Source organism: Lampetra fluviatilis, chromosome 52 (genome assembly GCF_964198595.1).
Source record: "Lampetra fluviatilis chromosome 52, kcLamFluv1.1, whole genome shotgun sequence".
Classification (NCBI taxonomy): Eukaryota; Metazoa; Chordata; class Hyperoartia; order Petromyzontiformes; family Petromyzontidae; genus Lampetra; species Lampetra fluviatilis.
In genome coordinates this window covers 9,341,148-9,478,184 of record NC_136326.1, presented here as the reverse complement: position 1 = coordinate 9,478,184, position 137,037 = coordinate 9,341,148, and the positions used below count along the sequence as shown (strand labels likewise).

Genomic DNA, 137,037 nt, shown 5'->3' with positions numbered 1-137,037 from the left:
GATCGAACCCGCGACCTCCTGCATAGCAGGCGAGGGAGTTAACATCAGTACCTGGTGCGATGTGTAAACTTCGCCACTGGGGAGACAAAGGCGGCCGGGCGTGGTGCTGGCCACCCAACCCCTCGTGTGCCGTGCCGGCCTTCATAGGTGCTACTCGCTAACAGCACTTAAAGGCTACGCGGGAGATCTTTATCTTTGTCTCCCCCCCGCCCGTGTCTCCTCCTCATCGCCAACGGTCGAAGTGTTGAGAAACACCCCTGAAGCGATCGCCGATTGCCAATATCTGCACCATCGCCAACGCTCCAACCCACTGCTGGATGATGCCCTCCCCAAGCCATTGCCACCCCTCACGGCCTTGTACCACGACAGGGAGGCGCAGCGCCTCGTAGGAAGAAGCCCCTGGGTTCGATCCCCGACTCGGGCACCTCTCCTCCCCAGAGGGGATGCTTTTACACACCACACCAGGCACTCATTTTGAGTCGACCTAGGGGAGGTCCAGGAACGTGAGCGGGATTCGAACTTGGGTCGTCGGGGTCGTAGCGCAGCGCGCTAACAGCTACGCTACCACACCCCACGCAATTTTCACCACCACCATCATCACCATCACAACCATTACAACCATCACCATCATCGCTACTACCACCAACATAGTGACTACCACCACCATCAACGCCACCACCACCACTGCAGCATACTGCGACAACCGCTGTGCTAATTCGACCACGCCGCTGCCTTCGTGTGTGTGGTATTTGTAGTCTCCTCTCACCACGGGCTTCCTCCGGTTTTCTCCGCTCTCCTCCTCCCATCGCGAAAAAACCCAAACAGAGCGGAGCTGGAGGCATCGCCGCGAAGGTCGCTCACGGCACACGGTAGAGCCGCATCCACAAGGCGGCCCAACAACCCCTCAACTACGCACACCATGTGTGGCCCTGGGGCCACTGGTGGAAATTACACATTCCCATGGCAGCGACCAAAGAGTTAGAACAGGCAATAAAGAAGGCTGTCTCTGGTGTAGCTCTATCAGTTTCAAAGACAATGCAGATATATCATCAGAGCATGATCATTTTCATGTTTTGCCAGAAGTATGTGTGGTTAATACAGACATGACGCCTTGCAATAGGTGTCTATTTGGTGTTTGAACATCTTAACATCTATCTGTATTAGTGACAGAAAGGGTAGAAACCTATTCATAAATATTCCGCAAAGTGATAATCACTTTAATGACCCAGCAGGGATGATGATGATTATGATGGTAATGGTGATGCGGTGTGCGTGATGATTGCTGAATTATGATGATGACGATGACTGTTGACAGCACACACACAGCGAGACAGCACTCACACACATAGCGTGACAGCACACACACACACAGCCTGACAGCACACACACACACACAGCCTGAGAGCACACACACACACACAGCCTGAGAGCACACACACACAGCCTGACAGCACACACACACACACAGCCTGAGAGCACACACACACACACAGCCTGAGAGCACACACACACACACAGCCTGAGAGCACACACACACACAGCCTGAGAGCACACACACACACACAGCCTGAGAGCACACACACACACACAGCCTGAGAGCACACACACACACACAGCCTGAGAGCACACACACACACAGCCTGACAGCACACACACACAGCCTGACAGCACACACACACACAGCCTGACAGCACACACACACAGCCTGACAGCACACACACACACACAGCCTGAGAGCACACACACACACACAGCCTGAGAGCACACACACACACAGCCTGAGAGCACACACACACACAGCCTGACAGCACACACACACACACAGCCTGACAGCATACACACACACACAGCCTGAGAGCACACACACACACAGCCTGACAGCACACACACACAGCCTGACAGCACACACACACACAGCCTGACAGCACACACACACACAGCCTGACAGCACACACACACACAGCCTGACAGCACACACACACACACAGCCTGACAGCACACACACACACAGCCTGACAGCACACACACACACACAGCCTGACAGCACACACACACACAGCCTGACAGCACACACACACAGCCTGACAGCACACACACACACAGCCTGACAGCACACACACACAGCCTGACAGCACACACACACACAGCCTGACAGCACACACACACAGCCTGACAGCACACACACACACAGCCTGACAGCACACACACACACAGCCTGACAGCACACACACACACACACAGTATGACAGCACACACACACAGCCTGACAGCACACACACACACAGCCTGACAGCACACACACACACAGCCTGACAGCACACACACACACACAGCCTGACAGCACACACACACACAGCCTGACAGCACACACACACACACAGCATGACAGCACACACACACACAGCCTGACAGCACACACACACACAGCCTGACAGCACACACACACACAGCCTGACAGCACACACACACACACAGCCTGACAGCACACACACACACAGCCTGACAGCACACACACACACAGCCTGACAGCACACACACACAGCCTGACAGCACACACACACACAGCCTGACAGCACACACACACAGCCTGACAGCACACACACACACAGCCTGACAGCACACACACACACAGCCTGACAGCACACACACACAGCCTGAAAGCACACACACACACGCTGGTGCTCGCGACACCGACCTGCACCGCACGGCTGTCTCCCACACCGGGCGAGTCGAGACGGCGTCACCACAACCGCCCGACCACCGTCACCCTGACTCGAGCCCCCATCAGCCCCATGTCGGTGCCCCCCCCCCCAGGCAACATCAGCCCTTCCCACGCCAAATCTCTTTCTTCCAACCAGAGGCAAACCGGAACAAAACAAGAACCACAGATCAGAAGCAGTCGGCGCTCCACACGGAGGAGCTCAAGGCTGCTGCAAGTGCACCATCAGTGCGGAGTGGCGGGCAGAAGGGAGGGAGGTGGGTCAGGGTAGTGACATGGGAGGGGGGAGGGGAGCAGTGGGAGGTGGGTCACGGTTTTGACCACTGGTATGGATGGGGCAGTGGGCGCGAGGCCACGTCACACCGACACTTCTCCGAACGATTCCTATTCATAGACCGCGTTCGTTTCCGCACAAGGCGGGGGAAGTGGCAGTGTAAGTGAGAGACACCGGGAGGTGGAGGGGGGTGTTTGATACGGTGGGGAGCGCACGTGGTGTATGTCAGTCGCCAACCCACAACGCCCAGGGTCTGTCCCCCGTGACCTGTCGGTAGCAGAGAGCCTCACACGCTTCACGTCGCGGTGTTCGTGTGAGCACCTTTACGAGTGTCGGCTTCTGCGAGTATCTGTGGGCGTCTCCGTGTGTCTGTTTTCCCAACTGCGCCATCACCTCGTGAGATACACCCTAACGCCTTCAAAGACAAAAATCGCCCCGTGTAGCCTTAACAGACAGAGGGGGTGGGTGGTGGCCAGCACCACGCCCAACTGACTTTGTCTCCCTAGGACTCGTTTGAGGCTGAGTCGACCTAGAGGAGGCCCAGGACCGGTTCATATAATCGTCACTGATGCTTCCCGTGAGCGGGAATCGAACTCGTGTCGCAGAGTTCATAGCGCAGCGCGCTAACCACGACACTACCGCTCCCCACACGTCCACACACAGACGCGCACACGCGCGTCTGTGTGTGGACGTGTGGGGAGCGCCTCTGACAACCACGCTGGTGTTGCGAGCGTGACCCCCACATAGTCGAAGAAGATTGCCCCGTTTCTTGGCAAGGCTCTGTGCGTCCTCGGACTTCAAAGTCGTCAGCAGCCGCCACTGTTTCACGCGCGGCCTCACCGAGCGTGGGCTACTTGGGGGGGCGGTGGGGGGGGCTCGTGAGCTGGGAGCGTGTGGGAAGCTCCGGTTGTAAAGAAGCAGCTCTCCTCTTACTCTTACACCACCATGATCATCCCAATAGAGGAAGTGGGACGTCTGGGCGTACAGGACGGGAACCGAGAGGGTGTGGGGGTGGTGGTGGTGGGGGGGCGTGTGGAGCTCAGAGGGTGCGTGAAGTGCGTGGCGCGTGTAATGTGTGGCATGTGGAGTGTGGTGCGTGGGGAGTGGTGGCGCAGCGGTTAGCATGTTGTGCTACGAACCTGACGACTCGAATTCGATTCCTGCTCGTGGCCACCAACACAGGACCATCATATGAACCAGTTTTGGGCCTCCCCTAGGTTAACTCAGCCTTAAACGAGTACTCAGTGTGGTGCGAAAACATCAGTGGCCGGGCGTGGTGCTGGCCACCCACCCCCTCCGTGCACCGTGCCGTCGTTCAAATGTGCTCACAAACAGCAATTGCCCCATCAGCCTGTTAAGCCCAAGCGGGAGACCTTTGTCTTTGCGTGGTGTGTGGCCAGGGAGGGGATGGGGGTGAGCTTAGACGCGCGGATTTCCGTCTAAAGTTAGGGACGCGCGCTGAGTTAAGGACGAGGGGTGGGGGCGCGCCATCTAAGTGGTAGTATGTTGAACCGTCTACGTGGTAGTATGTTGAACCGTCTACGTGGTAGTATGTTGAACCGTCTAAGTGGTAGTATGTTGAACCGTCTAAGTGGTAGTATGTTGAACCGTCTACGTGGTAGTATGTTGAACCGTCTAAGTGGTAGTATGTTGAACCGTCTAAGTGGTAGTATGTTGAACCGTCTAAGTGGTAGTATGTTGAACCGTCTAAGTGGTAGTATGTTGAACCGTCTAAGTGGTAGTATGTTGAACCGTCTAAGTGGTAGTATGTTGAACCGTCTAAGTGGTAGTGTGTTGAACCGTCTAAGTGGTAGTATGTTGAACCGTCTAAGTGGTAGTATGTTGAACCGTCTAAGTGGTAGTATGTTGAACCGTCTAAGTGGTAGTATGTTGAACCGTCTAAGTGGTAGTATGTTGAACCGTCTAAGTGGTAGTATGTTGAACCGTCTAAGTGGTAGTATGTTGAACCGTCTAAGTGGTAGTATGTTGAACCGTCTAAGTGGTAGTATGTTGAACCGTCTAAGTGGTAGTATGTTGAACCGTCTAAGTGGTAGTATGTTGAACCGCGCCCATCGGAGTTTTCAATTCCGTATAGTGGTGTAGTATATAGTGCGGTGTGTAGTGTATAGTGCAGTGTGTAGTGTATAGTGCAGTGTGTATTATATAGTGCAGTGTGTAGTGTATATTGTAGTGTATGTTGAACTTCTCTCGCACCGTGTTAATCGGAGGTGCGGATTTCTCACGCGTGAAAGGCTGCAATCTTCCACCACCCCCATCTATAATGTCTCGGTGGACAGAGGCGCGGTGGAGGGAAGATCTAAGAAGGAAGAGGGTTCAGGATGTGGCGCTGCAGACATCCCTCGCCGCTGATGCAAGCCATGACCAGGCTGCGCACTGGGGTGTAGACTGCACCGAGACACGGCCACTGGTGCCGTGCGACCACGGCGTGACGAGCGAGGCAAAAGCAGAAGTCGTAGAGCAGAAAAAAGCCAAAATACAACCGAAGGGGCCCTATGGTTGATGGGATGTGCAAGGACGACAGTCGGTGCGTTTCGTTACGTCGAGGAGACAGACGTGGGCTGGAGGGGGGCTGGAGGGGGGCTGGAGGGGAGCAGGAGGGGAGCTGGAGGGGAGCAGGAGGGGAGCAGGAGGGGAGCAGGAGGGGAGCAGGAGGGGGGCTGGAGGGGAGCAGGAGGGGAGCTGGAGGGGACAGACGTGGGCTGGAGGGGGGCTGGAGGGGGGCAGGAGGGGAGCTGGAGAGGAGCTGGAGGGGAGCAGGAGGGGAGCTGGAGGGGAGCAGGAGGGGAGCAGGAGGGGGGCTGGAGGGGAGCAGGAGGGGAGCAGGAGGGGAGCAGGAGGGGAGCTGGAGGGGGGCTGGAGGGGGGCTGGAGGGGAGCAGGAGGGGAGCAGGAGGGGAGCAGGAGGGGAGCTGGAGGGGAGCAGGAGGAGAGCAGAAGGGGGGCTGGAGGGGGGCTGGAGGGGGGCTGGAGGGGGGCTGGAGGGGAGCTGGAGGGGACCTGGAGGGGAGCAGGAGGGGGGCTGGAGGGGAGCAGGAGGGGAGCAGGAGGGGGGCTGGAGGGGAGCAGGAGGGGAGCAGGAGGGGAGCAGGAGGGGAGCTGGAGGGGGGCTGGAGGGGGGCTGGAGGGGAGCAGGAGGGGAGCAGGAGGGGAGCAGGAGGGGAGCTGGAGGGGAGCTGGAGGGGAGCTGGAGGGGAGCAGGAGGGGAGCAGGAGGGGAGCTGGAGGGGAGCAGGAGGGGAGCAGGAGGGGAGCTGGAGGGGAGCAGGAGGGGAGCAGGAGGGGAGCTGGAGGGGAGCAGGAGGGGAGCAGGAGGGGGGCTGGAGGGGAGCAGGAGGGGAGCAGGAGGGGAGCAGGAGGGGAGCTGGAGGGGAGCAGGAGGGGAGCAGGAGGGGGGCTGGAGGGGAGCAGGAGGGGAGCAGGAGGGGAGCAGGAGGGGAGCTGGAGGGGAGCTGGAGGGGAGCTGGAGGGGAGCAGGAGGGGGGCTGGAGGGGAGCAGGAGGGGAGCTGGAGGGGAGCTGGAGGGGAGCAGGAGGGGAGCTGGAGGGGGGCTGGAGGGGAGCTGGAGGGGAGCTGGAGGGGAGCAGGAGGGGAGCTGGAGGGGAGCAGGAGGGGAGCAGGAGGGGGGCTGGAGGGGAGCAGGAGGGGAGCAGGAGGGGAGCAGGAGGGGAGCTGGAGGGGGGCTAGAGGGGGGCTGGAGGGGAGCAGCAGGGGAGCAGGAGGGGAGCAGGAGGGGAGCTGGAGGGGAGCAGGAGGAGAGCAGAAGGGGGGCTGGAGGGGGGCTGGAGGGGGGCTGGAGGGGGGCTGGAGGGGAGCTGGAGGGGAGCAGGAGGGGAGCTGGAGGGGAGCAGGAGGGGGGCTGGAGGGGAGCAGGAGGGGAGCTGGAGGGGAGCAGGAGGGGAGCAGGAGGGGAGCTGGAGGGGAGCAGGAGGGGAGCAGGAGGGGAGCAGGAGGGGAGCTGGAGGGGAGCAGGAGGAGAGCAGAAGGGGGGCTGGAGGGGGGCTGGAGGGGGGCTGGAGGGGGGCTGGAGGGGAGCTGGAGGGGAGCAGGAGGGGAGCAGGAGGGGAGCAGGAGGGGAGCTGGAGGGGGGCTGGAGGGGAGCAGGAGGGGAGCAGGAGGGGAGCTGGAGAGGAGCTGGAGGGGAGCAGGAGGGGAGCAGGAGGGGAGCAGGAGGGGAGCTGGAGGGGGGCTGGAGGGGAGCAGGAGGGGAGCAGGAGGGGAGCAGGAGGGGAGCTGGAGGGGGGCTGGAGGGGAGCAGGAGGGGAGCAGGAGGGGAGCAGGAGGGGAGCAGGAGGGGAGCTGGAGAGGAGCTGGAGGGGGGCTGGAGGGGAGCAGGAGGGGAGCAGGAGGGGGGCTGGAGGGGGGCTGGAGGGGGGCTGGAGGGGAACTGAGAAGTCCTGCACCACCCTGGGGCTGATCCCCGGCTCCACCCGGCCCCTTGCTCTTTAGACCGCGGAGCGCCGGGGCCAGAGCTCCCGAAACGCCAAGCTGCCAGGAACAATCAGCACTCTCACAGGGTGAATTAGACGAGAGAGAAGTGCAAAGACCTGTCGTGTAGCGAGTGGGTGGGTTAGTGTGTCGGTTTGACCTGCAGTGTGGCGAGTGGGTGGCTGATGTGGTGTGTGTAAGCGGATGAGTGACCTACAGTGCGCCGAGTAGGTGAGTGTGTGGGTGGGTGAGTGGATTGGTGAGTGCGTGGTTGTGACCTGCAGTGCACCGAGTAGATGAGTGTGTGGGTGGGTGAGTGGGTGAGTGTGTGGGTGGATAAGTGGGTTGGTGGGTGAGTGTGTGGGTGGGTGAGTGGATTGGTGAGTGCGTGGTTGTGACCTGCAGTGCACCGAGTAGATGAGTGTGTGGGTGGATGAGTGGGTGAGTGTGTGGGTGGGTGAGTGGGTTGGTGGGTGAGTGTGTGGGTGTGTGAGTGGGTTGGTGGGTGAGTGGGTTGGTGGGTGAGTGTGTGGGTGGGTGAGTGGGTTGGTGAGTGAGTGTGTGAGTGGGTTGGTGGGTGAGTGTGTGGGTGAGTGGGTTGGTGGGTGAGTGTGTGGGTGGGTGAGTGGATTGGTGAGTGCGTGGTTGTGACCTGCAGTGCGCCGAGTAGGTTAGTGTGTGGGTGGGTGAGTGGGTTGGTGAGTGAGTAGGTGAGTGTGTGGGTAGGTGAGTGGGTGAGTGTGTGGGTGGGTGAGTGGGTTGGTGAGTGCGTGGGTCAGTGGGTTGGTGAGTGCGTGGTTGTGACCTGCAGTGTGGTGGTGGTGGATGAGACTGGTCTCGACCTCGACACGGGTGGGACAATCAATCGAGAGTGAAGCTCACGGCGACCACGGCAGTAGCAGTGGTAGTAGCGAAAGCAGAGTGAGCGGGAGGCAACGGACCACCCCTCCGGTGGGGTAGCCTCAGCAGCAGCAGCGGCGGCGGCAACGACGACAGCGGAAGAGTGCATAAGGAAGTGTGGAGAGATGACACCGAGAGACAGAGGAGCAAGCGAAGTGGACGGTGACCAGGAATGAGTGCGCTTGGGCAGGATGTGCCACGGGCCAGGAGGGACGGTGGACGACTTGTCAGGAGTAATGATGGCGATGATGGAGGTGACCATGATGGTGATGATGGCAGTGATAATGATGGCGGTGATTATTACCACGACCGTGGTGACCAATCGATTCCCTCTCCAAGGATCTTCCACGATCGATCTAAAGATAAATATTTTCAGAACGAATACAAATGATGAATGAGATCGTGGATTCACAGGGTGTGGCTGCTGCATTCCTGCCGGGGTCCCCTCCCCTTCCCAGAGCTCGAGCTCACTCCTACACACACCAAAGACAAAGATGCCCTGTGTAGCCTGAACAGACTGTTGGGGCAAGTGCTGTTAGCGAGGAGCACCTATGAAGGCCGGCACGGCACACGAGGTCGTGGGTGGCCAGCACCACGCCCAGCCACCTTTGTCTCCCCAGTGGTGATGTTTACACACCGCACCAGATACTAATTGTTGAGGCTGAGTCGACCTAGGGAGGCCCAGGACCGGTTCAGATAATCGTCACTGATGTTGGTGGCCGTGAGTGGGAATCGAACTTGGTTCGCCGGGTTCGTAGTACAGCGCGCTAACCGCTACACCACCGCTCCCCACAAACCACCACCCCCAACACACGAACACAAGATGGGATCTAGAGGGAAAACCTTCTGTCTGGCAACTTGAGTGGCAAATGGGGGGAAGGGGGGCCCCAGGGGCAGGGTGTGGCTGAGGAAGTGAGTAATGGGGAGCGGTGGCGCAGTGGTCAGCACGCTGCCCGACCAAACCAGGCCACCCGAGTTCGATTCCCGCTCATGGCTACGACCAACACCAGTGGCGAATATCTGAACCGGTCCTGGGCACCCCCTAAGACGACTCAGCCTCAAATGAGCAGCTGGTAAGATCGTCACTGGGGAGACAAAGACGGCCGGGCGCGGTGCTGGCCACCCACCGCCTCGTGTGCCAGTGCCGGCAGCCTTCATCGGTGCTGCTGCTACTCGCTAACAGCACTTGCCCGGAAAGTTTGTTAAGGCTGCACGGGGGAGCTTTGTAATGGGGGACCTGGCAGGAAGAGGGGCGAGGGGAAAAGGGGGGGGGCAGCCCCAACCCCCACGTGGCACGTGAATCGAGCCCAAACGTGTTGCCAGCTCAGAGGTTGTACCACCTCTGTATTGGTCACGTGGGGGCTTATTTCTTCACTGCGGTTGCGAGGCACGGGGCCCAGTCCCACAAACGCCAAGCGGCCAGCAACAGACAGCACCCGTGTGTCTATATGAGTGTGTAAGGGATGTCAGGGGAGGAAGGATTCCCACCAAAAGGAAGGGGGAGTGGGACGGTGACTGTGGCAGGAGATATGAGAGAGAATTGTCGAAAACCGGATCGAGAAGGCTGGGGACGAGTGTGGACTGGGGGAAGCAGTAAAAGACGAGCCCCCTGCACCCTTGTGTCGTGTAACACAGCGTCCAACAGCGGCTGTGCTATAAATATTGTCCATTGCCCGAAACGTTGAAACACGCAGTATTCCTTTGAAGGCCATAACGCAGTGCTGTGGACGAGCGTCCCGGGGTTGCCGAGGGCGCCACGGTGACCAGGATATGTTGACTACCTCGCCTGGTCTACAGGAGGTCGTGGGTTCCATCCCGACCCTGACGACGCCTGCTGCTGCTGTATATTTGGAGTTTGCGTGCCTCTCTCTCCGTGGCCGCGTGATTTATCCCTCCACATTTAGAATCAACGTCGCCACGCGTTTAGAGTGTTTGCCGGCTCCACATTTACAAACGATGATGATGACGAGCCACGTCGTTGAGCGACAATTTGTGACCAGGTTGCTTGTTAAAAAAGAGCTACGTAGCTCAGTGGCCCTTACCTGGTAAAATAAAAATAACTGTTGAGTTTAAGAGACGCTGATGAGTTTATTTGGTACCCGGATAACTATAATGATGATGGGAAGAGTGAATCCGAGAGTGCAGTCGTGTGACCTGTAGTGTGGCGAGTGAGTGAATGGGTGAGTGAATGGGTGAGTTATTGAGTGGGTGAGTTGGTTAAAAGGTGAATGAATAAGTGAGTGGATGAGAGGGTGAGCGGATGAGTGTGCGAGTGAGTGGGTGGACGAGGTGACGGGTGAGCCTGTGAGCAGGCGAGTGAGTGGGCGAGTTCGCGAGCGGTGGGACAGATGGCCGAGTCAAGCTGTGACCTAGAGTCCTCAACACGGGTGGAGGATGAACGGGAGAGTGATTATCATGGGAACAGGGACCAAGGTAGTAGTAGCAATAGCTGAGTGACAAGGGGTCGACGGGAGGAGGCGAACTGCCTGTGTATATATCGTGAGAGGTCAGACACCTTTACATAAAAAAACAAAGGTCCCCTGTATATCCTTAACAGACTGTTGGGGCAAGTGCTGTTAGCGAGTAGCAGCACCTATGAAGGCCGGCACGGCACGACGGGATGTGTGGCCAGCAATACACCCGCCCGCCCGCCTTTGTCTTCCGAGTGGCGATGTGTGTGTGTGTGTGGACACGTGTCCACACACACACACACACGTGTCCACACACACAGTGTCCACACACAGACACGTGTCCACACACACGTGTTCACACACACACACGTGTTCACACACACACACTGGTCCACACACACACAGTGTCCACACACACACACGTGTCCACACACACATACAAACACACACGTGTCCACACACACGTGTCCACACACACAGACACACGTGTCACACACACACACACGTGTCCACACACACACACACACACGTGTCCACACACACGTGTCACACACACACGTGTCCACACACACGTGTCACACACACACGTGTTCACATACACACACTGGTCCACACACACACAGGTCCACGCACACACAGTACCCACACACACACGTGTCCACACACACACGTGCCCACACACACACATACACGTGTCCACACATACACAGTGTCCACACACACAGTGTCCACACACACAGTGTCCACACACACACACACACACGTGTCCACACACACACACGTGTCCACACACACACACGTGTCCACACACACACGTGTCCACACACACGTGTCCACACACACACACACACGTGTCCACACACAGTGCCACACACACACGTGTCCACACACACACACAGTGTCTACACACACACGTGTCCACACACACACACACGTGTCCACACACACACACACGTGTCCACACACACAGACACGTGTCCACACACACACACGTGTCCACACACACACACAGACACGTGTCCAAACACACACACGTGTCCAAACACACACACGTGTCCACACACACAGACACGTATCCACACATACAGTGTCCACACACACACGTGTCCACACACACACGTGTCCACACACACACGTGTCCACACACACACGTGTCCACACACACACACGTGTCCACACACACACACGTGTCCACACACACACACACACGTGTCCACACACACACACACACACGTGTCCACACACACACACACGTGTCCACACACAGACACACGTGTCCACACACAGACACACGTGTCCACACACACACGTGTCCACACACACACGTGTCCCCACACACACACAGTGTCCACACACAGACACGTGTCCACACACACACAGTGTCCACACACACAGACACACGTGTCCACACACACACACGTGGCCCCACACACACACACACACGTGTCCCCACACACACAGTGTCACACACACACACACGTGTCCACACACACACACACACACGTGTCCACACACACACGTGTCACACACACACACGTGTCTACACACAACAACCGCCATTCACCACTAAGTGGCGGTGACGTCACCACGACGCTTGTGCCAGGCCAAGTGCACCTTGAGGCCACGTGAAGTGTCGAACGCCCGCTGGCAGGAGGTCACGGGGCAGACCCAGCAGGTGCAACGGATCGACACACACACAGTGTCAGTGTCACACACACACACGTGTGTCACACACACACACGTGTGTCACACACGTGTGTCACACACGTGTGTCACACACACACGTGTCCACACACACACACGTGTCCACACACACGTGTGTCACACACACACGTGTCCACACACACGTGTCCACACACACGTGTCACACACACACACACAGTGTCCACACACACACACACACAGTGTCCACACACACATACAGTGTCCACACACACACACGTGTCCACACACACACACGTGTCCACACACACACACGTGTCCACACACACAGACACGTGTCCACACACACACAAACACACGTGTCCACACACACAAACACACGTGTCCACACACACGTGTCACACACACACACAAACACACGTGTCCACACAAACACACGTGTCCACACACACACACGTGTCACACACACACACGTGTCACACACACACACGTGTCACACACACACACGTGTCACACACACACACGTGTCACACACACACACGTGTCACACACACACACGTGTCCACACACACACACGTGTCCACACACACACACGTGTCCACACACAGACACGTGCCCACACACAGAGACACGTGACGCGTTATCACCGAGCTGCGAGTTTGTCAACATGGATCGATTCCGCGAGACCCGCTCGATTCCTATTCCGTAAGGACACAGCGCGTGAAATCGCGTGTGCGCAATCGATCATTTCGATTCCCCCGCGTGTGCATCCACAGCACCGTTTACGGCCTGGCCTGCGTCTGGTTGACACCGCCGGTCGAGGCTTTTTGTAAACACAACAACGACAACAAAGCTCCCAGTGTAAACAGTCGACGTTGCTGCTTTTGACATCACCGACGCCGCCGCGGCGAGGAATCGAAACAGCCCGGAGGCAATGGCTGTGAATCGGCACCGCTGTTAATGTGACCGAGCTCTTTTATCACAAGCGCCGCTGGCCATCGCAAATGACTGAGGCGGCTCATCACCGTCATCATCATCATCACCACCACCATCATCACCATCATCGTCATCACCACCAACATCACCACCACCATCATCATCGTCACCATCATCGTCCTCGTCGCCGTGTGGAGATTTAGAGCAGCGGCTAAAACACTCCGAGCGCGTGGTGACGTCGACTCCGAATGTGGAGAGGGAAACCCCGGAGGAGCCGGAGAGAGAAACACAGAGAGAGAGAGAAACAGAGAGAGAGAAACACACAGATAGAGAGAGAGACAGCAGCAGCCTCCAAATAGCAGCAGCAGCAGCAGCAGGCGTCGTCAGGGTCGGGATCGAGCCCACGACCTGCATAGCAGGCGATGGAGTTAACATCTCATAGCCACCGTGGCGCCCTTCCCCGAGTTGCATTGCCCGTCAATAATTCCGAACAGCAGCAGCAACAACAACACCACGCGTCACAACAACAACCACCACCACCACGAGGTGGGGGTCACGGCACTCACCCCGCGGGGGGGGGGGGTCGCGGCACTCACCCTGCGGTGAGGGGGGGGGTCACGACGTCCCCCGCTCGCTCCCCTGCCGGGGGGGGGGGCTGCGCGTCCACCCGGGGCTGGCGGTCCTCGTCTTGCTCGAGGACTCCGCGCTGAGTGCGCATGCGCAGGGCTCGCCCCGCCAGCCCCTCACACCACCAGCACCGCGACCCCTCCCCCCGACCCCTCCCCCCAATCCACTCCCTCCCCCGGCAGCGCCCAACAGCAGCTGTGCTCTAAATATGGTCCATTGCCCGAAACGTTGCCTCTTACACGCAGTATTCCTTTGAAGGCCACAACGCAGTGCTGTGGACGAGCGTCCCGGGGTTGCCGAGGGCGCCACTGTGGCCAGATGTTGACTACCTCGCCTGGTCTGCAGGAGGTCGTGGGTTCCATCCCGACCCTGACGATGCCTGCTGCTGTATAGTTGGAGTTTGCGTCTCTCTCTCTCTCATCATCATCACCACGGTGGCTAGGAGATGTTGACTACCTCGCCTGGTGTACAGGAGGTCGTGGGTTCCATCCTGACACTGACGATGCCTGCTGCTGTATAGTTGGAGTTTGCGTCTCTCTCTCCCCGCGTTTAGAGTATGCGGCTGCTATAAATGTCCACGTGATTGGCCTCTTCGTCGGTCTATCATTTGCGATAGCCTGGCCGCTTCTGAAAAAGAGCAACGCAGCTCAGTGGGGCTTAGACCTTGTAAAGTAAAATAAAGAAACAGTTTAACGTTTGTTGCGTGTGGGGATTCTTGCATCGTGCGATTCTGAGAAATGTCAGAGACTTTTGGGAGGGAGGCCTTCATCCAGCAGTGGATCGATTTTGATCATTAGAAGAGTATCGCCACTAAGCCTCCACCGAGAGTCTCAATGCCCCCTTCTTCAGGGTCGACTCAGCCTCAAATGAGCACCTGATCCGGTGTGTAAACATCACCACTAGGGGATGATAATAATGATGATGCGACCGGGCGTGGCTGCTGGCCACCCACCCCGTGGTGTGGCGTTGCGGCCCCAACAGTCTGCTCAGACGACTTTGATCCCAATTGAGTGATCTGCAGGGAATGTTTCAGCATTGGGGAGTTACCAGTTCCACTGTGGGTGTGGGTTTAGCTATGAGAGGAACCCAGACAACTCAAAGAAAACCCTCCGCAGGACAGGGGGAGAGAATACAAACTTCACACAAAGAGGCGCCCGGCAAATGAGCCGAGGCGATTGTCGCTGCGAGGAGGCGCCGGGTGTCTCCACTGCGCCACCAAGCGGCTGGACAGCAGCGATGGGAGGGAACGACCGAGTGTGGTTTTGCTGCAGCCGACTCTGTCGCCTGAGACCGCTGGGGCAAGAGCTGTTTGCGGGCAGCACCACGCCCGGCCGCCTTTATCTCCCGAGCGATGATGTTCACACACCGCACTGGATAGTCATTTAAGGCCGAGTCGACCTAGGGCAGGCCCAATACCGGATCGAATGTTTACTGTTATGGGTCGGTGCCGGGCTCGTAGGGCAACGCTAAACCACTGCGCCACCGCTCTTCCCCATGGCGACAACAACCCGCACCCACAGCACTCATCTAGCAGTGGAGGGACAGCACGCGGCGCATGCGAATGAAAAGTTTTATTATCAAAACACAAAACGGCGATGGCGCACAGTGCGCGTTCGTTCTCGACTTGCCACTGCCTCCTGGGAGGCCTTTGGTGGTTGTGGACAGAGTCAAAGGTCAAAGGGTTCAGGCCTCGGGACCCCACTGGGGCACGGCGGAGTTCGCACAGTGGCACATGCGAGGATCAACTTATACACTCACCCTCATCCACTCACCCACTCAAACACTCACCCGTTCACCCACCCACTCACCACACTGCAGGTCACAACCCACTTCCCTTTCACCATCATCATCGTCGTCGTCGTCATCCGAACAAATCAAGTAACTGATGAACGTCTCTTAAACTAAACTAAAAGTAAACTTTTTAACCAGGTAAGACTCCCTGAGCTCCGTCTCTCTTTTTTTCAAAAGCCACATGCAAATTGAAAGCAGTCAAATACTGGACTCGAAACGCACGTTGATTGTGAATGTGGAGGGAAAAACCAGAGGACCCGGAGAAAATGTCACGCGACCACAGGGAGAGAGAAAGACACGCGAATTCCAAATATACATCAGGCATTGTCAAGGTCAGGATCGATCCCACCACTTCCTGTATACCAGGCGAGGTTGTTAACATCTCCCTGCCTCCCACACCGATTGTAGGGCGCATCCGCTCCTCGATTCCACCACCACCACTATCAACAACCACACCTGATGCTCACAAGCCAACCCTCAGATTATTTGTATTACCGGGGAAGGTTTCACCGAGTCTCAAGGCTCTTTTTCAGGAGGGTCCTGCCAAGTTTTCACAGTAGGGGGCGTGGGGGGGATATTACTGCTGCTGCGCGTGATCCTAATTGAGTGATTGCAGGGAATGTGTCAGCATTGGGATGTGGTTTGGCCGACACCGCTTCCACTGTGCGCGTGTGTTTATCTGGGAGGAGGGACGCGGATAAGCCGGAGGAAACCCACGCAGAAGAGGAGAGAGAATACAAACTCCACTCACTCACTGTAGAACAGGGGAGAGAATACAAACTCCACTCACTCACTGCAGAACAGGGGAGAGAATACAAACTCCACTCACTCACTGCAGAACAGGGGGGAGAATACAAACTCCACTCACTCACTGCAGAACAGGGGAGAGAATACAAACTCCACTCACTCACTGCAGAACAGGGGAGAGAATACAAACTCCACTCACTCACTGCAGAACAGGGGAGAGAATACAAACTCCACTCACTCACTGCAGAACAGGGGGGAGAATACAAACTCCACTCACTCACTGCAGAACAGGGGAGAGAATACAAACTCCACTCACTCACTGCAGAACAGGGGGGAGAATACAAACTCCACTCACTCACTGCAGAACAGGGGAGAGAATACAAACTCCACTCACTCACTGCAGAACAGGGGAGAGAATACAAACTCCACTCACTCACTGCAGAACAGGGGAGAGAATACAAACTCCACTCACTCACTGCAGAACAGGGGAGAGAATACAAACTCCACTCACTCACTGCAGAACAGGGGGGAGAATACAAACTCCACTCACTCACTGCAGAACAGGGGAGAGAATACAAACTCCACTCACTCACTGCAGAACAGGGGAGAGAATACAAACTCCACTCACTCACTGCAGAACAGGGGAGAGAATACAAACTCCACTCACTCACTGCAGAACAGGAGAGAGAATACAAACTCCACTCACTCACTGCAGAACAGGGGAGAGAATACAAACTCCACTCACTCACTGCAGAAGAGGGGAGAGAATACAAACTCCACTCACTCACTGCAGAACAGGGGAGAGAATACAAACTCCACTCACTCACTGCAGAAGAGGGGAGAGAATACAAACTCCACTCACTCACTGCAGAACAGGGGAGAGAATACAAACTCCACTCACTCACTGCAGAACAGGAGAGAGAATACAAACTCCACTCACTCACTGCAGAACAGGGGAGAGAATACAAACTCCACTCATAAAGGCAAAGTTCCGTCGCATAATCTGAACAGACTGTTTGGGGCAAGTGCTGATAGCGAGCGCCTATGAAGGCTGGTACGGCGCACACACTCACACCGCAGGACAGGGCGAGAATATACAAACGCCACACGGAGCAGCGTCCCAGTCGGGCATCGAACCGAGGCGTTGCTTTTCGCTGTGTGGGGGGCGCGGGTGTCGCCACCGCGTCGCCTGCGATGTGAGTTGAGCTTCTTTGGTGGTGGGGACCCCCCACACGGGCAGGCGGCACCGCGGTCGCAGAGCGAGTGGAAAGGGGTTGAGACTTCACATCCTGGTTGGTGGTTGACGCAGCCCATCATCACCATCCCTCCCTCTGGGGTCGATAACGTGAACACCGTTTTTTGAGGAAGTCAGCAGTGGTTGTCATTTGGATAATCGGCAGGGATTGAAGTGCTTATGCAATTTGTACTTGTCAGCTTTCTTTACTGTTTTTATATTTAGTGACGTAGCTCTCCTAGACTTTGGTTGTTGTACTGTTGTTGCCGAAGCTTTCTGACCCGCCCCTACTGGATATCTGTGTAAAAGAGCTTCACAGATCATCGGATTCTTCCAGTCTACATCAAGAATCTGATTCTGATAAACTCGGCCCCGCCATAGGAATGAGAAATCCCCACCGTCGGCTGAGGTCCGAGAGTGGAGATCCTCGGGTGAGCGAGGAGGAGACGCCGGAGGGTGAGCAGAGTGACACGTGACGGATATCCCTGTCTGCCGACACGACCAATCACATCGCAGCGTGAGACACGGCCCTGGCCCTAACCCCATCACGCACCCGGCCTATCAATGGCCCAGCTCGACGTTAACCCTGAACCACCATCACCACCATCACCGCCACCATCTCTTTGGTTCTTTTCGGTTAAGTCACGTCTAAAAATAAAATAATAAATCAAAATAAAACAACACATTACGACGTTTCGATTGCAACACAAGCAATCATCATCAGGCATAAAAGAAATAGCAACAAAATCTAACTAGAAAACTATAGACCGACATACAAGCAGACAGACATCACAACGGCACACATAGAGAGGAGTATACAGGCACACGAAAATTAAATAACCTAGTAAAATATTGAAATGTGATGTAATACAACACAGAGAGTCGGTTAACACACAATTAACGCATGGCCTGGTTGACTACGTGTTTCAAAATTTGCTAAGTTAGAATTTTAAGTGTGAGCAACAAATATCTAACTAGAAAACTATAGACAGACATACAAGCAGACAGACATCACAACGGCACACAGAGAGAGGACACAAATCGGCTGTGTGAGCAACAAAAATCTAACTAGAAAACTATAGACAGACATATAAGCAGACAGAAATTTCACACTTAAAATTCTAACTTAGCAAATTTTGAAACACGTAATAAACCAGGCTATGCGTTAATTGTGTGTTAACCGACATATAAGCAGACAGAAATTTCACACTTAAAATTTCCGAAAAGAACCAAAGAATAATTCCTGCAGTCACGAAAGCTCCCAAATTAAAATCGCCGCCATCTCGACCATCACCACCACCATCATCGCTATCACCATCACCGCCATCACCACCACCATCAGCATCACCACCATCAGCATCACCACCATCAGCATCACCACCACCATCAGCATCACCACCACCATCAGCATCACCACCACCACCATCAGCACGACCACCATCACCACCATCAGCATAACCACCATTACCACCATCAGCACACTACCACCATCACCAGAGTCATCACAGTGGCTACTCCGACATCGCGAGGACATCGTCACTGCAACCGTCTCCAGGCAACCGTCTCCGTGTCACTGGACAGCGGTGCTGGGGCTGACTTCTCCCCCACTCACTGTGGGGGGCACGGGGGGGGGGGTGCTATGTGGGGTGCTCTGTGGGGTGCTCTGTGGGGTGCTCTGTGGGGTGCTCTGTGGGGGGCACGGTGGGGTGCTCTGTGGGGTGCTCTGTGGGGGGCACGGTGGGGTGCTCTGTGGGGAGCACGGTGGGGTGCTCTGTGGGGGGCACGGTGGGGTGCTCTGTGGGGTGCTCTGTGGGGTGCTCTGTGGGGGGCACGGTGGGGTGCTCTGTGGGGTGCTCTGTGGGGGCACGGTGGGGTGCTCTGTGGGGGGCACGGTGGGGTGCTCTGTGGGGGGCACGGAGGGATGCACTGTGGGGGGGCACGGTGGGGGGCACGGTGGGGTGCTCTGTGGGGGGCACGGTGGGGTGCTCTGTGGGGTGCTCTGTGGGGGGCACGGTGGGGTGCTCTGTGGGGTGCTCTGTGGGGGCACGGTGGGGTGCTCTGTGGGGGGCACGGAGGGATGCACTGTGGGGGGGCACGGTGGGGGGCACGGTGGGGTGCTCTGTGGGGGGCACGGTGGGGTGCTCTGTGGGGGGCACGGGGGGATGCACTGTGGGGGGCACGGGGGGGTGCTCTGTGGGGTGCTCTGTGGGGGGCACGGGGGGATGCACTGTGGGGGGCACGGGGGGATGCTCTGTGGGGTGCTCTGTGGGGGGCACGGTGGGGTGCTCTGTGGGGGGCACGGTGGGGTGCTCTGTGGGGGGCACGGTGGGGTGCTCTGTGGGGTGCTCTGTGGGGTGCTCTGTGGGGGGCACGGTGGGGTGCTCTGTGGGGGGCACGGTGGGGTGCTCTGTGGGGGGCACGGTGGGGTGCTCTGTGGGGTGCTCTGTGGGGGCACAGTGGGGTGCTCTGTGGGGGGCACGGTGGGGTGCTCTGTAGGGGGCACGGAGGGATGCACTGTGGGGGGGCACGGTGGGGGGCACGGTGGGGTGCTCTGTGGGGGGCACGGTGGGGTGCTCTGTGGGGGGCACGGGGGAGTGCTCTGTGGGGGGCACGGTGGGGTGCTCTGTGGGGGGCACGGGGGGATGCACTGTGGGGGGCACGGGGGGATGCTCTGTGGGGTGCTCTGTGGGGTGCTCTGTGGGGGGGAACGGGGGAGTGCTCTGTGGGGGGCACGGTGGGGTGCTCTGTGGGGGGCACGGGGGGATGCACTGTGGGGGGCACGGGGGGTGCTCTGTGGGGTGCTCTGTGGGGGGCACTGTGGGGGGCACGGGGGAGTGCTCTGTGGGGGGCACGGGGGGGTGCTCTGTGGGGTGCTCTGTGGGAGGCACTGTGGGGGGCACGGGGGAGTGCTCTGTGGGGGGCACGGTGGGATGCTCTGTGGGGGGCACGGGGGGATGCACTGTGGAGGGCATGGTGGGGTGCTGTGGGGTGCTCTGAGGGGGGCACTGTGGGGGGCATGGGGGGGTGCTCTGTGGGGGGCACGGGGGTGTGCTCTGTGGGGGGCACGGGGGTAGGCACTGTGGGAGGCACGATGGGGGGCACGGGAGGGTGCTCTGTGGGGGGCACGATGGGGGGCACGGTGGGGTGCTCTGTGGGGGGTACTGTGGGGGGCACGGGGGTGGACACTGTGGGGGGCATGGGGGGGTGCTCTGTGGGGGGCACGGGGGGGTGCTTTGTGGGGTGCTCTGTGGGGTGCTCTGTGGGGGGCACGATGGGGGGCACAAGGGTAGGCACTGTGGGGGGCACGGGGGGGTGCTCTGTGGGGGGCACGGGGGGACGGCGTCCGGCACGTCGCTTCGTCTCCGCCACGGCCACCGCGCCGCCACCTCCCTCGCCCGCCCGGCGAGCGACGCCAGCGCCCGCGCCAGCGGCTCGCGGGCGCTCGGCACGGCAAGCGCGTTGAGCACGGGGTCGAGGGCGCTGTTGACGGCCGTGAGCGCGAACGCCGCCTCGTACGCGGGCGCCACGCGGGCGTCGAGGCGGCAAGCCGCGCAGGGGCCCAGCGCAAGGCGCGCCGCGGCGCGCACGAACAGCGCCGCGTAGAAGGGCCCGAAGCTGAAGGCCGAGATGAGCACCACGGCGACGGCGACCCTCCGGACGCGCCGCCCGCGCCGCCGCCCGACCGCGGGGCAGCGGCGCACGGCGCGCACCGCCCCCGCGTAGGCGGCCGCCGTCCCGGCCAGCGGCAGCAGGAAGCCGACGGAGGCGATCACGAGGCCGGCGCCGGCCGCCCATCGCTCGAGCGGGAAGCGGTCGAGGCAGGTGGCGTGGGCCCGCGACACGGCCGGGCGCGCGAGCGCCGGGACGTGTTCGGCGACGGCGGCCGCCCACACGCCGGCGCTGACGGCGCGGGCGACGCGGACGCGGCGGAGGGGCCGAGAGCGCAGGGGGTGCGCCACGGCGAGGTAGCGGTCGACGGCGACGCAGCAGAGGAAGAGGGCGGCCGCGCCGTTGGTGGCGTCCAGGAGGAAGGCGGCGGCGCGGCACGCGGCGTCGCCCCACGCCCAGCGCAGCCGGCGGCGCGCCGCGTGCTCGATCCACAGCGGCAGCGCCGCGACGTAGAGCAGGTCGCTGGCGCTCAGGCCCAGCAGGTAGACGGCCAGGACGTTGCCCCGGCGCGCGTGCCACGCCGACAGCCACAGCGCCGCCATGTTCCCCGGCAGGCCGAGCGCGAACACCAACGAGTGGACCGCGGGCAGCAGCACGGCCGCCGCGGACAGGTCGGCCCCGCAGTCGGGGGGCAGCGTGCCGTTCTCCAGCGCCGCCTCGAAGGCCTCCTCGGAGCAGCCGCTCGCGTCCGTGCCGTTTGCGACGACCCCCAGAGTCGCGGCCACCACGGCCGCCACGGTCGCCGCCGTCGACGCCGCCGCCGTTGCCGCGTGCGCGTCGCGAGTCGCCGGCGCCTGCATGGCGACGTCTCTGCGCGAGAGCGGCGAGCGAGAGACACTACAGACGGCTCGCCCTGCATCGCAGCTCACAGCCTCGCAGGGCTCGGCCTGCACCGCGACATCCCGGGACTGGTGTATGGCCATGAGCGGGAATCGAACTCGGGTCGCCGGGTTATTGGCGCAGTGCGCTAACCCCTGTGCACATTCACACATGCAACAACAACAGCTGCCATTCCCCATGAAGTGGCAGTCACGTCTCCACTGTGCTTGTGACAGGCTAGGTGCACTTTGAGGCCACGCGGAGTGTCGAGGGCTCGTTGGTAAGAGGTCACGGGACAGACCCAAGTGCCGTGGGTTGAATGGCAGATGCACCAGCTGTGCCAAATTGCTGCGTTTTAGACGCCCGGCGCTCCGCTCATTGTTGTGAGGTCGCTTCTTTGCCATCCGCTATTGCTGGAGGGTCACTGCCTCCAACTGCCCAGCAGCGTCCTTCACGAGTCTCGTCCTCCACCGAGGACAATCTTGACACCGCTGGTACTGGTCCTCAGCAAGTGCACTCAGCTCCTCCTGCCCGTGCCGCGTCCATTTAGCACTCCCCTCTATGCATCCAAACAGAAGCTGCTTGGCCATGCGGTGGTTGGGTATGCGGGCGACGTGACCCATTCCTGGGACAGCTACAAAGATGCCCCGTGTAGCCTTAAAGGCTGTTGGGGCAAGTGCTGTTAGAGAGCACCTATGACGGTCGGTATGGTTCACGAGCGGGTGGGTGGCCAGCATCACGCTCGGCCGCCTTTGTCTCCCTAGTGGCGATGATTTCCTTTTAACACATTGCCACCTGAGTCGACCTAGGGGAGGCCTAGGACCGGTTCAAATAATCGTCACTGGTGTTGACCGTGATCGGGAATCGAACATGGGTCGCCGGGTTCGTTGCGCAGCAAGTGCGTAAACCACTGCACTACACCAAGGCCGTAAGTATAATATATATTGGGGGGGACACATCCCCCCCAATATATGTAAATGAAAACAACAATTAGCTCAACCTTAGCCACAATATCTGGACCTGTCTTCATATAAATTAATACATAGATTTCTGTTTATATGATTGTGTTTATGATTGTACTTTATTAATCCCTAATCTCAAACATTACATACAATGAAACAAGAAATGGTAAAACAAGTAAACCCGTAAAAACAAAGTTTTTCACTATAAATCCTTTATATGCGTGGCGGCTAGAGTCTTCTCGTCCTCTGGCTTGAGATGGCTGCCACCTATGGGTCAGATGATTATCTGCGAGTATTAAGCAATTGGTAATAAAATATTTAATTTGTTTTCCCTAAACAGTGTAACATTTTGGAAAAAAATTTTCACGAAAATTAATTGTCACACACAACGAGTCTGTGTGGAAAATGTCAGCTCGATTGGATCACGGGAAGTGGGTTAAAAAACGAGCTAAATATTTGCACAGTCCTAAGCAAGCAAGCGAACTTAATATAAAGGATTTTAAAATATATTCGCCTGTGGAGGACGCGGGGATCGATCCCGCGACCTTTGGCATGGTAAGCGAGGGCGCTACCAACTGCGCTACTCCGCCACAGCCTGTGGAGGGGTTACGCTCTGGGCTCCTACACTGTGACGTTCAGCCAAAGCCATGAATGAGTTATATTTGAATAAATGTAAAATATTTTTTTTTTGCCTAAAAAGTGTAAAATTTTTGAAAAATGTTTTCACGAACATTAATTGTCTCGCACAACGAGTCTGTGTGCAAAATGTCAGCTCGATTGGATCACGGGAAGTGGGTTAAAAAACGACCGAAAGATTTGCACGGTCGTAAGCAAGCAAGCAAGCACGCAAGCGCGCAAGCAAGCAAGCAAGCGCGCAAGCAAGCAAGCAAGCGAACTTAATATAAAGGATTTAAAAAGTAAAAACAGAACAATATAATACGATACACTATTAGACATTATTGTAAAAAATAAAAAAAGTCCATCCCATGTGTCAGTGCATTTTTAAACATTTTAGGCAGGAAATGGCAGGAAATGAGTTTTCAAATTTAGATATTTTTCTGGGTTGGGACTCCCAGACCCCCTGGAAAATTTGGTCCCCCCCAATGTTGACTCCATGGCTACGGCCTTGAACTACACACAAAACACTCACCCACACAATACACTCACTCACCCACACAAAACACTCACCCACCCACACAAAACACTCACTCACCCACACAAAACACTCACCCACCCACACCAAACACTCACTCACCCACACAAAACACTCACCCACCTACACAAAACACTCACCCACCTACACAAAACACTCACCCACCCACACAATACACTCACCCACCTACACAAAACACTCACCCACCCACACAAAACACTCACCCACCCACACAAAACACTCACCCACCCACACAAAACCCTCACTCACCCACACAAAACACTCACTCACCCACACAAAACACTCACCCATCCACACAAAACACTCACTCACCCACACAAAACACTCACCCACCCACACCAAACACTCACCCACCCACACCAAACACTCACTCACCCACACAAAACACTCACCCACCTACACAAAACACTCACCCACCTACACAAAACACTCACCCACCTACACAAAACACTCACCCACCTACACAAAACACTCACCCACCTACACAAAACACTCACCCACCTACACAAAACACTCACCCACCCACACAAAACACTCACCCACCTACACAAAACACTAACCCACCCACACAAAACACTAACCCACCCACACAAAACACTCACTAACCCACACAAAAGACTCACCCACCCACACAAAACACTCACCCACCTACACAAAACACTCACCCACCTACACAAAACACTCACCCACCTACACAAAACACTCACCCACCCACACAAAACACTCACCCACCCACACAAAACACACATCCACCTACACAAAACACTCACCCACCTACACAAAACACTCACCCACCCACACAAAACACTCACCCACCTACACAAAACACTCACCCACCCACACAAAACACTCACCCACCTACACAAAACACTCACCCACACAAAACACTCACCCACCTACACAAAACACTCACCCACCTACACAAAACACTCACCCACCTACACAAAACACTCACCCACCAACACAAAACACTCACCCACCTACACAAAACACTCACCCACCCACACAAAACCCTCACCCACCCACAAAAAACACTCACCCACCCACACAAAACACTCACCCACCTACACAAACCACCCACACACACAAAACACTCACCCACACACACAAAACACTCACCTACCCACACAAAACACTCACCTACCCACACAAAATACTCACCCACACACAAAAAACACTCACTCACCCACACAAAACACTCACCCACACACACAAAACACTCACCCACACACACAAAACACTCACCCACCCACACAAAACACTCACCCACCCACACAAAACACTCACCCACCCACACAAAACACTCACCCACACAAAACACTCACCCACACAAAACACTCACTCACCCACACAAAATACTCACCCACCCACACAAAACACTCACCCACCTACACAAACCACTCACCCACTCACACCAAACACTCACCCACCTACACAAAACACTCACCCACACAAAACACTCACCCACACAAAACACTCACCCACACAAAACACTCACCCACCCACACAAAACACTCACCCACCCACACAAAACACTCACCCACCTACACAAAACACTCACCCACTCACACCAAACACTCACCCACCCACACAAAACACTCACCCACACAAAACACTCACCCACACAAAACACTCACCCACACAAAACACTCACCCACCCAAAACACTCACCCACCCACACAAAACACTCACCCACCCACACAAAACACTCACCCACCTATACAAAACACTCACCCACCCACACAAAACACTCACCCACCCACACAAAACACTCACCCACCCACACAAAACACTCACCCACCTACACAAAACACTCACCCACACACACAAAACACTCACTCACCCACACACAAAACATTGATTGGGGTTGTTGCCTTCAACAACCCCAATCAACAGCCCACCCCTGTTTGAACACCCGCGCTCACATTCACTCACCACCATTCCCATACACACAAAGACCCCCTCCCCCCGCCACCGTAGCCTACTTAGACTGATCGAGTTCTTGCTATTAGCGAGCACCAATTAAGGGCGGAACGGCCACATTTATCTCTAAGTGCTGAATCAAAATCTATTTATTTATACTGCAGGAGGAATCCGATGACCTATGGAGCTCTTCTTTACAGATGTCCAGCAGGTGGTGTTTTACACCCCGCACTAGGTCCTCGTTTAAGGCCGAGTCGACCTAGGGGAGGGCCCATGACAACTTTAAAAATATTCGCGACTGGTGTTGGTGGCCGTGGACGGGAATCGAACTCGGGTCGCCGGGTTCGCAGCGGAAAGAGGAAACCACTGCGCCACCGCTCCGCGCAGGGTCTCGCCAGCGCGTGCGTCACAGTGACGGGTCATTTAACAACGGCGGCATCGCCATCATTCTGATGACTGGCGTTCACAATCATCAGGCGCGGCAGAGGGGATGGGAGAAGACTGTGACACGCGCGAGCTCGTACCTTTGCGGCGGTCGTTTGAGAAGAGACACCGGGTCGCGATGATGACCCCCGCAGCCGCGACTGAGGTCCCTGTTCGGTTGCCTTTGGCACCGATGCCAATTTGCCCGCCTGCTACGCCGAGTTTCTACGGCGCCGTGGACCCAAGGCCGCGCTCCCCGTCGAGACTTCGAAACCCTCGTCTGAGACGAGAGACGCCGACTCCCGCGACCTTCCCCGCTCGGAGCTCACAAACTCTGAAGGACGCGGAGCCGCCGAGATGCTGAGACTGGGGGGTGGGGGTGGGGGGTGGGGGCGGTCGGATCGTGTGGACTAATTCACCACACAACAAACAACCATTGTCCAGTGATCAACGCGGGCCTCTCATCCCCACTCACCCCTCCACAATAACCACCCCGGCGGGACAATTGACACAGTGGTGTCATTAAGCACAGGCAGCGCCGTAGACAAAGACGGCGTGGGGAGGGAGGGATGTGTGTGGATTGAGTCATCCCACAGACACACTGGAGGTTGATGGGTCACGTAGGGATGGGGTTGATGGATCACGTATTCAAACGCGCAGCAACATTCCCTTGCACACATACAATACACACCTGGATATGCACGTGCCTACAGACACGCCGTGTACAATACCCACCACGACACACATAGACACTGACACGCAATACACATAGACACATACACACAACACACGCACAGGACACAGATTCCCCCATATCGCCTCTAACTATTGGGGGAAGTGTTGTTAGCGAACACCTATTAAGGTCGGCACGGCGCACCTACGAAGGGGAGGGTGGTCAGAACCACGCCCGACCGCCTTTGTTTCCCCAGTGCTGATGTTCACACCGCAACTCATTTAATGCTGGGTCGACATAGGCGTGGCCCAGGACCGGTTCAGGTAATCGTCACTGATGGCGGCCGCGAGTGGGAATCGAACTCACATGGCCCCGGGCTCGAGGTGCAGTGCTCTCACCACTCCGCCGCCGCCGCTCCGCACACGCTCAGACGACAATTGTTGAGATGCCGCTCGCTGACCCGAGGGCAGAGGCTCACCGAGTCTCTCTCAGGAGATGCCCTGCCGAGTCTTCGTGGCCGGGGAGGGGGGCGGCGATGTCACTGCTGCTGCTGCTCTGTGTGATCCCAGCGGAGCGATTTGCAGGGAATGTTTCAGCATTGGAGATTGTGGTTTTGGCTCAATCGCAGTGCCACTGTGGGTGTGGGGTTTAGCTATGGGAGGAGGACGTTTAACGCGAAGGGAGGAGGAAACCGGAGAACCTGAAGGAAACCCACGCGGAAAGGGGGAAAGAATACCGCTTTTTGGTGAGATCGCATAAGTATAAATGTGTCGTAACCCTCCACCATCCGACACGGCCAATCAGTAAAAAATGTGTCACGTTAACAAAACGCCAAGTAGTTACTTCTTCAGCCCACCGGTGTGTTTGAAGAGTGAATACACAACATTTAGAATTTGAGTACGAAGTTTCGCTGGTTATTACATCCAGCATCTTCAGGCGATTTGCCAGAATAGTGAAGCCATCCACCTGCTTCCAGTCTTAGATAGTGCAGGACGACGTCATCATTGAACCCCATCAGGTTTCGAGATCAGAGGCGGAGGTGGGGGGGTATTGTAATTATATAATGGATTAGTAATCAGTTAATTAGTAAATCGCCCGAAGATGCTGGATGTAATTACCAGCGAAACGTCGTACTCAAATTCTAAATGTTGTGTATTCACTCTTCAAACACACCGGTGGGCTGAAGAAGTAACTACTTGGCGTTTTGTTAACGTGACACGTTTTTTCTTGATTGGCCGTGTCGGGTGGTGGAGGGTTGCGACACATCTATAATTACGCAATCTAACCAAAAAGCCTTTATTATGAATAATACTGGTCGCGAAAGCCTACGTGTTAAACTCCACACAGAGAGGCAGTGGCTTGGTCTGAATAACCAGTACCAGTACGTTGCAGTGGTGATGATGATGGTGGTGGTGGCGATGTTGGTGGTAGTGGCGGTGTTGGTGATGATGGAAAATCTGCGCCAGTTAGAAACATTCAGGCTGCTGGCATGCCTACGATCCATCCTGGGTTTAACCTGCAGGCAGGATTGTCCTTGAAAGATCTGGACATATTCCCATCAGTGAGCTCCTCCAGCAGGCAAGGCTGCCTTGGCTGGGTCATGTAGCCCACATGTCCAGCCACCACATTCCCAGCCACCACATGCCCAAGCAGATTTTATTTGGCCGCATAGAGGGGGCTAAACGGGCACGACATGGGCTAGAGAAGAGGTGGACCGATGCGGTACAGGGCAATGTGGAGCTGAGTGGACTAGGCGATGACTGGTACCAGCGGTGTCAAGATCGGCCTCTGTGGAGGAGGCTCGTGAAGGACGCTGCTGCTGCTGCTGGGAAGTTGGAGGCAGTCGCCCTCCAGCAAAAACGGAGGGCAGAGGAGCGACACTAACAACAACGAGCGGAGTGCCGGGCGGATAAAATGCATCAGGTTGGCACAGTAGGGGGTACAGCTGGTGAATCTACCATTCAACCCGTGGCACCTGCTGGATCTGTCAGCGAGCCTTCGACACTTCAAGTGGCCTCAAATTGCACCTAGTCTGGCACAGGCGCCACATTGACGTCATCATCATTTCGTGGTAAATGGCGGCTGTTGGTATTGGTGATAGTTGTGCGGGGTGTGGTCGTGTAGAGGTTGGCGCATTGCACCACGAACCCGACTACCCAAGTTAAAATCCCACATCACGGCCACCAACACCAGTGACGATTATCTAAATCGGTCCTGGTCCTACCCTAGGTCGACTCAGCCTCAAATAAGTACCTACTGCGTTGTATTAAGTCGTCCCCTCTGGGGAGACAAAGGCAGCCGGGGGGGGGGCGTGGTGCTGGCCACCCACCCCCTCGTGTGCCGTGCTGGCCTTCATAGGTGCTCGCGAACAGCAATTCTCCTGCCCCAGAATCTCCGGGCAGCGCTCATTAGAACGGTCAAAACAAACGTGGAGCGGTCTCAACTTCTCAGCACCTCATCAGCAGAATGCGGCCACCCTGCGCTCGGGGAGTTCGACAGAGGCCACTACTTCAGCTTTGCGTCTGTTCTATTTATTACTGACAACGCACAACAACAAGCACAGGACCAATGCCGAGCAGCTCTGCTGTCACAGTTGATGTCACCAGAGCCGACCGAGGCCACGCGCCTTGTCTCCCACCGAGGCGACGAGCGTCGTCACCCACCGAGGCCACGCGCCTCGTCTCCCTGTCTCCACGGCCGCACTGTCTACACACAGCACGGGGTACCTATTTTAAGGCTGAGTCGACGTAGGGAGGCCCAGAAACGGTTCACGCGCTTGTCACCGACGACAGCTAACGACCCCGAATTAAACACTTAATGCAATACGCTAACCGCCGTCCCACCGATCCCCCTCAACAGCACGTGACCCGGGGGAGCGTTTGTAGCTTCTCAGCCTTGTCCAGACCACCGGCTCAAAATAACTGAACGCGTGGCCATTTGTCGCCGTTGAGACCGTCGACCCAGAGGGTTGAGAACGGCGCGTGCCACGTCCCGACGACAGGGGGCGGGCAGCGAAACACAAGACAGCGGGCTGGCGTAGTCCTCGCGTGGACTCGTCGGTCAACAGTGTTCGTCGCCGCCACGGCGTCGGTCACGGACGGGAACGGGGACCTGGGAGACTTGCGGAGGAGCAGGTGGGATTGCGCAGCTCGTGAACCGGCGGGGCAACTGCCAGTGCCCCTGTGCAAACAAAGATGCGAATATTACTTTAAACGTCCCATCGGCCACACGGCCCCTCTCCTTCCGGCAGTGCATCGTATCTCACGAGCACCAAACACGAGACCGGTTTTGGCATTCAGTGTCTCGTGGGCGTTGCTCGAGACGGTGCTGGTGAACTGCTGGTGGTCGCTTTCCGGCGAGGACCCTGTTGTGTGTTCGCAATTTGTCCCAACGCGATGCCTCTTGCTTCCTGGAATGGAAGTGAAGAATTATAAGTGTAAATTCCACCGATTGTTCCTCCGGTATTTCCACCGGAAGTTAGTTCCACCGGTAGTTCCACTGGTGGTTCCACCATTGGTTCCATCGGTAGTTCTACCGATGGTTCCAAAGGTGATTCCACCGATGGGTCCACCGGTGGTTCCACCAATGGTTCCACTGATGGCTCCATCGATGGCGTCACCGGTAGTTCTGCCAATGATTCCTCCGGTGGATCCACCGATAGTTTCACCGATGGCTCAACCGGTAGTTCCACCGATGAGACAACCGATGGTTCAACCGACGGTTCCACCGGTAGTTCCACCGCTGGTTCCACCGGTAGTTCCGCGGTGGCTCAGAAGGTGCTGGCGTAGACGATGGCGATGACTAGGATGTTGGCGGCAGTGGCGATGAGCGCCACCCAAAGGCCCACGGAGCCGCGGTCGAGGCGTCCTCGCTGGGGCCGGGCCCCTGCCCCGGCGGGGCCGGCGGGGCCCTCGGCGCCGCGGTGGCCACTCAGCAGCGCCAGCCCCGAGCCGGAGGTAGAAGCAGCCCCAGCACCGGAGACAGTGTTGGGGCCGGAGCCGTGCTGCTGCTGCTGCTGCTGGTGGCCGTGGTGGTGGTGGCCGTGGTGGTGGTGGTGAGCGCTGGAGACGGTGGTCACCTCTGCCAGCTCCTCCTCGTCCTCCTCCTCGTCCTCCTCATCGTTGGCGAAGGTGCCGGTCCCAGCCGGGAAGTCGATGAAGGAGGCGGCCATGACAGGCATGTGCTGGGATAGAGTGGGGGGAGAGGGGTCATCGTCATCGCTGTCACCCGCCCGCCCGCCCACTCACTCAGTCAAAACCGAAAGTGAATCATCCCTCCCTACTGGCCGGTGCGATAGACGGGCGGTGGCAGTGATGGTGGCGGCGGTGGCGGTGGTGGCAGTGATGGTGGCGGTGGTGGCAGTGATGGTGGCGGCGGTGCCGGTGGCTACGCTGCTTCATGTGGCTGCTGTAACCCAGTGAGGTGGAGGCAAAAGCGAGGGTTGGTGGATCACACACTGATGATGCATCGAGGAGCCGTACACTGGCTCGCCACGAGAAGGCGGGACAGTGCAGACGAATCCACATCTGTTCCATCTGTATGGCTTACAGTGTTTTTGTGTTCTCTCCGGGTGTCCCAATATCCTCTAGCATGAAAAATAATAGGTTTTATCCTTTCAAGCAATAAAACAGGTGTTAAGATGTTCAAACACCAAATACATACCTTTCGCAATGAAGCAAATCTGCATTAATCACACGTAATTGTGGTGAACATGCGAATACGCATGCTCTGACAATGTGCACATTGTCTTTGAAACCGATTGGCATACACCAGTGCCAGACCAAACAGGACAAACACAATGCACCAATCAGAGCATTCATCATAGTTTGGGGTGAGCAGCGAAATTCTTCACCACCACCACCACCACCACCAAGCCTACATAACCCAACTTCAACACCACCACCACCACCACCACTCCAACATAACACAACTTCACCACCACCACCATCACTCCTACATAACCCAACTTCACGACCACCACCACTCCAACATAACCCAACTTCACGACCACCACCACCACGCCTACATAACCCAACTTCACCACCACCACTCCAACATAACCCAACTTCACCACCACCATCACTCCTACATAACCCAACTTCACCACCATCACCACCACCACTCCTACATAACCCAACTTCACCACCACCACCACTCCTACATAACCCAACTTCACCACCACCACCACTCCTACGTAACCCCACCTCACCACCACCACCACTCCTACATAACCCAACTTCACCACCACCACCACTACGCCTACATAACCCAACTTCACCACCACCACCACCACCACCACCACTCCTACGTAACCCCACCTCACCACCACCACCACCACTCCTACAAAACCCAACTTCACCACCACCACCACCACTCCCATATAACCCAACTTCACCACCACTCCTACATAACCCAACTTCACCACCACCACCACCACCACCACTCCTACATAACCCCAACTTCACCACCACCACCACCACCACTCCTACATAACCCCACTTCACCACCATCACCACTCCTACATAACCCGACTTCACCACCACCACCACCACTCCTACATAACCCGACTTCACCACCACGACCACCACCACTCCTACATAACCCCACTTCACCACCATCACCACTCCTACATAACCCAACTTCACCACCACCACCACTCCTACATTAACCAACTTCACCACCACCACCACTCCTACATAACCCAACTTCACCACCAGAACTCCCATATAACCCAACTTCACCACCACCACTCCCATATAACCCTACTTCACCACCACCACCCCTACATAACCCAACTTCACCACCACCACTCCTATATAACCCAACTTCACCACCACCACTCCCATATAACCCTACTTCACCACCACACCACCACCACTCCTACATAACTCAACTTCACCACCACCACCACTCCTATATAACCCAACTTCACCACCACTACCACCACTCCCATATAACCCAACTTCACCACCACTCCTACATAACCCAACTTCACCACCACCACCACCACCACTCCTACATAACCCCACCTCACCACCACCACCACCACTCCTACATAACCCGACTTCACCACCACCACCACCACCACCACTCCTACATAACCCCACTTCACCACCACCACCACTCCTACATAACCCGACTTCACCACCACTACCACCACTCCCATAAAACCCAACTTCACCACCACCACCACTCCTACATAACCCAACTTCACCAACACCACCACCACTCCCATATAATCCTACTTCACCACCACCACCCCTACATAACCCAACTTCACCACCACCACTCCCATACAACCCTACTTCACCACCACACCACCACCACTCCTACATAACTCAACTTCACCACCACCACTCCTATATAACCCAACATCACCACCACTACCACCACTCCCATATAACCCAATTTCACCACCACTCCTACATAACCCGACTTCACCACCACCACCACTCCCATATAACCCAACTTCACCACCACCACCACTCCCATATAACCCTACTTCACCACCACTACCACTCCTACATAACCCCACCTCACCACCACCACCACTCCTACATAACCCACCTTCACCACCACCACCACCACTCCTACATAACCCAACTTCACCACCACCACCACCACAACTCCTACATAACCCAACTTCACCATCACCACCACCACCACTCCTACATAACCCAACTTCACCACCACCACCACTCCTACATAACCCAACTTCACCACCACCACCACCACCAATCCTACATAACCCAACCTCACCACCACCACCACCACCACAACTCCCATATAACCCAACTTCACCACCACCACCACCACCACCACCACCACCACTCCTACATAACCCAACTTCACCACCACCACCACCACCACCACCACCACCAACACTCCTACATAACCCAACTTCACCACCACCACCACCACTCCTACATAACCCAACTTCACCACCACCACCACTCCTACGTAACCCCACCTCACCACCACCACCACCACCACTCCCATATAACCCAACTTCACCACCACCACCACCACCACCACCACCACCACCACCACGCCTACACAACCCAACTTCACCACCACCACCACTCCTACATAACCCCACCTCACCACCACCACCACCACTCCCATATAACCCAACTTCACCACCACCACCACCACCACCACCACCACCACCACCACCACCACCACTTCTAAATAACCCCACCTCACCACCACCACCACCACTCCTACATAACCCAACTTCAACACCACCACCACCACTCCCATATAACCCAACTTCACCACCACCACCACCACCACCACTCCCATATAACCAAACTTCACCACCACCACGCCTACATAACCCCACCTCACCACCACCACTACTCCTACATAACCCAACTTCACCACCACCACCACCACCACCACTCCTACATAACCCAACTTCACCACCACCAAAGCCACTCCTACATAACTCAACTTCACCACCACCACCACTCCTACAAAACCCAACTTCACCACCACTCCTACATAACCCGACTTCACCACCACCACCACTCCTACATAACCCAACTTCACCACCACCACCACTCCCATAAAACCCAACTTCACCACCACCACTCCCATATAACCCAACTTCACCACCACCACCACTCCTACATAACCCAACTTCACCACCACCACCACTCCTATATAACCCAACTTCACCACCACCACTCCTACATAACCCAACTTCACCACCACCACCACCACTCCTACATAACCCAACTTCACCACCACCACTACCACCACTCCTACATAACCCAACTTCACCACCACCACTCCTACGTAACCCCACCTCACCACCACCACCACCACTCCCACAAAACCCAACTTCACCACCACCACCACCACCACTCCTCCATAACCCAACTTCAACACCACCACCACCACTCCCACAAAACCCAACTTCACCACCACCACCACCACTCCTACATAACCCAACTTCACCACCACCACTTCTACATAAGCCCACCTCACCACCGACACCACCACTCCTACAAAACCCGACTTCACCACCACTACCACCACTCCTACATAACCCAACTTCACCACCACCACCACCACTCCTACATAACCCAACTTCACCACCACCACCACCACAACTCCTACGTAACCCGACTTCACCACCACCACCACTCCTACATAACCCAACTTCACCACCACTCCTACATAACCCAACTTCACCATTACCACCACCACCGCCACTCCTACATAACTCAACTTCACCACCACCACCACTCCTACATAACCCAACTTCACCACCACCACCACTCCCATATAACCCAACTTCACCACCACCACTCCCATATAACCCAACTTCACCACCACCATCACCACCACTCCTACATAACCCAACTTCACCACCACCACTCCTATATAACCCAACTTCACCACCACCACTCCTACATAATCCAACTTCACCACCACCACCACCACTCCTACATAACCCAACTTCACCACCACCACTACCACCACTCCTACATAACCCAACTTCACCACCACTACTCCTACGTAACCCCACCTCACCACCACCACCACCACCACTCCCATATAACCCAACTTCACCACCACCACCACCACTCCTACATAACCCAACTTCACCACCACCACTCCTACATAACCCAACTTCACCACCACCACCACCACTCCTACATAACCCAACTTCACCACCACCACCACTCCTACATAACCCAACTTCACCACCACCACTCCAACATAACCCAACTTCACCACCACCACCACCACTCCTACGTAACCCCACCTCACCACCACCACCACCACTCCTACAAAACCCAACTTCAACACCACCACCACCACTCCCATATAACCCAACTTCACCACCACTCCTACATAACCCAACTTCACCACCACCACCACCACCACTCCTACATAACCCCAACTTCACCACCACCACCACCACCACTCCTACATAACCCGACTTCACCACCACCACCACTCCTACATAACCCCACTTCACCACCATCACCACTCCTACATAACCCGACTTCACCACCACCACCACCACCACCACCACCACTCCTACATAACCCGACTTCACCACCACCACCACCACCACTCCTACATAACCCCACTTCACCACCATCACCACTCCTACATAACCCAACTTCACCACCACCACTACCACTCCTACATAACCCAACTTCACCACCACCACTCCCATATAACCCAACTTCACCACCACCACTCCCATATAACCCTACTTCACCACCACCACCCCTAAATAACCCAACTTCACCACCACCACTCCTATATAACCCAACTTCACCACCACCACTCCCATATAACCCTACTTCACCACCACCACCACCACTCCTATATAACCCAACTTCACCACCACTACCACCACTCCCATATAACCCAACTTCACCACCACTCCTACATAACCCAACTCCACCACCACCACCACCACTTCTACGTAACCCCACCTCACCACCACCACCACCACTCCTACATAACCCAACTTCACCACCACCACCACTCCCATATAACCCAACTTCACCAACACTCCTACATAACCCAACTTCACCACCACCACCACCACTCCTACATAACCCCAACTTCACCACCACCACCACCACCACCACCACCACTCTTACATAACCCGACTTCACCACCACCACCACCACTCCTACATAACCCCACTTCACCACCACCACCACTCCTACATAACCCGACTTCACCACCACCACCACCACTCCAACATAACCCAACTTCACCACCACCACCACTCCTACATAACCCAACTTCACCACCACCACCACTCCTACATAACCCAACTTCACCACCACCACCACCACCACTCCCATATAACCCAACTTCACCACCACCACCACCACCACTCCCATATAACCCAACTTCACCACCACCACTCCCATATAACCCGACTTCACCACCACCACCCCTACATAACCCAACTTCACCACCACCACTCCTATATAACCCAACTTCACCACCACCACTCCCATATAACCCTACTTCACCACCACACCACCACCACTCCTACATAACTCAACTTCACCACCACCACTCCTATATAACCCAACTTCACCACCACTACCACCACTCCCATATAACCCAACTTCACCACCACTCCTACATAACCCGACTTCACCACCACCACCACCACTCCCATATAACCCAACTTCACCACTACCACCACTCCCATATAACCCTACTTCACCACCACCACCACCACTCCTACATAACCCTACCTCACCACCACCACCACTCCTACATAACCCAACTTCACCACCACCACTCCAACATAACCCAACTTCACCACCACCACCACCACTCCTACGTAACCCCACCTCACCACCACCACCACCACTCCTACAAAACCCAACTTCAACACCACCACCACCACTCCCATATAACCCAACTTCACCACCACTCCTACATAACCCAACTTCACCACCACCACCACCACTCCTACATAACCCCAACTTCACCACCACCACCACCACCACCACTCCTACATAACCCGACGTCACCACCACCACCACTCCTACATAACCCCACTTCACCACCATCACCACTCCTACATAACCCGACTTCACCACCACCACCACCACCACTCCTACATAACCCGACTTCACCACCACCACCACCACCACTCCTACATAACCCCACTTCACCACCATCACCACTCCTACATAACCCAACTTCACCACCACCACCACCACTCCTACATAACCCAACTTCACCACCACCACTCCCATATAACCCAACTTCACCACCACCACTCCCATATAACCCTACTTCACCACCACCACCCCTAAATAACCCAACTTCACCACCACCACTCCTATATAACCCAACTTCACCACCACCACTCCCATATAACCCTACTTCACCTCCACACCACCACCACTCCTACATAACTCAACTTCACCACCACCACCACTCCTATATAACCCAACTTCACCACCACTACCACCACTCCCATATAACCCAACTTCACCACCACTCCTACATAACCCAACTCCACCACCACCACCACCACTCCTACGTAACCCCACCTCACCACCACCACCACCACTCCTACATAACCCAACTTCACCACCACCACCACTCCCATATAACCCAACTTCACCAACACTCCTACATAACCCAACTTCACCACCACCACCACCACCACTCCTACATAACCCCAACTTCACCACCACCACCACCACCACTCTTACATAACCCGACTTCACCACCACCACCACCACCACCACCACTCCTACATAACCCCACTTCACCACCACCACCACTCCTACATAACCCGACTTCACCACCACCACCACCACCACTCCAACATAACCCAACTTCACCACCACCACCACTCCTACATAACCCAACTTCACCACCACCACCACTCCTACATAACCCAACTTCACCACCACCACCACCACCACTCCCATATAACCCAACTTCACCACCACCACCACCACCACTCCCATATAACCCAACTTCACCACCACCACTCCCATATAACCCGACTTCACCACCACCACCCCTACATAACCCAACTTCACCACCACCACTCTTATATAACCCAACTTCACCACCACCACTCCCATATAACCCTACTTCACCACCACACCACCACAACTCCTACATAACTCAACTTCACCACCACCACTCCTATATAACCCAACTTCACCACCACTACCACCACTCCCATATAACCCAACTTCACCACCACTCCTACATAACCCGACTTCACCACCACCACCACCACTCCCATATAACCCAACTTCACCACTACCACCACTCCCATATAACCCTACTTCACCACCACCACCACCACTCCTACATAACCCTACCTCACCACCACCACCACTCCTACATAACCCAACTTCACCACCACCACCACCACTCCTACATAACCCAACTTCACCACCACCACCACCACAACTCCTACATAACCCAACTTCACCATCACCACCACCACCACTCCTACATAACCCAACTTCACCAGCACCACCACCACCACCACTCCTACATAACCCAACTTCACCAACACTCCTACATAACCCAACTTCACCACCACCACCACCACCACTCCTACATAACCCCAACTTCACCACCACCACCACCACCACCACCACTCTTACATAACCCGACTTCACCACCACCACCACCACCACTCCTACATAACCCCACTTCACCACCACCACCACTCCAACATAACCCAACTTCACCACCACCACCACTCCTACATAACCCAACTTCACCACCACCACCACTCCTACATAACCCAACTTCACCACCACCACCACCACCACCACTCCCATATAACCCAACTTCACCACCACCACCACCACCACTCCCATATAACCCAACTTCACCACCACCACTCCCATATAACCCGACTTCACCACCACCACCCCTACATAACCCAACTTCACCACCACCACTCCTATATAACCCAACTTCACCACCACCACTCCCATATAACCCTACTTCACCACCACACCACCACCACTCCTACATAACTCAACTTCACCACCACCACTCCTATATAACCCAACTTCACCACCACTACCACCACTCCCATATAACCCAACTTCACCACCACTCCTACATAACCCGACTTCACCACCACCACCACCACTCCCATATAACCCAACTTCACCACTACCACCACTCCCATATAACCCTACTTCACCACCACCACCACCACTCCTACATAACCCTACCTCACCACCACCACCACTCCTACATAACCCAACTTCACCACCACCACCACCACCACTCCTACATAACCCAACTTCACCACCACCACCAACACAACTCCTACATAACCCAACTTCACCATCACCACCACCACCACTCCTACATAACCCAACTTCACCAGCACCACCACCACCACCACTCCTACATAACCCAACTTCACCACCACCACCACCAATCCTACATAACCCAACTTCACCACAACCACCACCACTCCTACATAACCCAACTTCACCACCACCACCACCACCACTCCTACGTAACCCAACCTCACCACCACCACCACCACCACTCCCATATAACCCAACTTCACCACCACCACCACCACCACTCCTACATAACCCAACTTCACCACCACCACCACCACTCCCATATAACCCAACTTCACCACCACCACCACCACTCCTACATAACCCAACTTCAACACCACCACCACCACCACCACCACTCCTACATAACCCAACTTCACCACCACCACCACTCCTACATAATCCCACCTCACCACCACCACCACCACCACCACCACCACCACCACTCCCATATAACCCAACTTCACCACCACCACCACCACCACGCCTACATAACCCAACTTCACCACCACCACCACCACCACCACTCCTCCATAACCCAACTTCACCACCACCACCACCACCACCACTCCTACATAACCTCACCACCACCACCACCACCACCACCACCACTCCCATATAACCCAACTTCACCACCACCACCACCACAACCACCACCACCACCACTCCTACATAACACAACTTCACCACCACCACCACCACTTCTACATAACCCCACCTCACCACCACCACCACCACCACTCCTACATAACCCAACTTCAACACCACCACCACCACTCCCATATAACCCAACTTCACCACCACCACCACCACCACCACCACCACCACCACCACCACCACTCCTACATAACCCAACTTCACCACCACCACCACCACTTCTACATAAGCCCACCTCACCACCGACACCACCACTCCTACAAAACCCGACTTCACCACCACTACCACCACTCCTACATAACCCAACTTCACCACCACCACCACCACTCCCATATAACCAAACTTCACCACCACCACGCCTACATAACCCAACTTCACCACCACCACCACCACCACCACCACCAATACCACCACTCCTACATAACCCAACTTCACCACCACCACCACCACTCCCATATAACCCAACTTCACCACTACCACCACTCCCATATAACCCTACTTCACCACCACCACCACCACTCCTACATAACCCTACCTCACCACCACCACCACTCCTACATAACCCAACTTCACCACCACCACCACCACCACTCCTACATAACCCAACTTCACCACCACCACCAACACAACTCCTACATAACCCAACTTCACCATCACCACCACCACCACTCCTACATAACCCAACTTCACCAGCACCACCACCACCACCACTCCTACATAACCCAACTTCACCACCACCACCACCAATCCTACATAACCCAACTTCACCACAACCACCACCACTCCTACATAACCCAACTTCACCACCACCACCACCACCACTCCTACGTAACCCAACCTCACCACCACCACCACCACCACTCCCATATAACCCAACTTCACCACCACCACCACCACCACTCCTACATAACCCAACTTCACCACCACCACCACCACTCCCATATAACCCAACTTCACCACCACCACCACCACTCCTACATAACCCAACTTCAACACCACCACCACCACCACCACCACTCCTACATAACCCAACTTCACCACCACCACCACTCCTACATAATCCCACCTCACCACCACCACCACCACCACCACCACCACCACCACCACCACTCCCATATAACCCAACTTCACCACCACCACCACCACCACGCCTACATAACCCAACTTCACCACCACCACCACCACCACCACTCCTCCATAACCCAACTTCACCACCACCACCACCACCACCACTCCTACATAACCTCACCACCACCACCACCACCACCACCACCACCACCACTCCCATATAACCCAACTTCACCACCACCACCACCACAACCACCACCACCACCACTCCTACATAACACAACTTCACCACCACCACCACCACTTCTACATAACCCCACCTCACCACCACCACCACCACCACTCCTACATAACCCAACTTCAACACCACCACCACCACTCCCATATAACCCAACTTCACCACCACCACCACCACCACCACCACCACCACCACCACCACCACCACCACCACCACTCTTACATAACCCAACTTCACCACCACCACCACCACTTCTACATAAGCCCACCTCACCACCGACACCACCACTCCTACAAAACCCGACTTCACCACCACTACCACCACTCCTACATAACCCAACTTCACCACCACCACCACCACTCCCATATAACCAAACTTCACCACCACCACGCCTACATAACCCAACTTCACCACCACCACCACCACCACCACCAATACCACCACTCCTACATAACCCAACTTCACCACCACCACCACCACTCCCATATAACCCAACTTCACCACCACTCCTACATAACCCGACTTCACCACCACCATCACCACTCCCATATAACCCAACTTCACCACTACCACCACTCCCATATAACCCTACTTCACCACCACCACCACTTCTACATAACCCCACCTCACCACCACCACCACCACCACTCCTACATAACCCAACTTCAACACCACCACCACCACTCCCATATAACCCAACTTCACCACCACCACCACCACCACCACCACCACCACCACCACCACCACCACCACCACTCCTACATAACCCAACTTCACCACCATCACCACCACTTCTACATAAGCCCACCTCACCACCGACACCACCACTCCTACAAAACCCGACTTCACCACCACTACCACCACTCCTACATAACCCAACTTCACCACCACCACCACCACTCCAACATAACCCAACTTCACCTCCACCACCACTCCTACATAACCCAACTTCACCACCACCACCACTCCTACATAACCCAACTTCACCACCACCACCACCACCACTCCCATATAACCCAACTTCACCACCACCACCACCACCACTCCCATATAACCCAACTTCACCACCACCACTCCCATATAACCCGACTTCACCACCACCACCCCTACATAACCCAACTTCACCACCACCACTCTTATATAACCCAACTTCACCACCACCACTCCCATATAACCCTACTTCACCACCACACCACCACAACTCCTACATAACTCAACTTCACCACCACCACTCCTATATAACCCAACTTCACCACCACTACCACCACTCCCATATAACCCAACTTCACCACCACTCCTACATAACCCGACTTCACCACCACCACCACCACTCCCATATAACCCAACTTCACCACTACCACCACTCCCATATAACCCTACTTCACCACCACCACCACCACTCCTACATAACCCTACCTCACCACCACCACCACTCCTACATAACCCAACTTCACCACCACCACCACCACTCCTACATAACCCAACTTCACCACCACCACCACCACAACTCCTACATAACCCAACTTCACCATCACCACCACCACCACTCCTACATAACCCAACTTCACCAGCACCACCACCACCACCACTCCTACATAACCCAACTTCACCAACACTCCTACATAACCCAACTTCACCACCACCACCACCACCACTCCTACATAACCCCAACTTCACCACCACCACCACCACCACTCTTACATAACCCGACTTCACCACCACCACCACCACCACTCCTACATAACCCCACTTCACCACCACCACCACTCCAACATAACCCAACTTCACCACCACCACCACTCCTACATAACCCAACTTCACCACCACCACCACTCCTACATAACCCAACTTCACCACCACCACCACCACCACCACTCCCATATAACCCAACTTCACCACCACCACCACCACTCCCATATAACCCAACTTCACCACCACCACTCCCATATAACCCGACTTCACCACCACCACCCCTACATAACCCAACTTCACCACCACCACTCCTATATAACCCAACTTCACCACCACCACTCCCATATAACCCTACTTCACCACCACACCACCACCACTCCTACATAACTCAACTTCACCACCACCACTCCTATATAACCCAACTTCACCACCACTACCACCACTCCCATATAACCCAACTTCACCACCACTCCTACATAACCCGACTTCACCACCACCACCACCACTCCCATATAACCCAACTTCACCACTACCACCACTCCCATATAACCCTACTTCACCACCACCACCACCACTCCTACATAACCCTACCTCACCACCACCACCACTCCTACATAACCCAACTTCACCACCACCACCACCACCACTCCTACATAACCCAACTTCACCACCACCACCAACACAACTCCTACATAACCCAACTTCACCATCACCACCACCACCACTCCTACATAACCCAACTTCACCAGCACCACCACCACCACCACTCCTACATAACTCAACTTCACCACCACCACCACCAATCCTACATAACCCAACTTCACCACAACCACCACCACTCCTACATAACCCAACTTCACCACCACCACCACCACCACTCCTACGTAACCCAACCTCACCACCACCACCACCACCACTCCCATATAACCCAACTTCACCACCACCACCACCACCACTCCTACATAACCCAACTTCACCACCACCACCACCACTCCCATATAACCCAACTTCACCACCACCACCACCACTCCTACATAACCCAACTTCAACACCACCACCACCACCACCACCACTCCTACATAACCCAACTTCACCACCACCACCACTCCTACATAATCCCACCTCACCACCACCACCACCACCACCACCACCACCACCACCACCACCACCACCACTCCCATATAACCCAACTTCACCACCACCACCACCACCACGCCTACATAACCCAACTTCACCACCACCACCACCACCACCACTCCTCCATAACCCAACTTCACCACCACCACCACCACCACCACTCCTACATAACCTCACCACCACCACCACCACCACCACCACCACTCCCATATAACCCAACTTCACCACCACCACCACCACAACCACCACCACCACCACTCCTACATAACACAACTTCACCACCACCACCACCACTTCTACATAACCCCACCTCACCACCACCACCACCACCACTCCTACATAACCCAACTTCAACACCACCACCACCACTCCCATATAACCCAACTTCACCACCACCACCACCACCACCACCACCACCACCACCACTCCTACATAACCCAACTTCACCACCACCACCACCACTTCTACATAAGCCCACCTCACCACCGACACCACCACTCCTACAAAACCCGACTTCACCACCACTACCACCACTCCTACATAACCCAACTTCACCACCACCACCACCACTCCCATATAACCAAACTTCACCACCACCACGCCTACATAACCCAACTTCACCACCACCACCACCACCACCACCACCACCAATACCACCACTCCTACATAACCCAACTTCACCACCACCACCACCACTCCCATATAACCCAACTTCACCACCACTCCTACATAACCCGACTTCACCACCACCATCACCACTCCCATATAACCCAACTTCACCACTACCACCACTCCCATATAACCCTACTTCACCACCACCACCACTTCTACATAACCCCACCTCACCACCACCACCACCACCACTCCTACATAACCCAACTTCAACACCACCACCACCACTCCCATATAACCCAACTTCACCACCACCACCACCACCACCACCACCACCACCACCACCACTCCTACATAACCCAACTTCACCACCATCACCACCACTTCTACATAAGCCCACCTCACCACCGACACCACCACTCCTACAAAACCCGACTTCACCACCACTACCACCACTCCTACATAACCCAACTTCACCACCACCACCACCACTCCCATATAACCAAACTTCACCACCACCACGCCTACATAACCCAACTTCACCACCACCACCACCACCAATACCACCACTCCTACATAACCCAACTTCACCACCACCACCACCACTCCCATATAACCCAACTTCACCACCACTCCTACATAACCCGACTTCACCACCACCATCACCACTCCCATATAACCCAACTTCACCACTACCACCACTCCCATATAACCCTACTTCACCACCACCACCACTCCTACATAACCCTACCTCACCACCACCACCACTCCTACATAACCCAACTTCACCACCACCACCACCACCACTCCTACATAACCCAACTTCACCACCACCACCACCACAACTCCTACATAACCCAACTTCACCATCACCACCACCACCACTCCTACATAACCCAACTTCACCACCACCACCACCACTCCTACATAACCCGACTTCACCACCACCACCACCACCACCACCACCACCACCACCACCACCACCACCACTCCTACAAAACCCAACTTCACCACCACCACCACTCCCATATAACCCAACTTCACCACCACCACCACCACCACCACTCCTACAAAACCCAACTTCACCACCACCACCACTCCTACATAACCCAACTTCACCACCACCACCACCACCACTCCTACATAACCCAACTTCACCACCACCACCACCACTCCTACATAACCCAACTTCACCACCACCACCACCACCACTCCCAAATAACCAAACTTCACCACCACCACACCTACATAACCCCACCTCACCACCACCACTACTCCTACATAACCCAACTTCACCACCACCACCACCACTCCTACATAACCCCACCTCACCACCACCACCACCACTCCCATATAACCCAACTTCACCACCACCACCACCACCACCACCACCACCACCACCACCACCACCACCACCACCACCACGCCTACATAACCCAACTTCACCACCACCACCACCACCACCACTCCTCCATAACCCAACTTCACCACCACCACCACCACCACCACCACCACCACTCCTACATAACCCCACCTCACCACCACCACCACCACTCCCATATAACCCAACTTCACCACCACCACCACCACCACCACCACTCCTACATAACACAACTTCACCACCACCACCACTTCTACATAACCCCACCTCACCACCACCACCACCACCACCACTCCTACATAACCCAACTTCAACACCACCACCACCACTCCCATATAACCCAACTTCACCACCACCACCACCACCACTCCTACATAACCCAACTTCACCACCACCACCACTTCTACATAAGCCCACCTCACCACCGACACCACCACTCCTACAAAACCCGACTTCACCACCACTACCACCACTCCTACATAACCCAACTTCACCACCACCACCACCACTCCCATATAACCAAACTTCACCACCACCACGCCTATATAACCCAACTTCACCACCACCACCACCACCACCACCACCACTCCTACATAACCCAACTTCACCACCACCACCACAAATCCTACATAACCCGACTTCACCACCACCGCCACTCCTACATAACTCAACTTCACCACCACTCCTACATAACCCGACTTCACCACCACCACCACCACCACCACCACTCCTACAAAACCCAACTTCACCACCACCACCACTCCCATATAACCCAACTTCACCACCACCACCACCACCACTCCTACAAAACCCAACTTCACCACCACCACCACCACCACTCCTACATAACCCAACTTCACCACCACCACCACCACCACTCCTACATAACCCAACTTCACCACCACCACCACCACCACTCCTACATAACCCAACTTCACTACCACCACCACCACTCCCATATAACCAAACTTCACCACCACCACGCCTACATAACCCCACCTCACCACCACCACTACTCCTACATAACCCAACTTCACCACCACCACCACTCCTACAAAACCCAACTTCACCACCACTCCTACATAACCCAACTTCACCACCACTCCCATATAACCCAACTTCACCACCACCACTCCCATATAACTCAACTTCACCACCACCACCACCACCACTCCCACATAACCCAACTTCACCACCACCACTCCTACGTAATCCCACCTCACCACCACCACCACCACTCCCACATAACCCAACTTCACCACCACCACCACCACCACTCCTACATAACCCAACTTCACCACCACCACCACTTCTACATAACCCCACCTCACCACCAGCACCACCACTCCCACATAACCCAACTTCACCACCACCACCACCACCACCACCACCACCACCACCACCACCACTCCAACATAACCCAACTTCACCACCACCATCACTCCTACATAACCCAACTTCACCACCACCACCACCACTCCTACATAACCCAACTTCACCACCACGACCACCACTCCTACATAACCCAACTTCACCACCACCACCACCACCACTCCTACGTAACCCCACCTCACCACCACTCCTACATAACCCAACTTCACCACCACCACCACCACCACGCCTACATAACCCAACTTCACCACCACCACCACTCCAACATAACCCAACTTCACCACCACCACCACCACTCCCACATAACCAAACTTCACCACCACCACGCCTACATAACCCCACCTCACCACCACCACTACTCCTACATAACCCAACTTCACCACCACCACCACCACCACCACCACCACCACCACCACCACCACCACCACCACCACCACCACTCCTACATAACCCAACTTCACCACCACCACCACAACTCCTACATAACCCGACTTCACCACCACCACCGCCACTCCTACATAACTCAACTTCACCACCACTCCTTCATAACCCGACTTCACCACCACCACCACCACCACCACTCCTACAAAACCCAACTTCACCACCACCACCACCACCACCACTCCCATATAACCCAACTTCACCACCACCACCACCACCACCACTCCTACATAACCCAACTTCACCACCACCACCACCACCACCACCACCACCACCACCACCACCACCACCACTCCTACATAACCCAACTTCACCACCACCACCACCACCACCACTCCTACATAACCCAACTTCACCACCACCACCACCACCACCACCACCACCACTCCCATATAACCAAACTTCACCACCACCACGCCTACATAACCCCACCTCACCACCACCACTACTCCTACATAACCCAACTTCACCACCACCACCACCACCACCACTCCTACAAAACCCAACTTCACCACCACTCCTACATAACCTGACTTCACCACCACCACCACTCCTACATAACCCAACTTCACCACCACTCCCATATAACCCAACTTCACCACCACCACTCCCATATAACCCAACTTCACCCCCACCACCACCACTCCTACATAACCCAAATTCACCACCACCACCACTCCTATATAACCCAACTTCACCACCACCACTCCTACATAACCCAACTTCACCACCACCACCACCACCACTCCCACATAACCCAACTTCACCAAAACCACTCCTACGTAACCCCACCTCACCACCACCACCACCACTCCCACATAACCCAACTTCACCACCACCACCACCACCACCACTCCTCCATAACCCAACTTCACCACCACCACCACCACCACTCCTACATAACCCCACCTCACCACCACCACCACCACTCCCATATAACCCAACTTCACCACCACCACCACCACCACCACTCCTACATAACACAACTTCACCACCACCACCACCACCACTTCTACATAACCCCACCTCACCACCACCACCACCACCACCACCACTCCTACATAACCCAAATTCAACACCACCACCACCACTCCCATATAACCCAACTTCACCACCACCACCACCACCACCACTCCTACATAACCCAACTTCACCACCACCACCACTTCTACATACGCCCACCTCACCACCGACACCACCACTCCTACAAAACCCAACTTCACCACCACCACCACCACTCCCATATAACCAAACTTCACCACCACCACGCCTACATAACCCAACTTCACCACCACCACCACCACCAATACCACCACTCCTACATAACCCAACTTCACCACCACCACCACAACTCCTACATAACCCGACTTCACCACCACCACCGCCACTCCTACATAACTCAACTTCACCACCACTCCTACATAACCCGAATTCACCACCACCACCACCACCACCACCACTCCTACAAATCCCAACTTCACCACCACCACCACCACCACCACTCCTACATAACACAACTTCACCACCACCACCACCACTTCTACATAACCCCACCTCACCACCACCACCACCACCACCACTCCTACATAACCCAACTTCAACACCACCACCACCACTCCCATATAACCCAACTTCACCACCACCACCACCACTCCTACAAAACCCAACTTCACCACCACCACCACCACCACCACCACCACCACCACCACCACCACCACCACCACTCCTACATAACCCAACTTCACCACCACCACCACCACTCCTACATAACCCAACTTCACCACCACCACCACTCCTACATAACCCAACTTCACCACCACCACCACCACCACCGCTCCCATATAACCAAACTTCACCACCACCACGCCTACATAACCCCACCTCACCACCACCACTACTCCTACATAACCCAACTTCACCACCACCACCACCACCATTCCTACAAAACCCAACTTCACCACCACTCCTACATAACCCAACTTCACCACCACTCCCATATAACCCAACTTCACCACCACCACTCCCATATAACCCAACTTCACCACCACCACCACCACCACTCCTACATAACCCAAATTTACCACCACCACCACTCCTATATAACCCAACTTCACCACCACCACTCCTACATAACCCAACTTCACCACCACCACCACCACTCCCACATAACCCAACTTCACCACCACCACCACCACCACTCCCACATAACCCAACTTCACCACCACCACCACCACCACTCCCACATAACCCAACTTCACCACCACCACCACTTCTACATAACCCCACCTCACCACCACCACAACCACTCCCACATAACCCAACTTCACCACCACCACCACCACCACAACCACTCCAACATAACCCAACTTCACCACCACCATCACTCCTACATAACCCAACTTCACCACCACCACCACCACTCCTACATAACCCAACTTCACCACCACGACCACCACTCCTACATAACCCAACTTCACCACCACCACCACCACCACTCCTACGTAACCCCACCTCACCACCACTCCTACATAACCCAACTTCACCACCACCACCACCACGCCTACATAACCCAACTTCACCACCACCACCACTCCAACATAACCCAACTTCACCACCACCACCACCACTCCCATATAACCAAACTTCACCACCACCACGCCTACATAAACCCACCTCACCACCACCACTACTCCTACATAACCCAACTTCACCACCACCACCACCACCACCACCACCACCACCACCACCACCACCACCACTCCTACATAACCCAACTTCACCACCACCACCACAACTCCTACATAACCCGACTTCACCACCACCACCGCCACTACTACATAACTCAACTTCACCACCACTCCCATATAACCCAACTTCACCACCACCACCACTCCTACATAACCCAACTTCACCACCACCACCACCACCACCACCACCACCACCACCACCACCACCACCACCACTCCCATATAACCCAACTTCACCACCACTCCTACATAACCCAACTTCACCACCACCACCACTCCTACATAACCCCACTTCACCACCACCACCACTCCTACATAACCCGACTTCACCACCACCACCACTCCTACATAACCCCACTTCACCACCACCACCACTCCTACATAACCCAACTTCACCACCCCCACCACTCCTACATAACCCAACTTCACCACCACCATCACCACCACCACTCCCATATAACCCCACTTCACCACCACCACCACCACTCCTACATAACCCAACTTCACCACCACCACCACCACTCCCATATAACCCAACTTCACCACCACCACTCCCATATAACCCTACTTCACCACCACCACCACCACCACTCCTACATAACCCAACTTCACCACCACCACCACCACCACTCCTATATAACCCAACTTCACCACCACCACTCCCATATAACCCTACTTCACCAACACCACCACCACCACTCCTACAAAACACAACTTCACCACCACCACCACCACTCCTACATAACCGAACTTCACCACCACCACCACCACTCCTACATAACCCAACTTCACCACCACCACCACAACTCCTACATAACCCAACTTCACCACCACCACCACCACTCCTACATAACCCAACTTCACCACCACCACCACTCCTACATAACCCAACTTCACCACCACCACCACCACCACTCCTACGTAACCCAACCTCACCACCACCACCACCACCACCACCACCACTCCCATATAACCCAACTTCACCACCACCACCACTCCTACGTAACCCCACCTCACCACCACCACCACCACCACCACTCTCATATAACCCAACTTCACCACCACCACCACCACCACCACCACCACCACCACCACCACCACCACCACCACCACCACGCCTACATAACCCAACTTCACCACCACCACCACCACCACCACCACCACTCCTACATAACCCAACTTCACAACCACCACCACCACCACCACTCCTACGTAACCCCACCTCACCACCACCACCACCACTCCTACATAACCCAACTTCACCACCACCACCACCACCACCACCACCACCACCACTCCTACATAACCCCACCTCACCACCGACACCACCACTCCTACAAAACCCGACTTCACCACCACTACCACCACTCCTATATAACCCAACTTCACCACCACCACCACCACACCCATATAACCCAACTTCACCACCACCACCACTCCTACATAACCCCACCTCACCACCACCACCACCACTCCCATATAACCCAACTTCACCACCACTCCTACATAACCCAACTTCACCACCACCACCACTCCTACATAACCCCACTTCACCACCACCACCACCACTCCTACATAACCCGACTTCACCACCACCACCACTCCTACATAACCCCACTTCACCACCACCACCACTCCTACATAACCCAACTTCACCACCCCCACCACTCCTACATAACCCAACTTCACCACCACCATCACCACCACCACTCCCATATAACCCCACTTCACCACCACCACCACCACTCCTACATAACCCAACTTCACCATCACCACCACCACTCCCATATAACCCAACTTCACCACCACCACTCCCATATAACCCTACTTCACCACCACCACCACCACCACCACCACTCCTACATAACCCAACTTCACCACGACCACCACCACTCCTATATAACCCAACTTCACCACCACCACTCCCATATAACCCTACTTCACCAACACCACCACCACCACTCCTACATAACACAACTTCACCACCACCACCACCACTCCTACATAACCCAACTTCACCACCACCACCACCACCACCACTCCTACATAACCCAACTTCACCACCACCACCACTCCAACATAACCCAACTTCACCACCATCACCACCACCACTCCTATGTAACCCCACCTCACCACCACCACTCCTACATAACACAACTTCACCACCACCACCACCACCACCACTCCCATATAACCCAACTTCACCACCACTCCTACATAACCCAACTTCACCACCACCACCACTCCTACATAACCCCACTTCACCACCACCACCACTCCTACATAACCCGACTTCACCACCACCACCACTCCTACATAACCCCACTTCACCACCACCACCACTCCTACATAACCCAACTTCACCACCCCCACCACTCCTACATAACCCAACTTCACCACCACCATCACCACCACCACTCCCATATAACCCCACTTCACCACCACCACCACCACTCCTACATAACCCAACTTCACCACCACCACCACCACCACTCCCATATAACCCAACTTCACCACCACCACTCCCATATAACCCTACTTCACCACCACCACCACTCCTACATAACCCAACTTCACCACAACCACCACCACTCCTATATAACCCAACTTCACCACCACCACTCCCATATAACCCTACTTCACCAACACCACCACCACTCCTACAAAACACAACTTCACCACCACCACCACCACTCCTACATAACCGAACTTCACCACCACCACCACCACCACTCCTACATAACCCAACTTCACCACCACCACCACAACTCCTACATAACCCAACTTCACCACCACCACCACCACTCCTACATAACCCGACTTCACCATCACTCCTACATAACCCAACTTCACCACCACTCCCATATAATCCAACTTCACCACCACCACTCCATATAACCCAACTTCACCCCCACCACCACCACTCCTACATAACCCAAATTCACCACCACCACCACTCCTATATAACCCAACTTCACCACCACCACTCCTACATAAACCAACTTCACCACCACCACCACCACCACTCCCACATAACCCAACTTCACCACCACCACTCCTACGTAACCCCACCTCACCACCACCACCACCACTCCCACATAACCCAACTTCACCACCACCACCACCACTCCTACATAACCCAACTTCACCACCACCACCACTTCTACAACAACAACAACAACCGCCATTCGCCACTAAGTGGCGGTGACGTCACCACGACGCTTGTGCCAGGCCATGTGCACCTTGAGGCCACGTGAAGTGTCGAACGCCCGCTGGCAGGAGGTCACGGGGCAGACCCAGGTGCCACGGGTCGACTGACCGAGATGACCGAGATGACTGGCTGATGCACCACCTGTGCCCCCTACTGTGCCAACTTGCTGTGCTTTAGCCACCCGGCGCTCCGCTCGTTGTTGTGAGCGTCGCTCCTCCGCCCTCCGTTGTTGTTGGAGGGCGACTGCCTCCAACTGCCCAGTAGCGTCCTTCACGAGCCTCCTCCACTGAGGCCGATCTTGACACCGCTGGTACCAGTCATCGGCAAGTCCACTCAGCTCCACGTCCTCCTGTACCACATCACTCCATCTCTTCTCTAGCCCGTGCCGCGCCCGTTTAGCCCCCTCGATCCGGCCGAACAAAAGCTGTTTAGGCATGCGGTGGCTGGGCATGCGGGCTACATGACCCAGCCAACGCAGCCTTGCCTGCCGGAGGAGCTCACTGATGGGACTTTGCCCAGATCTTTCAAGGACTTGTGAGCTCCTCACACAATCCAGCCTGGTCAAACCCAGGATGGATCGTAGGCAGGCCAGCCTAAATGTTTCCAACCGGCGAAGATGCTCCACTAGGGGGGTCCACGTTTCGCAAGCGTAGAGAAGGGAGGGAATGACCGTGGCCGAGAAGACCTGAAGCTTCGTGCGGAGCGACAGACCAGGTAGCTTCCACACAGCGTTACGCAACCGATGAAAAGATATTGCCGCTCGACTGATTCGGAGTGAGACCTCTGCTGATAAACTGGAGCTGGTCATGAGCACACTGCCCAGGTATGGGAAACTCTCTACTCTCTCCACAACTGCCCCATCACCGATTGGGAGTTGTGGGGGCGGAGTGCCCGATGGTACAAAATACCCAGGCAGGTGCTTAGTTTTGGTGGGGCTGATGGTAAGGCCCCACCTCTTAGTGGCACACTCCAGCCTCAGCAGCAGCGTCTCCAACTCCTCTTCTGAATGAGCAGCTATTACCAAATCATCGGCATACATAACGTGGTTGACCAATAGGGAGCCATCCCTTGATCGCACCCGGGCGTCGATCAGCCTCCCATTATATCTGTACCAAATGGTAATTCCCCCGGTACAGCTATTGAAGGCTTCACGAACTACGCAGTCGAAATAGATGTTAAATAATGTGGGAGCCAGAGGACATCCCTGTCGCACCCCAAGGTGTACAGGGAAAGGCTCCGACTCCCGGCCACGTAGTTTTACCCGGGCCCGCTCACCATCATGAAGGTCCTTAATGATCGTGAGCAGAGGGTCAGGGACTCCGAAAGCACGAAGAACAACCCAGAGCCCAGTCCTACTGATGGTATCATAGGCCTTGACCAGGTCAATAAAGCAGAGATGTAGGTCTTTTTGGAATTCCCTACACCTCTGCTGTAGCAGACGGACAGAAAATATGGCATCTGTGCAGAACCGCCCTTTCCTGAAACCACATTGGGGCTCCGCAAGCCTCTCCTCAGCATGCCTAGCAAGGCGATGTTGAATAATCCTTGCCAGGACCTTACCCGGCACACTGAGGAGTGAGATGCCCCTGTAGTTGTTACAGTCTGTGCGGTCCCCCTTCTTAAAGAGGGGGACCACCAGGGCATCCTTCCAGTCCTGCGGAACCCGTCCAGTGGTCCAGACTGTTGTTATGATGTCATATAGGGCAGTCTGTGCACAAACGCCACCCTCCCTCAGCATTTCGCCTGGGAGATCATCTCTGCCCGGTGCCTTCCCTGGTCTCAGACTCCGGATCGCCCTCAGTACTTCCTCAACAGCCGGTACCTCAGCCAGCCACTCACAGGGGGTGACCTCTTCCAATATTTGAGGCACCGCAGCCTCAGCAGGGTTATCCCCACTTTGTGCCATGATGTTTTCCTGGCTGAGAGATTTTCCCTCCCCCAGGACCTCACAGAAATGCTCAGCAAATCTGCAAACCTGTTCCTGGGGGTCGGAGATTGGATCACCGTTTTTTCCTCTAATGATGGTAATAGGTGTGGCGCTGCAGGTTACTTTTTTGATGGAGTTAAATAGTGATTTGTGATCGCGGGCCACTGAGGCAGACTCCATCTCCTCAGCAACCCGCGACCACCACCCATCCTTACAGCGCCTTACGGCTCTCCGAACCTCCGAGCGAAGGCTGCGGTAAACCTCCTCATTCTCTGACGTGGGATGCTGTAGGCGATGAGAGTGGGCCTGTCGCTTTTTCTCAATTAACCTGAACACCTCCTCCGTCAGCCAGGGTTCCCGGGGAGGTCTGGACCGCGTACCCAAAGCAGCCATTGCAGCTGCATGAGTCACAGTCTTAAACCTCGCCCATTTACCCTCGACATCAGGTGGAGTGGGGGACGATGCCAACCCCAGCTGCAAGCGATGATGAAATTCTCGCTTGCAACTTTCATCAGCTAACTTAGACCAGGCCACTTTTGGTTGGAATGGGATCCTGGGTGTACACCCACCACCGGAGTGGAAGAATGGCAGGCGCATCTTACAGATGACTAGTCGATGGTCAGAGGGCAGATCAGCTCCACGGTAGGTCCTGGTGTCAAGGACATGGGCTCGCATCCGCTGGTCCGTCACTACGTAGTCCAGCAGATGTTCTTGCTTGGACCCGGCATGCATCCATGATGTTGTGTGGATGCGCCGATGCCGGAAGAGCGTGTTGGTAATTACAAGCCCATGGGCTGCACAGAAATCTAGCAGCCTCCTACCGTTGTTATTGAGCTGATCTGGCCCATGCCTTCCAATCACTCCAGACCAGGTGCCAGCATCATGACCAACTCGGGCATTGAAGTCACCCAACAAGATGACTCTGTCCCGAGTGGCCACTTTAGCCAGCACCTGTGACAGTAGGTCATAGAAAGCGTCTGACTCATCGGCTTCTACATAACCCCACCTCACCACCGACACCACCACTCCAACATAACCCAACTTCACCACCACCATCACTCCTACATAACCCAACTTCACCACCACCACCACCACTCCTACATAACCCAACTTCACCACCACGACCACCACTCCTACATAACCCAACTTCACCACCACCACCACCACCACTCCTACGTAACCCCACCTCACCACCACTCCTACATAACCCAACTTCACCACCACCACCACCACCACGCCTACATAACCCAACTTCACCACCACCACCACTCCAACATAACCCAACTTCACCACCACCACCACTCCTACGTAACCCCACCTCACCACCACCACTCCTACATAACACAACTTCACCACCACCACCACCACCACCACCACCACCACCACCACCACCACCACCACCACCACCACCACCACCACCACTCCCATATAACCCAACTTCACCACCACTCCTACATAACCCAACTTCACCACCACCACCACTCCTACATAACCCCACTTCACCACCACCACCACCACTCCTACATAACCCGACTTCACCACCACCACCACTCCTACATAACCCCACTTCACCACCACCACCACTCCTACATAACCCAACTTCACCACCCCCACCAATCCTACATAACCCAACTTCACCACCACCATCACCACCACCACTCCCATATAACCCCACTTCACCACCACCACCACCACTCCTACATAACCCAACTTCACCACCACCACCACCACCACTCCCATATAACCCAACTTCACCACCACCACCACTCCCATATAACCCTACTTCACCACCACCACCACCACCACCACTCCTACATAACCCAACTTCACCACGACCACCACCACTCCTATATAACCCAACTTCACCACCACCACTCCCATATAACCCTACTTCACCAACACCACCACCACCACTCCTACATAACACAACTTCACCACCACCACCACCACCACTCCTACATAACCCAACTTCACCACCACCACCACTCCTACGTAACCCCACCTCACCACCACTCCTACATAACCCAACTTCACCACCACCACGCCTACATAACCCAACTTCACCACCACCACCACTCCAACATAACCCAACTTCACCACCACCACCACCACCACTCCTACGTAACCCCACCTCACCACCACCACTCCTACATAACACACCTTCACCACCACCACCACCACCACCACCACCACCACCACCACCACCACCACCACCACCACCACCACCACTCCCAAATAACCCAACTTCACCACCACTCCTACATAACCCAACTTCACCACCACCACCACTCCTACATAACCCCACTTCACCACCACCACCACCACTCCTACATAACCCGACTTCACCACCACCACCACTCCTACATAACCCCACTTCACCACCACCACCACTCCTACATAACCCAACTTCACCACCCCCACCACTCCTACATAACCCAACTTCACCACCACCATCACCACCACCACTCCCATATAACCCCACTTCACCACCACCACCACCACTCCTACATAACCCAACTTCACCATCACCACCACCACTCCCATATAACCCAACTTCACCACCACCACTCCCATATAACCCTACTTCACCACCACCACCACCACTCCTACATAACCCAACTTCACCACGACCACCACCACTCCTATATAACCCAACTTCACCACCACCACTCCCATATAACCCTACTTCACCAACACCACCACCACCACTCCTACATAACACAACTTCACCACCACCACCACCACTCCTACATAACCCAACTTCACCACCACCACCACCACCACCACCACTCCTACATAACCCAACTTCACCACCACCACCACAACTCCTACATAACCCAACTTCACCACCACCACCACCACCACCACTCCTACATAACCCAACTTCACCACCACCACTCCCATATAACCCAACTTCACCACCACCACCACAACTCCTACATAACCCAACTTCACCACCACCACCACCACCACCACTCCTACATAACCCAACTTCACCACCACCACCACTCCTACATAACCCAACTTCACCACCACCACCACCACCACCACTCCTACGTAACCCAACCTCACCACCACCACCACCACTCCCATATAACCCAACTTCACCACCACCACTCCCATATAACCCAACTTCACCACCACCACCACCACCACCACTCCAACATAACCCAAATTCACCACCACCACCACTCCTATATAACCCAACTTCACCACCACCACTCCTACATAACCCAACTTCACCACCACCACCACCACTCCCACATAACCCAACTTCACCACCACCACTCCTACGTAACCCCACCTCACCACCACCACCACTCCCACATAACCCAACTTCACCACCACCACCACCACCACCACCACCACCACCACCACCACTCCTACATAACCCAACTTCACCACCACCACCACTTCTACATAACCCCACCTCACCACCGACACCACCACTCCAACATAACCCAACTTCACCACCACCATCACTCCTACATAACCCAACTTCACCACCACCACCACCACTCCTACATAACCCAACTTCACCACCACGACCCCCACTCCTACATAACCCAACTTCACCACCACCACCACCACCACCACTCCTACGTAACCCCACCTCACCACCACTCCTACATAACCCAACTTCACCACCACCACCACCACCACGCCTACATAACCCAACTTCACCACCACCACCACTCCAACATAACCCAACTTCACCACCACCACCACCACCACCACTCCTACGTAACCCCACCTCACCACCACCACTCCTACATAACACAACTTCACCACCACCACCACCACCACCACCACCACCACCACCACCACCACCACCACTCCCATATAACCCAACTTCACCACCACTCCTACATAACCCAACTTCACCACCACCACCACTCCTACATAACCCCACTTCACCACCACCACCACTCCTACATAACCCGACTTCACCACCACCACCACTCCTACATAACCCCACTTCACCACCACCACCACTCCTACATAACCCAACTTCACCACCCCCACCACTCCTACATAACCCAACTTCACCACCACCATCACCACCACCACTCCCATATAACCCCACTTCACCACCACCACCACCACTCCTACAAAACCCAACTTCACCACCACCACCACTCCCATATAACCCAACTTCACCACCACCACTCCCATATAACCCTACTTCACCACCACCACCACCACCACTCCTACATAACCCAACTTCACCACCACCACCACCACCACTCCTATATAACCCAACTTCACCACCACCACTCCCATATAACCCTACTTCACCAACACCACCACCACCACTCCTACAAAACACAACTTCACCACCACCACCTCCACTCCTACATAACCGAACTTCACCACCACCACCACCACTCCTACATAACCCAACTTCACCACCACCACCACAACTCCTACATAACCCAACTTCACCACCACCACCACCACCACTCCTACATAACCCAACTTCACCACCACCACCACTCCTACATAACCCAACTTCACCACCACCACCACCACCACTCCTACGTAACCCAACCTCACCACCACCACCACCACCACCACCACCACTCCCATATAACCCAACTTCACCACCACCACAACTCCTACATAACCCAACTTCACCACCACCACCACCACCACTCCTACATAACCCAACTTCACCACCACCACCACTCCTACATAACCCAACTTCACCACCACCACCACCACCACTCCTACGTAACCCAACCTCACCACCACCACCACCACCACCACCACCACCACTCCCATATAACCCAACTTCACCACCACCACCACTCCTACGTAACCCCACCTCACCACCACCACCACCACCACCACTCTCATATAACCCAACTTCACCACCACCACCACCACCACCACCACCACCACCACCACCACCACCACCACCACGCCTACATAACCCAACTTCACCACCAGCACCACCACCACCACCACTCCTACATAACCCAACTTCACAACCACCACCACCACCACCACTCCTACGTAACCCCACCTCACCACCACCACCACCACTCCTACATAACCCAACTTCACCACCACCACCACCACCACCACCACCACCACCACCACCACCACCACCACCACCACCACCACTCCTACATAACCCCACCTCACCACCGACACCACCACTACTACAAAACCCGACTTCACCACCACTACCACCACTCCTATATAACCCAACTTCACCACCACCACCACCACACCCATATAACCCAACTTCACCACCACCACCACTCCTACATAACCCCACCTCACCACCACCACCACCACTCCCATATAACCCAACTTCACCACCACCACCACTCCTACATAACACAACTTCACCACCACCACCACCACCACCACCACTTCTACATAACCCCACCTCACCACCACCACCACCACCACCACTCCTACATAACCCAACTTCACCACCACCACTCCTACATAACCCAACTTCACCACCACGACCACCACCACTCCTACGTAACCCCACCTCACCACCACCACCACCACCACTCTCATATAACCCAAATTCACCACCACCACCACCACCACCACGCCTACATAACCCAACGTCACCACCACCACCACCACCACCACCACCACCACTCCTACATAACCCAACTTCACCACCACCACCACCACCACTCCTACGTAACCCCACCTCACCACCACCACCACCACTCCTACATAACCCAACTTCACCACCACCACCACCACTCCTACATAACCCCACCTCACCACCGACACCACCACTCCTACAAAACCCGACTTCACCACCACTTCCACCACTCCTACATAACCCAACTTCACCACCACCACCACCACCACTCCCATATAACCCAACTTCACCACCACCACCACCACTCCTACATAACCCCACCTCACCACCACCACCACCACCACCACCACTCCCATATAACCCAACTTCACCACCACCACCACCACTCCTACATAACACAACTTCACCACCACCACCACCACCACTTCTACATAACCCCACCTCACCACCACCACCACCACCACCACTCCTACACAACCCAACTTCAACACCACCACCACCACTCCCATATAACCCAACGTCACCACCACCACCACCACCACCACCACCACTCCTAGATAACCCAACTTCACCACCACCACCACTTCTACATAAGCCCACCTCACCACCGACACCACCACTCCTACAAAACCCGACTTCACCACCACTACCACCACTCCTACATAACCCAACTTCACCACCACCACCACCACCACTCCTACATAACCCAACTTCACCACCACCACCACTACCACCACTCCTACATAACCCAACTTCACCACCACCACCACTCCCATATAACCAAACTTCACCACCACCACGCTTACATAACCCCACCTCACCACCACCACTACTCCTACATAACCCAACTTCACCACCACCACCACCACCACTCCTACAAAACCCAACTTCACCACCACTCCTACATAACCCAACTTCACCACCACTCCCATATAACCCAACTTAACCACCACCACTCCCATATAACCCAACTTCACCACCACCACCACCACTCCTACATAACCCAAATTCACCACCACCACCACTCCTATATAACCCAACTTCACCACCACCACTCCTACATAACCCAACTTCACCACCACCACCACCACTCCCACATAACCCAACTTCACCACCACCACTCCTACGTAACCCCACCTCACCACCACCACCACCACTCCCACATAACCCAACTTCACCACCACCACCACCACCACCACTCCTACATAACCCAACTTCACCACCACCACCACCACTTCTACATAACCCCACCTCACCACCACCACCACCACTCCCACATAACCCAACTTCACCACCACCACCACCACCACCACCACCACCACCACTCCAACATAACCCAACTTCACCACCACCATCACTCCTACATAACCCAACTTCACCACCACCACCACCACTCCTACATAACCCAACTTCACCACCACGACCACCACTCCTACATAACCCAACTTCACCACCACCACCACCACCACTCCTACGTAACCCCACCTCACCACCACTCCTACATAACCCAACTTCACCACCACCACCACCACGCCTACATAACCCAACTTCACCACCACCACCACTCCAACATAACCCAACTTCACCACCACCACTCCCATATAACCAAACTTCACCACCACCACGCCTACATAAACCCACCTCACCACCACCACTACTCCTACATAACCCAACTTCACCACCACCACCACCACCACCACCACCACCACCACCACCACCACTCCTACGTAACCCAACCTCACCACCACCACCACCACCACTCCCATATAACCCAACTTCACCACCACCACCACTCCTACGTAACCCCACCTCACCACCACCACCACTCTCATATAACCCAACTTCACCACCACCACCACCTCCACCACCACCACCACCACCACCACCACCACCACCACCACCACCACCACCACCACCACGCCTACATAACCCAACTTCACCACCACCACCACCACCACCACCACTCCTACATAACCCAACTTCACAACCGCCACCACCACCACCACCACTCCTACGTAACCCCACCTCACCACCACCACCACCACTCCTACATAACCCAACTTCACCACCACCACCACCACCACCACCACCACCACCACTCCTACATAACCCCACCTCACCACCGACACCACCACTCCTACAAAACCCGACTTCACCACCACTACCACCACTCCTATATAACCCAACTTCACCACCACCACCACCACTCCCATATAACCCAACTTCACCACCACCACCACTCCTACATAACCCCACCTCACCACCACCACTCCCATATAACCCAACTTCACCACCACCACCACTCCTACATAACACAACTTCACCACCACCACCACCACTTCTACATAACCCCACCTCACCACCACCACCACCACCACCACTCCTACATAACCCAACTTCACCACCATCACTCCTACATAACCCAACTTCACCACCACCACGACCACCACCACTCCTACGTAACCCCACCTCACCACCACCACCACTCTCATATAACCCAAATTCACCACCACCACCACCACCACCACGCCTACATAACCCAACTTCACCACCACCACCACCACCACCACTCCTACATAACCCAACTTCACCACCACCACCACCACCACCACTCCTACGTAACCCCACCTCATCACCACCACCACCACCACTCCTACATAACCCAACTTCACCACCACCACCACCACTCCTACATAACCCCACCTCACCACCGACACCACCACTCCTACAAAACCCGACTTCACCACCACTACCACCACTCCTACATAACCCAACTTCACCACCACTCCCATATAACCCAACTTAACCACCACCACTCCCATATAACCCAACTTCACCACCACCACCACCACTCCTACATAACCCAAATTCACCACCACCACCACTCCTATATAACCCAACTTCACCACCACCACTCCTACATAACCCAACTTCACCACCACCACCACCACTCCCACATAACCCAACTTCACCACCACCACTCCAACGTAACCCCACCTCACCACCACCACCACCACTCCCACATAACCCAACTTCACCACCACCACCACCACCACTCCTACATAACCCAACTTCACCACCACCACCACTTCTACATAACCCCACCTCACCACCACCACCACCACTCCCACATAACCCAACTTCACCACCACCACCACCACCACCACCACCACCACCACCACCACCACCACCACCACTCCAACATAACCCAACTTCACCACCACCATCACTCCTACATAACCCAACTTCACCACCACCACCACCATTCCTACATAACCCAACTTCACCACCACGACCACCACTCCTACATAACCCAACTTCACCACCACCACCACCACCACCACTCCTACGTAACCCCACCTCACCACCACTCCTACATAACCCAACTTCACCACCACCACCACCACCACGCCTACATAACCCAAGTTCACCACCACCACCACTCCAACATAACCCAACTTCACCACCACCACCACCACTCCCATATAACCAAACTTCACCACCACCACGCCTACATAAACCCACCTCACCACCACCACTACTCCTACATAACCCAACTTCACCACCACCACCACCACCACCACCACCACCACCACCACCACCACCACCACCACTCCTACGTAACCCAACCTCACCACCACCACCACCACCACTCCCATATAGCCCAACTTCACCACCACCACCACTCCTACGTAACCCCACCTCACCACCACCACCACCACCACTCTCATATAACCCAACTTCACCACCACCACCTCCACCACCACCACCACCACCACCACCACCACCACCACCACCACCACCACGCCTACATAACCCAACTTCACCACCACCACCACCACCACCACCACCACCACTCCTACATAACCCCACCTCACCACCACCACCACCACTCCTACATAACCCAACTTCACCACCACCACCACCACCACCACCACTCCTACATAACCCCACCTCACCACCGACACCACCACTCCTACAAAACCCGACTTCACCACCACTACCACCACTCCTATAAAACCCAACTACACCACCACCACCACTCCCATATAACCCAACTTCACCACCACCACCACTCCTACATAACCCCACCTCACCACCACCACCACCACTCCCATATAACCCAACTTCACCACCACCACCACTCCTACATAACACAACTTCACCACCACCACCACCACCACCACTTCTACATAACCCCACCTCACCACCACCACCACCACCACCACTCCTACATAACCCAACTTCACCACCACCACTCCTACATAACCCAACTTCACCACCACCACGACCACCACCACTCCTACGTAACCCCACCTCACCACCACCACCACTCTCATATAACCCAAATTCACCACCACCACCACCACCACGCCTACATAACCCAACTTCACCACCACCACCACCACCACTCCTACATAACCCAACTTCACCACCACCACCACCACCACCACTCCTACGTAACCCCACCTCATCACCACCACCACCACCACTCCTACATAACCCAACTTCACCACCACCACCACCACTCCTACATAACCCCACCTCACCACCGACACCACCACTCCTACAAAACCCGACTTCACCACCACTACCACCACTCCTACATAACCCAACTTCACCACCACCACCACCACCACCACTCCCATATAACCCAACTTCACCACCACCACCACTCCAACAAAACCCCACCTGCCCACCACCACCACCACCACCACTCCCATATAACCCAACTTCACCACCACCACCACTCCTACATACCACAACTTCACCACCACCACCACCACCACTTCTACATAACCCCACCTCACCACCACCACCACCACCACTCCTACATAACCCAACTTCAACACCACCACCACCACTCCCATATAACCCAACTTCACCACCACCACCACCACCACTCCTACATAACCCAACTTCACCACCACCACCACCACTTCTACATAAGCCCACCTCACCACCGACACCACCACTCCTACAAAACCCGACTTCACCACCACTACCACCACTCCTACATAACCCAACTTCACCACCACCACCACCACCACCACCACTCCTACATAACCCAACTTCACCACCACCACCACTACCACCACTCCTACATAACCCAACATCACCACCACCACCACCACCACCACTCCCATATAACCAAACTTCACCACCACCACGCCTACATAACCCCACCTCACCACCACCACTACTCCTACATAACCCAACTTCACCACCACCACCACCACCACTCCTACAAAACCCAACTTCACCACCACTCCTACATAACCCGACTTCACCACCACCACCACCACTCCTATATAACCCAACTTCAACACCACTCCCATATAACCCATCTTCACCACCACCACTCCCATATAACCCAACTTCACCACCACCACCACCACTCCTACATAACCCAAATTCACCACCACCACCACTCCTATATAACCCAACTTCACCACCACCACTCCAACGTAACCCCACCTCACCACCACCACCACCACTCCCACATAACCCAACTTCACCACCACCACCACCACCACCACTCCTACATAACCCAACTTCACCACCACCACCACTTCTACATAACCCCACCTCACCACCGACACCACCACTCCAACATAACCCAACTTCACCACCACCATCACTCCTACATAACCCAACTTCACCACCACCACCACTCCTACATAACCCAACTTCACCACCACGACCACCACTCCTACATAACCCAACTTCACCACCACCACTCCTACGTAACCCCACCTCACCACCACTCCTACATAACCCAACTTCACCACCACCACCACCACGCCTACATAACCCAACTTCACCACCACCACCACTCCAACATAACCCAACTTCACCACCACCATCACCACCACCAACACTCCTACGTAACCCCACCTCACCACCACCACTCCTACATAACACAACTTCACCACCACCACCACCACCACCACCACCACCACCACCACCACCACCACCACCACTCCCATATAACCCAACTTCACCACCACTCCTACAAAACCCAACTTCACCACCATCACCACTCCTACATAACCCCACTTCACCACCACCACCACTCCTACATAACCCGACTTCACCACCACCACCACTCCTACATAACCCAACTTCACCACCACCACCACCACCACCACCACTCCTACATAACCCCACCTCACCACCGACACCACCACTCCTACAAAACCCGACTTCACCACCACTACCACCACTCCTATAAAACCCAACTACACCACCACCACCACTCCCATATAACCCAACTTCACCACCACCACCACTCCTACATAACCCCACCTCACCACCACCACCACCACTCCCATATAACCCAACTTCACCACCACCACCACTCCTACATAACACAACTTCACCACCACCACCACCACCACCACTTCTACATAACCCCACCTCACCACCACCACCACCACCACCACTCCTACATAACCCAACTTCACCACCACCACTCCTACATAACCCAACTTCACCACCACCACGACCACCACCACTCCTACGTAACCCCACCTCACCACCACCACCACTCTCATATAACCCAAATTCACCACCACCACCACCACCACGCCTACATAACCCAACTTCACCACCACCACCACCACCACTCCTACATAACCCAACTTCACCACCACCACCACCACCACCACTCCTACGTAACCCCACCTCATCACCACCACCACCACCACTCCTACATAACCCAACTTCACCACCACCACCACCACTCCTACATAACCCCACCTCACCACCGACACCACCACTCCTACAAAACCCGACTTCACCACCACTACCACCACTCCTACATAACCCAACTTCACCACCACCACCACCACCACCACTCCCATATAACCCAACTTCACCACCACCACCACTCCAACAAAACCCCACCTGCCCACCACCACCACCACCACCACTCCCATATAACCCAACTTCACCACCACCACCACTCCTACATACCACAACTTCACCACCACCACCACCACCACTTCTACATAACCCCACCTCACCACCACCACCACCACCACTCCTACATAACCCAACTTCAACACCACCACCACCACTCCCATATAACCCAACTTCACCACCACCACCACCACCACTCCTACATAACCCAACTTCACCACCACCACCACCACTTCTACATAAGCCCACCTCACCACCGACACCACCACTCCTACAAAACCCGACTTCACCACCACTACCACCACTCCTACATAACCCAACTTCACCACCACCACCACCACCACCACCACTCCTACATAACCCAACTTCACCACCACCACCACTACCACCACTCCTACATAACCCAACATCACCACCACCACCACCACCACCACTCCCATATAACCAAACTTCACCACCACCACGCCTACATAACCCCACCTCACCACCACCACTACTCCTACATAACCCAACTTCACCACCACCACCACCACCACTCCTACAAAACCCAACTTCACCACCACTCCTACATAACCCGACTTCACCACCACCACCACCACTCCTATATAACCCAACTTCAACACCACTCCCATATAACCCATCTTCACCACCACCACTCCCATATAACCCAACTTCACCACCACCACCACCACTCCTACATAACCCAAATTCACCACCACCACCACTCCTATATAACCCAACTTCACCACCACCACTCCAACGTAACCCCACCTCACCACCACCACCACCACTCCCACATAACCCAACTTCACCACCACCACCACCACCACCACTCCTACATAACCCAACTTCACCACCACCACCACTTCTACATAACCCCACCTCACCACCGACACCACCACTCCAACATAACCCAACTTCACCACCACCATCACTCCTACATAACCCAACTTCACCACCACCACCACTCCTACATAACCCAACTTCACCACCACGACCACCACTCCTACATAACCCAACTTCACCACCACCACTCCTACGTAACCCCACCTCACCACCACTCCTACATAACCCAACTTCACCACCACCACCACCACGCCTACATAACCCAACTTCACCACCACCACCACTCCAACATAACCCAACTTCACCACCACCATCACCACCACCAACACTCCTACGTAACCCCACCTCACCACCACCACTCCTACATAACACAACTTCACCACCACCACCACCACCACCACCACCACCACCACCACCACCACCACCACCACTCCCATATAACCCAACTTCACCACCACTCCTACAAAACCCAACTTCACCACCATCACCACTCCTACATAACCCCACTTCACCACCACCACCACTCCTACATAACCCGACTTCACCACCACCACCACTCCTACATAACCCAACTTCACCACCACCATCACCACCACCACTCCCATATAACCCCACTTCACCACCACCACCACCACTCCTACATAACCCAACTTCACCACCACCACCACCACCACCACCACCACCACTCCCATATAACCCAACTTCACCACCACCACTCCCATATAACCCTACTTCACCACCACCACCACTCCTACATAACCCAACTTCACCACCACCACCACCACTCCTATATAACCCAACTTCACCACCACCACTCCCATATAACCCTACTTCACTAACACCACCACCACCACTCCTACATAACTCAACTTCACCACCACCACCACCACTCCTATATAACCCAACTTCACCACCACTACCACCACTCCCATATAACCGAACTTCACCACCACTCCTACATAACCCTACTTCACCACCACCACCACTCCCATATAACACAACTTCACCACCACCACCACTCCCATATAACCCTACTTCACAACCACCACCACTCCTACATAACCCCACCTCACCACCACCACCACTCCTACATAACCCAACTTCACCACCACCACCACCACCACCACCACCACCACCACCACCACCACCACCACCACCTCCACCACTCCTACATAACCCAACTTCACCACCACCACCACAACTCCTACATAACCCAACTTCACCACCACCACCACCACCACCACTCCTACATAACCCAACTTCACCACCACCACCACCACTCCTACATAACCCAACTTCACCACCACCACCACTCCTACGTAACCCAACCTCACCACCACCACCACCACTCCCATATAACCCAACTTCACCACCACCACCACCACCACCACCACCACCACCACTCCTACATAACCCAACTTCACCACCACCACCACCACTCCCATATAACCCAACTTCACCACCACCACTCCTACATAACCCAACTTCACCACCACCACCACCACCACTCCTACATAACCCAACTTCACCACCACCACCACAACTCCTACATAACCCAACTTCACCACCACCACCACCACCACCACCACTCCTACATAACCCAACTTCACCACCACCACCACAACTCCTACATAACCCAACTTCACCACCACCACCACTCCTACATAACCCAACTTCACCACCACCACCACCACCACCACCACCACCACTCCTACGTAACCCCACCTCACCACCACCACCACCACCACTCCTACATAACCCAACTTCACCACCACCACCACCACCACCACTCCTACATAACCCCACCTCACCACCGACACCACCACTCCTACAAAACCCGACTTCACCACCACTACCACCACTCCTACATAACCCAACTTCACCACCACCACCACCACCACTCCCACATAACCCGACTTCACCACCACCACCACTCCTACATAACCCAACTTCACCACCACTCCCATATAACCCAACTTCACCACCACCACTCCCATATAACCCAACTTCACCACCACCACCACCACCACTCCTACATAACCCAAATTCACCACCACCACCACTCCTATATAACCCAACTTCACCACCACCACTCCTACGTAACCCCACCTCACCACCACCACCACCACTCCCACATAACCCAACTTCACCACCACCACCACCACCACTCCTACATAACCCAACTTCACCACCACCACAACTTCTACATAACCCCACCTCACCACCGACACCACCACTCCAACATAACCCAACTTCACCACCACCACCATCACTCCTACATAACCCAACTTCACCACCACCACCACTCCTACATAACCCAACTTCACCACCACGACCACCACTCCTACATAACCCAACTTCACCACCACCACCACCACTCCTACGTAACCCCACCTCACCACCACTCCTACATAACCCAACTTCACCACCACCACCACCACCACCACCACCACCACCACCACCACCACCACCACCACCACCACCACCACCACGCCTACATAACCCAACTTCACCACCACCACCACCACCACCACCACCACCACCACCACCACTCCAACATAACCCAACTTCACCACCACCACCACCACCACCACCACTCCTACGTAACCCCACCTCACCACCACCACTCCTACATAACACAACTTCACCACCACCACCACCACCACCACCACCACTCCCATATAACCCAACTTCACCACCACTCCTACATAACCCAACTTCACCACCATCACCACTCCTACATAACCCCACTTCACCACCACCACCACTCCTACATAACCCGACTTCACCACCACCACCACTCCTACATAACCCAACTTCACCACCACCATCACCACCACCACTCCCATATAACCCCACTTCACCACCACCACCACCACCACTCCTACATAACCCAACTTCACCACCACCACCACCACCACTCCCATATAACCCAACTTCACCACCACCACTCCCATATAACCCTACTTCACCACCACCACCACCACCACCACCACTCCTACATAACCCAACTTCACCACCACCACCACTCCTATATAACCCAACTTCACCACCACCACTCCCATAAAACCCTACTTCACCAACACCACCACCACCACTCCTACATAACTCAACTTCACCACCACCACCACTCCTATATAACCCAACTTCACCACCACTACCACCACTCCCATATAACCGAACTTCACCACCACTCCTACATAACCCTACTTCACCACCACCACCACCACTCCCACATAACCCAACTTCACCACCACCACTCCTACCTAACCCCACCTCACCACCACCACCACCACTCCCACATAACCCAACTTCACCACCACCACCACCACCACCACTCCTACATAACCCAACTTCACCACCACCACCACTTCTACATAACCCCACCTCACCACCACCACCACTCCCACATAACCCAACTTCACCACCACCACCACCACCACCACCACCACCACCACCACCACCACCACCACCACTCCAACATAACCCAACTTCACCACCACCATCACTCCTACATAACCCAACTTCACCACCACCACCACCACCACTCCTACATAACCCAACTTCACCACCACGACCACCACTCCTACATAACCCAACTTCACCACCACCACCACCACCACTCCTATGTAACCCCACCTCACCACCACTCCTACATAACCCAACTTCACCACCACCACCACCACGCCTACATAACCCAACTTCACCACCACCACCACTCCAACATAACCCAACTTCACCACCACCACCACCACCACTCCCATATAACCAAACTTCACCACCACCACGCCTACATAAACCCACCTCACCACCACCACTACTCCTACATAACCCAACTTCACCACCACCACCACCACCACCACCACCACTCCTACGTAACCCAACCTCACCACCACCACCACCACCACCACTCCCATATAACCCAACTTCACCACCACCACCACTCCTACGTAACCCCACCTCACCACCACCACCACTCTCATATAACCCAACTTCACCACCACCACCACCACCACCACCACCACCACCACCACCACCACCACCACCACCACGCCTACATAACCCAACTTCACCACCACCACCACCACCACCACCACCACCACCACTCCTACATAACCCAACTTCACAACCACCACCACCACCACCACCACTCCTACGTAACCCCACCTCACCACCACCACCACCAATCCTACATAACCCAACTTCACCACCACGACCACCACTCCTACATAACCCAACTTCACCACCACCACCACCACCACTCCTATGTAACCCCACCTCACCACCACTCCTACATAACCCAACTTCACCACCACCACCACCACCACGCCTACATAACCCAACTTCACCACCACCACCACTCCAACATAACCCAACTTCACCACCACCACCACCACTCCCATATAACCAAACTTCACCACCACCACCACGCCTACATAAACCCACCTCACCACCACCACTACTCCTACATAACCCAACTTCACCACCACCACCACCACCACCACCACCACCACCACCACCACCACTCCTACGTAACCCAACCTCACCACCACCACCACCACTCCCATATAACCCAACTTCACCACCACCACCACTCCTACGTAACCCCACCTCACCACCACCACCACTCTCATATAACCCAACTTCACCACCACCACCACCACCACCACCACCACCACCACCACCACCACCACCACCACCACCACCACGCCTACATAACCCAACTTCACCACCACCACCACCACCACCACTCCTACATAACCCAACTTCACAACCACCACCACCACCACCACCACTCCTACGTAACCCCACCTCACCACCACCACCACCAATCCTACATAACCCAACTTCACCACCACCACCACCACCACCACCACCACCACTCCTACATAACCCCACCTCACCACCGACACCACCACTCCTACAAAACCCGACTTCACCACTACCACCACTCCTATATAACCCAACTTCACCACCACCACCACCACTCCCATATAACCCAACTTCACCACCACCACCACTCCTACATAACCCCACCTCACCACCACCACCACCACTCCCATATAACCCAACTTCACCACCACCACCACTCCTACATAACACAACTTCACCACCACCACCACCACCACCACTTCTACATAACCCCACCTCACCACCACCACCACCACCACCACTCCTACATAACCCAACTTCACCACCACCACTCCTACATAACCCAAATTCACCACCACGACCACCACCACTCCTACGTAACCCCACCTCACCACCACCACCACCACCACCACCACCACTCTCATATAACCCAAATTCACCACCACCACCACCACTCCTACATAACCCAACTTCACCACCACCACCACCACTCCTACGTAACCCCACCTTACCACCACCACCACCACCACTCCTACATAACCCAACTTCACCACCACCACCACCACTCCTACATAACCCCACCTCACCACCGACACCACCACTCCTACAAAACCCGACTTCACCACCACTACCACCACTCCTACATAACCCCACCTCACCACTACCACCACCACCACCACTCCCATATAACCCAACTTCACCACCACCACCACCACTCCTACATAACACAACTTCACCACCACCACCACCACCACCACTTCTACATAACCCCACCTCACCACCACCACCACCACCACTCCTACATAACCCAACTTCAAAACCACCACCACCACTCCCATATAACCCAACTTCACCACCACCACCACCACCACCACCACCACTCCTACATAACCCAACTTCACCACCACCACCACTTCTACATAAGCCCACCTCACCACCGACACCACCACTCCTACAAAACCCGACTTCACCACCACTACCACCACTCCTACATAACCCAACTTCACCACCACCACCACCACCACCACTCCTACATAACCCAACTTCACCACCACCACCACTACCACCACTCCTACATAACCCAATTTCACCACCACCACCACCACCACTCCCATATAACCAAACTTCACCACCACCACGCCTACATAACCCCACCTCACCACCACCACTACTCCTACATAACCCAACTTCACCACCACCACCACCACCACTCCTACAAAACCCAACTTCACCACCACTCCTACATAACCCGACTTCACCACCACCACCACTCCTATATAACCCAACTTCAACACCACTCCCATATAACCCATCTTCACCACCACCACTCCCATATAACCCAACTTCACCACCACCACCACTCCTACATAACCCAAATTCACCACCACCACCACTCCTATATAACCCAACTTCACCACCACCACTCCTACGTAACCCCACCTCACCACCACCACCACCACTCCCACATAACCCAACTTCACCACCACCACCACCACCACTCCTACATAACCCAACTTCACCACCACCACCACTTCTACATAACCCCACCTCACCACCGACACCACCACTCCAACATAACCCAACTTCACCACCACCATCACTCCTACATAGCCCAACTTCACCACCACCACCACTCCTACATAACCCAACTTCACCACCACGACCACCCCTCCTACATAACCCAACTTCACCACCACCACCACCACTCCTACGTAACCCCACCTCACCACCACTCCTACATAACCCAACTTCACCACCACCACCACCACGCCTACATAACCCAACTTCACCACCACCACCACTCCAACATAACCCAACTTCACCACCACCACCACCACCACTCCAACGTAACCCCACCTCACCACCACCACTCCTACATAACACAACTTCACCACCACCACCACCACCACCACCACCACCACTCCCATATAACCCAACTTCACCACCACTCCTGCATAACCCAACTTCACCACCATCACCACTCCTACATAACCCCACTTCACCACCACCACCACTCCTACATAACCCGACTTCACCACCACCACCACTCCTACATAATCCAACTTCACCACCACCACCACTCCCATATAACCCCACTTCACCACCACCACCACCACTCCTACATAACCCAACTTCACCACCACCACCACCACCACTCCCATATAACCCAACTTCACCACCACCACTCCCATATAACCCTACTTCACCACCACCACCACTCCTACATAACCCAACTTCACCACCACCACCACCACCACCACTCCTATATAACCCAACTTCAACACCACCACTCCCATATAACCCTACTTCACCAACACCACCACCACCACTCCTACATAACTCAACTTCACCACCACCACCACCACCACCACCACTCCTATATAACCCAACTTCACCACCACTACCACCACTCCCATATAACCGAACTTCACCACCACTCCTACATAACCCTACTTCACCACCACCACCACTCCCATATAACACAACTTCACCACCACCACCACTCCCATATAACCCTACTTCACAACCACCACCACTCCTACATAACCCCACCTCACCACCACCACCACTCCTACATAACCCAACTTCACCACCACCACCACCACCACCACCACCACCACCACCACCACCACTCCTACATAACCCAACTTCACCACCACCACCACAACTCCTACATAACCCAACTTCACCACCACCACCACCACCACCACCACTCCTACATAACCCAACTTCACCACCACCACCACTCCTACATAACCCAACTTCACCACCACCACCACTCCTACGTAACCCAACCTCACCACCACCACCACCACCACTCCCATATAACCCAACTTCACCACCACCACCACCACCACCACCACCACCACCACCACCACCACCACCACCACCACTCCTACATAACCCAACTTCACCACCACCACCACCACTCCCATATAACCCAACTTCACCACCACCACTCCTACATAACCGAACTTCACCACCACCACCACCACCACTCCTACATAACCCAACTTCACCACCACCACCACAACTCCTACATAACCCAACTTCACCACCACCACCACCACCACTCCTACATAACCCAACTTCACCACCACCACCACTCCTACATAACCCAACTTCACCACCACCACCACTCCTACGTAACCCAACCTCACCACCACCACCACCACCACCACCACCACCACTCCCATATAACCCAACTTCACCACCACCACCACCACCACCACCACCACCACTCCTACATAACCCAACTTCACCACCACCACCACCACTCCTACATAACCCAACTTCACCACCACCACTCCTACATAACCCAAATTCACCACCACCACCACCACCACCACTCCTACGTAACCCCACCTCACCACCACCACCACCACCACTCTCATATAACCCAACTTCACCACCGCCACCACCACCACGCCTACATAAGCCCACCTCACCACCGACACCACCACTCCTACAAAACCCGACTTCACCACCACTACCACCACTCCTACATAACCCAACTTCACCACCACCACCACCACCACCACTCCTACATAACCCAACTTCACCACCACCACCACTACCACCACTCCTACATAACCCAATTTCACCACCACCACCACCACCACTCAAATATAACCAAACTTCACCACCACCACGCCTACATAACCCCACCTCACCACCACCACTACTCCTACATAACCCAACTTCACCACCACCACCACCACCACTCCTACAAAACCCAACTTCACCACCACTCCTACATAACCCGACTTCACCACCACCACCACTCCTATATAACCCAACTTCAACACCACTCCCATATAACCCATCTTCACCACCACCACTCCCATATAACCCAACTTCACCACCACCACCACTCCTACATAACCCAAATTCACCACCACCACCACTCCTATATAACCCAACTTCACCACCACCACTACTACGTAACCCCACCTCACCACCACCACCACTCCCACATAACCCAACTTCACCACCACCACCACCACCACTCCTACATAACCCAACTTCACCACCACCACCACTTCTACATAACCCCACCTCACCACCGACACCACCACTCCAACATAACCCAACTTCACCACCACCATCACTCCTACATAGCCCAACTTCACCACCACCACCACTCCTACATAACCCAACTTCACCACCACGACCACCAATCCTACATAACCCAACTTCACCACCACCACCACCACTCCTACGTAACCCCACCTCACCACCACTCCTACATAACCCAACTTCACCACCACCACCACGCCTACATAACCCAACTTCACCACCACCACCACTCCAACATAACCCAACTTCACCACCACCACCACCACCACTCCAACGTAACCCCACCTCACCACCACCACTCCTACATAACACAACTTCACCACCACCACCACCACCACCACCACCACCACCACCACCACCACCACCACCACCACCACTCCCATATAACCCAACTTCACCACCACTCCTGCATAACCCAACTTCACCACCATCACCACTCCTACATAACCCCACTTCACCACCACCACCACTCCTACATAACCCGACTTCACCACCACCACCACTCCTACATAACCCAACTTCACCACCACCATCACCACCACCACTCCCATATAACCCCACTTCACCACCACCACCACCACCACTCCTACATAACCCAACTTCACCACCACCACCACCACCACTCCCATATAACCCAACTTCACCACCACCACTCCCATATAACCCTACTTCACCACCACCACCACTCCTACATAACCCAACTTCACCACCACCACCACCACCACTCCTATATAACCCAACTTCACCACCACCACTCCCATATAACCCTACTTCACCAACACCACCACCACCACTCCTACATAACTCAACTTCACCACCACCACCACCACCACCACCACCACTCCTATATAACCCAACTTCACCACCACTACCACCACTCCCATATAACCGAACTTCACCACCACTCCTACATAACCCTACTTCACCACCACCACCACTCCCATATAACACAACTTCACCACCACCACCACTCCCATATAACCCTACTTCACAACCACCACCACTCCTACATAACCCCACCTCACCACCACCACCACTCCTACATAACCCAACTTCACCACCACCACCACCACCACCACCACCACCACCACCACCACCACCACCACCACCACCACCACTCCTACATAACCCAACTTCACCACCACCACCACAACTCCTACATAACCCAACTTCACCACCACCACCACCACCACTCCTACATAACCCAACTTCACCACCACCACCACTCCTACATAACCCAACTTCACCACCACCACCACTCCTACGTAACCCAACCTCACCACCACCACCACCACCACTCCCATATAACCCAACTTCACCACCACCACCACCACCACCACCACCACCACCACCACCACCACCACCACCACCACCACTCCTACATAACCCAACTTCACCACCACCACCACCACTCCCATATAACCCAACTTCACCACCACCACTCCTACATAACCGAACTTCACCACCACCACCACCACCACTCCTACATAACCCAACTTCACCACCACCACCACAACTCCTACATAACCCAACTTCACCACCACCACCACCACCACTCCTACATAACCCAACTTCACCACCACCACCACTCCTACATAACCCAACTTCACCACCACCACCACTCCTACGTAACCCAACCTCACCACCACCACCACCACCACCACCACTCCCATATAACCCAACTTCACCACCACCACCACCACCACCACCACTCCTACATAACCCAACTTCACCACCACCACCACCACTCCTACATAACCCAACTTCACCACCACCACTCCTACATAACCCAAATTCACCACCACCACCACCACCACCACCACTCCTACGTAACCCCACCTCACCACCACCACCACCACCACTCTCATATAACCCAACTTCACCACCGCCACCACCACCACGCCTACATAACCCAACTTCACCACCAACACCACCACTCCTACATAACCCAACTTCACCACCACCACCACCACCACCACCACTCCTACGTAACCCCACCTCACCACCACCACCACCACCACTCCTACATAACCCAACTTCACCACCACCACCACCACCACCACTCCTACATAACCCCACCTCACCACCGACACCACCACTCCTACAAAACCCGACTTCACCACCACTACCACCACTCCTACATAACCCAACTTCACCACCACCACCACCACCACTCCCACATAACCCGACTTCACCACCACCACCACTCCTACATAACCCAACTTCACCACCACTCCCATATAACCCAACTTCACCACCACCACTCCCATATAACCCAACTTCACCACCACCACCACCACTCCTACATAACCCAAATTCACCACCACCACCACTCCTACATAACCCAACTTCACCACCACCACCACCACTCCTACATAACCCAACTTCACCACCACCACTCCTACATAACCCAAATTCACCACCACCACCACCACCACCACTCCTACGTAACCCCACCTCACCACCACCACCACCACCACTCTCATATAACCCAACTTCACCACCGCCACCACCACCACGCCTACATAAGCCCACCTCACCACCGACACCACCACTCCTACAAAACCCGACTTCACCACCACTACCACCACTCCTACATAACCCAACTTCACCACCACCACCACCACCACCACTCCTACATAACCCAACTTCACCACCACCACCACTACCACCACTCCTACATAACCCAATTTCACCACCACCACCACCACCACTCAAATATAACCAAACTTCACCACCACCACGCCTACATAACCCCACCTCACCACCACCACTACTCCTACATAACCCAACTTCACCACCACCACCACCACCACTCCTACAAAACCCAACTTCACCACCACTCCTACATAACCCGACTTCACCACCACCACCACTCCTATATAACCCAACTTCAACACCACTCCCATATAACCCATCTTCACCACCACCACTCCCATATAACCCAACTTCACCACCACCACCACTCCTACATAACCCAAATTCACCACCACCACCACTCCTATATAACCCAACTTCACCACCACCACTCCTACGTAACCCCACCTCACCACCACCACCACCACTCCCACATAACCCAACTTCACCACCACCACCACCACCACTCCTACATAACCCAACTTCACCACCACCACCACTTCTACATAACCCCACCTCACCACCGACACCACCACTCCAACATAACCCAACTTCACCACCACCATCACTCCTACATAGCCCAACTTCACCACCACCACCACTCCTACATAACCCAACTTCACCACCACGACCACCAATCCTACATAACCCAACTTCACCACCACCACCACCACTCCTACGTAACCCCACCTCACCACCACTCCTACATAACCCAACTTCACCACCACCACCACCACGCCTACATAACCCAACTTCACCACCACCACCACTCCAACATAACCCAACTTCACCACCACCACCACCACCACTCCAACGTAACCCCACCTCACCACCACCACTCCTACATAACACAACTTCACCACCACCACCACCACCACCACCACCACCACCACCACCACCACCACCACCACCACCACCACCACCACCACTCCCATATAACCCAACTTCACCACCACTCCTGCATAACCCAACTTCACCACCATCACCACTCCTACATAACCCCACTTCACCACCACCACCACTCCTACATAACCCGACTTCACCACCACCACCACTCCTACATAACCCAACTTCACCACCACCATCACCACCACCACTCCCATATAACCCCACTTCACCACCACCACCACCACTCCTACATAACCCAACTTCACCACCACCACCACCACCACTCCCATATAACCCAACTTCACCACCACCACTCCCATATAACCCTACTTCACCACCACCACCACTCCTACATAACCCAACTTCACCACCACCACCACCACCACTCCTATATAACCCAACTTCACCACCACCACTCCCATATAACCCTACTTCACCAACACCACCACCACCACTCCTACATAACTCAACTTCACCACCACCACCACCACCACCACCACTCCTATATAACCCAACTTCACCACCACTACCACCACTCCCATATAACCGAACTTCACCACCACTCCTACATAACCCTACTTCACCACCACCACCACTCCCATATAACACAACTTCACCACCACCACCACTCCCATATAACCCTACTTCACAACCACCACCACTCCTACATAACCCCACCTCACCACCACCACCACTCCTACATAACCCAACTTCACCACCACCACCACCACCACCACCACCACCACCACCACCACCACCACCACCACCACTCCTACATAACCCAACTTCACCACCACCACCACAACTCCTACATAACCCAACTTCACCACCACCACCACCACCACTCCTACATAACCCAACTTCACCACCACCACCACTCCTACATAACCCAACTTCACCACCACCACCACTCCTACGTAACCCAACCTCACCACCACCACCACCACCACTCCCATATAACCCAACTTCACCACCACCACCACCACCACCACCACCACCACCACCACCACTCCTACATAACCCAACTTCACCACCACCACCACCACTCCCATATAACCCAACTTCACCACCACCACTCCTACATAACCGAACTTCACCACCACCACCACCACCACTCCTACATAACCCAACTTCACCACCACCACCACAACTCCTACATAACCCAACTTCACCACCACCACCACCACCACTCCTACATAACCCAACTTCACCACCACCACCACTCCTACATAACCCAACTTCACCACCACCACCACTCCTACGTAACCCAACCTCACCACCACCACCACCACCACCACCACCACTCCCATATAACCCAACTTCACCACCACCACCACCACCACCACCACTCCTACATAACCCAACTTCACCACCACCACCACCACTCCTACATAACCCAACTTCACCACCACCACTCCTACATAACCCAAATTCACCACCACCACCACCACCACCACTCCTACGTAACCCCACCTCACCACCACCACCACCACCACTCTCATATAACCCAACTTCACCACCGCCACCACCACCACGCCTACATAACCCAACTTCACCACCAACACCACCACTCCTACATAACCCAACTTCACCACCACCACCACCACCACCACCACTCCTACGTAACCCCACCTCACCACCACCACCACCACCACCACTCCTACATAACCCAACTTCACCACCACCACCACCACCACCACTCCTACATAACCCCACCTCACCACCGACACCACCACTCCTACAAAACCCGACTTCACCACCACTACCACCACTCCTACATAACCCAACTTCACCACCACCACCACCACCACTCCCACATAACCCGACTTCACCACCACCACCACTCCTACATAACCCAACTTCACCACCACTCCCATATAACCCAACTTCACCACCACCACTCCCATATAACCCAACTTCACCACCACCACCACCACTCCTACATAACCCAAATTCACCACCACCACCACTCCTATATAACCCAACTTCACCACCACCACTCCTACGTAACCCCACCTCACCACCACCACCACCACTCCCACATAACCCAACTTCACCACCACCACCACCACCACCACTCCTACATAACCCAACTTCACCACCACCACAACTTCTACATAACCCCACCTCACCACCGACACCACCACTCCAACATAACCCAACTTCACCACCACCATCACTCCTACATAACCCAACTTCACCACCACCACCACTCCTACATAACCCAACTTCACCACCACGACCACCACTCCTACATAACCCAACTTCACCACCACCACCACCACCACCACTCCTACGTAACCCCACCTCACCACCACTCCTACATAACCCAACTTCACCACCACCACCACCACCACCACGCCTACATAACCCAACTTCACCACCACCACCACCACTCCAACATAACCCAACTTCACCACCACCACCACCACCACCACTCCTACGTAACCCCACCTCACCACCACCACTCCTACATAACACAACTTCACCACCACCACCACCACCACCACCACCACCACCACTCCCATATAATCCAACTTCACCACCACTCCTACATAACCCAACTTCACCACCATCACCACTCCTACATAACCCCACTTCACCACCACCACCACTCCTACATAACCCGACTTCACCACCACCACCACTCCCACATAGCCCAACTTCACCACCACCATCACCACCACCACTCCCATATAACCCCACTTCTCCACCACCACCACCACTCCTACATAACCCAACTTCACCACCACCACCACCACCACTCCCATATAACCCAACTTCACCACCACCACTCCCATATAACCCTACTTCACCACCACCACCACCACCACCACCACCACCACCACCACCACTCCTACATAACCCAACTTCACCACCACCACCACTCCTATATAACCCAACTTCACCACCACCACTCCCATATAACCCTACTTCACCAACACCACCACCACCACTCCTACATAACTCAACTTCACCACCACCACCACCACCACTCCTATATAACCCAACTTCACCACCACTACCACCACTCCCATATAACCGAACTTCACCACCACTCCTACATAACCCTACTTCACCACCACCACCACCACTCCCAAATAACACAACTTCACCACCACCACCACTCCCATATAACCCTACTTCACAACCACCACCACTCCTACATAACCCCACCTCACCACCACCACCACTCCTACATAACCCAACTTCACCACCACCACCACCACTCCTACATAACCCAACTTCACCACCACCACCACAACTCCTACATAACCCAACTTCACCACCACCACCACCACTCCTACATAACCCAACTTCACCACCACCACCACTCCTACATAACCCAACTTCACCACCACCACCACTCCTACGTAACCCAACCTCACCACCACCACCACCACCACTCCCATATAACCAAACTTCACCACCACCACCACCACCACCACCACTCCTACATAACCCAACTTCACCACCACCACCACCACTCCCATATAACCCAACTTCACCACCACCACTCCTACATAACCCAACTTCACCACCACCACCACCACCACCACTCCTACATAACCCAACTTCACCACCACCACCACAACTCCTACATAACCCAACTTCACCACCACCACCACCACCACTCCTACATAACCCAACTTCACCACCACCACCACTCCTACATAACCCAACTTCACCACCACCACCACTCCTACGTAACCCAACCTCACCACCACCACCACCACTCCCATATAACCCAACTTCACCACCACCACCACCACCACCACCACTCCTACATAACCCAACTTCACCACCACCACCACCACTCCTACATAACCCAACTTCAACACCACCACTCCTACATAACCCAACTTCACCACCACCACCACCACCACCACCACCACCACCACCACTCCTACGTAACCCCACCTCACCACCACCACCACCACCACCACTCTCATATAACCCAACTTCACCACCACCACCACCACCACCACCACCACCACCACCACCACCACCACGCCTACATAACCCAACTTCACCACCACCACCACCACCACCACCACCACTCCTACATAACCCAACTTCACCACCACCACCACCACCACCACCACTCCTACGTAACCCCACCTCACCACCACCACCACCACCACTCCTACATAACCCAACTTCACCACCACCACCACCACCACTCCTACATAACCCCACCTCACCACCGACACCACCACTCCTACAAAACCCGACTTCACCACCACTACCACCACTCCTACATAACCCAACTTCACCACCACCACCACCACCACTCCCATATAACCCAACTTCACCACCACCACCACTCCTACATAACCCAACTTCACCACCACCACCACCACCACCACTCCAACATAACCCAACTTCAACACCACCACCACCACCACCACTCCAACATAACCCAACTTCACCAACACCACCACCACCACTCCTACAAAACCCAACTTCACCACCACCACTCCTACATAACCCAACTTCACCACCACCACCACCACAACTCCTACATAACCCGACTTCACCATCACCACCGCCACTCCTACATAACCCAACTTCACCACCACCACCACTCCTACATAACCAAACTCCACAACCACCACTACCACCACTCCTACATAACCCAACTTCACCACCACCACCACTCCTACATTACCCAACTTCAACCACCACCACCACCACTCCTACGTAACCCCACCTCACCACCACCACTACCACTCCCATATAACCCAACTTCACCACCACCACCACCACTCCTACATAACCCAACTTCACCACCACCACCACCACTTCTACATAACCCCACCTCACCACCGACACCATCACTCCTACAAAACCCGACTTCACCACCACTACCACCACTCCTACATAACCCAACTTCACCACCACCACCACCACCACCACTCCCATATAACCCAACTTCACCACCACCACCACTCCTACATAACCCAACTTCACCACCACCACCACCACCACTCCTACAAAACCCAACTTCACCACCACCACTCCTACATAACCCAACTTCACCACCACCACCACCACCACCACCACCACCACCACCACTCCTACGTAACCCCACCTCACCACCACCACCACTCCCATATAACCCAACTTCACCACCACCACTCCCATATAACCCAACTTCACCACCACACCACCACCACTCCTACATAACTCAACTTCACCACCACCACTCCTATATAACCCAACATCACCACCACTACCACCACTCCCATATAACCCAACTTCACCACCACTCCTACATAACCCGACTTCACCACCACCACCACCACCACTCTCATATAACCCAACTTCACCACCACCACCACCACTACTCCTACATAACCCAACTTCACCACCACCACCACCACTCCTACAAAACCCGACTTCACCACCACTACCACCACTCCTACATAACCCAACTTCACCACCACCACTCCTACATAACCCAACTTCACCACCACCACCACTCCCATATTACCCAACTTCACCACCACCACCACTTCTACATAACCCCACCTCACCACCACCACTCCTACATAACCCAACTTCACCACCACCACCACTCCTACGTAACCCAACTTCACCACCACCACCACTCCTACATAACCCTACTTCACCACCACCACTCCTACATAACCCAACTTCACCACCACCACTCCTACATAAACCAACCTCACCACCACCACTCCTACATAACACTACTTCACCACCACCACCACTCCTACATAACTCAACTTCACCACCACCACCACTCCTACATAACCCTACTTCACCACCACCACCACCACCACCACTCCTACATAACCCTACTTCACCACCACCACTCCTACATAACCCTACTTCACCACCACCACTCCTACATAACCCAACTTCACCACCACCACTCCTACATAACCCAACCTCACCACCACCACTCCTACATAACCCTACTTCAGCACCACCACCACTCCTACATAACTCAACTTCACCACCACCACTCCTACATAACCCTACTTCACCACTACCACCACTCCTACATAACCCAACTTCACCACCACTCCTACATAACCCAACTTCACCACCACCACTCCTATGTAACCCTACATCACATTCTTAGGTTTTTTCGGTAAAGTCATGTAGGTAAAAAAATTAAAATTAAAATTAATTAAAGTAAAATAAAATTTTTAATAAAAATCACGACGTTTCGGAGGCAACACAAGCTTCCGTCTTCAGGTGGAATCGTCACAGCACGATTGCTGTATCAAGTAAGAGAAATTCCAGGTGGTTGATTGATCACACCTCGTTACATTGATTGGCTCTACCGGTCCTGGCCCATAGCCAATGGGGAGAAGTCTAGGGACGTGGCCCTGACGTAATGGGAAGGTGACATCCGTAAGTAGATGATTGGATATGCTGGCTTTAGCCACAGCCAATGGGGGGACGAGTCGGGGGCGTGGTCCTGGGATCGTACGATGGAGTCTGGAAGATTCCATGGAGGTTAACCAGGACTGGTGGAACGGTACCACGTGACCCGGGTATTAAAAGGGGTGGAGACGGATAACACGTGGTCAGATCTGGAACGAACGAAGGGTGAGGCCACGCTGGAGCGGGGGTCCAGGCCTGCCACGTGACAGCGCGAGTCTCTCTCTCTCCCTCTCATGCTGTCTGTTAGCAGCGTGAAGGAGTAAGACAGGAGTGTTGTGAACGAAAGACAAATAAAGACCGGATTCCAGAAGTCGCTTCCACGACCTTTATTACATTGAGACAATTTGGACAATTATTAGAAAATGTCCAAGCACCTCAAGAAAAGAAACCCACCGGATCCTCTGTCGGATGAAGATGACGAGGCGGACGCGGACGAGCTGCTGGGAGCCACGGGTCCTCTGCTGCCGTCTGCCGCTCTCCCCGACGCCGCGCATCGACGACAGGCCGGCGAGGAGACGTCTCCGGCTGCGGACGAGGGGTGGCGTCGGGTGGCGGAGCAGATAGAGTCTCTCCGTGCGATCCTGCTAAATCTTGCAACGGCGGTCGCGTCATCTGCGGCCCTCGGTCGGCCGTGTGGAACTCACCCAAGGGCCGACGATCAAGATCTTCAGCGGGAAACGCCGTCCGCCATTGCTCCTGCCACGGAGGGGGAGGCCTCCATCTTGGGCGGGGCTGCTGCCACGCGGCCGCCGGACGCCATCTTGGGCGGGGCTGCTGCCACGCGGCTGCCAGACGCCATCTTTACGGAGCCGCGTGCTGCGTGGGTAGCGGGATCTGACACGCCCGAGGCCTCGGATATTCACCGCCGCCATCGCCTTCCTCAAATTAAAGAATTTGTCACCGGGGGTGACTGGAGCGCGTTCACGTGGCGGTTCGAGTCAGCCTTCCGGTCGGTGCGATGGACGGAGGCAGAAGCGCTGGAGGCTCTGCCCACGCTGTTGGACGACGTCTCCTTGGCAGTCTTCCACTGCATCCCGGCGAGTAAGAAAAAGACGCTGCGTGACGCTTTTGCGGAAATGGCGGAGTTCTACGAGCCACCGATGGCGGCTACCAGGAAATTCATGGAGCGGAAGAATCGCCCTTGGCCTACCGTGGGGCGCTGTTGGCGCTTGCCATGGCCGCCTTACCCTGATTCATCAGCCGATCTCCTGGATCCTCTCATCCTTTCTAGAATGATTGAGTTGTCCCAGGAACTTAACATATCATTGCCGGTGTGCGGCCACGAACCGCTAATGTCTCGATGGGCGGCGTGCTATTTGGACGCCAAGTTCAACCTCAAATGCTGGGACCAGATGGCGGCATGGACGGGAGACCCTGAGATAGACGGGCTACCGTTGGGATGGGCTCCACGTCGTGTCATCCACGGCTCCAACGGCTCCAGCGACGGCGAGGTGGTTGCAGCCGTTCCTCGCTGGGTCCCGAAACGACGGCCGCGCGAGCAGCGCGACGGGGCCGGACGTCCACGAGTGGGGACCGGGGCGACCGACCACCGGGCGGGGGCGGCCACATGTTTCAAGTGTGGCCGACGAGGCCATTTCGCCCGGGATTGTCGCTGCCGACTCCAACCTCCTCAGCTCCCGTCGGGCCGACTTCCATCTCCTCCACCGGACGCGGATCCACGGCACCCACGGGCAAGTTGGCACACATCGGACACCCGGCAGGTCTTGACACATCACGCATCCACTCGCACCCGTGTTTGCACTCCTGAAGGGAATTGTGGGTCACCTGGGGTGATGCCGCACTCGGTTACACAATGGAAAAAATTGGCTCGAAGGGTGATGGTAGCCACGTCGGGGTCCTCGACGGTACGGGGTACTATCGATGGGATCGATGTCTGTATTTTGGTGGACACCGGTGCGTCTGCAACCATAATTTCCGATGTTATTTTTCATCTCCTGTCCATTCCTACATCGCGGATCCGACCGGCTAACGATGCATGCGTTGCTGTGAATGGAGGTACCATGGGTATTTTGGGACGAGTAGATGTGCGCATTGCTATAGGGAATATCACCGCGTTGGGACTAGTTTTGATCTCGCGTTCGTTGGCCATCCCATGCTTTTTGGGCACCGATTTCCTTCGTCAGATGCCCGTTAAAATACTCCTCGATCAAGGTTGCTTGAATGTCCTTCCTGCCGTCCCTGCTGGGCCGTTCGCCCCCAGGAAACGCTATTAATGCTATTGTTGATGTCACGGTAGAAATATCATCGGGCACACAAATGCTTATCCCGCTGCATTACCGGAAGCGGTTGGAAGCCGCGGACGATGCGACGGGTGTGTTGTTGTCCCCGTCAAACTCTGTGGCTAAATCGTTTTCCATCTCGTGTTAAATGGGGGCTCGGACCGGGTGGTCGTTCCGGTTGGCTCGGTATTGGCTCACGCCACTACCAATTTCACCAGCTTTGAGGGCGACCAAACCACAAAAATGGCCACTGGCGTGCCACAATCTGATTGTTCGGATGATCGATGGATCGCCGAATTGTGCCGGGAAAATACGTCCTTGTCAGCCATGCAGCGGAGCGCCTTGCATTCACTATTGTCGGAGTACGCTGATGTTTTCAGTAGAAACGATTTGGATTTGGGCCATACCTCGCTCTTGTCGCACCATATCGACACCGGTGCGGCGGGACCGATTTGTATGCACCTGCATCGCATGAGCCCTGCAGAAAGGGAACACGTGCGTGGCGCGGTGGACGACATGTTGGCGGCCGATATAATTTCGCCGTCCAACAGTCCTTGGGGCGCGCCGGTGGTGTTGGTTAAAAAGAAGGATGGCGGAACGAGGTTTTGTGTAGACTTCCGCCGATTGAATAAGATATCCGTGGCGGACGCATACCCCTTGCCACGGATGGACGACTCGTTGGACGCTTTGTCGGGGGCAAATTTCTTCTCTACCCTCGACCTGTCGTCTGGGTTTTGGCAGCTTTCCCTCGATGACACGTCCAGACCGAAAACGGCGTTCCACATGCCGCAGGGCCTCTTTGAGTTTAACCGCCTACCTATGGGTTGAATGCAGCACCGGCGACGTTCCAACGTCTGATGGAACTGGTGCTAACGGGGCTGTAGTGGGAAACGTGCCTCATATATTTGGACGATATCATTGTATTCAGTCGCACCTTCGAAGAACACCTCCAATGGCTTGAGACTGTCTTTCAAAGGATGCGGTCGGCTGACCTAAAATTAAAACCAAAGAAGTGCCACCTTTTGCAACGATCTGTCCGCTACCTTGCACACATCGTCAGCTCTGACGGTGTGTCCACGGACCCTCAGAAAACGTCTTGTGTCCTGGAGTGGCCGACGCACACTTCAGTGAGCGACGTACGGCGATTTATAGGGTTCACATCCTACTATTGCCGATTTGTTAAGAATTTCGCGACGCTGGCTAAGCCGCTGCATATTCTAACAGGGAAGAATCAGAGATTTAAATGGGGCCCGGAAGAGGAGCGCTCTTTTCAGTCTCTCCGGGATCGCCTGGCCACCGCTCCGACACTCGACTACCCAGACTTTTCCCAGCCGTTCATCCTTGACACGGATGCTAGCGACATCAACATAGGGGCCGTTTTGTCACAACGGAAAGACGGGGTCGAGTGAGTGGTGGCATAAGGCAGCAGGGTTCTGTCTCCTGCCGAGACGCGCAATTGCGTGATGCGATGGGAATTGCTGGCAATTGTCCATTTTGTTCGCCAGTACCAGCCGTACCTGTATGGAAGGAAATTCCTCGTGTGCACTGACCATGCTGCCTTGCAGTATTCATTGAAATTGGAACAACCATCCGATCAATTGGCTCGGTGGTTGGAATCGCTGCAGGAGTTTTCCTTCGAGATCACGTACCGCAAGGGTACTCGCCATGGCAACGCAGACGCTCTCTCTAGGTTGCCCGCGACCCCTCCCTGCGCCTGTCTGACGGGTACGCACCGCTGTGCGGCGCTGCCTACTCCGCCTTGTCCAGTCATGGGGGCGATGTCAAAGGATGAAGGCCAGGATATACCCGTTGGAGTCGACTATACGCTGCATTTGCCGCACTCGGTGTAGCTACGCGAGCAAGAGGCCGATGCCTCTTTGGCTCCACTGCGGGAATTGGTCGGGAAACTGAGATCTCATTTGGCAGGATGGAAATGGCAGTTGTTTCGGGGCCAGGCGGGATTACTAATGTGTACAGATGGGTTGTCAGGCCGTTCACGCCTGGTTGTGCCGATGTCCCTTCGCCACGATCTGATCCACGCGCTGCACGCCGACAAGCTGATGCACCTTGGCGTGCAGAAAACATTGGCCGCAATGCAGCAAGATTTTTTTTGGCCAGGCGTGACAGCGGATGTCACCAGCTTTATCCGGTCATGCCATGATTGTGCGAAGCGGAAACCGCCATGTCAAAATTATGTCCCGCCCCTACGATCGATCGAGGTATCCGTATTAATGAGCTGGTTGCTCTGGATATCCTGGGCCCATTCCCTCCATCAGCTAGGGGCAATAAATACCTTTTGGTCGGGGTCGACTATTTTTCTCGCTGGCCTATGGCCTGGCCTCTACCTGACCAAACGGCCTCATCCATCACCGAGGCTTTCTTGAATGGGTACGTCATGGATAAGGGAGCACCTGAAGGGCTGCTCACAGATCAAGGACATAACTTCTCCTCTAAATTGCTCAAAGACGTGTGCTCTGCCTTGGGTACAAAGAAAATCCACACTTCCCCTTACCATCCGCAAACGGATGGTATGGTGGAACGATTTAACCGCACCCTTTCGGCCATGCTTTGTCACACGGTGAGTGAAAAACAAACCGATTGGGACTTGCACATACCGGGCGTCCTGGTGGCATACCGCATGGTCCCGCACGCGTCCACAGGATATTCGCCATTTTTCCTTATTTATGGCCGTGAGAATATACCCCCGATTGATGTGCAACTTGGTGCAGCGGGGAAACAACCGTCCCCTTCCTTGCCTGACCACATGTGGGACTCGCTTAAACGGGTTACGGAGGCGCGAGAGGCCGCCAGATGTGCGACGGCCCGTACACAGGCACGGAACGAGAGGTGTGCGCGTCGATCGCGAACTGACATACCTTGGTCGGTGGGCGATATGGCATGGCTCCATTGCCCTCAGGTGCTGGTGGGTACGTCCCCTAAACTGCACAGGCCTTGGCGGGGGCCCGTGAGGTTGGTGGACATTCGGAATCCCCAGAGCGTTCGCATCCAGTACGGCGAATGTCGTTGGTATGTTCACTCGTCGCGGCTCAAGCCCTATGTTGACCCGCGTGCTGGCCCTTCATCCCCACTTGTTGACCTACCGGGGTCTGGCGTGCCGAATGTGCCACTTGCCTTGCCGATTGATCCCCAGCGGGGCCGTGTTCTACCCCCCGCAGACGCACAGGTTTTGAAGGTCGACGAGACCCCGGACGTTTTACCTCCAACGGGGCCTGTCCCAGCCACAGGGGACACCAAAAATTCTTCTTCTTCTGCACTGCACCCACCTCCTGCTGAACAGTCGGCGAGGCAACCTCGCGCGAGGGGAGGAGAGGGTCCGGCGTCGCGTACGCGGTCGAAGTCTCTCCCATTTCCCTAATACTGTTGTCCTTACGGTCTGTCGCCCTGGTGTTACTGCGCTACAGGGACGCCCTAATGTACGTTGGTTGTTTTTATGTCTGTAATGTTTTAATTTCTCTGCGCATTGGCGCCCTACTCCCCTTACCTTGTTAATGCATCATGGACGCCCTAAAATGTTATTTAAAGGAGTGGGGCCGTCACTCTTTTCCCAGCCGAGACGGCTGACTTTTTACACTGGGGGGGGGGAAGGGGGAGGGTGATGTAATGTGAGGATATATCCGGGTGGTTGATTGATCACACCTCGTTACGATGATTGGCTCTACCGGTCCTGGCCCATAGCCAATGGGGAGAAGTCTAGGGGCGTGGCCGTAACGTAATGGGAAGGTGGCATCTGTAAGTAGATGATTGGATCTGCTGGCTTTAGCCACAGCCAATGGAGGGACGAGTCGGGGGCGTGGTCCTGGGATCGTATGATGGAGTCTGGAAGATTCCATGGAGGTTAACCAGGACTGGTGGAAAGGTACCACGTGACCCGGGTATTAAAAGGGGTGGAGACGGACAACACGTGGTCAGATCTGGAACGAACGAAGGGTGAAACCCACGCTGGAGTGGGGGGTCCAGGCCTGCCACGTGGCAGCGCGAGTCTCTCTCTCTCTCCCTCTCACGCTGTCTGTTAGCAGCGTGAAGGAGTAAGACAGGAGTGTTGTGAACGAAAGACAAATAAAGACCGGATTCCAGAAGTCGCTTCCACGACCTTTATTAAATATATATACTGGTTGAGGGTGGGAGGAGCCAAGGCAGGCACCTAGATCGGAGTTTTGTATTATTATTATTGTGAGCTTGGTGCTTCTGAGGCCGCTGCTAGGAATGAGCATTTGTTGTGTAGACTGGTTGAACTGGGAGGTACCAGAGTTGTTAAGGTGCGGCTGCTGTAAAGGTGCGGCTGCTGTAAATGGGACTGAGCCTTTGTTATGTAGATGAAACAGCCCTTTGCTATGTTGCTGGGATTAATTCTAGATTTGCCAAATGTGTGGTAAAACTTAAAGCAGGAAACCAGTGTGTGAAAAAAGAAGAAACTGTACGGTAACTGAAGAATAGTGCCTATCAAATAAGATGGTCCAAATATGTGTGGTTAAACCTTTTTTGCATAGTTAATAACATCTTTCCAATGATTACTCAGTTTGTACCCATCATCACGGTTGAAATTATGTCTGTGTTTGTATATTTGGATGGCTTCGTGTACAAACCTTTGATGGTAGCCAGGAGGTTTGCAGAGTACCTTGGTCTTGGAAAAGACAATTTCATGAGAGCCCACAGCGTTGTAGCAATGATAGGCAACGGCGGAAGAATCAGTTTTGCCGTGGTTTTACTTTTATGAATACAATTTTTTTTTTACCTACGTGACTTTACCGTAAAAACTGAAGAATATGAATCCTTGCAGTCACGAAAGCTTCAAATCTAAAACCCTACATCACCACCACTCCTATATAACCCAACTTCACCACCACCACTATGTAACCCTACTTCACCACCATGACCACCAACTCCTTCATAGCGACCGCTGTGTTCAGTGTCAGGTCAATAACGGACTCGCCCGATTGGCGCGTGCGAGCGGACAAACCGCACGGCGGCACACCCGAGTGCCAAGGCGCGCTCCCTGCTCACTCCGCTCCGAGGGAGGTCTCCGAGAGCGGTGGTTTGGCCTCCACTCGCTCGTCTGGGACAGCGGTGGGGGGCATCCCCCACCACTTGACCCCACCATCCCCCACCACTTGACCCCACCACCCCCCACCACTTGACCCCCACCGCACTTGACCGGCCGACGAGACTGAGAGCCGTGAGCGGGTGCCGAGTCGGCGCTGCTAAAGTGGCAGGCGAGAGGCGGCCAGGGAGGATTTGAGAAAACGTCGTGAGCCCCCTGCCCCCTACTGGACATCTATGGAAAAGAGCTTCATAGCTCATCGGATTCCTCCTGCTGCAGTCTAAATAAAGATTGCGATGATTCTGAGGAGCGTCCCCGGGAGCTGCCTTGATCCCAACCGAGGCGACCCGGGTTGGATTCCCGCTTACGACCACCGCTAACACCAGCGGCGGTTATTCTGCGCCCGGTCCCGGGCCTCACCTAGGTCGACTCGGCCTCAAATGAGTACCTGGTGCGGTGTGCAAACATCGCCGCTGGGGAGACAAAGGCGTCCGGCCGGGGCGTTGGCCACCCACCCCCTCGTGTGCCGTGCAGGCCTTCACAGGTGCTGCTACTCGCTCACAGCACTTGCCCGGACAGTCTGTTCAGGCTACACGGGGAATCTTTGTCTGGTGGTGACGATGGTGGTGGTGGAGGTGATCGTAGGGGTCGCGTGATGGCGATGATGGTTTGTGATCTCACCGAGGCGCCGTTGAATGAGAAGTCCATCCTGCTGCTGCTGCTCCTACTGCTGCTGCTGCTCTTGCTGCTGCTGCTCCTGCTCCTGCTGATGCTGCTCCTGCTGATGCTGCTCCTGCTGATGCTGCTCCTGCTGATGCTGCTGCTCCTGCTGCTGCTGCTCCTGCTGCTCCTGCCGCTGCTTAGGTCCCGGTTCGACCCCTGGCTGCGTCACTGTGCAGAATGTGGGGGGGGGGGGGGTCCGGCGCTCCCCCTCACGCCCCCCCCCCTCACGCCCCCCCACACTCCATCAGCGTCTGGGGCATCGCGGGGTGGGGGAGATCAGCTGTCTTGTCGCGGGAGTCGTGAGGAGGGAATTGAATCAACAGATGCTTCCAGCAGTGCCGTGTGCGCGGCGTGCCCGTGTGTGTCTGTGTGTGTGTGTGTCTGTCTGTGTGTCTGTGTCTGTCTGTGTGTCTGTGTATCTGTCTGTGTGTGTGTCTGTCTGTGTATCTGTCTGTGTGTCTGTCTGTGTGTGTGTCTGTGTGTGTGTCTGTCTGTGTGTGGATATCCGTGTCTGTCTGTGTGTCTGTCTGTGGATCTCCGTGTGTCTGTGTGTATGTGTGTAGATATCCGTGTGTCTGTCTGTGTGTCTGTCTGTGGATCTCCGTGTGTCTGTGTGTATGTGTCTGTCTGTGTGTAGATATCCGTGTGTCTGTCTGTGTGTGTCTGTCTGTGTGTAGATCTCCGTGTGTCTGTGTGTGTGTCTGTCTGTGTGGATCTCCGTGTGTCTGTCTGTGTGTGTGTCTGTCTGTGCGGATCTCCGTGTGTCTGTGTGTCTATGTCTGTGTGGATCTCCGTGTGCTTGTCGGTGTGCGTGCGGGTCTATGTCTGTGTGTCTGTCTGTGTGCGTGTCCTATGTCTGTGTGGATCTCCGTGTGTCTGTGTGTCTATGTCTGTGTGGATCTCCGTGTGTCTGTGTGTGTGTCTATGTCTGTGTGTCTGTCTATGTCTGTGTGGATCTCCGTGTGTCTGTGTGTGTGTCTATGTCTGTGTGGATCTCCGTGTGTCTGTGTCTCTGTCTGTGTGTGTGTGTCTATGTCTGTGTGGATCTCCGTGTGTCTGTGTGTCTATGTCTGTGTGGATCTCCGTGTGTCTGTGTGTGTGTCTATGTCTGTGTGGATCTCCGTGTGTCTGTGTCTCTGTGTGTGTGTGTGTCTATGTCTGTGTGGATCTCCGTGTGTCTGTGTGTCTATGTCTGTGTGGATCTCCGTGTGTCTGTGTGTGTGTCTATGTCTGTGTGGATCTCCGTGTGTCTGTGTCTCTGTCTGTGTGTGTGTGTGTCTATGTCTGTGTGGATCTCCGTGTGTCTGTGTGTCTATGTCTGTGTGGATCTCCGTGTGTCTGTGTCTCTGTGTGTGTGTCTATGTGTGTGTGTGTCTGTGTCTGTGTGGATCTCCGTGTGTCTGTGTCTCTGTGTGTGTGTGTGTCTGTGTGGATCTCCGTGTGTCTATGTCTGTGTGGATCTCCGTGTGTCTGTGTCTCTGTGTGTGTGTGTGTCTGTGTCTGTGTGGATCTCCGTGTGTCTGTGTGTCTCTGTGTGTGTCTATGTCTGTGTGGATCTCCGTGTGTCTGTGTGCGTGCGTGCGGGTCTATGTCTGTGTGCGTGCATGGGATCTTCGTGTGTCTCTTGAGTACGTGTACAGTACGCGTTTGTGCGAATGACTGAACCGGTCCTGAGCCTCCCCAAGGTCGACTCAGCCTCAAATGAGTACCCGGTGCGCTGTGCGAACATTAGCACTGGGGAGACAAAGGCGGCCGGGCGTAGAGCTGGTCACCCACCTCCTCGCGTGCCTTAATAGGTATTCGCTTTCAGCACTTGACCCAAGTCTGTTCAAGGCTGTCACTGTCTATGTTCGTGTGTGCGTCTATGCGTAATATATTTGAATCTCAAGTATATCTGCCTGTATGTGTATATACTGTATTAACCTACGTGGTGTATGTGCTGTATGTGTTGTGGATGCGTATTGTGTATGTTGTGTATATGTGTTGTGGATGCGTGTTGTGCACGCTGTGTATATGTGTAAAGAGAGACAAAGGCGGACTCGCAGCAGTTAAGATGGGCGCCGTGCCTTCGGCGCCTCGAGTCGCGATCTCATCCTCCTCCTCTCGCTGCTGCTGATTTAGAGAAGGGGGGCGAGAGGATAGAGAGGGGGGGGCTGGAGGAGAGAGGGAGGGAGCGTGGGGAGAGGTGAAGCAAAGGGTTAAGGGCGACAGGTGGGAGCATGGGGAGGGATTGACGACGAAGGGGAGGTACAGTGAGGGAAAAAAGTATTTGATCCCATGCTGATTTTGTACGTTTGCCCACTGACAAAGAAATTATCAGTCTATAATTTTAATGGAAGGTTTATTTGAACAGTGAGAGACAGAATAACAACAACAAAATCCAGAAAAACGCATGTCAAAAATGTTATAAATTGATTGGCATTTTAATAAGGGAAATAAGTATTTGACAGTGAGAGGGAGGTGAGTGACAGTGAGAGGGAGGTGAGTGACAGTGAGAGGGAGGTGAGTGACAGTGAGAGGGAGGTGAGTGACAGTGAGAGGGAGGTGAGTGACAGTGAGAGGGTGGTGAGTGACAGGTGAGCGGGAGGTGAGTGACAGTGAGTGGGAGGTGAGTGACGGTGAGAGGGAGATGAGTGACAGTGAGAGGGAGGTGAGTGACGGTGAGAGGGAGGTGAGTGACGGTGAGAGGAGATGAGTGACAGTGAGAGGGAGGTGAGTGACAGGTGAGAGGGAGGCGAGTGACACTGAGAGGGAGGTGAGTGACAGGTGAGAGGGAGGTGAGTGACGGTGAGAGGGAGGTGAGTGACAGTGAGAGGGAGGTGAGTGACAGTGAGAGGGAGGTGAGTGACAGTGAGAGGGAGGTGAGTGACAGTGAGAGGGTGGTGAGTGACAGGTGAGCGGGAGGTGAGTGACAGTGAGTGGAAGGTGAGTGACGGTGAGAGGGAGATGAGTGACAGTGAGAGGGAGGTGAGTAACGGTGAGAGGGAGGTGAGTGACGGTGAGAGGGAGATGAGTGACAGTGAGAGGGAGGTGAGTGACAGGTGAGAGGGAGGCGAGTGACACTGAGAGGGAGGTGAGTGACAGGTGAGAGGGAGGTGAGTGACGGTGAGAGGGAGGTGAGTGACGGTGAGAGGGAGGTGAGTGACAGTGAGAGGGAGGAGAGTGACAGTGAGTGGGAGGTGAGTGACGGTGAGAGGGAGATGAGTGACAGTGAGAGGGAGGTGAGTGACAGATGAGAGGGAGGCGAGTGACACTGAGAGGGAGGTGAGTGACAGGTGAGAGGGAGGTGAGTGACGGTGAGAGGGAGGTGAGTGACGGTGAGAGGGAGGTGAGTGACAGTGAGAGGGAGGTGAGTGACAGTGAGAGGGAGGTGAGTGACAGTGAGAGGGAGGTGAGTGACAGTGAGAGGGAGGTGAGTGACAGTGAGAGGGTGGTGAGTGACAGGTGAGCGGGAGGTGAGTGACAGTGAGTGGGAGGTGAGTGACGGTGAGAGGGAGATGAGTGACAGTGAGGTGAGTGACGGTGAGAGGGAGGTGAGTGACGGTGAGAGGAGATGAGTGACAGTGAGAGGGAGGTGAGTGACAGGTGAGAGGGAGGCGAGTGACACTGAGAGGGAGGTGAGTGACAGGTGAGAGGGAGGTGAGTGACGGTGAGAGGGAGGTGAGTGACGGTGAGAGGGAGGTGAGTGACAGTGAGAGGGAGGTGAGTGACAGTGAGAGGGAGGTGAGTGACAGTGAGAGGGAGGTGAGTGACAGTGAGAGGGTGGTGAGTGACAGGTGAGCGGGAGGTGAGTGACAGTGAGTGGGAGGTGAGTGACGGTGAGAGGGAGATGAGTGACAGTGAGAGGGAGGTGAGTAACGGTGAGAGGGAGGTGAGTGACGGTGAGAGGGAGATGAGTGACAGTGAGAGGGAGGTGAGTGACAGGTGAGAGGGAGGCGAGTGACACTGAGAGGGAGGTGAGTGACAGGTGAGAGGGAGGTGAGTGACGGTGAGAGGGAGGTGAGTGACGGTGAGAGGGAGGTGAGTGACAGTGAGAGGGAGGAGAGTGACAGTGAGTGGGAGGTGAGTGACGGTGAGAGGGAGATTATTGACAGTGAGAGGGAGGTGAGTGACAGATGAGAGGGAGGCGAGTGACACTGAGAGGGAGGTGAGTGACAGGTGAGAGGGAGGTGAGTGACGGTGAGAGGGAGGTGAGTGACGGTGAGAGGGAGGTGAGTGACAGTGAGAGGGAGGTGAGTGACACTGAGAGGGAGGTGAGAGGGAGGTGAGTGACAGTGAGAGGGAGGTGAGTGACGGTGAGAGGGAGGTGAGTGACGGTGAGAGGGAGGTGAGTGACAGTGAGAGGGAGGTGAGTGACACTGAGAGGGAGGTGAGTGACAGGTGAGAGGGAGGTGAGTGACAGTGAGAGGGAGGTGAGAGGGAGGTGAGTGACAGTGAGAGGGAGGTGAGTGACAGGTGAGAGGGAGGTGAGTGACAGTGAGAGGGAGGTGAGTGACAGTGAGAGGGAGGTGAGAGGGAGGTGAGTGACACTGAGAGGTGGGTGAGTGACAGGTGAGAGGGAGGTGAGTGACAGTGAGAGGGAGGTGAGTGACACTGAGAGGGAGGTGAGAGGGAGGTGAGTGACAGTGAGAGGGAGGTGAGTGACGGTGAGAGGGAGGTGAGTGAAGGTGAGAGGGAGGTGAGTGACAGTGATAGGGAGGTGAGTGACGGTGAGAAGAAGGTGAGTGACACTGAGAGGGAGGTGAGTGGCACTGAGAGGGAGGTGAGTGACACTGAGAGGGAGGTGAGAGGGAGGTGAGTGACAGTGAGAGGGAGGTGAGTGACAGTGAGAGGGAGGTGAGTGACACTGAGAGGGAGGTGAGTGACACTGAGAGGGAGGTGAGTGACACTGAGAGGGAGGTGAGAGGGAGGTGAGTGACAGTGAGAGGGAGGCGAGTGACACTGAGAGGGAGGTGAGTGACAGGTGAGAGGGAGGTGAGTGACGGTGAGAGGGAGGTGAGTGACGGTGAGAGGGAGGTGAGTGACAGTGAGAGATAGGTGAGTGACACTGAGAGGGAGGTGAGAGGGAGGTGAGTGACAGTGAGAGGGAGGTGAGTGACGGTGAGAGGGAGGTGAGTGACGGTGAGAGGGAGGTGAGTGACAGTGAGAGGGAGGTGAGTGACACTGAGAGGGAGGTGAGTGACAGGTGAGAGGGAGGTGAGTGACAGTGAGAGGGAGGTGAGAGGGAGGTGAGTGACAGTGAGAGGGAGGTGAGTGACAGGTGAGAGGGAGGTGAGTGACAGTGAGAGGGAGGTGAGTGACAGTGAGAGGGAGGTGAGAGGGAGGTGAGTGACACTGAGAGGGGGGTGAGTGACAGGTGAGAGGGAGGTGAGTGACAGTGAGAGGGAGGTGAGTGACACTGAGAGGGAGGTGAGAGGGAGGTGAGTGACAGTGAGAGGGAGGTGAGTGACGGTGAGAGGGAGGTGAGTGAAGGTGAGAGGGAGGTGAGTGACAGTGATAGGGAGGTGAGTGACGGTGAGAAGAAGGTGAGTGACACTGAGAGGGAGGTGAGTGGCACTGAGAGGGAGGTGAGTGACACTGAGAGGGAGGTGAGAGGGAGGTGAGTGACAGTGAGAGGGAGGTGAGTGACAGTGAGAGGGAGGTGAGTGACACTGAGAGGGAGGTGAGTGACACTGAGAGGGAGGTGAGTGACACTGAGAGGGAGGTGAGAGGGAGGTGAGTGACAGTGAGAGGGAGGTGAGTGACACTGAGAGGGAGGTGAGTGACGGTGAGAGGGAGGTGAGTGACAGTGAGAGGGAGGTGAGTGACACTGAGAGGGAGGTGAGTGACGGTGAGAGGGAGGTGAGTGACACTGAGAGGGAGGTGAGTGACTCTGAGAGGGAGGTGAGAGGGAGGTGAGTGACACTGAGAGGGAGGTGAGTGACAGTGAGAGGGAGGTGAGTGACACTGAGAGGGAGGTGAGTGACACTGAGAGGGAGGTGAGTGACGGTGAGAGGGAGGTGAGTGACGGTGAGAGGGAGGTGAGTGACAGTGAGAGGGAGGTGAGTGACGGTGAGAGGGAGGTGAGTGACGGTGAGAGGGAGGTGAGTGACAGTGAGAGGGAGGTGAGTGACAGTGAGAGGGAGGTGAGTGACGGTAAGAGGGAGGTGAGTGACAGTGAGAGGGAGGTGAGTGACACTGAGAGGGAGGTGAGTGACGGTGAGAGGGAGGTGAGTGACACTGAGAGGGAGGTGAGTGACAGTGAGAGGGAGGTGAGTGACACTGAGAGGGAGGTGAGTGACGGTGAGAGGGAGGTGAGTGACAGTGAGAGGGAGGTGAGTGACACTGAGAGGGAGGTGAGTGACAGGTGAGATGGAGGTGAGTGACTCTGAGAGGGAGGTGAGAGGGAGGTGAGTGACGGTGAGAGGGAGGTGAGTGACACTGAGAGGGAGGTGAGTGACACTGAGAGGGAGGTGAGTGACACTGAGAGGGAGGTGAGAGGGAGGTGAGTGACAGGTGAGAGGGAGGTGAGTGACTCTGAGAGGGAGGTGAGAGGGAGGTGAGTGACAGTGAGAGGGAGGTGAGTGACACTGAGAGGGAGGTGAGTGACAGTGAGAGGGAGGTGAGTGACACTGAGAGGGAGGTGAGTGACACTGAGAGGGAGGTGAGTGACAGGTGAGAGGGAGGTGAGTGACACTGAGAGGGAGGTGAGTGACACTGAGAGGGAGGTGAGAGGGAGGTGAGTGACGGTGAGAGGGAGGTGAGTGACAGGTGAGAGGGAGGTGAGTGACAGGTGAGAGGGAGGTGAGTGACACTGAGAGGGAGGTGAGTGACAGTGAGAGGGAGGTGAGTGACACTGAGAGGGAGGTGAGTGACACTGAGAGGGAGGTGAGTGACAGTGAGAGGGAGTTGAGTGACAGTGAGAGGGAGGTGAGTGACACTGAGAGGGAGGTTACAGTGAGAGGGAGGTGAGTGACAAGTGACAGGGAGGTGAGTGACAGTGAGAGGGAGGTGAGTGACACTGAGAAGGAGGTGAGTGACACTGAGAGGGAGGTGAGTGACGGTGAGAGGGAGGTGAGTGACAGTGAGAGGGAGGTGAGAGGGAGGTGAGTGACGGTGAGAGGGAGGTGAGTGACACTGAGAGGGAGGTGAGTGACACTGAGAGGGAGGTGAGTGAAAGGTGAGAGGGAGGTGAGTGACAGGTGAGAGGGAGGTGAGTGACACTGAGAGGGAGGTGAGTGACACTGAGAGGGAGGTGAGAGGGAGGTGAGTGACAGTGAGAGGGAGGTGAGTGACGGTGAGAGGGAGGTGAGTGACGGTGAGAGGGAGGTGAGTGACAGTGAGAGGGAGGTGAGTGACACTGAGAGGGAGGTGAGTGACAGGTGAGAGGGAGGTGAGTGACAGTGAGAGGGAGGTGAGAGGGAGGTGAGTGACAGTGAGAGGAAGGTGAGTGACAAGTGAGAGGGAGGTGAGTGACAGTGAGAGGGAGGTGAGTGACAGTGAGAGGGAGGTGAGAGGGAGGTGAGTGACACTGAGAGGGAGGTGAGTGACAGGTGAGAGGGAGGTGAGTGACAGTGAGAGGGAGGTGAGTGACACTGAGAGGGAGGTGAGAGGGAGGTGAGTGACAGTGAGAGGGAGGTGAGTGACGGTGAGAGGGAGGTGAGTGAAGGTGAGAGGGAGGTGAGTGACAGTGAGAGGGAGGTGAGTGACGGTGAGAGGAAGGTGAGTGACACTGATAGGGAGGTGAGTGACAGTGAGAGGGAGGTGAGTGACAGTGAGAGGGAGGTGAGTAACAGGTGAGAGGGAGGTGAGTGACAGTGAGAGGGAGGTGAGTGACACTGATAGGGAGGTGAGTGACAGTGAGAGGGAGGTGACTGACAGTGAGAGGGAGGTGAGTGACAGGTGAGAGGGAGGTGAGTGACAGTGAGAGGGAGGTGAGTGACAGTGAGAGGGAGGTGAGTGACAGTGAGAGGGAGGTGAGTGACAGTGAGAGGGAGGTGAGTGACAGTGAGAGGGAGGTGAGTGACACTGAGAGGGAGGTGAGTGATAGTGAGAGGGAGGTGAGTGACAGTGAGTGGGAGGTGAGTGACTCTGAAAGGGAGGTGAGTGACGGTGAGAGGGAGGTGAGTGACAGGTGAGAGGGAGGTGAGTGACTCTGAGAGGGAGGTGAGTGACAGTGAGAGGGAGGTGAGTGACAGGTGAGAGGGAGGTGAGTGACTCTGAGAGGGAGGTGAGTGACAGTGAGAGGGAGGTGAGTGACACTGAGAGGGAGGTGAGTGGCACTGAGAGGGAGGTGAGTGACACTGAGAGGGAGGTGAGAGGGAGGTGAGTGACAGTGAGAGGGAGGTGAGTGACACTGAAAGGGAGGTGAGTGACAGTGAGAGGGAGGTGAGTGACACTGAGAGGGAGGTGAGTGACACTGAGAGGGAGGTGAGTGACACTGAGAGGGAGGTGAGTGACGGTGAGAGGGAGGTGAGTGATGGTGAGAGGGAGGTGAGTGACAGTGACAGGGAGGTGAGTGACAGTGAGAGGGAGGTGAGTGATGGTGAGAGGGAGGTGAGTGACGGTGAGAGGGAGGTGAGTGACGGTGAGAGGGAGGTGAGTGACACTGAGAGGGAGGTGAGTGACAGTGAGAGGGAGGTGAGTGACGGTGAGAGGGAGGTGAGTGACACTGAGAGGGAGGTGAGTGACGGTGAGAGGGAGGTGAGTGACAGTGAGAGGGATGTGAGTTGCAGTGAGAGGGAGGTGAGTGACAGTGAGAGGGAGGTGAGTGACACTGAGAGGGAGGTGAGTGACACTGAGAGGGAGGTGAGTGACAGTGAGAGGGAGGTGAGTGACAGTGAGAGGGAGGTGAGTGACAGTGAGAGGGAGGTGAGTGACAGTGAGAGGGAGGTGAGTGACGGTGAGAGGGAGGTGAGTGACAGTGAGAGGGAGGTGAGTGACAGTGAGAGGGAGGTGAGTGACAGTGAGAGGGAGGTGAGTGACAGTGAGAGGGAGGTGAGTGACAGTGAGAGGGAGGTGAGTGACGGTGAGAGGGAGGTGAGTGACACTGAGAGGGAGGTGAGTGACACTGAGAGGGAGGTGAGTGACAGTGAGAGGGAGGTGAGTGACAGTGAGAGGGAGGTGAGTGACGGTGAGAGGGAGGTGAGTGACGGTGAGAGGGAGGTGAGTGACAGTGACAGGGAGGTGAGTGACGGTGAGAGGGAGGTGAGTGACACTGAGAGGGAGGTGAGTGACACTGAGAGGGAGGTGAGTGACACTGAAAGGGAGGTGAGTGACGGTGAGAGGGAGGTGAGTGACGGTGAGAGGGAGGTGAGTGACAGTGACAGGGAGGTGAGTGACAGTGAGAGGGAGGTGAGTGACGGTGAGAGGGAGGTGAGTGACGGTGAGAGGGAGGTGAGTGACGGTGAGAGGGAGGTGAGTGACACTGAGAGGGAGGTGAGTGACAGTGAGAGGGAGGTGAGTGACGGTGAGAGGGAGGTGAGTGACAGTGAGAGGGATGTGAGTGACAGTGAGAGGGAGGTGAGTGACAGTGAGAGGGAGGTGAGTGACACTGAGAGGGAGGTGAGTGACACTGAGAGGGAGGTGAGTGACAGTGAGAGGGAGGTGAGTGACAGTGAGAGGGAGGTGAGTGACAGTGAGAGGGAGGTGAGTGACAGTGAGAGGGAGGTGAGTGACGGTGAGAGGGAGGTGAGTGACACTGAGAGGGAGGTGAGTGACAGTGAGAGGGAGGTGAGTGACAGTGAGAGGGAGGTGAGTGACACTGAGAGGGAGGTGAGTGACAGTGAGAGGGAGGTGAGTGACAGTGAGAGGGAGGTGAGTGACAGTGAGAGGGAGGTGAGTGACGGTGAGAGGGAGGTGAGTGACACTGAGAGGGAGGTGAGTGACACTGAGAGGGAGGTGAGTGACAGTGAGAGGGAGGTGAGTGACAGTGAGAGGGAGGTGAGTGACACTGAGAGGGAGGTGAGTGACAGTGAGAGGGAGGTGAGTGACACTGAGAGGGAGGTGAGTGACACTGAGAGGGAGGTGAGTGACAGTGAGAGGGAGGTGAGTGACACTGAGAGGGAGGTGAGTGACAGTGAGAGGGAGGTGAGTGACGGTGAGAGGGAGGTGAGTGACACTGAGAGGGAGGTGAGTGACAGTGACAGGGAGGTGAGTGACACTGATAGGGAGGTGAGTGACAGTGAGAGGGAGGTGAGTGACACTGAGAGGGAGGTGAGTGACAGTGAGAGGGAGGTGAGTGACGGTGAGAGGGAGGTGAGTGACAGTGAGAGGGAGGTGAGTGACACTGAGAGGGAGGTGAGTGACAGTGAGAGGGAGGTGAGTGACGGTGAGAGGGAGGTGAGTGACACTGAGAGGGAGGTGAGTGACAGTGAGAGGGAGGTGAGTGACACTGAGAGGGAGGTGAGTGACACTGAGAGGGAGGTGAGTGACGGTGAGAGGGAGGTGAGTGACGGTGAGAGGGAGGTGAGTGACAGTGACAGGGAGGTGAGTGACAGTGAGAGGGAGGTGAGTGACGGTGAGAGGGAGGTGAGTGACGGTGAGAGGGAGGTGAGTGACGGTGAGAGGGAGGTGAGTGACACTGAGAGGGAGGTGAGTGACGGTGAGAGGGAGGTGAGTGACAGTGAGAGGGATGTGAGTGACAGTGAGAGGGAGGTGAGTGACAGTGAGAGGGAGGTGAGTGACACTGAGAGGGAGGTGAGTGACACTGAGAGGGAGGTGAGTGACAGTGAGAGGGAGGTGAGTGACAGTGTGAGGGAGGTGAGTGACATTGAGAGGGAGGTGAGTGACAGTGAGAGGGAGGTGAGTGACAGTGAGAGGGAGGTGAGTGACAGTGAGAGGGAGGTGAGTGACGGTGAGAGGGAGGTGAGTGACACTGAGAGGGAGGTGAGTGACAGTGAGAGGGAGGTGAGTGACAGTGAGAGGGAGGTGAGTGACACTGAGAGGGAGGTGAGTGACAGTGAGAGGGAGGTGAGTGACAGTGAGAGGGAGGTGAGTGACAGTGAGAGGGAGGTGAGTGACGGTGAGAGGGAGGTGAGTGACACTGAGAGGGAGGTGAGTGACACTGAGAGGGAGGTGAGTGACAGTGAGAGGGAGGTGAGTGACAGTGAGAGGGAGGTGAGTGACACTGAGAGGGAGGTGAGTGACAGTGAGAGGGAGGTGAGTGACACTGAGAGGGAGGTGAGTGACACTGAGAGGGAGGTGAGTGACAGTGAGAGGGAGGTGAGTGACACTGAGAGGGAGGTGAGTGACAGTGAGAGGGAGGTGAGTGACGGTGAGAGGGAGGTGAGTGACAGTGAGAGGGAGGTGAGTGACACTGAGAGGGAGGTGAGTGACAGTGAGAGGGAGGTGAGTGACGGTGAGAGGGAGGTGAGTGACACTGAGAGGGAGGTGAGTGACAGTGACAGGGAGGTGAGTGACACTGATAGGGAGGTGAGTGACAGTGAGAGGGAGGTGAGTGACACTGAGAGGGAGGTGAGTGACAGTGAGAGGGAGGTGAGTGACGGTGAGAGGGAGGTGAGTGACAGTGAGAGGGAGGTGAGTGACACTGAGAGGGAGGTGAGTGACAGTGAGAGGGAGGTGAGTGACGGTGAGAGGGAGGTGAGTGACACTGAGAGGGAGGTGAGTGACAGTGAGAGGGAGGTGAGTGACACTGAGAGGGAGGTGAGTGACACTGAGAGGGAGGTGAGTGACGGTGAGAGGGAGGTGAGTGACGGTGAGAGGGAGGTGAGTGACAGTGACAGGGAGGTGAGTGACAGTGAGAGGGAGGTGAGTGACGGTGAGAGGGAGGTGAGTGACGGTGAGAGGGAGGTGAGTGACGGTGAGAGGGAGGTGAGTGACACTGAGAGGGAGGTGAGTGACGGTGAGAGGGAGGTGAGTGACAGTGAGAGGGATGTGAGTGACAGTGAGAGGGAGGTGAGTGACAGTGAGAGGGAGGTGAGTGACACTGAGAGGGAGGTGAGTGACACTGAGAGGGAGGTGAGTGACAGTGAGAGGGAGGTGAGTGACAGTGTGAGGGAGGTGAGTGACATTGAGAGGGAGGTGAGTGACAGTGAGAGGGAGGTGAGTGACGGTGAGAGGGAGGTGAGTGACACTGAGAGGGAGGTGAGTGACAGTGAGAGGGAGGTGAGTGACAGTGAGAGGGAGGTGAGTGACACTGAGAGGGAGGTGAGTGACAGTGAGAGGGAGGTGAGTGACAGTGAGAGGGAGGTGAGTGACAGTGAGAGGGAGGTGAGTGACAGTTAGAGGGAGGTGAGTGACATTGAGAGGGAGGTGAGTGACGGTGAGAGGGAGGTGAGTGACACTGAGAGGGAGGTGAGTGACACTGAGAGGGAGGTGAGTGACAGTGAGAGGGAGGTGAGTGACAGTGAGAGGGATGTGAGTGACACTGAGAGGGAGGTGAGTGACAGTGAGAGGGAGGTGAGTGACACTGAGAGGGAGGTGAGTGACACTGAGAGGGAGGTGAGTGACAGTGAGAGGAAGGTGAGTGACACTGAGAGGGAGGTGAGTGACAGTGAGAGGGAGGTGAGTGACGGTGAGAGGGAGGTGAGTGACAGTGAGAGGGAGGTGAGTGACACTGAGAGGGAGGTGAGTGACAGTGAGAGGGAGGTGAGTGACGGTGAGAGGGAGGTGAGTGACACTGAGAGGGAGGTGAGTGACAGTGAGAGGGAGGTGAGTGACACTGATAGGGAGGTGAGTGACAGTGAGAGGGAGGTGAGTGACACTGAGAGGGAGGTGAGTGACAGTGAGAGGGAGGTGAGTGACGGTGAGAGGGAGGTGAGTGACAGTGAGAGGGAGGTGAGTGACACTGAGAGGGAGGTGAGTGACAGTGAGAGGGAGGTGAATGACAGTGAGAGGGAGGTGAGTGACACTGAGAGGGAGGTGAGTGACAGTGAGAGGGAGGTGAGTGACGGTGAGAGGGAGGTGAGTGACGGTGAGAGGGAGGTGAGTGACACTGAGAGGGAGGTGAGTGACACTGAGAGGGAGGTGAGTGACAGTGAGAGGGAGGTTAGTGACAGTGAGAGGTAGGTGAGTGACACTGAGAGGGAGGTGATTGACAGTGAGAGGGAGGTGAGTGACAGTCAGAGGGAGGTGAGTGACACTGAGAGGGAGGTGAGTGACACTGAGAGGGAGGTGAGTGACACTGAGAGGGAGGTGAGTGACACTGAGAGGGAGGTGAGTGACGGTGAGAGGGAGGTGAGTGACAGTGAGAGGGAGGTGAGTGACACTGAGAGGGAGGTGAGTGACAGTGAGAGGGAGGTGAGTGACAGTGAGAGGGAGGTGAGTGACGGTGAGAGGGAGGTGAGTGACACTGAGAGGGAGGTGAGTGACAGTGAGAGGGAGGTGAGTGACAGTGAGAGGGAGGTGGGTGACACTGAGAGGGAGGTGAGTGACAGTGAGAGGGAGGTGAGTGACACTGAGAGGGAGGTGAGTGACGGTGAGAGGGAGGTGAGTGACGGTGAGAGGGAGGTGAGTGACAGTGACAGGGAGGTTAGTGACAGTGAGAGGGAGGTGAGTTACACTGAGAGGGAGGTGAGAGGGAGGTGAGTGACAGTGAGAGGGAGGTGAGTGACACTGAGAGAGAGGTGAGTGACAGTGAGAGGGAGGTGAGTGACACTGAGAGGGAGGTGAGTGACAGTGAGAGGGAGGTGAGTGACAGTGAGAGGGAGGTGAGTGACACTGAGAGGGAGGTGAGTGACACTGAGAGGGAGGTGAGTGACAGTGAGAGGGAGGTGAGTGACACTGAGAGGGAGGTGAGTGACAGTGAGAGGGAGGTGAGTGACACTGAGAGGGAGGTGAGTGACGGTGAGAGGGAGGTGAGTGACACTGAGAGGGAGGTGAGTGACGGTGAGAGGGAGGTGAGTGACAGTGAGAGGGAGGTGAGTGACACTGAGAGGGAGGTGAGTGACAGTGAGAGGGAGGTGAGTGACAGTGAGAGGGAGGTGAGTGACAGTGAGAGGGAGGTGAGTGACACTGAGAGGGAGGTGAGTGACGGTGAGAGGGAGGTGAGTGACACTGAGAGGGAGGTGAGTGACAGTGAGAGGGAGGTGAGTGACGGTGAGAGGGAGGTGAGTGACAGGGAGGTGAGTGACACTGAGAGGGAGGTGAGTGACGATGAGAGGGAGGTGAGTGACAGTGAGAGGGAGGTGAGTGACACTGAGAGGGAGGTGAGTGACAGTGAGAGGGAGGTGAGTGACAGTGAGAGGGAGGTGAGTGACACTGAGAGGGAGGTGAGTGACAGTGAGAGGAAGGTGAGTGACACTGAGAGGGAGGTGAGTGACAGTGAGAGGGAGGTGAGTGACACTGAGAGGGAGGTGAGTGACGGTGAGAGGGAGGTGAGTGACACTGAGAGGGAGGTGAGTGACGGTGAGAGGGAGGTGAGTGACGGTGAGAGGGAGGTGAGTGACACTGAGAGGGAGGTGAGTGACACTGAGAGGGAGGTGAGTGACAGTGAGAGGGAGGTGAGTGACACTGATAGGGAGGTGAGTGAAAGTGAGAGGCAGGTGAGTGACACTGAGAGGGAGGTGAGTGACAGTGAGAGGGAGGTGAGTGACGGTGAGAGGGAGGTGAGTGACAGTGAGAGGGAGGTGAGTGACACTGAGAGGGAGGTGAGTGACAGTGAGAGGGAGGTGAGTGACAGTGAGAGGGAGGTGAGTGACACTGAGAAGGAGGTGAGTGACAGTGAGAGGGAGGTGAGTGACGGTGAGAGGGAGGTGAGTGACGGTGAGAGGGAGGTGAGTGACACTGAGAGGGAGGTGAGTGACACTGAGAGGGAGGTGAGTGACACTGAGAGGGAGGTGAGTGACAGTGAGAGGGAGGTGAGTGACAGTGAGAGGTAGGTGAGTGACACTGAGAGGGAGGTGATTGACAGTGAGAGGGAGGTGAGTGACAGTCAGAGGGAGGTGAGTGACACTGAGAGGGAGGTGAGTGACACTGAGAGGGAGGTGAGTGACACTGAGAGGGAGGTGAGTGACACTGAAAGGGAGGTGAGTGACGGTGAGAGGGAGGTGAGTGACAGTGAGAGGGAGGTGAGTGACACTGAGAGGGAGGTGAGTGACAGTGAAAGGGAGGTGAGTGACAGTGAGAGGGAGGTGAGTGACGGTGAGAGGGAGGTGAGTGACACTGAGAGGGAGGTGAGTGACAGTGAGAGGGAGGTGAGTGACAGTGAGAGGGAGGTGAGTGACACTGAGAGGGAGGTGAGTGACAGTGAGAGGGAGGTGAGTGACACTGAGAAGGAGGTGAGTGACGGTGAGAGGGAGGTGAGTGACGGTGAGAGGGAGGTGAGTGACAGTGACAGGGAGGTTAGTGACAGTGAGAGGGAGGTGAGTGACACTGAGAGGGAGGTGAGAGGGAGGTGAGTGACAGTGAGAGGGAGGTGAGTGACACTGAGAGGGAGGTGAGTGACAGTGAGAGGGAGGTGAGTGACACTGAGAGGGAGGTGAGTGACAGTGAGAGGGAGGTGAGTGACAGTGAGAGGGAGGTGAGTGACACTGAGAGGGAGGTGAGTGACACTGAGAGGGAGGTGAGTGACAGTGAGAGGGAGGTGAGTGACACTGAGAGGGAGGTGAGTGACAGTGAGAGGGAGGTGAGTGACACTGAGAGGGAGGTGAGTGACGGTGAGAGGGAGGTGAGTGACACTGAGAGGGAGGTGAGTGACGGTGAGAGGGAGGTGAGTGACAGTGAGAGGGAGGTGAGTGACACTGAGAGGGAGGTGAGTGACAGTGAGAGGGAGGTGAGTGACACTGAAAGGGAGGTGAGTGACAGTGAGAGGGAGGTGAGTGACACTGAGAGGGAGGTGAGTGACGGTGAGAGGGAGGTGAGTGACACTGAGAGGGAGGTGAGTGACAGTGAGAGGGAGGTGAGTGACGGTGAGAGGGAGGTGAGTGACAGTGAGAGGGAGGTGAGTGACACTGAGAGGGAGGTGAGTGACGATGAGAGGGAGGTGAGTGACAGTGAGAGGGAGGTGAGTGACACTGAGAGGGAGGTGAGTGACAGTGAGAGGGAGGTGAGTGACAGTGAGAGGGAGGTGAGTGACACTGAGAGGCAGGTGAGTGACAGTGAGAGGAAGGTGAGTGACACTGAGAGGGAGGTGAGTGACAGTGAGAGGGAGGTGAGTGACACTGAGAGGGAGGTGAGTGACGGTGAGAGGGAGGTGAGTGACACTGAGAGGGAGGTGAGTGACGGTGAGAGGGAGGTGAGTGACGGTGAGAGGGAGGTGAGTGACACTGAGAGGGAGGTGAGTGACAGTGAGAGGGAGGTGAGTGACACTGAGAGGGAGGTGAGTGACGGTGAGAGGGAGGTGAGTGACACTGAGAGGGAGGTGAGTGACAGTGAGAGGGAGGTGAGTGACTCTGAGAGGGAGGTGAGTGACAGTGAGAGGGAGGTGAGTGACACTGAGAGGGAGGTGAGTGACACTGAGAGGGAGGTGAGTGACAGTGACAGGGAGGTGAGTGACAGTGAGAGGGAGGTGAGAGGGAGGTGAGTGACAGTGAGAGGGAGGTGAGTGACAGGTGAGAGGGAGGTGAGTGACACTGAGAGGGAGGTGAGTGACAGTGAGAGGGAGGTGAGTGACACTGAGAGGGAGGTGAGAGGGAGGTGAGTGACACTGAGAGGGAGGTGAGAGGGAGGTGAGTGACAGTGAGAGGGAGGTGAGTGACAGGTGAGAGGGAGGTGAGTGACGGTGAGAGGGAGGTGAGTGACACTGAGAGGGAGGTGACAGTGAGAGGGAGGTGAGTGACACTGAGAGGGAGGTGAGTGACACTGAGAGGGAGGTGAGTGACGGTGAGAGGGAGGTGAGTGACGGTGAGAGGGAGGTGAGTGACAGTGACAGGGAGGTGAGTGACAGTGAGAGGGAGGTGAGTGACACTGAGAGGGAGGTGAGTGACAGTGAGAGGGAGGTGAGTGACACTGAGAGGGAGGTGAGTGACACTGAGAGGGAGGTGAGTGACGGTGAGAGGGAGGTGAGTGACACTGAGAAGGAGGTGAGTGACAGTGAGAGGGAGGTGAGTGACTCTGAGAGGGAGGTGAGTGACACTGAGAGGGAGGTGAGTGACAGTGAGAGGGAGGTGAGTGACACTGAGAGGGAGGTGAGTGACAGTGAGAGGGAGGTGAGTGACACTGAGAGGGAGGTGAGTGACAGTGACAGGGAGGTGAGTGACAGTGAGAGGGAGGTGAGAGGGAGGTGAGTGACAGTGAGAGGGAGGTGAGTGACAGGTGAGAGGGAGGTGAGTGACACTGAGAGGGAGGTGAGTGACAGTGAGAGGGAGGTGAGTGACACTGAGAGGGAGGTGAGAGGGAGGTGAGTGACAGTGAGAGGGAGGTGAGAGGGAGGTGAGTGACAGTGAGAGGGAGGTGAGTGACAGGTGAGAGGGAGGTGAGTGACGGTGAGAGGGAGGTGAGTGACACTGAGAGGGAGGTGAGTGACAGTGAGAGGGAGGTGAGTGACACTGAGAGGGACGTGAGTGACACTGAGAGGGAGGTGAGTGACACTGAGAGGGAGGTGAGTGACGGTGAGAGGGAGGTGAGTGACGGTGAGAGGGAGGTGAGTGACAGTGACAGGGAGGTGAGTGACAGTGAGAGGGAGGTGAGTGACACTGAGAGGGAGGTGAGTGACAGTGAGAGGGAGGTGAGTGACACTGATAGGGAGGTGAGTGACAGTGAGAGGGAGGTGAGTGACACTGAGAGGGAGGTGAGTGACAGTGAGAGGGAGGTGAGTGACGGTGAGAGGGAGGTGAGTGACAGTGAGAGGGAGGTGAGTGACACTGAGAGGGAGGTGAGTGACAGTGAGAGGGAGGTGAATGACAGTGAGAGGGAGGTGAGTGACACTGAGAGGGAGGTGAGTGACAGTGAGAGGGAGGTGAGTGACGGTGAGAGGGAGGTGAGTGACGGTGAGAGGGAGGTGAGTGACACTGAGAGGGAGGTGAGTGACACTGAGAGGGAGGTGAGTGACAGTGAGAGGGAGGTTAGTGACAGTGAGAGGTAGGTGAGTGACACTGAGAGGGAGGTGATTGACAGTGAGAGGGAGGTGAGTGACAGTCAGAGGGAGGTGAGTGACACTGAGAGGGAGGTGAGTGACACTGAGAGGGAGGTGAGTGACACTGAGAGGGAGGTGAGTGACACTGAGAGGGAGGTGAGTGACGGTGAGAGGGAGGTGAGTGACAGTGAGAGGGAGGTGAGTGACACTGAGAGGGAGGTGAGTGACAGTGAGAGGGAGGTGAGTGACAGTGAGAGGGAGGTGAGTGACGGTGAGAGGGAGGTGAGTGACACTGAGAGGGAGGTGAGTGACAGTGAGAGGGAGGTGAGTGACAGTGAGAGGGAGGTGGGTGACACTGAGAGGGAGGTGAGTGACAGTGAGAGGGAGGTGAGTGACACTGAGAGGGAGGTGAGTGACGGTGAGAGGGAGGTGAGTGACGGTGAGAGGGAGGTGAGTGACAGTGACAGGGAGGTTAGTGACAGTGAGAGGGAGGTGAGTTACACTGAGAGGGAGGTGAGAGGGAGGTGAGTGACAGTGAGAGGGAGGTGAGTGACACTGAGAGAGAGGTGAGTGACAGTGAGAGGGAGGTGAGTGACACTGAGAGGGAGGTGAGTGACAGTGAGAGGGAGGTGAGTGACAGTGAGAGGGAGGTGAGTGACACTGAGAGGGAGGTGAGTGACACTGAGAGGGAGGTGAGTGACAGTGAGAGGGAGGTGAGTGACACTGAGAGGGAGGTGAGTGACAGTGAGAGGGAGGTGAGTGACACTGAGAGGGAGGTGAGTGACGGTGAGAGGGAGGTGAGTGACACTGAGAGGGAGGTGAGTGACGGTGAGAGGGAGGTGAGTGACAGTGAGAGGGAGGTGAGTGACACTGAGAGGGAGGTGAGTGACAGTGAGAGGGAGGTGAGTGACAGTGAGAGGGAGGTGAGTGACAGTGAGAGGGAGGTGAGTGACACTGAGAGGGAGGTGAGTGACGGTGAGAGGGAGGTGAGTGACACTGAGAGGGAGGTGAGTGACAGTGAGAGGGAGGTGAGTGACGGTGAGAGGGAGGTGAGTGACAGGGAGGTGAGTGACACTGAGAGGGAGGTGAGTGACGATGAGAGGGAGGTGAGTGACAGTGAGAGGGAGGTGAGTGACACTGAGAGGGAGGTGAGTGACAGTGAGAGGGAGGTGAGTGACAGTGAGAGGGAGGTGAGTGACACTGAGAGGGAGGTGAGTGACAGTGAGAGGAAGGTGAGTGACACTGAGAGGGAGGTGAGTGACAGTGAGAGGGAGGTGAGTGACACTGAGAGGGAGGTGAGTGACGGTGAGAGGGAGGTGAGTGACACTGAGAGGGAGGTGAGTGACGGTGAGAGGGAGGTGAGTGACGGTGAGAGGGAGGTGAGTGACACTGAGAGGGAGGTGAGTGACACTGAGAGGGAGGTGAGTGACAGTGAGAGGGAGGTGAGTGACACTGATAGGGAGGTGAGTGAAAGTGAGAGGCAGGTGAGTGACACTGAGAGGGAGGTGAGTGACAGTGAGAGGGAGGTGAGTGACGGTGAGAGGGAGGTGAGTGACAGTGAGAGGGAGGTGAGTGACACTGAGAGGGAGGTGAGTGACAGTGAGAGGGAGGTGAGTGACAGTGAGAGGGAGGTGAGTGACACTGAGAAGGAGGTGAGTGACAGTGAGAGGGAGGTGAGTGACGGTGAGAGGGAGGTGAGTGACGGTGAGAGGGAGGTGAGTGACACTGAGAGGGAGGTGAGTGACACTGAGAGGGAGGTGAGTGACACTGAGAGGGAGGTGAGTGACAGTGAGAGGGAGGTGAGTGACAGTGAGAGGTAGGTGAGTGACACTGAGAGGGAGGTGATTGACAGTGAGAGGGAGGTGAGTGACAGTCAGAGGGAGGTGAGTGACACTGAGAGGGAGGTGAGTGACACTGAGAGGGAGGTGAGTGACACTGAGAGGGAGGTGAGTGACACTGAAAGGGAGGTGAGTGACGGTGAGAGGGAGGTGAGTGACAGTGAGAGGGAGGTGAGTGACACTGAGAGGGAGGTGAGTGACAGTGAAAGGGAGGTGAGTGACAGTGAGAGGGAGGTGAGTGACGGTGAGAGGGAGGTGAGTGACACTGAGAGGGAGGTGAGTGACAGTGAGAGGGAGGTGAGTGACAGTGAGAGGGAGGTGAGTGACACTGAGAGGGAGGTGAGTGACAGTGAGAGGGAGGTGAGTGACACTGAGAAGGAGGTGAGTGACGGTGAGAGGGAGGTGAGTGACGGTGAGAGGGAGGTGAGTGACAGTGACAGGGAGGTTAGTGACAGTGAGAGGGAGGTGAGTGACACTGAGAGGGAGGTGAGAGGGAGGTGAGTGACAGTGAGAGGGAGGTGAGTGACACTGAGAGGGAGGTGAGTGACAGTGAGAGGGAGGTGAGTGACACTGAGAGGGAGGTGAGTGACAGTGAGAGGGAGGTGAGTGACAGTGAGAGGGAGGTGAGTGACACTGAGAGGGAGGTGAGTGACACTGAGAGGGAGGTGAGTGACAGTGAGAGGGAGGTGAGTGACACTGAGAGGGAGGTGAGTGACAGTGAGAGGGAGGTGAGTGACACTGAGAGGGAGGTGAGTGACGGTGAGAGGGAGGTGAGTGACACTGAGAGGGAGGTGAGTGACGGTGAGAGGGAGGTGAGTGACAGTGAGAGGGAGGTGAGTGACACTGAGAGGGAGGTGAGTGACAGTGAGAGGGAGGTGAGTGACACTGAAAGGGAGGTGAGTGACAGTGAGAGGGAGGTGAGTGACACTGAGAGGGAGGTGAGTGACGGTGAGAGGGAGGTGAGTGACACTGAGAGGGAGGTGAGTGACAGTGAGAGGGAGGTGAGTGACGGTGAGAGGGAGGTGAGTGACAGTGAGAGGGAGGTGAGTGACACTGAGAGGGAGGTGAGTGACGATGAGAGGGAGGTGAGTGACAGTGAGAGGGAGGTGAGTGACACTGAGAGGGAGGTGAGTGACAGTGAGAGGGAGGTGAGTGACAGTGAGAGGGAGGTGAGTGACACTGAGAGGCAGGTGAGTGACAGTGAGAGGAAGGTGAATGACACTGAGAGGGAGGTGAGTGACAGTGAGAGGGAGGTGAGTGACACTGAGAGGGAGGTGAGTGACGGTGAGAGGGAGGTGAGTGACACTGAGAGGGAGGTGAGTGACGGTGAGAGGGAGGTGAGTGACGGTGAGAGGGAGGTGAGTGACACTGAGAGGGAGGTGAGTGACAGTGAGAGGGAGGTGAGTGACACTGAGAGGGAGGTGAGTGACGGTGAGAGGGAGGTGAGTGACACTGAGAGGGAGGTGAGTGACAGTGAGAGGGAGGTGAGTGACTCTGAGAGGGAGGTGAGTGACAGTGAGAGGGAGGTGAGTGACACTGAGAGGGAGGTGAGTGACACTGAGAGGGAGGTGAGTGACAGTGACAGGGAGGTGAGTGACAGTGAGAGGGAGGTGAGAGGGAGGTGAGTGACAGTGAGAGGGAGGTGAGTGACAGGTGAGAGGGAGGTGAGTGACACTGAGAGGGAGGTGAGTGACAGTGAGAGGGAGGTGAGTGACACTGAGAGGGAGGTGAGAGGGAGGTGAGTGACACTGAGAGGGAGGTGAGAGGGAGGTGAGTGACAGTGAGAGGGAGGTGAGTGACAGGTGAGAGGGAGGTGAGTGACGGTGAGAGGGAGGTGAGTGACACTGAGAGGGAGGTGACAGTGAGAGGGAGGTGAGTGACACTGAGAGGGAGGTGAGTGACACTGAGAGGGAGGTGAGTGACGGTGAGAGGGAGGTGAGTGACGGTGAGAGGGAGGTGAGTGACAGTGACAGGGAGGTGAGTGACAGTGAGAGGGAGGTGAGTGACACTGAGAGGGAGGTGAGTGACAGTGAGAGGGAGGTGAGTGACACTGAGAGGGAGGTGAGTGACACTGAGAGGGAGGTGAGTGACGGTGAGAGGGAGGTGAGTGACACTGAGAAGGAGGTGAGTGACAGTGAGAGGGAGGTGAGTGACTCTGAGAGGGAGGTGAGTGACACTGAGAGGGAGGTGAGTGACAGTGAGAGGGAGGTGAGTGACACTGAGAGGGAGGTGAGTGACAGTGAGAGGGAGGTGAGTGACACTGAGAGGGAGGTGAGTGACAGTGACAGGGAGGTGAGTGACAGTGAGAGGGAGGTGAGAGGGAGGTGAGTGACAGTGAGAGGGAGGTGAGTGACAGGTGAGAGGGAGGTGAGTGACACTGAGAGGGAGGTGAGTGACAGTGAGAGGGAGGTGAGTGACACTGAGAGGGAGGTGAGAGGGAGGTGAGTGACAGTGAGAGGGAGGTGAGAGGGAGGTGAGTGACAGTGAGAGGGAGGTGAGTGACAGGTGAGAGGGAGGTGAGTGACGGTGAGAGGGAGGTGAGTGACACTGAGAGGGAGGTGAGTGACAGTGAGAGGGAGGTGAGTGACACTGAGAGGGACGTGAGTGACACTGAGAGGGAGGTGAGTGACACTGAGAGGGAGGTGAGTGACGGTGAGAGGGAGGTGAGTGACGGTGAGAGGGAGGTGAGTGACAGTGACAGGGAGGTGAGTGACAGTGAGAGGGAGGTGAGTGACACTGAGAGGGAGGTGAGTGACAGTGAGAGGGAGGTGAGTGACACTGAGAGGGAGGTGAGTGACACTGAGAGGGAGGTGAGTGACGGTGAGAGGGAGGTGAGTGACACTGAGAGGGAGGTGAGTGACAGTGAGAGGGAGGTGAGTGACACTGAGAGGGAGGTGAGTGACGGTGAGAGGGAGGTGAGTGACGGTGAGAGGGAGGTGAGTGACACTGAGAGGGAGGTGAGTGACAGTGAGAGGGAGGTGAGTGACACTGAGAGGGAGGTGAGTGACACTGAGAGGGAGGTGAGTGATACTGAGAGGGAGGTGAGTGACGGTGAGAGGGAGGTGAGTGACACTGAGAGGGAGGTGAGTGACAGTGAGAGGGAGGTGAGTGACACTGAGAGGGAGGTGAGTGACGGTGAGAGGGAGGTGAGTGACGGTGAGAGGGAGGTGAGTGACAGTGACAGGGAGGTGAGTGACAGCGAGAGGGAGGTGAGTGACACTGAGAGGGAGGTGAGAGGGAGGTGAGTGACAGTGAGAGGGAGGTGAGTGACAGGTGAGAGGGAGGTGAGTGACAGTGAGAGAGAGGTGAGTGACACTGAGAGGGAGGTGAGAGGGAGGTGAGTGACACTGAGAGGGAGGTGAGAGGGAGGTGAGTGACGGTGAGAGGGAGGTGAGTGACAGTGAGAGGGAGGTGAGTGACACTGAGAGGGAGGTGAGAGGGAGGTGAGTGACACTGAGAGGGAGGTGAGTGACAGTGAGAGGGAGGTGAGTGACAGTGACAGGGAGGTGAGTGACAGCGAGAGGGAGGTGAGTGACACTGAGAGGGAGGTGAGAGGGAGGTGAGTGACAGTGAGAGGGAGGTGAGTGACAGGTGAGAGGGAGGTGAGTGACACTGAGAGGGAGGTGAGTGACAGTGAGAGGGAGGTGAGTGGCAGTGAGATGGAGGTGAGTGACAGTGAGAGGGAGGTGAGTGACAGTGAGAGGGAGGTGAGTGACAGTGAGAGGGAGGTGAGTGACACTGAGAGGGAGGTGAGTGACACTGAGAGGGAGGTGAGCGACAGTGAGAGGGAGGTGAGTGACACTGATAGGGAGGTGAGTGAAAGTGAGAGGCAGGTGAGTGACACTGAGAGGGAGGTGAGTGACAGTGAGAGGGAGGTGAGTGACGGTGAGAGGGAGGTGAGTGACAGTGAGAGGGAGGTGAGTGACACTGAGAGGGAGGTGAGTGACAGTGAGAGGGAGGTGAGTGACAGTGAGAGGGAGGTGAGTGACACTGAGAAGGAGGTGAGTGACAGTGAGAGGGAGGTGAGTGACGGTGAGAGGGAGGTGAGTGACGGTGAGAGGGAGGTGAGTGACACTGAGAGGGAGGTGAGTGACACTGAGAGGGAGGTGAGTGACACTGAGAGGGAGGTGAGTGACAGTGAGAGGGAGGTGAGTGACAGTGAGAGGTAGGTGAGTGACACTGAGAGGGAGGTGATTGACAGTGAGAGGGAGGTGAGTGACAGTCAGAGGGAGGTGAGTGACACTGAGAGGGAGGTGAGTGACACTGAGAGGGAGGTGAGTGACACTGAGAGGGAGGTGAGTGACACTGAAAGGGAGGTGAGTGACGGTGAGAGGGAGGTGAGTGACAGTGAGAGGGAGGTGAGTGACACTGAGAGGGAGGTGAGTGACAGTGAGAGGGAGGTGAGTGACAGTGAGAGGGAGGTGAGTGACGGTGAGAGGGAGGTGAGTGACACTGAGAGGGAGGTGAGTGACAGTGAGAGGGAGGTGAGTGACAGTGAGAGGGAGGTGAGTGACACTGAGAGGGAGGTGAGTGACACTGAGAGGGAGGTGAGAGGGAGGTGAGTGACAGTGAGAGGGAGGTGAGTGACACTGAGAGGGAGGTGAGTGACAGTGAGAGGGAGGTGAGTGACACTGAGAGGGAGGTGAGTGACAGTGAGAGGGAGGTGAGTGACAGTGAGAGGGAGGTGAGTGACACTGAGAGGGAGGTGAGTGACACTGAGAGGGAGGTGAGTGACAGTGAGAGGGAGGTGAGTGACACTGAGAGGGAGGTGAGTGACAGTGAGAGGGAGGTGAGTGACACTGAGAGGGAGGTGAGTGACGGTGAGAGGGAGGTGAGTGACACTGAGAGGGAGGTGAGTGACGGTGAGAGGGAGGTGAGTGACAGTGAGAGGGAGGTGAGTGACACTGAGAGGGAGGTGAGTGACAGTGAGAGGGAGGTGAGTGACACTGAAAGGGAGGTGAGTGACAGTGAGAGGGAGGTGAGTGACACTGAGAGGGAGGTGAGTGACGGTGAGAGGGAGGTGAGTGACACTGAGAGGGAGGTGAGTGACAGTGAGAGGGAGGTGAGTGACAGTGAGAGGGAGGTGAGTGACACTGAGAGGGAGGTGAGTGACGATGAGAGGGAGGTGAGTGACAGTGAGAGGGAGGTGAGTGACACTGAGAGGGAGGTGAGTGACAGTGAGAGGGAGGTGAGTGACAGTGAGAGGGAGGTGAGTGACACTGAGAGGCAGGTGAGTGACAGTGAGAGGAAGGTGAGTGACACTGAGAGGGAGGTGAGTGACAGTGAGAGGGAGGTGAGTGACACTGAGAGGGAGGTGAGTGACGGTGAGAGGGAGGTGAGTGACACTGAGAGGGAGGTGAGTGACGGTGAGAGGGAGGTGAGTGACGGTGAGAGGGAGGTGAGTGACACTGAGAGGGAGGTGAGTGACAGTGAGAGGGAGGTGAGTGACACTGAGAGGGAGGTGAGTGACGGTGAGAGGGAGGTGAGTGACACTGAGAGGGAGGTGAGTGACAGTGAGAGGGAGGTGAGTGACTCTGAGAGGGAGGTGAGTGACAGTGAGAGGGAGGTGAGTGACACTGAGAGGGAGGTGAGTGACACTGAGAGGGAGGTGAGTGACAGTGACAGGGAGGTGAGTGACAGTGAGAGGGAGGTGAGAGGGAGGTGAGTGACAGTGAGAGGGAGGTGAGTGACAGGTGAGAGGGAGGTGAGTGACACTGAGAGGGAGGTGAGTGACAGTGAGAGGGAGGTGAGTGACACTGAGAGGGAGGTGAGAGGGAGGTGAGTGACACTGAGAGGGAGGTGAGAGGGAGGTGAGTGACAGTGAGAGGGAGGTGAGTGACAGGTGAGAGGGAGGTGAGTGACGGTGAGAGGGAGGTGAGTGACACTGAGAGGGAGGTGACAGTGAGAGGGAGGTGAGTGACACTGAGAGGGAGGTGAGTGACACTGAGAGGGAGGTGAGTGACGGTGAGAGGGAGGTGAGTGACGGTGAGAGGGAGGTGAGTGACACTGAGAGGGAGGTGAGTGACAGTGAGAGGGAGGTGAGTGACACTGAGAGGGAGGTGAGTGACACTGAGAGGGAGGTGAGTGACGGTGAGAGGGAGGTGAGTGACACTGAGAAGGAGGTGAGTGACAGTGAGAGGGAGGTGAGTGACTCTGAGAGGGAGGTGAGTGACACTGAGAGGGAGGTGAGTGACAGTGAGAGGGAGGTGAGTGACACTGAGAGGGAGGTGAGTGACAGTGAGAGGGAGGTGAGTGACACTGAGAGGGAGGTGAGTGACAGTGACAGGGAGGTGAGTGACAGTGAGAGGGAGGTGAGAGGGAGGTGAGTGACAGTGAGAGGGAGGTGAGTGACAGGTGAGAGGGAGGTGAGTGACACTGAGAGGGAGGTGAGTGACAGTGAGAGGGAGGTGAGTGACACTGAGAGGGAGGTGAGAGGGAGGTGAGTGACAGTGAGAGGGAGGTGAGAGGGAGGTGAGTGACAGTGAGAGGGAGGTGAGTGACAGGTGAGAGGGAGGTGAGTGACGGTGAGAGGGAGGTGAGTGACACTGAGAGGGAGGTGAGTGACAGTGAGAGGGAGGTGAGTGACACTGAGAGGGACGTGAGTGACACTGAGAGGGAGGTGAGTGACACTGAGAGGGAGGTGAGTGACGGTGAGAGGGAGGTGAGTGACGGTGAGAGGGAGGTGAGTGACAGTGACAGGGAGGTGAGTGACAGTGAGAGGGAGGTGAGTGACACTGAGAGGGAGGTGAGTGACAGTGAGAGGGAGGTGAGTGACACTGAGAGGGAGGTGAGTGACACTGAGAGGGAGGTGAGTGACGGTGAGAGGGAGGTGAGTGACACTGAGAGGGAGGTGAGTGACAGTGAGAGGGAGGTGAGTGACACTGAGAGGGAGGTGAGTGACGGTGAGAGGGAGGTGAGTGACGGTGAGAGGGAGGTGAGTGACACTGAGAGGGAGGTGAGTGACAGTGAGAGGGAGGTGAGTGACACTGAGAGGGAGGTGAGTGACACTGAGAGGGAGGTGAGTGATACTGAGAGGGAGGTGAGTGACGGTGAGAGGGAGGTGAGTGACACTGAGAGGGAGGTGAGTGACAGTGAGAGGGAGGTGAGTGACACTGAGAGGGAGGTGAGTGACGGTGAGAGGGAGGTGAGTGACGGTGAGAGGGAGGTGAGTGACAGCGAGAGGGAGGTGAGTGACACTGAGAGGGAGGTGAGAGGGAGGTGAGTGACAGTGAGAGGGAGGTGAGTGACAGGTGAAAGGGAGGTGAGTGACAGTGAGAGAGAGGTGAGTGACACTGAGAGGGAGGTGAGAGGGAGGTGAGTGACACTGAGAGGGAGGTGAGAGGGAGGTGAGTGACGGTGAGAGGGAGGTGAGTGACAGTGAGAGGGAGGTGAGTGACACTGAGAGGGAGGTGAGAGGGAGGTGAGTGACACTGAGAGGGAGGTGAGTGACAGTGAGAGGGAGGTGAGTGACACTGAGAGGGAGGTGAGTGACAGTGAGAGGGAGGTGAGTGACACTGAGAGGGAGGTGAGTGACAGTGAGAGGGAGGTGAGTGACAGTGAGAGGGAGGTGAGTGACAGTGAGAGGGAGGTGAGTGACACTGAGAGGGAGGTGAGAGGGAGGTGAGTGACACTGAGAGGGAGGTGAGTGACACTGAGAGGGAGGTGAGTGACACTGAGAGGGAGGTGAGTGACAGTGAGAGGGAGGTGAGTGACAGGTGAGAGGGAGGTGAGTGACACTGAGAGGGAGGTGAGTGACACTGAGAGGGAGGTGAGTGACAGTGAGAGGGAGGTGAGTGGCAGTGAGATGGAGGTGAGTGACAGTGAGAGGGAGGTGAGTGACACTGAGAGGGAGGTGAGAGGGAGGTGAGTGACACTGAGAGGGAGGTGAGTGACAGTGAGAGGGAGGTGAGTGACAGTGAGAGGGAGGTGAGTGACACTGAGAGGGAGGTGAGAGGGAGGTGAGTGACACTGAGAGGGAGGTGAGTGACAGTGAGAGGGAGGTGAGTGACAGTGAGAGGGAGGTGAGTGACAGGTGAGAGGGAGGTGAGTGACACTGAGAGGGAGGTGAGTGACAGTGAGAGGGAGGTGAGTGACACTGAGAGGGAGGTGAGTGACAGTGAGAGGGAGGTGAGTGACACTGAGAGGGAGGTGAGTGACAGTGAGAGGGAGGTGAGTGACACTGAGAGGGAGGTGAGTGACAGTGAGAGGGAGGTGAGTGACAGTGAGAGGGAGGTGAGTGACAGTGAGAGGGAGGTGAGTGACAGGTGAGAGGGAGGTGAGTGACACTGAGAGGGAGGTGAGTGACAGTGAGAGGGAGGTGAGTGGCAGTGAGATGGAGGTGAGTGACAGTGAGAGGGAGGTGAGTGACAGTGAGAGGGAGGTGAGTGACAGTGAGAGGGAGGTGAGTGACGCTGAGAGGGAGGTGAGTGACAGTGAGAGGGAGGTGAGTGACACTGAGAGGGAGGTGAGTGACAGTGAGAGGGAGGTGAGTGACAGTGAGAGGGAGGTGAGTGACAGGTGAGAGGGAGGTGAGTGACACTGAGAGGGAGGTGAGTGACAGTGAGAGGGAGGTGAGTGGCAGTGAGATGGAGGTGAGTGACAGTGAGAGGGAGGTGAGTGACACTGAGAGGGAGGTGAGTGACGGTGAGAGGGAGGTGAGTGACGGTGAGAGGGAGGTGAGTGACACTGAGAGGGAGGTGAGTGACAGTGAGAGGGAGGTGAGTGACACTGAGAGGGAGGTGAGTGACACTGAGAGGGAGGTGAGTGATACTGAGAGGGAGGTGAGTGACGGTGAGAGGGAGGTGAGTGACACTGAGAGGGAGGTGAGTGACAGTGAGAGGGAGGTGAGTGACACTGAAAAGGTGAGTGACGGTGAGAGGGAGGTGAGTGACGGTGAGAGGGAGGTGAGTGACAGTGACAGGGAGGTGAGTGACAGCGAGAGGGAGGTGAGTGACACTGAGAGGGAGGTGAGAGGGAGGTGAGTGACAGTGAGAGGGAGGTGAGTGACAGGTGAGAGGGAGGTGAGTGACAGTGAGAGAGAGGTGAGTGACACTGAGAGGGAGGTGAGAGGGAGGTGAGTGACACTGAGAGGGAGGTGAGAGGGAGGTGAGTGACGGTGAGAGGGAGGTGAGTGACAGTGAGAGGGAGGTGAGTGACACTGAGAGGGAGGTGAGAGGGAGGTGAGTGACACTGAGAGGGAGGTGAGTGACAGTGAGAGGGAGGTGAGTGACACTGAGAGGGAGGTGAGTGACAGTGAGAGGGAGGTGAGTGACACTGAGAGGGAGGTGAGTGACAGTGAGAGGGAGGTGAGTGACAGTGAGAGGGAGGTGAGTGACAGTGAGAGGGAGGTGAGTGACACTGAGAGGGAGGTGAGAGGGAGGTGAGTGACACTGAGAGGGAGGTGAGTGACACTGAGAGGGAGGTGAGTGACACTGAGAGGGAGGTGAGTGACAGTGAGAGGGAGGTGAGTGACAGGTGAGAGGGAGGTGAGTGACACTGAGAGGGAGGTGAGTGACACTGAGAGGGAGGTGAGTGACAGTGAGAGGGAGGTGAGTGGCAGTGAGATGGAGGTGAGTGACAGTGAGAGGGAGGTGAGTGACACTGAGAGGGAGGTGAGTGACACTGAGAGGGAGGTGAGTGACAGTGAGAGGGAGGTGAGTGACAGTGAGAGGGAGGTGAGTGACAGTGAGAGGGAGGTGAGTGACACTGAGAGGGAGGTGAGAGGGAGGTGAGTGACACTGAGAGGGAGGTGAGTGACAGTGAGAGGGAGGTGAGTGACAGTGAGAGGGAGGTGAGTGACAGGTGAGAGGGAGGTGAGTGACACTGAGAGGGAGGTGAGTGACAGTGAGAGGGAGGTGAGTGACACTGAGAGGGAGGTGACAGTGAGAGGCAGGTGATTGACACTGAGAGGGAGGTGAGTGACAGTGAGAGGGAGGTGAGTGACACTGAGAGGGAGGTGAGTGACAGTGAGAGGGAGGTGAGTGACAGTGAGAGGGAGGTGAGTGACAGTGAGAGGGAGGTGAGTGACAGGTGAGAGGGAGGTGAGTGACACTGAGAGGGAGGTGAGTGACAGTGAGAGGGAGGTGAGTGGCAGTGAGATGGAGGTGAGTGACACTGAGAGGGAGGTGAGTGACAGTGAGAGGGAGGTGAGTGGCAGTGAGATGGAGGTGAGTGACAGTGAGAGGGAGGTGAGTGACAGTGAGAGGGAGGTGAGTGACAGTGAGAGGGAGGTGAGTGACACTGAGAGGGAGGTGAGTGACAGTGAGAGGGAGGTGAGTGACACTGAGAGGGAGGTGAGTGACAGTGAGAGGGAGGTGAGTGACAGTGAGAGGGAGGTGAGTGACAGGTGAGAGGGAGGTGAGTGACACTGAGAGGGAGGTGAGTGACAGTGAGAGGGAGGTGAGTGGCAGTGAGATGGAGGTGAGTGACAGTGAGAGGGAGGTGAGTGACTGTGAGAGGGAGGTGAGTGACAGTGAGAGGGAGGTGAGTGACACTGAGAGGGAGGTGAGTGACAGTGACAGGGAGGTGAGTGACACTGAGAGGGAGGTGAGTGACACTGAGAGGGAGGTGAGTGACAGTGAGAGGGAGGTGAGTGACAGTGAGAGGGAGGTGAGTGACACTGAGAGGGAGGTGAGTGACACTGAGAGGGAGGTGAGTGACAGTGAGAGGGAGGTGAGTGACAGGTGAGAGGAAGGTGAGTGACACTGAGAGGGAGGTGAGTGACACTGAGAGGGAGGTGAGTGACAGTGAGAGGGAGGTGAGTGGCAGTGAGATGGAGGTGAGTGACAGTGAGAGGGAGGTGAGTGACACTGAGAGGGAGGTGAGTGACAGTGAGAGGGAGGTGACAGTGAGAGGGAGGTGAGTGACACTGAGAGGGAGGTGAGTGACAGTGAGTGGGAGGTGAGTGACAGTGCGAGGGAGGTGAGTGACACTGAGAGGGAGGTGAGTGACAGTGAGAGGGAGGTGAGTGACAGTGAGTGGGAGGTGAGTGACAGTGAGAGGGAGGCGAGTGACAGTGAGTGGGAGGTGAGTGACAGTGAGAGGGAGGTGAGTGACAGTGAGAGGGAGGTGAGTGACACTGAGAGGGAGGTGAGTGACAGTGAGTGGGAGCTGAGTGACAGTGAGAGGGAGGTGAGTGACAGTGAGAGGGAGGTGAGTGACAGGTGAGAGGGAGGTGAGTGACACTGAGAGGGAGGTGAGTGACAGTGAGAGGGAGGTGAGTGGCAGTGAGATGGAGGTGAGTGACAGTGAGAGGGAGGTGAGTGACTGTGAGAGGGAGGTGAGTGACAGTGAGAGGGAGGTGAGTGACACTGAGAGGGAGGTGAGTGACAGTGACAGGGAGGTGAGTGACACTGAGAGGGAGGTGAGTGACACTGAGAGGGAGGTGAGTGACAGTGAGAGGGAGGTGAGTGACAGTGAGAGGGAGGTGAGTGACACTGAGAGGGAGGTGAGTGACACTGAGAGGGAGGTGAGTGACAGTGAGAGGGAGGTGAGTGACAGGTGAGAGGAAGGTGAGTGACACTGAGAGGGAGGTGAGTGACACTGAGAGGGAGGTGAGTGACAGTGAGAGGGAGGTGAGTGGCAGTGAGATGGAGGTGAGTGACAGTGAGAGGGAGGTGAGTGACACTGAGAGGGAGGTGAGTGACAGTGAGAGGGAGGTGACAGTGAGAGGGAGGTGAGTGACACTGAGAGGGAGGTGAGTGACAGTGAGTGGGAGGTGACAGTGCGAGGGAGGTGAGTGACACTGAGAGGGAGGTGAGTGACAGTGAGAGGGAGGTGAGTGACAGTGAGTGGGAGGTGAGTGACAGTGAGAGGGAGGCGAGTGACAGTGAGTGGGAGGTGAGTGACAGTGAGAGGGAGGTGAGTGACAGTGAGAGGGAGGTGAGTGACACTGAGAGGGAGGTGAGTGACAGTGAGTGGGAGCTGAGTGACAGTGCGAGGGAGGTGAGTGACACTGAGAGGGAGGTGAGTGACAGTGAGAGGGAGGTGAGTGACAGTGAGAGGGAGGTGACAGTGAGAGATGAGGGGAAAGACGAGCGGAGGGGATCCACGTGGCTCTGCAGACGAGGTGTCGACACCCGGTCCCAAGTGACCCCATGGGGCTCAAGAGCATCCCCAGCAGCAGCAGCGATCGACATCCCCGACTGGAGGACTGACGCCCGCCCGCTGGCCAGCCCCCCCACCCTTGTTCCACCGCACAGGGACAGCTGCCACTGGAAGTGGGAGGGGGGGCTTCTCAAAAGTGTCGAGATGACAACGATGCGCCCTGAGACGGCCCCCGGCGTGTGGGAGAGCGCCCCATCAGCCACAGAGTCGGCGGCGGCGGCAGCAGCAGCAGGGTGACTGACCTCCCATTTAGAGCCCAGAAGACGACCCCTGGGCACGACCCCCTACCCCTGCTACGCGTGGTCGCCGGGCCACGATCTCGCCCTCGTTGCTCTCGCCGCCATCCCCGTGAGCGCCCGCGAGAGGGCAGCAGGAGCACTACCACCACCACCACCCAGTGGCAGACTGACCACGACTGCTGCTGGCAGGAGGCGCTGATGGTGGCAGCGCCTTGCGTTTGGTTTCGTGCCGAGCGGACTGCAGCGCTCCACGCCGCCGCCACTCGCCACTAAGTATGCGGTGACGTCACCATGGCGCTTGTGCCAGGCCAGGTGCACCGAGACCACGTGAAGTGTCGAAAGTCTCGCTGACAGGATCAGACCCAGCAGGTGCCAAGTGGTGACTGAGATGACCGGCAGATGCACCGTGCTCCCTACCGCGCACCACACGGCGCTCCGCTCGTTGTTGTGAGCGTCCCTCCGCTGATCCTGGAGGGCGACTGCCTCCAACCCGCCAGTAGCGTCCTTCACGAACTGCTCCACAGAGGCCGATCTTGACACCGCTGGTACTTGCCATCGACAAGTCCACTCAGCGTCATCTCAATAGCCCGTACCGCACCCGTTCAACCCTCTCGATCCGGTCAAACAAGCTGCTTGGGGCATGCGGGCGACACAAACTCGCCAACCCCCAGGTAAGCGCTGGGGGGGGGGGGTTCCTCTCTCTCGCCACGTGTTGGGCAATGGCGCTCTGACGCGGTGTCGGCCTGCTAGAGTTAAACACCGACAGTCTGCTACGTGGGTAAGCCAGTTGTGACCACACGCGTGGTGGACGAACGCAGTGGTGTGGACGACAGTCGACAAGTGTCTATACAGAAGCACAAATACGAGTTCTCCAAACAGGAAATCAACGAGCGAAGTTCACGGGAAAACACAGGAAGAGAGCCAGGGGAGCAGTCGCGATAGAAGAGCCACGAGGAGGCGCACGACCAGCGCCGAGTGCCCGGAGCGAAGCGGCGAGTGCCGCATTACATCGAACCGTCACACCGACCGCCTCGCCGTGTTGGGCCGCATCACGCGCACGAGGCCCGGGAGCAGGCGGGGCAGGGAGGTCTCGCCGAAGGGCCCCGGGGCCGGCATGTGGACCCCCCCCCACCAGCCCACCGTGTCGAGCCCGTGAACTCCTTCCATCGCAACTCGTATTGTGGGGTTCTTTCTCATTTCACCAGGTGAGGCCCCACTGAGCTACGCAATTCATTTTTCAGAAGCGACCTGGCTATCGCAAATGACAGCTCAACCGAGCGGCCTTTTCATCGTCGTGTTCGACATTTCTAGCAGCAGCCAAACTACTCTGGAACGCGTGATGTTGGATTCCTAAATGTGGAGGGGAAAACAAAAGCGGGGACAGCCTGGAGACAAATCCACGCGACCATGGGGAGATGTGTAAACCCAAATAGACAGCAGCAGGCGTCAGCGTCGAACCCACGACCGTTTGTATACCAGGCGAGGTAGTTGACATCTCGTCACGGGGCCTCTCTTCCACTTCCAGCCCAGGGTGGAGTGAAACCTCGAGCGAGTGTTACACGGCTCCGGCAACACCAACCCCCGCCTCGTAGTCAACTCGGAACGCGACGCCACCGCACGGGATTCACTCGCTCTTGGAGGGCGACTCAAAGAGGGGCGAGGAACCACAGCCAGGCAGTGGAGCCGGCGCTACCAATTGGCCAAGTTCTGCAGTCCTCTATCCATGTGAAGTCTTTTAGCCAATTAGGTGGGGGCAACCCACGCGTGCACGGGGTAACGATCCCAAACAGATGGGAGTTTAATCCACCTGCTGGAGCCTTCTTGGAAGCCGGGGTATGGCTCCTCGACGCCCACCACAATTTGCCACGTTCGTTCCACCAAACCTCGCCGTCCAGCGCCAACCGCAGGCCATGTCCATGACCACCACCGCCGGGCGAGTGCAGCCCCCCCCCACATCGTCATGCCAAGAGCTCAACACCACAGAACCTCCGATTAACACGGTTGGCCCCGCACGGTGCGAAAGAAATTCCACACACAGCATACAAAACCATTCGTGCAGCCAGAATCATAACAGCTCACAAGGCGCGGGTGTGCAGCACTGCACGTACAGACGGCGCTCTGGGCATTATCCAGACCACCAGCTCGAAAGAGCCAAACATGCAATCACCGCTCTTGTTAAGCCACCGACTCATGGGACGGAGGCCACGTGACCGTCAACGTAGCAGCCAAGGACACCCGGACAAGTAGCAAAACTTTTATTTATAAAAACAAATCTCTCCCCACATTCTCCACCCATCGCCTCTCGGGAGAGAACTGCGGTAGCAGCAGCAGCAATCGTCGTCTTCCTCAGCGGAGACTCGGGACCATCATCCACACGGTGAACAGTTCCCCCCCGACCAAAACAGGCAGCCAAGCACCCCCCCCCCCCCCAGCGTGGGTGGTGGCGCGGTGGCGCCACTCGTGTCTCGCAGCAACAAGCTCTGGGACTCGATTCGTGGAGTTTGTCCGATCCCACCCTCCTCATTCTGCGTCAGAGTTCCTTGGTTTCCAACTCCCCATAGCTAAAAATGCCACGCAGCTTATCAGGCAAATCACGTCTTGGCTGAGATTACACAGCAGCAGCATCAGCCACGATTGTGGAAACTTGGCAGGACCCCTCCTGAAATTGTCTTGTGCGACGTAACGATGACATAGATTGACTATTCGTCCACCTAGGAAAAGTTCGTCCGTTTTTAGGAGGGTCTTGACAAGTGTTCACACGTGCAATTTCCAGGTCGAGAGTTATTGTTTTTGGCCAATACCAGTCACGCTGCGTCAATGGCTCTGGGAGAAACCCCACGCAGAACAGGGGGGACACACCACCAGAAAGACTCCACACAGATGCCCAAGTTGGAAATCGAGCCCAGGTCCCTTCTTGCCGTGGCTCGAGCGTCACCACCGCACGCCACCCTCCCCCCCCCGCCTCGGGATGCTGGCGAGCGCTACCCTCCCCCACCGCGGTTGGCGTGGCTGCCACCACTCCCACCGCCGCCGCTGCTGCTGCCACCGCAGAGATCTCGTTGGACTCCAGGTGCGATGTCTGCACGGGGCAGACCCTGGGTGCTGTGTCCAACCCTTGCTCGACTCTGTAGTATCTGTTCTTTCAGTGCCCGTTGCCGCACACGCACGCACGCGAACCGTCGAGTCGGCGCATCGAGGGAGTCTCCGTGGCGCCGAGGGGTCTGCGGTCTGAGTGAATGGGCATACAGCACAAAAGTCTCGATGCCGCACTGTGCAAGTTTCCGTCGAAATTCAGAGGCGTGGGGGGGGGACCACACAGACGAGCGGGAAGGCGTCCGCAAGCGGCACCACCAACAATCGCCCAAGCTCCGTGGCCCCATATTGGGATGCTTGGCCAACTCCATTAGTGTTAACACGTCCACTGATAATGCTTCAATGTTTCTACAATAAAAGCCGTGTTTGCACTCAGTTGCCGATCCTGCCCAGGGTGGTGGGACGTGGCTAGTGCCACATCCGGAAGCCTGTTTCCTTGTGGAAATGTTTACACATTGCACCAAACCAGGTACTCATTTGTGGCCGAGTCAACGTAGGGGAGGGCCCAGGACAGGTTCAGATAATCGGCACTGGCGTTGGTGGCCGTGAGCGGGGAATCGAACTTGGTTCGCTGGGGTTATTGGCGCATCAAACGCTGCGCCGCCGCTCCCCGCAGACCCGGCAGCCGAGTGGAGACTCCCCGAGGGCACGACACGGACAGCGACGACGACGACACTGGGCACGACATGGACATAAATGACGACACGGACAGCGACAACGATGCCGACGCGACGCCCTCCGCGGTGCAATGGAGGCGGCTGCGGTACTTACCACACGTACCTGCGTCGACTCGACACCACGGGGAGGGAGGTGAGCGCGTCAATGCCGTTACCCGCTAGCTATGGGTACTTTGCGAGTCGCTCTGCTTTGCAACGTCAACGCGGCGTTGGGGGAGCCGCGGAGGGAGGGGGGGCACCAATGGGTACTTCTCCCCCCCCCCGCTCCCTCTCGCTCAAGCGGTTCACAATGGCTGTGGCGTTGCCACTCAGTTGGTCAAAGTCCAAATTTAACCGGAGCCAGGTTGAGGTAGCGAGTTTGACGTCGGAGGCATCCTTGACTCAATTTGCGGTCCGGGGGAGGGCGCTTCCTCCCGCCGTCGTCCTCATCGTCGGTCGCTACCGTCATCGCCAATGTCGTCAACATCACCTCTGTCATCACTTTGAGAATTGTTCTCATCTTCTCCGTCATATTCATCATCCTCACCATTATCCTCACCGTCACCTCCTCGCCGTCACGTTCATCAAAACTGTCGCAAGTCTCCATGCTCCATGGCGAGGACGCCGCTCCACTGCTGGATGGCAGCGAGAGGCCACCCCCCCCCCCCCGATTGGTCTCTTCGCGTGTCACATGACCACCGCTGCCCCCCTTCGTTGGCGACTCAGCAAGGGGGGTGGGGGGGTGGAGGGCTGCAGGGGGTGGGTAGCCACGAGTCCCCTCGCCCAAGAGGCTGGTGCCGCTTCACACACGGCGCAAAAATAATTACACAACGGGGAACCTGCAACCAAGGGGGGACATGGGGGACCACAACACACGGCTCTTTTCGTAGCGGGCGGCACGCACGGGGCGCGGCCACGTCCCACACAAGCCGGAAGATTCGTGAGGAATTTAAATAAAAAACCGGTCCGGTGCTCTTTTCGCGGGCAATTCCAGTGACATCGCTGCCTTCCCCCATACTTCACCACCGTGGCTCGTGCCAATTTGCTAGGTGGTGGGCGGGCATGGTGCCAGGTACCGGTTCCCCATGTTATACTTACACGTTAGTCGTGGCAGGAAATCAAAACTCGCATGGGCCTGGGGGGGTTCGTGGCGCAGAGTGCTAATCGCCGCGCCATCAATCCACTTCTCAAAACACTGTATAGATTGGGAAATGTTAACTCGGATCTTAATTCCGTTTCATGAACCCCGCGTGTCCCAATTGTCAACTGGAGAGGCGACGGGCAAAATCAACTTCACCAAAATGTGGGTGATGAACTTGGGCAGCCAGTTTATCGCCATCGCCACCGGGGCTCATCGGCAGGGTCCGGCTACACCCACCGGGAGAGGTTTGGCCAGTTCCATTGTGAACAGGACTAGCGATGAGGTCACTGGGGTGCCGTGGACTCGACGCTAACCCCAACTAACCTTTACACTTTTACTCAAGAAACCTCCCGACTGGCGTGGGACAGTGCGGCCCCCCGGCGTGCCCCCCCCCCCCCCCTCACACCCACCCCCAGCAAGTTCTACTTCTTGGCGAACGAGATCTTCATTGCGTTGGTCGGCGTGATCTTGAATCCCTGCAGCGCGTCGCGCGCCGCCCCGGCCTGCGCGTCGTTCTCAAACTCCACGAAGGCGATGTCGTGCCGCCCCGGAACCAGACGCACCTCCTTGAAGCCTGGGAACCTGGGTTACAGTCCGGGTTCGGGGGTTTATAGCACACGTCACACGGGAGAAGATCGTGCCGGGAATTAGCACGCGGGGGATGCAGATGGGTGGGTGGAGTGTGTGTGCTGAAGGGTGATTGAGTGAGCGATGGTGATTGAGGGAATGTGCAATTGAGTGAGCGATTGAGTGAGTGATTGAGCAATTTAGTGAGCGATTGAAAGTACATTTGAATGAGCGATTGAGTGTGCAATTGAGCAACTGAGTGAGCGACTGAGTCGGTGACTGAGTGGGCGACTGAGTATGCAATAAAGTGAGCAACAGAGCGAGCAATTGAACGAGCGAGCAGCTGAGCGTGCCGATGAGCATGCAGGTGAGCGGGCGGGTGAGGAGCAACGCACTGGTTGAAGAGCATGGAGAGCATCATCTCGCTTGTCTCCTCGGGTAGACTTGTCAGGAACAGGATGTGGTTCGGTGGGTTCTCAGCCAGCTGTGCGCAGTTACACAGTCGCAGTCAGTCGCACGCGCGGCCAGTCATACGACTGCTGTAGTCAATCACACAATAACTCGAACAAGCAGACTATTTGTACAAGTCCTAAGTAATCGATTCCTGCGCGTGATTTCTGGGCGAGACGCAGCAAGCGCCGATTTCAAATGATGATGGATCGGAGCGTCGTCCTCCCCGCTCAACACCAGACCTGACCGCAATTCAATGCAACAATACATCCCCACAAGCTACGCCATCCCTGCCTGAACCAACTCTCCACGTACTAGCCCTACCCCACTAGCCTTATCCCTTACCCCACCAGGAAGAGCCCTACCACATTAGCCCCATTGCTACCTACATCTTGTCATGGTTGGCGCGACGTTAACGACCTCGCCTGGTATGCAGCAGGTAGTGGGTTCGATCCCGACCCTGATGCCTGCTGTATATTTGGAGTTTGCATGTTCTCCCCGTGGTCACATGGATTTTCCTCCGGGTCCTCCGGTTTTTCGCTCCACATTGAGCTGCGATATGTTTCCATGTGATAAGCCACTTCGTCGAGCTATAATTTGTGATAGCCAGGTTGCTTCTGAAAGAGAGCCACATAGCTCAGTGGGCCTGGTAAAATAAAAAGTTTGGAGTTTAGTTTACTCGCCCTAACCCCCTCGCACCGGCCTTACCACCCTACGAGCCCCTAACCCACGAGTACCACCAGTCCCACCCCGAATCACCAGCACGAGCGCCACCACAATAGTATGAGCCCTGAGCGTATCCCCCCCACCTCTTTCTCTACTCATGCTCTTGTCCATGCGTCTTGACACGCAGTCGTCTGCAGGCACTCCACAAATCCCAACTGTGTTCGAGTTGTGTTGGTGGATGCGAGGAATGGGGGGGGGGGGGCAATACCTGCATGGGGGGCATAGCCCCTGCTGGGGGGGGGACCATGCCCGGCGCCATCATCCCCGGGGGGGGCATGTAGGGCGGGGGGGCTCCGGGCATCCCAGGGGGCATGCCCAGCATTGGGGGCGGCTGCTGCACCACCATGGGGGCCATGGCCTGCATGCACGGTCACGCACGTCGGCGTCAATGCGCGTAGAAACACAGACACAGCACACGCGGCGTGATCACACGCAACGCACACACTCGCGAGAGTGAACTCGCAAATAACAATCCACACGACACCCCGCAACATACCACCACTAGACACGCCACCATCCCTACAAACAAGACCCCTACACACATGCCACCATCCCTACAAACAAGACCCCTACTCACACACGACCCCGACACACATGCTACCACCCCTATACACCACCACCCCCATACACACACCCTCACCCGCGCGCTCACCATGGGAGCGGCGGGAGCGATGGCCGGTTTCTTGGCAGCCGCCGCCGCATCCTCCTTGGCCTTGCTCTTCTTGCGATCCTTCTTCTTCTCACGCTCCACGAAGGTGCCCTTCATCTTGGCGATGATGTCCGAGTCCACCTTCGAGTACTGGATCCGCTGCGAATGCACGCCGCCCCGGTGTCACTTGCAAGCCAGCGTCCGTCTGTCCCCTCTATGAGCCTCTGCCACTTGCAACTGACCGTAAGAATCTCGCGCGCGTGCGCACACACAAACCTTCACCTGCCTCTACGAGCCACGAGCTCGTCGCAGCACGGGAAGCTGCGCAAGGAGGCGAGGGCGGTGGTGGGAACGGCGAGAGTGGGTGCCACGGTGGCGAGACGTGAACTATCTCGCTTAGTATGCAGGTCGTGGGTTCGATCCCGACCCTGACGCCTGCTGTATATTCTGAGTTTGCGTGTCCCTATCAGTGGTCACATGGATTTTTCTCCGGGTCCTCTGGTTTTTCCCTCCATATTTAAGATCAACGTACATTTAGAGTATTTGGCTGCTATGAATTTCCACATGATAATCCAATTGGTTGAGCTTTCATTTGTGGCCAGGTT

General features: G+C 55.7%; 3 protein-coding genes across 3 annotated transcripts in view; all 3 read right to left on the bottom strand.

Annotated features, from left to right (window-relative positions):
- Positions 1-19,382: 19,382 nt before the first annotated feature.
- Positions 19,383-27,263, bottom strand: LOC144949024 (G-protein coupled receptor 4-like). The gene is made up of 5 exons (XM_078878809.1): positions 26,817-27,263; positions 21,062-22,224; positions 20,824-20,906; positions 20,201-20,259; positions 19,383-19,623 (listed from the first exon to the last, which is right to left on the bottom strand). Exons 2-5 carry the CDS (start codon positions 22,212-22,214, stop codon positions 19,383-19,385), a joined length of 1,536 nt encoding a protein of 511 aa, XP_078734935.1. The 5' UTR covers positions 22,215-22,224; positions 26,817-27,263.
- Positions 27,264-28,595: 1,332 nt separating this feature from the next.
- On the bottom strand, positions 28,596-99,162 carry LOC144949155 (uncharacterized). The gene is made up of 2 exons (XM_078879034.1): positions 96,974-99,162; positions 28,596-31,571 (listed from the first exon to the last, which is right to left on the bottom strand). The coding sequence occupies exons 1-2, from the start codon at positions 96,998-97,000 to the stop codon at positions 31,158-31,160; spliced, it is 441 nt and encodes a 146-aa protein (XP_078735160.1). The 5' UTR covers positions 97,001-99,162; the 3' UTR covers positions 28,596-31,157.
- A 35,280-nt stretch (positions 99,163-134,442) lies between these two features.
- The window catches only part of SNRPA (small nuclear ribonucleoprotein polypeptide A), a 7,038-nt gene continuing 4,443 nt past the window's right edge, over positions 134,443-137,037 (bottom strand). Inside the window, exons 4-7 of the mRNA XM_078879032.1 lie at positions 136,436-136,591; positions 135,992-136,141; positions 135,003-135,091; positions 134,443-134,622 (exon numbers count right to left, since the gene is read on the bottom strand). Of these exons, the coding sequence (XP_078735158.1) occupies positions 134,463-134,622; positions 135,003-135,091; positions 135,992-136,141; positions 136,436-136,591 (555 nt within the window). The 3' untranslated portion in view covers positions 134,443-134,462. The remainder of the gene's footprint in view (positions 134,623-135,002; positions 135,092-135,991; positions 136,142-136,435; positions 136,592-137,037) is intronic.

Coding starts and splice junctions, on each gene's coding strand:
- LOC144949024 (XM_078878809.1), bottom strand. CDS start 22,214: ATGCAGGCGCCGGCGACTCGCGACGCGCACGCGGCAACGGCGGCGGCG. Junction 20,907..21,061: donor CCCCCCGTGCCCCCCACAGA/GCACCCCCCCGT, acceptor TGCCCCCCACAG/TACCCCCCACAGAGCACCCC. Junction 19,624..20,200: donor CCCCCACAGAGCACCCCACT/GTGCCCCCACAG, acceptor TGCCCCCCACAG/AGCACCCCACCGTGCCCCCA.
- LOC144949155 (XM_078879034.1), bottom strand. CDS start 97,000: ATGGACTTCTCATTCAACGGCGCCTCG. Junction 31,572..96,973: donor TCTCATTCAACGGCGCCTCG/GTGAGATCACAA, acceptor ACTCTATCCCAG/CACATGCCTGTCATGGCCGC.